The 123,370-nt window shown below is 58.3% G+C and overlaps 5 protein-coding genes across 6 annotated transcripts; 3 read left to right on the top strand and 2 right to left on the bottom strand.

The window, feature by feature from the left end:
• Window positions 1-572: 572 nt before the first annotated feature.
• MRPL54 (mitochondrial ribosomal protein L54) lies at window positions 573-2,479 on the bottom strand. The gene is made up of 3 exons (XM_082651264.1): window positions 2,334-2,479; window positions 1,534-1,690; window positions 573-953 (listed from the first exon to the last, which is right to left on the bottom strand). Exons 1-3 carry the CDS (start codon window positions 2,449-2,451, stop codon window positions 821-823), a joined length of 408 nt encoding a protein of 135 aa, XP_082507390.1. The 5' UTR covers window positions 2,452-2,479; the 3' UTR covers window positions 573-820.
• Window positions 2,480-3,295: 816 nt separating this feature from the next.
• Window positions 3,296-10,482, top strand: APBA3 (amyloid beta precursor protein binding family A member 3). Of its 2 annotated transcripts, XM_082651901.1 has the most exons (11): window positions 3,296-3,403; window positions 4,056-4,658; window positions 4,747-4,786; window positions 7,687-7,832; window positions 7,964-8,050; window positions 8,147-8,308; window positions 8,665-8,844; window positions 8,964-9,176; window positions 9,830-9,949; window positions 10,043-10,183; window positions 10,272-10,482. In XM_082651901.1, the coding sequence occupies exons 2-11, from the start codon at window positions 4,083-4,085 to the stop codon at window positions 10,341-10,343; spliced, it is 1,737 nt and encodes a 578-aa protein (XP_082508027.1). In that variant the 5' UTR covers window positions 3,296-3,403; window positions 4,056-4,082; the 3' UTR covers window positions 10,344-10,482. The 2 variants fall into 2 exon arrangements, with proteins under 2 accessions (XP_082508027.1, XP_082508026.1); XM_082651900.1 differs by having other exon boundaries at window positions 9,830-10,183.
• Window positions 10,483-10,615: 133 nt separating this feature from the next.
• On the bottom strand, window positions 10,616-40,018 carry TJP3 (tight junction protein 3). The gene is made up of 21 exons (XM_082652118.1): window positions 39,849-40,018; window positions 27,514-27,570; window positions 27,288-27,397; window positions 26,453-26,555; window positions 25,872-26,220; window positions 24,068-24,171; window positions 22,853-23,012; window positions 22,467-22,575; window positions 19,990-20,048; window positions 19,687-19,753; window positions 19,382-19,538; window positions 18,440-18,548; window positions 18,059-18,296; window positions 17,256-17,467; window positions 16,038-16,133; window positions 13,640-13,710; window positions 13,009-13,219; window positions 12,821-12,921; window positions 12,196-12,483; window positions 11,190-11,236; window positions 10,616-10,811 (listed from the first exon to the last, which is right to left on the bottom strand). The coding sequence occupies exons 2-21, from the start codon at window positions 27,559-27,561 to the stop codon at window positions 10,709-10,711; spliced, it is 2,742 nt and encodes a 913-aa protein (XP_082508244.1). The 5' UTR covers window positions 27,562-27,570; window positions 39,849-40,018; the 3' UTR covers window positions 10,616-10,708.
• Window positions 40,019-44,216: 4,198 nt separating this feature from the next.
• Window positions 44,217-102,463, top strand: PIP5K1C (phosphatidylinositol-4-phosphate 5-kinase type 1 gamma). The gene is made up of 18 exons (XM_082651499.1): window positions 44,217-44,393; window positions 72,967-72,998; window positions 74,424-74,516; window positions 76,371-76,501; window positions 77,320-77,437; window positions 82,576-82,728; window positions 84,031-84,330; window positions 85,070-85,275; window positions 86,982-87,065; window positions 88,301-88,349; window positions 90,171-90,255; window positions 91,909-92,070; window positions 92,874-93,012; window positions 93,103-93,135; window positions 94,292-94,396; window positions 96,916-97,015; window positions 101,068-101,151; window positions 101,447-102,463. The coding sequence occupies exons 1-18, from the start codon at window positions 44,300-44,302 to the stop codon at window positions 101,447-101,449; spliced, it is 1,971 nt and encodes a 656-aa protein (XP_082507625.1). The 5' UTR covers window positions 44,217-44,299; the 3' UTR covers window positions 101,450-102,463.
• A 3,481-nt stretch (window positions 102,464-105,944) lies between these two features.
• On the top strand, window positions 105,945-119,639 carry CACTIN (cactin, spliceosome C complex subunit). Its single transcript, XM_082651046.1, has 10 exons — window positions 105,945-106,123; window positions 108,458-108,944; window positions 111,557-111,652; window positions 112,111-112,256; window positions 113,033-113,195; window positions 113,282-113,396; window positions 116,552-116,744; window positions 117,257-117,379; window positions 117,470-117,750; window positions 118,251-119,639. The coding sequence occupies exons 1-10, from the start codon at window positions 105,951-105,953 to the stop codon at window positions 118,739-118,741; spliced, it is 2,268 nt and encodes a 755-aa protein (XP_082507172.1). The 5' UTR covers window positions 105,945-105,950; the 3' UTR covers window positions 118,742-119,639.
• The last annotated feature ends 3,731 nt before the right edge of the window (window positions 119,640-123,370 follow it).

Genomic DNA, 123,370 nt, shown 5'->3' with positions numbered 1-123,370 from the left:
AGGCCCAGGTCCCTCAGCTCAAGTGACTGGCAAATGAAGATAACCCCTGTGACCCTGGCAGAAAGGAATGAGAAGTCCCTTCCTTCTGACTGGGCTTGGTGAACTGGATAGGGGGTGTCAGCTAGAAGCCCTGGAGCCACTCCTCCCCGAGGGAACTACCCACTGGAGTTAAAAGGACCCAGAGATGGAGAGCCACAGCTGAATACTGAAGCACCTGGATCTAGCCGTGCCTGAAGTCAGACCGTACCCCTGGACATTTCAGTTCCTGAAGCTCACAAAGACTCTCTTCTGCTCCGGATGACTTGATTCAGGTGTGAGTCCAGTGCAACCCAGAGCGGCTTGGCTAGAAAACCCTCCCCCTCGAGGATGGAGGTTGGGGCCTCTTGGGCAACACTAGGAATTCCAGGAATGAGGGTGAGCAGCTCAGTGAGGCCGGGAGGGGAAGATGGACCTGCAGACACCCAGCAATCATTGAGGGTGGAGGCTGGGCCATGGGACCACTGGGTCTGAAGTGCCCACCTCCCCACTGCCTCCCCCAAGTCCCTCCTGGCCCTGACATACGACAACACCCAGAGGCATCTGGAGCCTGCCAGCAATTGCCCCAAGAAGTCTTTATTGGCCCCCAGGGCCCTGATTCAGCTTCAATGCAGGGGCCACCCAGTAACCCCAGTGAGGGTGGTAGTCTCCTCTGTTCTCGAAGAAGTCTGTTTTTCCAGAAAATAAAAAGTCCAGGGGGTGGGCTGGGGGAGGTACCCCCCCACCGACCCACCGCATCTCCTCCAGGTCACTGGAGGGTCAGGGTGCTCTGGTCCCTCTCCCACTAGAACTTCTGGTTCTTGCTCAGCCGGTTGTGGCGCCAGATGTTGTGTTTCCGCAGCAGCCGCCAGTACTCCCGGGTCTCAGGGTCCAGCTCCTCCAGATTCTTAGGGGGACCCACGTTCATCTGGAACAGCCTGACGGGGAGTGGGCAGAGTCGGGGTTGCAGAGCAGCCCCCTTCCCCGCGGCTCCCCCACCCCAGACCCCCTGACCTCAGGGCAGTCCCTCCCCACCCTGAGGACATGGAACAAGGGAGCACCCCTATCCCAAGGGTGCTGGGATCTGAGGTGGGCGCACGCCAAACCTTCTGCCTCCTGGCCTTTGTCCGTGCCGCCTGCCCACCTGTAAGGCCTCCCCACCCACTCGCTCAACCTTTCTAAACCTTCCCCAGCTTGAAGGATTGGCACGTGGCAACAGCTTCTGCATCCTGCCACTGCTCTCAGGGCCAAGAGCAAAAATTCCCCCTGCAGCCCCCTGAAAGCTGGGCTCCATCAAGTTCCTGCCCTGTCTCGCCCTACTCTCCATCTTGCCTCCCGGGGTCCACTAAGAAACCAGGTGCAGTTCTGCCTGGAGCCTGTGCACTGGCTGTTCCTGCCCACCTCTAACGCTCTGTCCACCCACTCAGGTCGACTCACACACCACCTCCCCAGGGAAGCCCTCCCGGATCCTCAGATTCGGTTAGCCAGGCCCTCCTTACCCAGTCCTGGCACACTCACCACTCTGGGTACTCGGAATCCGGCTTCAGGACCACATCCTGGCCCTCCTTGTAGATGTTGACACCCATGGCGTGCGTGGTGAGCCGGATGGGGTCTGTACACACCTCTGGGTCCTTCAGGGCCTCACCGACCACAGCACCTTTGCCCCCCTTAATGACTACGGTGGGGGAGAATCATTTCAGCCCAGCTCCACCCTCGGGAGGCCAGCCGTCCCTTTCTGCCCTGGCTGGACCCTGTCTGCTGCATTCAAAATGATTTTAACTGGGACACGGATAGTGCATTAAATGACACTGATATTCAGAGAAACCAAGTCATTCCTCTTCAATCCCATTTTCATTCCTTCTCTTTATCTCACGAAAAAAGAGCCTCCGCTGGCTGCTCTGTGTCTTTAAAACCTCACGTCTGCCAAATCCCTCCTTACAACAAAGGAGATTGGGCAAGGCTGTATCCAAAGAAAATTTAAATATCCTTGTTTTGGTTTTAATACTTAGATGGGCCCCAATTTCTGGTGATAACCTGCCAAAGGTGACTAATTTGGAAGCAGAAACGTCACAGGGACCCAAGTCCATGACCTACTCCTACCCCCGCCCCGACATTAAAAACAAAAAAACAAAAAAAAAACTTGGGCCTGCGCAGAGTCCAATCGCGCCCTAGGTACCTCAAACTGCGCCTGCGCAAACAGCTTAGCCTCTACGCTTGCGCGCTGACTCTAGGACGTGCCTCCCCAACCAGCGCTTGCGCACTACCAACTCCCCAATGTCCCTACCATTCTCATCTTCGTCCCTCCTAACCCAGCTCACCCGGTCTCTTGGCATAATCTCGTACATGGAGTCTTACAGAAGCGGCGGGGTCCGGGAGCTCCCGAACCCGCCAGCCGGCCGAGCTCCACGTAGCACCTAAGAGGCGTCTGGCCGCCATGACGTATCCCGGCCGCCTGCACGTTCACGTTTCCGGAGGACGTCTGCGGCCGAGGGGTGCTTGGGAGTTGTAGGCTCCTAAAGATTTATGGGAAATGTATTATTCCGGCCGTAAGCATATGTTAATTGTGATTTCTTTAAACTTTTGTAGATATCCCCAGGTACTGCACGAGGCGACTTCCAAAGGATGTCTGACTTCTTGCCCTTCAGTTACTTATCACTTACTTTAAGTATCACAACTTATACATCCTTGATTCTAGTCAATGAGCAATTACTGAAAACCTAAAACTAATAAAAGTTAACACCATTATTAGGCTCATTATTTTCTAAATCTATTGCTAAATCTGTAACCAGCTCGATTTCGTTTAATTAGGAGGTAGGTGCTATTATTATACCCAGTTTACAACTGAGGAAGCCGGAAGTTTAGGGAGGTAAAGTTAAGCCAGGCGAGCCATGCGGCCGCCCTACTGAGTGCCACACCGGAGGTCTGTCTACAATATGGTTCCCTCGTCGCTTCCGGTGTCCCTGGAGTCGAAAGGGTCCGCCTTTCACGTTCCTTTAGTATTTTCCAGTCCTATTTCTTCCCATCTGCCATCCCTTGGAATAATGAGCAAAGCCGTAGCAGTCAAGCAGTGGCTCTAAACCGCACTTTGCAGTTCAGGAAACAGGCTCAGAAGCCAGCCCGAGCTTTCACTGTGCGTAAATGAAGGTTCCGGACTCGAACTCACGGTCCCAACATCTAACGCCCCCGCGCGGCCAGGCTGGCTGAGAGAACTACATTTCCCAGCAAGCCCCGCGGGCGTGCGCATGCCCAGTGGTCCAGGAGTGCTGCGCGGACAGATCTGCCAGCGCCCAGTCCGGGAATTGGCGAGCGGCGGCGACTGGCAGGACCGGACAAGCCAGGGAGCGGGGTTCTGGGGGCCGCGCGGGTTGAGGCCACCTCGGTTTGGGAAGTGAGTGTGCCGGCGGAGCAGAGCGGGGTCTGGAGCCAGCGCCTGAGGTCACGGGTCTGAAGTCTTGAGTCTGGGGTCCGCTAGAGGACTGGGGTCTTAACTCAGCTTTAGGCTCGAATTGTGTCTTCAGGTTGCGTCTGAGTGGACCTCAGTCTGGGGTCTGAGTCTGGGGTCGATCTTGAGGGTGGCATTGGAGGTTTTGAGATGAGAGTCCGTTTTCTGGCATCTTGGAACTGTAGTATTAAGTCTGGAATTCTGAGTCTCAAGTCTTGGACTGAGGTCTTGAGTTCTGCGTCTCGGCGACCTACACCGGTCGGGTCTATATAGTCAGAGTATGTCTCCAGCCTCCACATCTCCGGGGAGGAAGACTTGGAAGAACCAGGACTGGGGTGAACAGGGTTCACGGATGGGGAGAGGTCTGGAGCAACGGGTACAGGGGAATCCCCCGGGGTTTGGAGCCTGGGAAGCCACAGCCTTGCAGCTGCTCATTCTGCACCTCAGTTTCCTCGTCTGTAAAATGAGGATCATAGCAGAACCTTCCTTGTGGGGTATGATGGGGATTAAATTATGTGTTCTGTATGAATACATACCAGGTGAGAGCCTGGTACCAAATTGGAAGCCAGGAAATCTCATCTTTGATTCTCTCTTTCAGATGCTGGCTTGAGCCCAGGGTCCAGGCATGGAATTCCTGACAACCTCCCAACCCCCTCCAGGACCTCCAGCCATGGACTTGGAGGAGCCCAGGGACACACTTTCACCCTCTCAGGACCTCACCCCTGATTGCCCGTGGGACCCGGCACCAGGAGGCCCCGGCAGCCTGAGTCAGATGGAACTTGATGGGCTAAATATTCAGGACCTGCTGCAACAGTTTGAAGCTCTGCCAGGTGATCTGGTGGGCCTGTCCCCAGACGGACCCCCGTGCCCCTTGCACATTGCCACTGGCCATGGCCTGGCCTCTCAGGACATCACCGATGCCCATGGGCTCTTGTCCGCCGAGGCTGGCCGGGAAGACTTGCTGAGCCTCTTGCAGCAAGACGAACGCCCTCCTTCCCAGTCAGGTCCTCAGGAACCTCCGGACCCTGCTCCTCGCCTGTTGCAGCCCCCTGATGACCCAGAGGGGGATATGGCCCCCCAGGAGTGGGCAGAAGGAGCCTCTGTCGAGCAGGACGAGGGCAGGAGCTCAAGCAGCTCCCCAGAACTCTGGCTGGAGACAGTACCTCTGGTCACTTCTGAAGAGCCACCTGCCAGTGCCCAGGTAGAACCCACCCCGCCCCCCCAGACCGCTCCACTGCTGGGAGCCAAACAGGAGGACTCAGGCCTACCCCTCTTCTGTCTTCTTCCAGAGCCCTGAGACCCTGGCTTCCTACCCTGCCCTCCAGGAGGGTGAGTGTCCCGCCCACCCTGGCCCCCGGGACTTCGGGGTTTCAGAACAGCCCGACTCAAGCTCCCAGAACCTGGCACAAAGTTTGCCAGTAACGAGTTGCTTCTAGAGAGACTCTGAGGTTGGGTTCGAGTAGATTCCAGACAACTGAAAGAAGAGAGACAGTCCTGAGAATGTTCTAGAATGAATAGGGAGCGTTAGGGCAGACTTGGCAAATTGTAGCACTTGATTCTAGAGCAAGGGTTGGTAAATTACCATCCGTGGACTTTCTGGCATGTTTTGTGAGCTAAGACGGCTTCTGCATTTTATTTATTTATTTTTTAATTAATTAATTTATTTTTTGCCATGCCGTGCAGCATGTGGGATCTTAGTTCCCCAACCAGGGTTCGAACCTGCGCCCCCCTGCAGTGGAAGTGCGAGTCCTAACCACTGGACCGCCAGGGAAGTCCCATGCATTTTTATTTTTATTTTATTTTATTATTTTTTTTAAATTTATTTTTGGTTGTGTTGGGTGTTCATTGCTGCTCATGGGCTTCCTCTAGTTGCGGTGAGCAGGGGCTGCTCTTCATTGCGGTGCGCGGGCTTCTCATTGCAGTGGCTTCTCTTGTTGCAGAGCACGGGCTCTAGGCGCGCAGGCTTCAGTAGTTGTGGCATGTGGGCTCAGTAGTTGTGGCTCGCTGGCTCTAGAGCACAGGCTCAGTAGTTGTGGTGCACGCGCTTAGTTGCTTCATGGCATGTGGGATCTTCCCAGACCAGGGCTCGAACCTGTGTCCCCTGTATTGCCAGGCAGATTCTTAACCACTGGGCCACCAGGGAAGCCCCCATGCATTTTTAAATGGTTGAAAAAACTTGAAAGAAGAACATTTCTTGACAGGTGAAAACGATAGGCAATTCAGATTTCAGTGTCCGCAAATAAAGTTTTATCGGGACAGAGTCACGCCCATTCATTAGCGTGTTGTCGGTGGCAGCTTTCATATTACAATGGCCAGACTGAGTAGTTGCAATGGAGACCATCTGGCCCACAAAATAAAAAATATTTACTGTTTGGGCCTTTGCAGAAAAGTTTGCCAATCTGCTCTCAAGGCATGAGAAGTACCTGTTCTGGCCACCTGGAATGTTCTAGAACATTCTCCCCCACACTATCTGAGGCTCTAGGTCAAAGAACAAGTTCTGTGGTTGTGGGAAAGGAAGCTGGTTTGAACTTGTAGTTCCAAGAAGGTTCTAGAGTCATGGGTGGAGCTGTGATTCACCTAGAGAGTTCCAGACCTAGCATTTTGCCTGTGGTTCTAGATTAAAGTGACCTCAGCTGATGAGGGTGTTCTGGAATGATGAACAGAGCTGTCAGGTTCTACTTAGACTGGGGAGTTCTAGAACCATGGAGTGAATAGAATTTATCTCTGGTTCTACACCTTTAGGAGCTGTACTAGAACTGGGCAGAACTGTCCAATTCAAGACAGTTCTACAGCTATACAACAGAAATAGAATTCGAGGCACATGTCACTTGAAATTTTTTAGTTATCCACATTAAAAAAGCAAACACTTTTTTAATTATCTTTATAACATTTTTATCTTTATCTTTAATAACATTTAAATTAAGCCCATATATTTAAAATGTTATTTCAACATACAATCAACAGTTTATAATTTTACATTTTTTTTATGAGGGTTTCTAAATCCGGCATGCATTTTACACTTACAGCACATCTAAGTCCAGACCAGCCACATTTCAAGTGCACAATACCCACATGTGCCTGGTGGCTACCATATTGGATGGTGCAGTTCTAGAACCCAGAGCAGAGTTATCTGTTGTTCTGGAATGCTTAGATCATGAAGGACAGTGGGCAGAACTGGCTATCCTTTAAGTTCACTGGAATGTGGTTTCATTCCCTGTGGCCTGTGGTTCTCCAAAAAGCAATAGCTATTGATTAGAATATTCTAGAATCACTGGCACTGCTGTCTGGCTCTAGGTTGCTCAGGGAATTCTAGAGCCATGGGGGCGAAGCTTTTTGTGGTTCTGGGCTGGGTTGGGGGGATTCTAGAACCATGAGCAGAGTTGGATTGTTCAGATCATTCTTGGAATTGCCCCGTGCATCTGCAGTTGTGAGTTATTGAGGGGGTTCTGGAACCACAGGAGGAGCTTCCCAATGCTGCATTGATCAAGACGTTCTGGAATCACGTAGTGGAAAAGTGTGATTCTGGAGCAGTGTTGGTTTCTAAAATCCCAGGCAGAATTCTGTGGTTTGAGACGTGTCAGGGTGTTCTAGAATCACAGATCAGGAACCACCTGGGTTTCTGGACAGTAGGAGAGTCTGAGGTATGTGGACAGTTGCCCCTTTCTACTCTGTCTGGGCAGTTCTATGACCACGGGGTAGAGTTGTCTGTGGTCCTGGGCCGATAGAGAATCCTAGAGCAGTGGGCAGAGCTGACTGGCTCTAGATTGATTGGGCTTCCAGAACCATCCAGCAGAGTTGACTATGGTTCTATAATGTCAAGGGTTTTAGAAATAGGAGTGGGACTGTCTGGTTTTAGCCTGACTCCTGGAATTCTAGCCACACAGGGCGGCGCTGGGTGTGGGCACAAGAGCTGCTTCTGGCTCTGGTTCTGGATACAGAGCCTGCTCCTGAAACCGCGTCCTCTGCCCGGGAGTCCTTGAGCTGTGGGCAGAGCCAGCTCTAGACTGACGGAGGGCTCTACATCCATGAGGGCCGAGCCACTGACCTGTGGCTCTGGCTGATGGGGTGGCTCTGGGGCCGTGGGCAGGCGTGTGTGGCTCCAAGTGCCAAGCCGCGGGGCAGAACTCTCTGTGCTTCCAGACCATTCAGGGCTCTGGGCAGAGCCCACAGGGGTGGACGAGCCTGGCAGAGGTTCTAGGGGGCTGACCCGTCTCTGCTGTCGCCCTCAGCGTCCGGCCCCTGTGACCACGAAGACCTCCTAGATGGTGTCATATTCGGGGCCAAATACCTGGGCTCCACCCAGCTGGTGTCTGAGCGAAACCCGCCCCCCAGCACGCGCATGACGCAGGCCCAGGAGGCCATGGACCGCGTCAAGGTGAAGCCAGGGGCCGGCAGGTGGGTGGGCGGGTAGGTGGGCTGCAGGCCGGGTTCCCCGAGGCCCTCTGAGCCTGGCGGGTCAGAGTCTGGGTCTTTGGGGGCTTCCACGTCCCACCCCGCCCCCCACAGGCCCCCGATGGGGAGACCCAGCCAATGACAGAGGTAGACCTCTTCGTCTCCACCAAGAGGGTCAAGGTTCTGACGGCTGACTCCCAGGTACGGGGCCCAGGCCTGGCCTCTGGGGCGTGGGCGCCTCCACTGCCGAGCGAGGCCCCCGCAGCCCACCCAGCCTGGTTTCCCCACCCCCTCCAGGAGGCCCTGATGGACCACGCCCTGCAGACCATCTCCTACATCGCTGACATCGGCAGCATCCTGGTGCTCATGGCCCGGCGGCGGCTGGCCCGGCGGCCGGCACCCCAGCCCCACAGCCGCCGGCTCTACAAGATGATCTGCCATGTTTTCCACTCAGAGGACGTGAGCAGCGGGCTCCGGGTGTCCTGAGGGCGAGGGGGAACTCACAGTGGCCCCTGCTCTCCACCAAAGCCCCACCTGGTCGCACTGTCACCCCAGCGTCCTTCCGTCCTCACCCTCCTGAAGGCCCTGAGCCATATATTCCAGGCCTTCCTGTAAGAGCCTCAGACTGGCAGCTGTCTCCCCAAACCCTCCCTGCCCCAGGCCTGTCTCCCTTCCCCTCCCCCTAGATGCTCGGCCAGCAGCTGGCAGGTCAGTCCCACTTGGGGGTGGATGGGCTGGTAGTAGGGATGTCAGTGGCTGGGGGGGACCTGAAGGAGGTGGGGGGGACCCCCAGAGAGGTGCCGCTCACCCCACAGGCCCAGCTCATCGCCCAGGCCATCGGCCAGGCCTTCGCCGTGGCCTACAGTCAGTTCCTGCGGGAAAGTGGGATCAACCCCAGCCAGGTGGGCTCCCAGCAGAGCCAGGGTGCCACGGGCCCCGGCCACCTCCACAACGGGGACCTCGACCACTTCTCCAATAGCGAGAACTGCAGGGAGGTGAGCAAGTGGGTCCCCCACCCCGGCCCACCAAGTGGCCCTGAAGCCCTCCCGCGCCCCCCACCCACCTCCTCCTGCCTCCTCCAAGCAGCCCTCAAGTGCCACCTGTGACCCCCCAGGTGTGCATCGAGAAACGCCGGGGTGAGGGTCTGGGCGTAGCCCTGGTGGAGTCGGGCTGGGGTTCCTTGCTGCCCACGGCCGTCATCGCCAACCTGCTGCACGGGGGCCCCGCCGAGCGCTCAGGGGCCCTCAGCATTGGAGACCGCATCACCGCCATCAACGGGACCAGCCTGGTGGGGCTGCCCCTGGCCGCCTGCCAGGCTGCCGTCCGCGTGAGTCCTCCGGGGTGGCCGGGGCAGAGGGCCTGCGAGGGCCCCCCAGATGGCAGTCCCCCCCTCCCCACACGGCCGGGAAAGTGAGCCCGAGGCCAGGTCTCTGTGTCTCAGTCCAGAAGGGGCAAGTAGAGCTTCAAGTCCTACCCGCACCCGTGCACTCTGGGAAACCGAGGCTCAGAGAGGGTAAGTCCAGGGACACCACTCTGGTGCGGGAGCAGGATTGGAACACAAGGCCTGTCCTCTGTGCCATGAGGCAGCAAGTGTATTCTTGAGTCTTGACCCTCGTTGCCCAGACGGGGAGACTGAGGTCCAGAGATGGGGAGGGGCCTGGCCAGGCCAGAAGGGCAAGTCTGACGCGGTTCACGCAGTGTGTTACTGAGTGCTTGTAACCCTGCCTTGTGGGCACTGCTAGAACCTTGCTTTTGACCATGAGGAAACTGAGGCCCAGGGAGGTGAGAGGTGGCACAGCTCTGACTCCAAGACCACCCAGCTCTGGCCTGCATTCTTAACCACTTCTCAAGGGGTCTTGTAGAATCTGTAGGTTCCATTTTATGAGTGGGTAAACAGGCCCAGGAGGGGCTGCAGCCCAGCAGGAAGTTTGGCAGCCCCCCCGGAGGCCCAGCCAGGCCAACAGCCCCCATCCTGTACAGGAGGTGAAGTCTCAGACGCTGGTGACCCTGAGCATCGTCCACTGCCCGCCGGTCACCACGGCCATCATCCGCCGGCCCCACGTCCGCGAGCAGCTGGGCTTCTGCGTGGAGGACGGCATAGTGAGTCCCCAGCCCGCGGACCCGGTGGGGGGTGGGGGGTGGGCAGCCCCAGGCGTGGCCCCCTGGGCAGCGTGGCCCTTCCTGTCCCCCCAGATCTGCAGCCTCCTCCGGGGTGGCATTGCCGAGCGCGGGGGCGTCCGCGTGGGGCACCGCATCATTGAGATCAACGGGCAGAGTGTGGTGGCCACGCCCCACGCCCGCATCATTGAGCTGCTCACGGAGGCCCACATTGAGGTGCGCTGCGCGGGGGTGGGGGGGTGGGGTGGGCGGGGTCTGAGTGGGAGGAGGCCGCCTCCAGCTGCCGCCTCCTCTCCGCCCCTAGGTCCACATCAAGATGATGCCTGCTGCCACCTACCGCCTGCTCACAGGCCAGGAGCAGCCGGTGTACCTGTGACCGGCCACCTTCCCCCCACCACTGTGCCTTAGCCCCCGCCGGCCCCGGAACTCCGTCCGCGGACCCTCCTCGGCTGGCCAGGGCCCCAAAAGTTTCTTGGTTCTATATTATTTTCTTATGTAAAAAATTAAAAGCTTATTGAATGGGCAAAGTCTCAGATCTGGGTCTGTGGGGTTGAGGGAGGAAAGACAGCACCCTACTCTGGCCCCTTGTCCCTGGAAGTCACTAAAAGCCAGTGCTGTGAAAATACTCCATTTATTAAAGACCGGGCAGAGGGAGGCAGGTTTCCAGGTTCTGTGTGGGAAGCTGAGTCTCAGCTTCAGGGAGAAAAAGAGAGGACAGGCCAGCTGGCCACCTGGGAGGGGTCACAGGTCAGTGGCCGGTCCCCAGTCATAGCCATCTTCGTCAGAGGACTCCACATCTCGGGCTCGTGTAAACTTTTTCCTCAGAGCATCCCGCTCATATGTCCTGGGGATCAGAAAATAGAACAGAGGCTGTGGGTGGGGAGGGTGTGGACTTACCTACCATTATCTGAGTTGACTCTGGGCTAGGCACAGTGTGTGCAGTCAGAGATGAGCAAGACTTGACAAACTCCTACACATCCTTCAAAGCCTGCTCCAAATTCCCCTCTTTCAGGGAGCCCTCCCAATCCTCCCAGGAAGAGGATTCCTACTCCCATGGCCCTGACTATATGGGACTTGGAATAGCTCTGTCTGGCTCTGTCTCACTCAGTAGGCTCCCAACACCATGAAGGCATAGCTTGGTTCTAGGTCTCTTCTCCACCCCATACCCTGAGTCCCAGGGGGAGGGTTGAGGTCCCCCAATGTGGAGTACACGGGCTCTTACCGCATGCTGTCCTGTCGCCGTTGACCCTGTGGGTGGTGGCCATCCACCTTGCAGAGGGAGAAAGGAGGTTAACACTTATCCCCCAAGTATGATAAACTGGGATGAGTAACCACTCCATCCCACCTCCCCACCTTTGCCCCCGACAGTGCTACCCACAGGCTTTCTCCTTGCCCCCACAGAAGTCTGGAGCTCATCCCCAATTTTAAATGAGAAAACAGCCTGGGACAGGGGAAGGCCTTGGCTGTGATCTCCCAGTCTGTCAGCAAAGGGGCAGTGGGGTTTCCCATCTGTGACTTTCCTCAGAGGGCTGTTGTCAGGAGTTCATAAATGAATTCGTATATGTCAAGTGCTTAGAGGAGAGCCTGCCCCATAATCAGGATGCCATGGACAGTTGAGCGGGTCGGGTACTGCGCAACCCCACGGAGCACCATTCTACCAGAGACATAGACTCGTACATTTTTACATTTCCCTAGAGAGGGTCTGGAGGAATTTGTCAAATTCACAGAAAGGCACCTTGGAGGCTGAGGCAGCCGCACAGAGAATAAGTGCTAAGTCAATATTTGTTATTGTTAAACACCCGACTCCCATGGGCCGGGACTTGGACTAAGTGTATTCTGTTTAAACAACAAACTTGTGGGAATTCCCTGGTGGTCCAGTGGTTAGGACTCTGAGCTTCCACTTCAGGGGGCCCAGGTTCGATCCCTGGTCAGGAAACTAAGATCCCACAAGCTGCGTGGCCAAAAAACAAAACAACAACAACAAAATAACAAGCTTGTGACGTCAAGACTTTACCATCAATCCCTGTATCTCAGATAAGGAAACTCATGCAGAGGTTAAATATTTGCTTTAAGTGACTCAGTGGTTCAAGTACCCTAGATCAAGGTCCAAGCTACTGATCTGGTCGGGGAAGTATCTGTTCCTCGACATCCTGGCAGAAAATAGGCTCCCTAGGTGTCCCAGCCCCATCCCGAGACCCTTGCTGGGGCCAGCCTGGTGCTCTGCTCACCTGGGTCCCCTGGTGACCCGAGGATCTCCCGTGATCTTGCAGGATCCGAGGCTCATCCTCCAGCACGGGCTCCGAGGACCGGGCCAGGGCTGGCGCCGGGGGCCCCTCGTCCACGTCCATGTGGGGCCCACCCTCGCCATCCGTGTAGCCCTCGCCGTCCGTGTAGACGCCGCCCTCGCCGTCTGTCTCATAGTCGCTGTTGAGCCGGCTGTCACAGCTCAGATCCGCGGAGCTGTCAGCCAGGCTGCGGTAAGGGAGGTCCAGGTTGTCCTCTGAGGAACTGTCCAGCTGCGGGTGCACATGGCCTGGCTGAGCCGAGCCCCGGCCCTCCCTGATCTTAAGAGAAAACCCCGGACCCGGGACACCACCTTCCAAACTCCAGTCCTCAACCTCAAATTGAGCCTTAACCCTTGACCCCAAGGTGAGTTCTGACCATTGACCTTGGTCCAGACTGAGACCCCAAATCTGAGCTGAGCCCCAACCCTGACTCCAGCGTCAGGAGAAGACCCCAATCCCATCTCACCCCAGGAACCAGGTCCAGATCCTAGCTCAGGTCAAATCTGGGCCTTGGCCATGGCCCCTAACCCAGCCCTAACTGCGACTGTTCCCAAACCCTCACAGGTACCTGGTCCTCGGCCGTCCAGATGGGCCGCGTCTGCTGCTCGCGGATGACAGCCTTGAGCTCTTTGTACCAGGAGTCGCTTGTGCCCTGCAGGGGGATGGTGGCTGCGGGTGGTGGGGAGGGGCATCAGCATGGCTGGAGACTCAGGCCAGGACCCACCGCCCACCCCAGACCCTAAGCTCCCACCCCACCTGTGAAGAGGTGGTCACTGTGCTTCCTCAGCTTCTGGGCCTGAGCGTAGAGGCGGCGGGAACTGCGGCGGGAGGCGGGGGCCAGCCACTGGCGCAGTGCCTTGAGGGCTGTCCGGCTCTCGGGGACACAGAAGACCACGATTGGGTAGTACTGCACGTAGTTAAGGCGCTCAATGGCTGAGGGTGTCACGTCCAGGAGTGCGTGTTTGTCCTGGGCCGGGCCAATGTTGGGGGCCGTGGGGGAGGGAGACAGAGAGACAGTGGAGGGAAAAACACCCAGAGACAGAGCATCAGAGACAGGTGAAGAATCAGAGAGAAAGAGATGAAGAGTCTGAGGTCAGAGTGGACCCCAGCCTCTCACATCTGCAGGCCAGCATGTTGGGGTGGGGCTTGGTGATAGCCCAGGCCACAGTGTCTTGAGCACCAGAGCCCCAGTTTGAGTCTCTGCCTCTTCCCAAGACTTGCTGCTGTGTGACTCTGGGCAGGCTCTGTCTCCCTCAAGTCCCCCACATCACAAAGCCTCCAAGAGGGGGAAAACCACACTTGCGGGGTGTGGGGCCAGAACAGGTTGGAGACCTGGGCCTCGGTTTCCCCATCCGTGAAATGGGACCCACAGCAGAGCCTTGCTTACTTTCTCTGCAATCACCCGCACGGTGTCCAGTTTGATGATCTTGGAGGGGCTGTCGGTCCTTGACATGCTCTCTGTGGAGGGGAGAGGCGACTGGCAGCTTCGGGAGGGCAGTCCACTGGCCCTTCAAATTCATGTCTCCCTGCCCCTCCCCTGCTCAAGAACCCACCATGGCTCCCCATGGCCCTTGAGAGAAATCCTAACGCCAGCAGCAGCAGCAGCAGCTCCTGCTGGCCCCGCTCCTGACACCACACTGGGTCCCCTCCTGACCACGACCCTCACCTCCTCCTCCTGAACTGGAGTGGCTGTTACTGGCAGATGGGGAAACTGAGCCAGGGACATACGATCACAAGCTCAGAGTCACTGAGCCAACGACTGGCATGATGGGGAGACGGATGCATGGTCTGTGCTCCACACACTCACTTTCCCAGGCTCGGTCCCGACTCTGGGCCTTTGCTTGGGCTGTGACCCGAAAGAAGCTACTCTCCCATCCCCTATGTGTCCTCTAGGACATGAGATGGAGTACTGCTTCCTCTAGGAAGCCCTCCTAGATAGCATGGCAGCTGAGGGAGAAGGCACGCTGGGGCCTAAAAGGAAGGGGACACATACTTGCCTTTTTTCTCTTTGTTGTGGTAAAATGTGTGTAACATAACATGTACCACCTTAACCATTTTTAAGCGCACGGATCAGTGGCATTAAGTGCATTCACACTGTGGTGCAACCATCCCCACCATCTGTCTCCAGAACTTTCTCATCTTCCCAAACTGAAACTCTGTCCCCATGAAACACTGACTCCCCATCCCCCTCCCCCAGCCCCTGGCCCCCACCATCTACTTCCTGTCTCTGTGGATGTGACCCCTCTAGGGACCTCCTGTGAGTGGAATCAGACAGTGTTTGTCTTTTTGTATCTGACTTATTTCACTGAGCATCATGTCTTCAATGTTCATCCATGTTGTACTGAGTGTCAGAATTTCCTTCCTTTCTTAAGGCTGAATAATATTCCACGGTGTGCATGGAGCACGTTTTATTTATCCATCACCTGTCGATGGACACCTGGGTTGTGTCCATCTTTTGGCTGCCGTGAATCATGATGAATCTTCATGTACAAGTATCTGTTCTAGTTGCAGCTTTCAGTTCTTTTCACATGTCACAAAAAAAATGTTTTAACTTCTTTTTAACCATTTAAAATATATCAATACCATTCTTGGGCTTCCCTGCTGGCGCAGTGGTTAAGAATCCGCCTGCCAATGCAGGAGACACGGGTTCAAGCCCTGGTCCAGGAAGATCCCACACGCCACGAAGCAACTAAGCCCGCGCGCCACAACTACTGAGCCCGTGTGCCACAACTACTGAAGCCCGTGCGCCTAGAGCCCATGCTCCACAACAAGAGAAGCCACTGGACTGAGAAGCCCACGCACCTCAACAAAGAGTAGCCCCCACTCACCGCGACTAGAGAAAAGCCCACGCGCAGCAACGAAGACCCAATGCAGCCAACAATCAATAAATAAATAAATAAAAGAGCCACACCTATTTCAAAAATAAAATAAAATAAAAATATATATCAATGCCATTCTTTTTTTTCTTAATTTATTTATTGTTGGCTGCCATTGGGTCTTCGTTGTGGCACATGGGCTTTCTCTAGTTGCAGTGAGCGGGGGACTACTCTCCATTGCGGTGCATGTGCTTCTCTCATTGTGGTGGCTTCTCTTGTTGCAGAGCACAGGCTCTAGGCGCACGGGCTTCAGTAGTTGCAGCACGTGGGCTCAGTAGCTGTGGCTCGCGGGCACTAGAGCTCAGGCTCAGTAGTTGTGGCGCACAGGCTTAGTTGCTCCGTGGCATGTGGGACTTCCCAGACCAGGGCTCGAACCCGTGTCCCCTGCATTGGCAGGTGGATTCTTAACCACTGCCCCACCAGGGAAGTCTCTGAATACCGTTCTTAATTAGCAGGCTGAATAAAAACAGCCATATTTGGCCCAGGAGCTGTAATTTGTTGATTCCCTACTCTAGCTTAATTGTTCCTGCAGTTGTTCATTTTTGGTCTCCTCAGGAGACCCTGTGTATTTGTTCGATGCTGTGTCTATAGCTCAATAGACAAATTTCTTGAACAAATAGACAACTGGCAATTGTCCAATTGGCTCCATTGGCAATGGCTGCTTGGTGAACTGCGTTAAGAAGGATTCTGAGGCTCTATCCAGGTAAAGGGTGGCAAGATTGTTTGAGGATGTCTGGCCCAGGGGTTGGAGGGGCTGCTGGCGGCTGATCTGCCTCATGTTTGGCATGGTTGTTCTTACTCTTTCCCCCAAACAGCATCATTAGCAGCCCCCTTATCAAGCTGCCTCAACCTGGGAAAGGGTTATGAAATGATTCACCAGTGAGGTTGCTATGAGACCTGGTTTCTCACCTGCAATTTCAAACTCATCAGGCATCTCAGCAGTCAACTTCTGCATAGCAATGTCAGCCACAGGTCCCAGGATCACCACCGGGCGCTTGAAACTGGCTGCGGGGCAGAGAATCAATGACAAGAATCAGGATCCCATGTGGGGCAAAGGCTGCTAGCTTCTTGTGCAACTGCCTCTCCACTTTCTCCATAGTAGATCTAGCCAGGCCCACAGCTGCCCAGCTAACGACTACAACTCCCAGCCTCCCTTGAAGCTAAGGATGGCCATGTGACTACATCCTGACCAATGGGATGCAAGCAGAATGATGTGTGAAATCTGGGTTGTATCCTTCAAGGGGAGGTGTGAGACCTCTTGGCCTTCTCATACTGGGACTGTTACTTGAAAAGGAAACTCCTTGTTTATACAGTTTGGGGTCTGTCAGAGCAGCTGAACCCAGCTAACTCAGTGATTGGCAACCACCATTACAACCCTCAGGCCACATCTGATCCACTGCCTGTTTTTGTAAATAAAGTTTTATTGGCACAAAGCCACATCCAGCATGTCCCCTCTCTCCTGCCTTCCTGCGGAGTTGAGTCATTTGGACAGAAACCATCTGGCCTGTAAAGCCTAAAATACTGTCTCGCCCTTTGCAGGAAGAGCTTGTTTGACCCCTGGCCTCACCAATACTCCCTTTTACCAGTGAGGAAGTGGGTGCAGAAGGCATCTTGGCCAGAGAAAAGCGAGTAAGCAGACCACTCTTTACACCTGACCCTTCTCTTTTTCTCCTCTCCTTCTCTCTTGCTCTTAAAAACTTGATATGTTCAGATTTCTAAACTTTCGTTGGCTGGGGGTGGAAATTAAGTACGTAGCCTTTTATGTTTGAGTCTTTTTCGTCTGGACGATGGACCAGCAGCTGCTCAGCCCTTTCCCGTCCTGGCTCACCTGCTATTTCCACCCTCCCGCCATTTTCTTTAAAAAGCCTCAGCACCTGGTTTTAATCCTTCTGCCCTGAGGCTGTGGGCAAGCGCTTAATCTCTTCCCTTCCTGAAATCTGAATGAGGTGTATTTTTACCCCTGGTTCTCGGGTAGGGAAAGGATCTATGTGCTGGTTTTGTGCGTGTGTATTTTCATCCTAAAGTAACCAAAAGGGGGTATTTTGGGTGGAAGGAGAGAGGTGAGGATTGTGGCTTCTGAACACTCTTACTTGAGGGCCCCCCTCGGCCCCTCCCACCCTGGCCCACCTTCTCGCAGCACCACGCGTTCATATGGCGGGTAATGACCCTGTCTGGTCAGAGCCGACAGATCCTCACGACTCCGATGGGTGGTCTTCTTGGCTCCCCGACGAAGACCCCTCAGCCGCCAGAACTCGGCCCGTGTGCTGGAGCCCGCCGAGGCTCCAGGCCCGACCCCCACGGCCCTCTGGGCAGCCTCCAGACTGGCCAGCTGCTCTGCCCTGGAGAGAAGAGAGGAGATGAGTGAGCACCGGGGTCCGGGGTCCAGGATCACAGCCCCAAAGATGTCCAAGGCCGAATCCCGGGAACTGTGACTATGTCAACTCTCACGGCAAAGGGGACTTTGCAGGTGGGGTTAAGGCCCCTGAGATGGGGATGACCCTGGATTTCCCGGGGGTCCTAGTGTCATCACAGGGTCCTTATAAGAGGGAGGCGGGAGGGTCAGAGGCAGAGAGAGACGGGAGATGCTGCACTGCTGGCTGTGAGGATGCAGAAGGGGACGCAAGCCAGGGGTGCGGCGCCTCTAGAAGCTGGAAAAGGCGGAACCGATGCTGCCCTGGAGCCTCTGGAGGAACCAGCCCTGCCCACGCCTGAATGTAGCCCCATCAGACTCATTTCTGACCCTAGAACATGAGAGGATAAAAGTGTGTTGTTCGAAGCCCCTAGGTTTGTGGTAATTTGTTACAGCACCTGCAGGAAACTCATACAAGCACTGACTGGTCAGCCCTGAGCCTTCTGCATGGCTCCCCGGAGGGAATCACCAAGGATGCTAAGTAGCGATGCTGTGTCCTGTCCCAGTGGGCGGTCCGCACCTGCTCTGGCTAGGGATGATGCCCCGCTCTTTTTCCCGGAGGTCACGCCCCATGCGCACCGCCAGCCAGTGGCCTCCGCGGGCGTGGCTCTGTCCAGGGCCGGGGTACAGTGTGTCCAGCACGTGGAAGACGTCTCCGCGGGTGAAGCCCAGGCCAGACGGCGGGCTGGGCTCCATCTCAAAGTGCATGCGGATGTAGAAGGAGTCGCCCACGCCGGACTGCACCATCTTCCGGAAGACTGTGGACAGGGAGGCTTCCTGAGCTAGCAGGGCCACAGCCCAGACCCGACCCCTCCCCAGGGCCTGGCCGTGGATCCCAGCTCCACGCTCACATACACACGCGCTCTCACACACTCACGCACATACACTCACACACACTCACTGTCCTGCTTCCTCTGCGTCACCAGTTCCACCTCCTCGCCCGGGGGCAGCTCCAGCAGGAACTGCACAGCCTCCTCCCGGGTCAGGTTCCGGAATGGAGTATCATTCACCTGCCGGGAAGTGGGTGCAGGGGTGGGACAAGGGCACAAGATCCCAGCTCTTCCTCCAGACAAAGCCCTCCACCCAGCTCCTTCCAGAGCTGCTGTCAAGAGCCCCAGAGATTGGGGGACGGCTTTCTGAAAGGGGCACTGCCCTGTGGCAGCCTGGGCATCACACACACACACACACGTGAAGGTCTGGCCCAGAAACCAGGATACAGGGAATGCAATCGGTACAGGCATAACCGAGGCTCTGCGTGTTGTCAACATCGAGACATGAGAACGAGGGGCCACAGCTGTGACAGGACCAGGACACTGGTGAGAATTTTGTGATACTTGAAAGAGTCAAGACAGACGTGCAGTCGTGACAGGGACACAATATACAGACCCGGACAGCAGGTCACAGACACTGATTATCATGGAGGTAAAGACACACAATGAAGGCGCGACCTGGATAAGGCCACGACCCGGACACGGGAGACTGGAGGTGGCACAGAAAGGGACTGTGGATGGACGCAGGGATCAAGGGTGTGGCCCAGGCAACATGGTCAGGACACGGTCAACTCAGTGACACAAACAAGGAGACTGTGACATTGATAACGAGGCAGTGACCTGGGAAAGGTCGTGAGCTGGACATCGAGGTCATGACATTGACAACAAGGATGTGACATGCACAAGGTCATGACCCAATCATCAAGGTCATGCCCCAGGCTGGGAAGCCCTTAAAATGTTTGAATGTCTCTGGGGGTCTTGCCGGTCCCCAGGGGGTCCCTGGGGGTGGACACACAAGCAGTTACAGACTCGGGTACCACCCAGCAGGCCCACCCCCAGCCTCCCCCGCTCACCTGCAGAATCTCATCTCCCTCCTGGATGCCCTGCCCATCTGCCGGGCTGCCCGCCTGCACCCCGGACACGAAGATGCCCACGTCATTGCCTCCGGCGAGCCGCAGCCCAATGTTTGCGCCCTTGAGGAAGCGGACCACCCGCGAGGCGGGGCTGTACCTGAGCAGTGAGGCAGAGACAGTCGGCATCAGGCCGAGGATGGGAGAGCCCCACCCCCATGCTGGTGCGAGAAGGCAGGTGATGGGAAGCAGGAGGCAGCCCGGGTGTGCGGGTTCTCAGCTGGGGGGCTCTGTCCTGGAGCACATACCCATGGTCCTCCACGCTCTGACCACTAGGCACGCTGTGCATGTCACAGCTCCTTTGCCTCGGGGAGTCTGAAAGGGAACAGCCAGTTTTTCCCGAGCACACTGATTGGTCCAGCCGCCAAACCTTTGCTGGGGGGTGTCCCTGCCCCTTGGAAGGCAGCCCCCAGCCCCGCGCTTCTTCCCAGGGAACTGTCCCTGGCCTCTTAGGTCTGTGCCCGCCTTCCCCACTCTGCTCGGTAGAGCCTCATTGGCTGCGATCAGAAAAATCAGAGGAGGGGTGCTCAGAGTCACCACCCTCTGCTCACCTGGTTCTGACGCAGTCCTAGAATCCACTGAACCTTCCTGCCGAAGCTGGGGGCTCTCCCTGGTGGGGAACAGATTTGGGGTGAGGTGGGGGTAGGGGGATGTTGAGCAGCAATTTTTAGAAGAATTTTGATTTATTGGCACTCAGGTTCTAATCCTGGTCCTGCCCCTCTGCAGCTGTGTGACCTCCGGCCCTCTGCTTCCCCTCTCTGAGCCCGTTTCCTCCTCCGAGCCCTGGGATGGCTGAGTCAAGTCAAAGCCTCAAAATGACATGAGCCTGTGACAAACAGTCATGTTTACTGTTTTAATATTAGTGAAAAGTTATAGAAGGTGCTCTTGACCCAATGTCTGTGTCCCCCCAAATTCATATGCTGAAGTCCTAACCCCCAGTGGGATGGTCTTAGGAGGCGGGCCTTTGGAAGTGACCAGGTTTAAATGAGGTCATGAGGGTGGGGCCCCCATGACGGGATTAGTGTCCTTATAAAAGACACCAGAGATCACTCTCTCCACCGTGGGAACACACAGCAGGAAGGAGGCCGTCCATGGGCCAGGAAGAAGCGTTCACTAGGAACCGGCCATGCCAGCACCCTGGCCATGGACTTCCGGCTTCCTGCCTATGGTGTTTTGTTAACAGCCTGAGCAGACTAACACACAGTTAAACCACAGGACGGAAAGAAAGTTCCCTGAAAAATCAACCCACTGTTAGCACAGAAGAGTTACTTTCCAGATCTTTCAGATGCTTTCAAAGAAACGGTGAGGAAATATATACTTCTGAAAGAAAATCAAGATCAGGCCATATGTTGGCATTTCCGACATACAGCCTGTGAAGCCCCAGTGCTGAGTGACTGGGGGTGGGGAAAGACACTTGAGAATGATGTACCCCCAGCCCAGGTCTCACGGGGCAGGTTCAAAGAGTACAGGGTCTGCATCGGAAAAACACATCAAGTTACTTGGAGCCGTCTGTCCACAGATCCTTCTGTGTGCCCATGGAATCCCTGGGAAGATCACACAAGAGTCCCCCAAACCCTTTGAGATGCTGCCCTGTGTCACTCTGCAATCCGGTTCATTCACCATACACAATGCCAAGTGCGTTTTCCCAAGGCCTTTTCAATATACTCTCGGAGACATCCTGTTTCATGGCTGTCTAATATTCCCAAGCAAGGATTATATTATAACGATCGTAACAAAGAGCATTCACTACGGGCCAAGCACACACACACCATCTCTTTGTGTCACCGCTAGTTAGTGCCCTAATTAGTGGTGGAGTAAGATCTGGGGCCTTGGCGTGGGCCCTCCTCTGGCCTCTAAAATGGACCACAATGACCCCCACCTCCTGGTCCTCCCGCTAACAGCCATGTGAGGGAGCTTAGAAGGGGATCATCCACTCCCAAAAGCCCACAGCCCTACACTACGTCTTGACTGTAACCTCATGAGACCATGAACCAGAACCACCCAGCTAAGCTGTCCCCAATTCCTGACTCTCAGCAACAGTGAGGTAATACATGTTTACCATTGTCTCAAGCGGCCAGGTTTGGGGGTCATTTGTTATGCGGCTGTAGATAACAGATACAACTCCCTACTTCACAGGGAACTGCAGGCTTAAATGAGGTGCCTGTTACCTAATCCCCAAGTGTTGTGCAATCATGTTTTTTAAGGCGTTGAATTGTGTACCCTCAAAATTCACCTGTTGTAGTCCTAACCCCCAGGATCTCAGAATGGGACCTCATTTGGGAACAGGGTCATCACGATGTGATTAGTGAACTTGAGGTCAGACTGGGGTGGGGGCGGTGGCTAATCCAGTCTGACTGGTGTCCTTATAAAAAGGGGACATCTGGACACAGAGACACATACATGGGGGAAGATGATGTGAAGACACACAGCGGGGAGACGGCCACCTGGAAGCCAAGGAATGCCGGAGGCTACCAGAAGCTAGGAGAAAGGCCTGGAACAGATTTCCCCCTAAGAGCCTTGAGAGGCAGTGTGGCCCTGACACCGTGACTTGAGTCTTCAGTCTCCAGGGCTTTGAGACCATAAATTTCTGTGGTTCTAAGCCGACCAGTTTGTGGCACTTGGTTACTGCAGCCCCAGGAGACTAACAAAGTAACTGCCACTCTGTCCCTTTTATAAACATCATCATAACGAATAAGCATCCTCTAATCCCTGCACAGAGCTGTGGCTATTTCACTTCCAAGAGAACTCTCTAAAAGCCTTGCTCGGTGACAGGGCTTATGCATTTTGAAGTCTTCTAGGGCTTGTTGTAAAATTCTGTTATCCCTTCTTCTTTAAGTCCGTCCATATCTGGTTCTCCCAGGACCGGGAACCCTGAGCCACAATAAGGAGGCAAGAAGGACTGTGTGTGGAAGGAGAGGCCTCTTCCAGGCAGGCCGCCATGACTGCACCCTCAAGGCTACCCCATGTTGGAAAAGATAGGCCCATGTTCCCATCCCACTTGGCCATTCTAGTCGATGAGGTTACATACATGGGGGAGCTGGTTCGGCTGGCGTCCGGACTCCGCTGCCCATGCTGGGGTGGCGGTGGTACATGGGATGGTGGCGCCTGAGACAGTTCTGACCCGAGGTCTGAGATGTCTGCGGGGGAAAGCGTGTCTCAGCCATGGGCACGCCTTCCAGGCTGCCATTTCACAGAGGGGCACATCAGGCCCCTCTAAGCAAAGGGGCCCAGACCAGAGTCAGGCTCAGCTGAGGGCCTCCAGCCCTAACTTGCTGTGTGGCCTTGGGCAAGTTTCTGTCCCTCTCTGAGCCTCTCAGGGCCAGGCTTCCCAACTCCTGCTTGGTCCTGCCTGGCACAGCCTGCCTCCCTGGCCCTCCATTTGAACCTCCCAGGGCTGGCCTTTTGGCCCCTCACCCTCCAGAAGGGAGCTGTCGCTGTCGCTGACGGCTGGAGGGATATTCACCAGGAACTGGCCTCGGTCCCTGAGCACCAGCAGAGTCAGTTTCCCTTCCGACTTCTCGATCAGTTGCCGTGTGTCACTCAGTGACAGATTCTCACTGGACACCCCGTTGATCTAAAAGGGATCAGGAAGGAGGAAGCAAGTTCATGAGAGATAGGGGATACTAGAAACAGATACCTTGGTGAGGGGGACTAGAAACACACAACCCTCAGGGGTTACTAAAAACAGACATTCTCAACAGAAAATGATAGAATTGCATTCCTGCTGTGAGAGGAGACTATGCCAATAACTGACCTCCAGAAGATTTCTAGAAACAGACAATTTTCTAAGAGGGGTGGGGGGGCTCTAGGGAAAAATTAAAAATGGATTGACTCTCATTTCCCCAGAGGGGGAAATTTCTCAGGAGACACTGGGAACAGATATTAGAAACAACTCTAATTGGGGGAGAGGGAGTAAATATGTGGATACCAGAAACAGACAATTTCTGGGAGGTCTGGAAACAGACATCTAGAAGTTGATTAGAAACATACAATTCCTAGGAGGGATTTAGTGTCATCTCCGCTCACCAGGAATCCATTGCTAACATTTTCTCTTGGGAATGTCTGTTTTCAGTAACCCTTCTAGCCCCCAGCCCCACCTCCAAGCTCTGTTTCAAGTGTCAGCCCCAAACTACTAGAAACAGACAATTCTTCAGGGTCACTAGAAACAGATTACTCTGAGGAAGCTCTAGAAACAATCAACCAGAAATGATTTGTATATCAAACACTAGGAATCACTAGAAACAGATTTTCAGGGGAGGAGTCTAGAAGGAAACCAAGCTCTTAAGGCAGAGCTGCTCCTCAAAGCCTGGTCTCTGGACCATTAGCATCCAGGCACCTAAGGCAGGCCCGTGAATCAGTGCTGTAGCCAGCACGTCATGTGATTCTGGGGATACTAGAAACAGACAACCCAAAGGGGGTGCTAGAAACCGACATTTGGCAATGGATTTGCAGCAGATGCGGGGAAGGGGGGAAAATCCTGCGTAGCCATCTCCAACCTTTGTGAAACAGGCCACAATGCAGGAGGCAAGTGGTTCAGAACCAGCTTTGCTGACTGTGCCATATGCCTTGGTAACACTGTTACCCTCTGGCCCCGGTCTCCCTGCCCCCTGACAGGAAGAAGGGGCTCACCTGTAGGATGAGGTCTCCTTCCTGGAGCCTGCTGTTCTGGGCAGCCAGGCCCGATTCTGTGATGTGCTTGATGAAGATCTGACTGCCCAGTTTGACCCCGAAATCTGTGGGTGGAAGAGGAGGAAAACTGAGGCAGGGCCTGGGTTCTGGGCTGCCAGGGGCTCTCAGACCTCAGCCTTCTCGCCTGCCCTCAACCATCCCACCTTCCAGGCTGCTGTCGTGCAGGGAGGGGGCAGGCTTCAGCCTGCTGCCCCTTTCCAGCGGGCACTCTCCCCCTGAAGGTGCCTGTCGGCGGGTGACAAAGCAGACCTGGTCACCTGTAGTTGGGGGAGGTGGAACACACAAGCACCCGGTGATGCTGAGCGCTGGGAAGAGAGAAAGCTGGGAGACTTCCCTGGTGGTGCAGTGGTTAAGAATCTACCTGCCAATGCAGGGGACACAAGTTCGAACCCTGGTCTGGGAAGATCCCACATGCTGCGGGGCAACTAAGCCCGTGTGCCACAACTACTGAGCCTGCGCTCTAGAGCCCGCGAGCCACAACTACTGAAGCCCACGCACCTAGAGCCTGTGCTCTGCAACAAGAGAAGCCACTGCAATGAGAAGCCCGTGCACCACACGGAAGAGTAGCCCCTACTCGCCTCAACTAGAGAAAGCCCACGCGCAGCAATGAAGACCCAACGCAGCCAAAAATAAATAAATAAAATTTTTAAATAAATAAATAAATAATTAAAAAATAAAAAGTATTAAAAGAAAAAAAGAGAGAGAGCGTAAGCCAGGGGTGGGGAGAGTGGCCACGGAGGGGCAGTTTGGGGACAGGTGTTGGGGGATGGCCTCTCTCAGGGGGTGACGTCTGAGCTGGGTCTTGGATGAAGCAAGGGAGCAAACCCTGCAGGAGTCTTGGGAAGGTCATTTCAGGTGGTGGGAACAGCCCGTGCAAAGGCCCTGGGGCAGGGATTCTGATATCATTGCGCAGCAGTCAGCAGCAGGCACCTGAGAAGGAGCAGAGCCCAGGTTGTCCCTTCCCAACACCCTGATGACATCACCAAAACGGCTTAGGGGTCACAACCCCAATACTCAGTGACATCACGATGAGCGTTTTCAGGATTATTAAAATTACAGTGTGGGGTAGATATCCCAGTGTCATTTGTCACATCATGACCAAAATTCCAAGGTCACAATACTGCCATTGACTCAAGACAGGAATGAGAGATCACGTCCCTACTGTTCTATACCTACTAATCCCTCGACAGTCTACTGATGTCATGATGTGTGAGTTTCCCGTTGCTGTACCAAACCGCCACAAACGTAATGGCTATAATAGAACACGAATTTATCGAATAGTCTGAAATGGGCCTCACGGGGCTGAATCCAGGCGTGGGCAGGGCTGGTCCTTCCGGAGGCTCCAGGGCAGCATCGGTTCCTGCCTTTTCCAGCTTCTAGAGGCGCCGCATCCCTGGCTCGCGGCCCCTCCTGCATCCTCACAGCCAGCAGCGCAGCATCTCCCGTCTCTCTCTGCCTCTGACCCTGCCGCCTCCCTCTTATAAGGACCCTGTGATGACACTAGGAGCCCTGGGGGAATCCAGGGTCACCCCCATCTCAGGCGCCTTAATTTAACCCCACCTGCAAAGTCCCCTCTGCCCTATGAGGTGACACATCCGCAGGTCCTGGGACCGGGATGTGGGTATCTTTGGAGGCCATTATTCTGCTGACCACACACCACATGTGATCAGATTTTGGGGCAGCAGTGCTGCCTGTTCCCGGGGATGCCAAGCCCCACTGCCGACAACGTGGCCCCCACGCTCACCGTCGCTGTCTCTCCTCCGCACCAGCACGGACTTCACGGGCCGCATGCGCATGTCCTGCCGCGGCAGCCGCTTGAAGCCAGACACCAGGGCCAGCCCGTTGGCCTCGGAGCCGCCGCTCGGGCTCCTGCGCCCATGGCTGCTGGCCTCGCTCCGGCGACCTGTCCTTGGCCGGCGGGAGCGCTCGCCCCAGGAGTGGCCAGAGCCGCTGGACGTGTCACCCTCATAGCCCTGGCCGTGGTCAGCCTCGTCCAGGCGCCGCGGCCCATCTTCCTCATCTGAGTCCTGGTGTCCCAGGCCAGAGGTGGCCTTGGTGGCGGGCAGCTGGACTTTCCGGGGACGCTTCACTGTCTGTTAGGGCAGGCAGAAATGGTCGGGGTGGCAGGGGGCAGCTCAAGGCTTTGCCCCATCCCATGGCGGACCCTGGGGGACTCTGATCTCTCTGGGCCTTAACATCCAAGCTGTGAATGGAAACAAGATTCCACTTGCTTGGGGAAGCTTATACTCATACTGCCCATGGGCAACAAGACCAGGAGAAGTGGGGTCAGCCAGGGGCTGCCTCTCCCACCGAGCCCCCACTCACAATGTTGGCCACTTTTGTGCAGGTCTTGAGTATCTGAATGGCGAAGGTGGAGGTGACACTCTCCATGGAGACCCCATTCACCATGACGATGTGGTCCCCTGTCCTGAGGGAGGAGGCCGGATCTCAGGGAGGAGACATCACCCAGAAGCCTCTCTCCCCAGGCCTGCCCTGAGGGCCCCTGGAAGGTACCCCCATGTGTACAAAGCCTGCTTCTGATTTACTGGTGTCCCCAGACTCATGAAGACATTTATCCTTCTGGGCCTCAGTTTCCTCATCTGTAAAATGGGGCTGATCGCAGAACCCACATAGTGAAATGCAATCATCGAACATAAGCTGCAATTACACCTGGTGTCCCTGTACCCCCTCACTTCTTTCTCTCGGGCCCTCTCTTCCTGCTTTTCTCCCCTTCTCTCCCTGTCCGTTTTGTACTCTCTCTCTCTGAAGCTGGTCGCTGATTCTGAGCTGAGCCATATCACCCGTCAGCCTCTTGGGTCCCAGAACCATTTTCCCAACATAACTCCCAGGAGCCTTCTATCCCCAAGAGCTCAGGACACTGGGTCTCTCTCCCTCCAGCCAAAAAGAGGTTTCCAGGATATTTGCTCTGGGAGCATCCTGGGGCCACTATGACCCCCAGAACTCATCAGAGGACCAGTGCCTTGAGGAGAGTGGGGGCTAGTCACTGTCTGTCCTTCTGCCAGCCCCAAGCCCTGTACTGACAGAGCTGGAAGGCGCCAGGCACTTTCCAGCCTCCTGGTTTGGGCCCACACAGTTCCCTCCTCTTGATGTGTCCCCCCCACCCCCACCCCCGCCGGAACCCAGCTGCCTTGACACTCACTGTAGCCGGCCCTCAGCTGGTCCTCCGGGCACCACATCGGACACAACCACTGATCCACCGGGCCGGTCTCGGCCACCAGATATTGCAATGCCGAAGCCTCGGCGGGGGTCCTGAGGGGGGGATGAGAGACAGAACGTGATTTTGCTTCTCACTGGGACAAAGGCTGTCCTGCAGGAACCAACCCACCATTCCCATCAGCACCCACGCGGAGGGAGGGAGGCCTCACCTTGCTGATCGTGACTGTGTGCTGTTCCCAGATGGTCAGCTCCTCCATGTCCAGCACCTGGTGGGAGGTGACAGGGAAGGTGGACATGAGGTCTATCAGAGCAATCAGGGCTCCCCATACCTGGATGGGTGTGGAGCCTGGCTCTGACACTCTCATGGCCCAAGCCTGTGAGTTAGTTGCTACCTCTCCTGAGATCTCAGTTTTCTCATCTGCAAAATGGACTTAAATCAGTGGTTCTCAATCCAGGACCATTCTACCCCCTCTCCCAGAGGGCACTGGGTGGTATCTGGGGACATCTGTGGTTGTTATGATTGGGGGGTGCTCCTGGCATCGAGGGGGTGGGGGCCAGGGGTGCTGCTCAAACCCCTACATGTAGTGCACAGTCAGACCCCACCACAAACAATGACCCATCTCCAAATGTTAATAGTGCCATACTGTGGTGGGAGCAGAGGAAATGTTAGTCCTTGTCACTGTCCCTCTGGAAGGTCTGGCTCAGTCCCTGTGGTGGTGGTGGTGGGGATCTAGCAAGGCCTGCAGACACAAGGGTCTCACTCTGCTCCAGACACTCAGGGCTCCTCGATGTTCCTCCCACACACCAAGCCCGGTCCTGCCCCAGGACCTTTGCACGAGCCATCTCCTCTGCTTGGATCTCTCTTCCCCCAGATCTGCACCTGGCCCGCTCCCTCACCTCCTTCTCCCAACCACCCTGTCTGGAACTGGAATGCTTGCCATCCCACAACAGACCAGTTTATCCTCCTTTCCCTGATTCCTCGTTCACAGAACTTGTGATCCCTTGACACTCTCTAGGTTTTTAAAATCTGGTCACTGCCCTTCTGCCTCTAGAATATTGGCTTCAGAGGTCAGAGATTTTTATCTGCCTCATTCAAAGCTGATCCTGAGTGCCTGGATCATAGGAGAGATTCTAACTATCTAAGAAATGAATGAATGAATGAAGTGCTTCCTTTGCGCCAAGCACTTCACAGGTAAGATCTCACTTAATCTGCTCACTAAGGGGCATTCTATGATGCCCCGTCACAGAAGAGGAAAGCCAGGCACAGAGAGGGGAAGTCACTTGCCAAGACAACAGAGCAGTTGAGGGTGGGGCTGGAGGGTGGGGCTGTGGGGCGTGAATTCTGTTATTTTCAAGCCCAAGGTACAGATGAGATCACAGGCTCGGGGAGTAGAGGTCACTCAGCCGGGAGATGCTGGCAGAAGCGGGGGATGTGGAACCCTCCGGGAAGCCAGCCCCCACCCATCCCTTACCTTCCGCGGGGCTGTCCCACTACCTGGGGCCTTGTAGAAATGATGCTCCCTCCCTCCCCAGCCTGGTTGCCCAGCTCAGCACTGCAAGGGCGGGGGACTCCCTGTGAGCCCTCCGCTGGTGTGATGTGTTCTGGTGCCTTTTCTTAGAGGTTCCCGGGAGAGCAGCATTCCAAGCTCCCCCGAGGTAGGAAGGGGGCAGAGAAGAGGGAAACAAAGACAAGGGCAGGGCCTCACGGACACCCCTGGGAGCCAGGTCTGCTCTCTCAACTGAGCCTCAAATTCTGCAGTCTGCCCTTTGCTGGCTGTGGTGGTGCCTCTCCCAGCCTCATCTTCCCCATCTGTGAAATGGGTACCTCCCTCACCCCCACCGCCCCGTCTTTCAGCGCTGAGGTGTGGGAAGCGGGCGTGGAGTCATGCACGAATAGCAGAAGGAGCCTCTAGGAGAGATGACAGTGCTGTTGTGAGAAGTAATAATAATGACCTTCTTCCTCTGCATAATACTACTAAGCAACACTATTCCGTGCGCTGCCAGTGAGCGCATTGCATGTACCCATTCATTTACTCCTGAGTGACCTCAGAAATGGCACTTCTCCTATTCCTGCCTTCCTGCCTTACAGGGAAGGAAAGGGAAGCTCAGAGAGGTTCAGTAACTTGCTGGAGCTCACACAGCGCGCCGCAAACCTTGGCAGCCCATCCCATACCTTTAAACTTAACCACCAGGCTACAGTATCCTTCTGTTTTTTTTTTTTTCTTTCTGAACTTATTTTTCAGAACAGAATCTTTTCACTTGCTCTGATTTTATGCTTAGTGTCATTAAACGGCCTCCCAGAATTTTGATTTCTTGGCCTTATTTTAAGAAACAGCCCACAGGGAGTCAGGGCCCCTAAGGGGGCAGGCACAGGTGGCTGGGGCTTGTCCCAGCTTGTGTAGGTTTGCCTCCATGGATACTGCAGGACTCTCCATGACCCATGGGGTCACGCCTAACGCCACATCCCACCTCAACTTAGTTCCAAACATTTCCCTGGCAGTGCCCTGTGCCTGGTTACCCTCCCAGGATGCACACAGCTGCCCCGGACACTCAGGTCTCAGCTCAAACGCAACCTCCCCAGGGGACCCTACTAGACTAGCCAATCTTCCCTGGCACCCTACCACCCCTCCCTACTTAATTTATGAGGTTTTATTCATGATATCCAAAACCATCTTAAATTATCCTGTTTAATCATCAGTTAGTGAGTTTCTGGTCTTTCCTCTTGGTCTGTGAAGGTTGGGCAGGGCTGTCTCTCTGGGTACGTTGGTGATGGGCCCTCCAATCAGCTCCTTTCCAGGCTTTTGCACATGCTGCGCTCCCTGGCAAACTCTTATTCATCCTTCACAGCCCCAGTGCCATTGTCTCTTCCTCCAGGAAATGAGTCCTCAAAGCCCTCCGCCCCCCCCCCCACATTTTACGTCTCTGATTACTGGGGCCTGGGATGTCCCAGTCCACCTGTCTCCCCTACATCCCTCTAGTCAGGGGACTCCTAGTGGGCAGGGCTGGGGGCCCTGGGACCCCAGCATTGTCCCCACAAGGCCAGGCACGCGGGAGTTTGAGGAATGCGTGAATGGTGGAATAAAAGGCTGATTCCGCCAGGAACTCAACCAGGTACGTCCTGAGTTCCTAGCCTCCTCAGCCCCTCCTCCGTCGAGGTGCGCTCCGAGGGGGCGGGGCCCGGGCCTTCGTCCTCGCCCCCTGCCACGCGCGGGACAGAAACACCGGAGAGGAGACGCCTCCAGAGGGACAGGTCTTACCAAGGCACACCGCCCCGGGCACTTGGCTACCAGGCTGCTGTCCGCTCTCCCCCTCCCCACTCCAACCTCTGGGAACAACGGCGGGGGTGGGGAGGGGGAGGGGAAGGGGGGGTCACAAATACTCGAGCTGGGGACTGGATTCTGGGAGCGGTTCCTTGCTGCCGGGAAGGAGGCGGCGGGAACCAGAACTGCCCGGCCCTAGAGCCTCGGGCGGTCCGGCCCGGGGCGAGCCAGGTAAACAGCCTAGGCCTGTTTACCCCTCTGGGGCCCGACCTGAGACCCAGCGGGGTGGGTGTGACAAAGTCGATTCAAGTTTCAGCCCTGGAGAGCGAAGTCCCCCAAGACAGAGCCACAGGGATTCCCTCTCGCAGCCCCGGTCGGCTTGCTCGGTGCAAAACGGGGCTCTCGACGCCCATGTCTACCAGGTCGCCCAAGTGAACGGCTCTGTATACAGTAGGCACCCAATAAATGGGGATCCCCTCGTCCGCAGCCTAGCCGCATTCGCCAAAGCCGCTCCCGCCCACATATGAAGTCCCTGCCCACGGTTCCGCCCTTAGTGCTCAAGCTTAACTCCGCTGATCTCCCGGGAAACCGGGCACCTACTACGTGCCAGGCGCTTTGCAACACACTTTTGTCCTGGAATCCTTCCTACACCCTTCTATAAAGTGACCACCGTCCACTTTATAGATGAGGTTCGGAGACGTATGGATTCAGCGGCCCAAAGTTACGGAGAAAAAAATGGGATTTGAACTCAGGTCTACCTGCGAAGGCAGACCCAGGACAGAGGAAGCTCCCGGAGGCCGCTCTGGAGGCCAGTGGGCGCGGACGCCTCTGCCCGTGCAGCCTCGGGCTAGCCACCACATTCCTCTGGGCCTCAGTTTCCCCATCTGTTACCTAGGCAGAGGGTGATCTGGGGTCCTGGATCCAGGTCCCAGCCCTGACCCCAGCTCGGTCCCCTCTCCCTCCCGCCCTCGGCGGGCTACTCGCCTGGAATCTCACCGCCATAGTCCACCCGGGGGCCGTCCAGTGCCTCTGCCCCAGGGGGTCCTAGAAACAATGGGCCCCCACCCTGGCGTGAGGGAGGAGGCTGGGGAGGGTCGCGGCGAAGCAGGTCCCCGGCTCTCGCCCTCCTCCAGCCCGCTCCGCCGCTGGGGCTGCACCTGCACCTCTTCCTCCTCCGTGGCCCCTACCGGCTCCGCCCCCGCCCCGACACGCCTTCGGGACGCCGCCGAGGCAGCCTTCGTCCCCCTTCCCCTCCCAGCACAGGATCCAGGCCCAGGGTGGGAATTCCAGGCCGGGTTTTCCGCCCAGCTGAGCACTAGCCAGCGGCGGGGCTGGAAACCAGCCAGGCAAGGCTGCAAGGAAGACCCGGAAGGGATTACAGCCGCGTTCGGAACGGAGCCTGCGCTTCGGAAAGTTTAACATCCGAGAAAAACTCTACATGTTGAAATTCAGTAGGGAGATCTCTTGGATTAGGAGCTAGTCAAGGGTCAGAGACCTCAGGAGCATAGGGCTGGTCTTTCTCGGGTCACCCCCATCTTCGGGAGGTTTACCCTATTTTAGAGAGAGAAAACGGAGGCCCAGGGAGGCCAGGGGCATGGACTCTCTGAAGGCGCACAGCGGCCGCCTCTGGGCCTGCCCCGAATCCAGTGGTACCCGCCTGTCTTCACACCTAGCACCTGGCTGGGTCCCCAGCTGGGGAGGGCGGGGCGGCGAGGGCGGAGGAAATTCTTTAGGTTCCTCTGAGTTAAGGTCAGGCTTCTTTCTCCTCACCCAGCCTCACCCTCAGGAGCCATCTAGGAACTACAGGACGAGAGCAGGAAACCCTCTACCTGGGGGTGAGGGAGGGAGGAAGTCACCTGGATGGGTGGAGCCACCATCGGCCCCACCCACACATTCCTTTGTGCTTAAAAAAAATAGACCTTGAGGCCCAGCTGTTCCTGTGCCCCATCTCAGGCCAAGGTTGAAGGGGCAAATCTGGGCATAGACACCACTTCCCAGCCTCATCCAGTCAAGACTGGGCAGAGAGGAACTCCAGACTGTGGGAAGGGGGGAGGCAGAGGGGAAAATGGAGGATCAGGGAAGTGTTCCTGGAGGAGGGGGTATTGCCACTAGGGTTTTTAGCGTTGGATAAGAGTTTGCCAAGTGTACAAGACAGAGAATATAATCAAAACCTTTGAGGCCCCCAAAGTTGATTTCTCACCACTCCCCACTGCAGTTATCCCCCAAAACCTAGTCTGGAGACCCCAGTTAGCCAGAATCAACCCCTCAAGAGTCCCCAAAGGCCCCCAAGGCAATAAATATTTGCAGAAGCCCCCTTCTAAGGACCTGCTTGGAACCTCATGGCTAAAGGGGAAAGCTCAGTCTTTCCCGACATGACCTTGGGTCACCAGCAGGTGGCACACAACATGATTTTAGGTAGAAGAAAGTCAAATATTTTCTAAATAGATGTGTATTTGCTTTACTGACTCATAGGACAAAACATAAATAGGTTCCCCACTGCCACGTGCATGCAGGGGTTCGTGGCTGCGATTACTGGGGAGGACTGGGGAGGAGTTGCTGATTGGATGTAGGTCTGGCAAAATAAGCTGGCTCATGCTTATAGAGTGTTTGCTTTGCTCCAGCCACTGTTACACGGATATCCACGTGACCATTTTGCAGCTGAGAAAACTGAGGCCAGATGGGTCGAGTGGCAAGCCCAACTAGGAGAGCTGGATTTGGCCCTGGACTTGGCTCTCTTTGACCCCACACCGCTCAGTCTATACCCGTGCTTCTCACTGTAGCGTAATTTGCCCCCCATCCCCCAGCCTGACACCCCAGGGAACGGTTGGGCCCCAAAAGCCAATAGTGCTGAGGTAGAGAAACCCCACTTTAAACCCCTCTAAGAAGGGGGTCAACCACCACAAGACACATGGTCTTCCTCCAGCCACCTCACATATTCATGCCCTGCTCAGGAACACTCACTGGGACTTCCCTGGTGTCACAGTGGTTAAGAATCCTCCTGCTAATGCAGGGGACATGGGTTTGATCCCTGGACCAGGAAGATCCCACATGCCTCGGAGCAACTAAGCCCGAGTGCCACAACTACTGAGCCTGCGCTCTAGAGCCAGGGAGCCACAACTACTGAAGCCTGCGTGCTTCAACTACTGAAGCCTGCACGCCTAGAGCACGTGCTCCACAGCAAGAGAAGCCCCCGTTCACTGCAACTAGAGAAAGCCCCCGGGCAGCAACGAAGACCCAACGCGGCCAAAAATAAGTAAATAAATAAATTTCAAAAAAAGAACACTCAGTGTCTCCCTAGTACCCATCGGATGACGCTGTGCTCAAATGCAGGGCTTTGGAGAAGGGTGCGTCCACTGCTGCCTCAGAGGCCAGAAGCGGTGTCATTCATGCATTCATTTTCCCACCTATTCAGTCATTCACTCAACAAAAATATTGCAAGCCCCTGCTATGCACCAAGTACAGAAAGGAGGAGTGATGGGGGACGGAATTCCCGTCTGAAATTGCAGTGCCAACTACAACCAGGAGGGAGCAGTGTGCGCATGGCCGGAAGGGGTGGGGGAAGGGAGGATTCAGAGAAACCTGTGGGATGATCCTCCTCTGCCCCCTCTGAGCACCTACAGGGAAACTGAGGCCCAAAGGGGGTAGGGACTGGGTTGAGGTCTCCCAGTGTGGGTCGTGGCCTCCAGGAGGGGTGGGAGCCTGGGGGGTTCATTCACGCTGGGAGCTTGGGGTCTTCCTGGGGTAGGCTGCTTTGCGGGGCTGCAGGCGGCTGAGGTCTTATCTGTGGCCTAACAGGTCTGACCAGAGCCCAAGAATGAAGCAGCTCTGCAGCCTGGCTGGGCGCTGGCTCATTCACTCGAGGATTACTGATCGCCTACTGTGTATACCCAGCACTGATGCAGACCCAGTCCCTGCCCTAAAGGAAGCCAAGGATCCTCCGGGGAGATAGACAATAATCAGATCATCACGTAACAGAAATAACAAGTCCGACCTAGATTTCTGAGAGCATAGGTACAGAGGCACAACCTGGGCTGGGGGCTCTGGGAGGGCTTCTCTGAGGAGGTGGTACTGAGATTAATAGGAGTGACCTAAGTGAGAGGTATCTGGGCAGAAGTAACAGCTAGACCTGAAGGAGGTAAGGGAGGCGCCATGGGAGAGCTGGTGCAAAGGTCCTGGGGCAGGACCATGCCTGGCGTGTAGGAGGAACAACGAGGAGGCCCGTGTGTCTGGAGCAGAGTGAGCGAGGGGGAGAGAGGGAGGAGGGGAGGGCAGGGAGGGGACGGGGCAGGTCGTGCAGGTCCCTGTGGGCTGCCGGGAGGACTTGGGTTTTTACCTCCAGGGAGGCCGGACCCTGGAGGGCTGTGGGCAGAGGAGGGGTGGGGCCTGACTCGGTGCTCACAGGTGCACTCTGGTGGCCACTGTCGAGAGGACAGACTGGGGGCTGTAGGCGGGAGCTGGGGGAGCAGAGACTCCAAACCCAGAGGCCCTGAAAAAAAAAATGTTTTAAATAAACATTTTATTTTGAGGACTTCCCTGGCGGTCCAGTGGTTAGGACTCTGAACTTCCACTGCAGGGGGCCCAGGTTCAATTCGTGGTCGGGGAACTTAGATCCCACAAGCCACACAGCGTGGCCAAAAAACAAAAGAAACATTTTATTTTGGACTAGTTTTAAATTGACAGATAAGTGGTAGACATAATTTAGAGAGTCCGCCTATGTTTCTCACACAGTTTCTCTCAACATTAACGTCTTACGTGACCACCACGGTATATTTGCCAAAACTAAGAAGCCACACCCTCGCTATTAACTAAACATCCTCACTATAAACTAAACTCCACGCTGTATTCAGGTTTTACTAGTGTGAAATCTGCGCCAGGAGCCCATCCAGTATCCCACAGTGTGTTCACGTCTGTGTGATCACGTCTTCTCGGGCTCCGCTCCCCCGGTTCCCTGACCTTTTCCGTCTGGAGGAGACGGGTCAGGGATTTTCTACGATGCCCCTCGTTTGGGGTTTGTCTGATGCCTTCCTCATGCCTGGACTGGAGTTATGGGTTCAGCCAGAGGGCGCAGGAGGAAGGGCAGTTTCTGGGTGGGGTGGGCTTGCTGATGAGCACAGCACTGAGGAATGGCCCAGCGGTAGGCACCATGCGGGTCCCGGGGCACCTTAGGGCGAGTACTTTGATGTTGGAGGGAGGGGAAAGCGAGGAGGGGGGAAGACCCTTCTGGGGGCGGCTGGAGGGGGCTCACAGAGGGTGTCACCCACCCCCCCACCCCCTAGGTGGGAGGAAGCCCTAGAAGGAAGCTCCACGGCAGGGGGCAGAGCAGTGCCTGGTGAGAATCCCAGCCCCTCTGCTTCCTGCCTCAGTTTCCTCATCTGTATAATGGGACCTAGTTCTGACTCTGAGCGCTACGATCACGAAGGTTCACAAATTAAAGCAGCTGGCACGTAGCAGGTGCACAGAAAGGTTTGCCTGGGTGCCTTGAAGTTCCTCCACTCAGGTCAGAAGGAGGGAGACAAGCCCCCACTGGGAAAAAATGAAAGGGAGTTATGGTGTTCTTCAGAGCTGGATGGGGACCGCCTGCAAAATTGTCTATTTCGAGCTTCCATCGTTGTATGCAATGGCTGGGGGAAGAACCCAGGCCCCTGACACCTTCCTCACCATCCCTGGTTTCAGTCTGGCCTCTGCACCTGTACCCACACCAGCTCCCCCCACCACACCCCATGAAAGGTCCCCTGAGACCCCACCCTTACCTGCCTTGAGGCTGGGCCTGCCACAGCGGGAATCTGTCCTGCTAAAGCACACAGCACTGGTCTTTCTATTCTGTTCAGAATCTTAGGTGGTTCCCCATGAGCTATTAATTCATTTATGGAGTGCCAACTGCATACCAGGCACTGTTCTGGGAGCCTAGGTCACTGGAGAGGTAGAGCTCACAGACCAGCATGGAGAGCAGACATTCAACAAATAAGTCAGGACTTTCCTGGCGGTCCAGTGGTTAAGACTCCACGCTTCCACGGCAGGGGGCGTGGGTTCCATTCCTGGTCAGGGAATAAGATCCCAAAACCAAAACGTAAACAGTCTCAGCAATGGGCGCGTAGTTAACAAGCTGTGGTCTTAGCTCAAGAACACTCCATAGCTCCCTAGCATTCGGTCAAGGATATTTATTGAGCATCTGATCAATGCCAGGCTCTGGGTATCCTCTTTAGTTATCCGTGCTTCTTATGGTCTTCGAACTATTTTACAACTCTGTAAATGATAAGAAACTGGTGGTATCTCAAAGGATTCTTGTCCATAGAAATACAAATGAATTTTGTCCCGTGGAGACCACTGATTATTTCCCTGTGGCTATTGACCACCTTTACAACTATTTGTAAATTCATTTCAGCATTGATTGCCTGTGTGTGTGTTCTTTCTTAATATTCTCTCCTTTTTAAAAAAATGTATTTATTTATTTTTCGCTGCGTTGGGTCCTCGTTGCTGAGCGTGGGCTTTCTCTAGTTGCGGCGAGCGGGGGTTACTCTTTGTTGCGGTGTGAGGGCTTCTCATTGCGGTGGCTTCTCTTGCTGCGGAGCACGGGCTCTAGGCGCGCGTGCTTCAGTAGTTGTGGCACTTGGGCTCAGTAGTTGTGGCGCACGGGCTTAGTTGCTCCGCGGCATTTGGGATCTTCTCGGGCCAGGGACCAGAGCTCGAACCTGTGTCCCCTGCATTGGCAAGCGGATTCTTAACTGCTGCGCCACCAGGGAAGTCCCAATATTCTCTCCTTTAAACAATCTGTAAAATCTTGCTGGTTCTCATATTAATTAATGAGTTAAGTAAACTCATAAAGCACCTGTTTGTTTTATATTGGTATAGAGTCATGCTTTACATTTTTGAAAAAAAAAAAAGATCCCTTAACTCCATTACACCTAAAGCCTTCACTCTAGCATCCAAGGCTCCTCCCTGAGGAGATTCCCAACTACTCCATCTTACCTGTTACCATCTTCAAGTCCCAGAGCATTCTTTCCACTTTTCTTCCTAATCAACCTGAACTCTGTCTTTCGTAGTCAGCAAAAGCTGTTGGTTCTCCCCAAATCTGTCCAGAATCCGCCCACTTCTCCTCACTTCTGAGCCCCCACCTGGTCCACCGCATCCTCTCCCACCTGGACCAGCTCAGTCCCCTCCATCCAGGTCCCTGGTTACGCCCTCATCGCCCACAGTCTGTCCTCCCCGAAGCAGCCACCAGAGGGCGCCTGTGAGCACCTGAGTCAGGCCCCTCTGCCCACAGCCCTCCAGACTGCACGACCTGCCCCGTCCCCTCCCTGCCCTCGCCTCCTCCCTCTCTCCCCCGCACTCACTCTGCTCCAGACACACAGGCCTCTTAGCGGTTCCTCCAGCTCGCCAGGCATGGTACTGCCCCAGGGCCTTTGCACGGGCTGTGTGCTCTGCCTGCAATGCCCCTCCCCCAGCTACTCACTTCTTTCAAGTCTTTGTTCAGATGTCGCCTTCTCAATGAATTCTCCCCTAATCTTTCTACTTAAGACTGTAAAACACCCCCCTGCCTGTTTTACTCCTATCCCTGTACGTCTTTCACTTTTTTTTTTCCTGTAAGGCTGACCATCCTCTAACCCAGGATACAATTTAGGATACAATTTACTTCCTTATTGTGTCTCTTGTTTCTTGCCTGCCTTCCTCCACCAAACCACAAGCCCCACAAGAGCAGGGATCTTTGTTTCTCTTGATCACCCCTGAATCCTCAAGCCCCAGAACAGCACTCGGCACACAGTAGGTGCTTCATAAATGCAGGTTCATTCCCTGGGCACCCCCGCCCCCCCCAGTCATGTTGCCCACTAACCTCAGCCCATTCCAAAGGGTGTCAGGCTCCACCCTGAGCAAACACAGCTCCCCTGGCGCCAGGCCAGACCTGAGGTGGAAGAACAGGAACCCAGACTCCCGAGGTGGACTTTCCCCAGAACTGGGGCCACACAGAAGCCCTGAGCCGGGGAGGCAGGACTCTTACAGGTGCTGAAACTGGGGTATTGGCTGGGGGCATACGCAGCCCCCAGACCTCCCCACTCTCTGCAATTTGACTCCTATCAGGCTGACAGCCCTACTTTACTCTGCAGCCCAGGGCAAGTGGCTACCCCTCTCTGAGCCCGGGTTCAACCTCCGCAAAACAGGAAGGCGATGGGACATTGCCACTGGCTTGGCATTCTGAGTTCTGATTTGGGGTGGGACAGTTTACCTTGACCCCTGCATGACTGGGAATCTATTACTTGCTCTATCATATGCTGTTCTCAGCAGCCCTGCGACGTGGTGACTCATTATACCCAGTTTACAGAGTGGAAAACTGAAGCCAGCTCTATTTGACTCCATGGGTCTTTCTCTCCAAACCCAGGCAGGGTGGGATCTGACAGTCGAGATGTCCCCCCTCCCAACCCCACAGAACCCAGATCTTAAGCAGCTCTGCTTCCCGGGAGTGACCCCAAATGCCAGGCCGGCTCTATACCCTGCAACTGGGACGCTCATGCCTCCGGAGGCCCAGAGGGCCCTCTTGGGCTCAGACAAAGAGCCTTGAGGCCTTGAGGTGCAATCAGACACTTGGCTGGCTGGGAAGTTCTCTTTGTCCTGCACTTTTTGGGAGCAAATGACCCAGAAAAAGCTCTTGCCACTGGATCCCTGTCTTCTCCTGGGTCTAAGCTTCCTTTGCCCGGAGACCATCCTGGCTCCTTGCCCGCAGTCAGCTCTGCAGACTGTTGTGACAACCATCCGTCTGCCCCTTCCTGCGCTTCTCCGCTGGGAGATTTCACCCAGAGAAGAAATCAAGATAAGCAAGATAAACCTCCCCAGAACCCCCCGTTCCTCCCGCTCCAGCACCTGGAGAGGGGACGGAGATGAGATGCAATTGTCTGAAAACTTGGGGGCCTCTTAAGAAGTACCAGGAGGCCCAGATACCAAGCAGGTGCCAGGCTGCCTCACCTGCCATCTCCCCGCCAGCCTCCCCTCCTCAGTTTGGGGGATCAGAGGCCAGTCTGCGCCCCCTCAGCCCCCCTGCAACAGCCGGGGCCAACAATGACCCTCTGAAGTCTGTGGCTATGGCATCCTGGGCAGGCTGCCAGGGGCAGTAACTGCCGGCCAGATAATCCCTTAGAAACTATGTCAAATGCCCACACAGCAGTGTCAGTTTCCTGCTTTCCGGGGAGCCTGGTGGTGGTGGGGGGGAGGTGACAGGGGGCCCAGGACCCCACAGTGGGGAACCCAGTCTGGACAGTTGCTTCGGGATGGTGGGCAGATCGGGGTGGGGGACTCACCTGTCTAGGAGGCTGGGTGGCCTCTGGGCAGGCGACAGGAGCTAGGGCCTGGGCTTCCGCCTGGCATCAGGGGCGGGGAGGGGACCCGAGGCTTGAGCTCTGGTCTTCCCACCTGTTTGCCCAACTTTGCCTCCCTGTGGTGGCCACAGGCTAGCCGGTCCCGTGCCAGGTGGAACCAGCAGGGCGACAGGCGCAAGCAAACCAGCGAGAGTGAGAGAGACCTGGTTGGGTGTGTGGCTCTGTTGCAAGGTGCTCTCACGTGGGAGCAGCTGACCTTAACCCCTGCCGGCCCAGAGGCCAGGGACGCCCAGTCCCGCCCTGCTTGCACTGGCCACCGCTGAGCCCTTGGCATCAGCAAGGGACTGGCTCATGTGGCAGGTCCTTGGGAGACATTTGTGGAAAAATTCAAGGATGAATGAATGAATGGCGCATTCCTGCCCCCCCATCCCCTCACTGCTCCCCTTGCCTTCCAGCTGGCACAGCATCCCACCGCTTGTGGCAGGGCTGCTCCTTCCATCCCCACAGATCTGAGCTCAAATTCTGCTTCTGTGCCACCAAGTGACCGGCCGGATTCCTACACTGAGAATTTTCTATCACTTCCCAGCTGGGCAGCTTTGGGCAAGTCACCGGCCCCCCAGTTTCCTTACCTAAAAAAATGGGAACAACGGGGACGTCCCTGGCGGTCCGGTGGTTAAGACTCCTCGCTTCCAGTATTGGGGTCACAGGTTCGATCCCTGGTTGGGGAACTAAGATTCCACATGCTGTGCGGCGTGGCCCAAAAAATATATGAAAATAATAATAATAACAAAATGAAAACTAAAATAAAATTTAAAAACGGGAACAACACTGGCGTCTGCTCCTAGGGTTGTTTCCTACAGTAAAGTGAATGAATGTCTGTCCAGAAAGTGCTGAGAACTCTGCTGGGCACACAGTAGAGTTGCACCTTCCAGCTGCGACCCACAGGTGGCTGGTCTGAATGAATGACATGCAGGTAAAATACACATCGGATTTGGAAGAGCAGCTGTGCAGAAAAGCATGTAAAATAGCTCATTGGTTTTACCTATCGATTCCCTGTAGAAATGATAATAGTTTTGAATGTATTGCGTTCAATGAAATATAGTGTTACAAGTTATCTCGCCTGCTTTTGGTTTTTTAATTTTTTCAAATGTGGTTGCTAGAAAATTTTAAATGACATTTAAAAAGTTAAACTGAAATGGGCTTGCCTTGTAGTTCTAGCAGAAAACACTGGAATAGGAGCTTAATACGTATTAGCTGTGGAGCCTTTTGCAGTCACATTCTGTTGCCATTGTATCACATCTGTATTAGTTTCAAAGTATTTGTTAGCAGCTGAAACGCCTTGTGTCTTGTTTGCTTGTTTATTTGTCTTCTAGATGTCTCTCTCTCTCTCTTTTTTTTTGGCCACGCCATGCAGCTTGTGGGATTTTATTTTATTTTATTTATTTATTTATTTTGCAGTATGTGGGCCTTTCACTGTTGTGGCCTCTCCCGTTGCGGAGCGCAGGCTCCAGACGCGCAGGCTCCAGACGCGCAGGCTCAGCGGCCATGGCTCACGGGCCCAGCCGCTCTGCGGCATATAGGATCTTCCCAGACTGGGGCACGAACCCGCGTCCCCTGCATCGGCAGCCGGACTCTCAACCACTGCGCCACCAGGGAAGCCCAGCTTGTGGGATTTTAGTTCCCAACCAGGGATCGGGCCCTCGGCAGTGAGAACGTGGAGTCCTAACCACGGGATCACCAGGGAATTCCCTAGATGTCTCTTCACTGAGGTCGGGGATTTGGTCCTGCTTATTCGTGTATCCTCCTGGCCTAGAACAGTGTCTGGTATACAGTAGGTGCCCAATAAATATTTGTGGAATGAATTAATGGAATATGGGGAGGGGGTGGAAGACTCATAAAGTCCCTCTTACCTGCAGGACCCAGTGCTGACAGCAATAGCCACGAGGGGGCGCCCGAAACCAGGCAACCAACCCCAGCTGGGCAGCCTCAGTTTTCCATCCTGCAAAATGGGAATATTGAGCAGGCACTTGGGGGGATGAAGCAAGAGGCGCAAAAGCCGCTGCCCCACGGGATCCCGGCCCCTCCTCTCCATTCCCAGTTGTCTGAGCCAGTGGTTCTCAAACTCTATCAGGCATCCGAATTGCCTTGGGAGGCTCATTGAAAGACAGACTGTGGGTCCCCGCCCCCAGAGTTTCTGATGCAGGAGGGTTGGGCTGGGGCCCGAGAACCTACATTTCTAACAAGCTCCTGGTTGATGCTGATGGGGGCAAGTCCAGGCACCTCGCTTTGAGGATCACTGATGTAGATCTTCTCTGGAGACAGATTCAAAATGAATCAGGAGTTCTATCCATGGCGCGTGTCCAGAGAACTTCTGGAGCCTTTTTAAAAAACGGTGGCAAAATACACATAACATAAAATTTACCGTCTTAACCGTATTTAAGTGCACAGCTCAGTGGCATTAAGCACATTCTCATTGTCGTGCATCTATCCTCTCCACCCATCTCCAGAACTTTCTCATCTTCCCAAACTGAAGCTCCGTCCCCAGGAAACAGACTCTCCAGCCCCTCCCCCACCCCGTGGTCTCCACCATCTACTTCCTGTCTCTATGGATTTGAGTCCTCTAGGGACCTCATGTGAGTGGGATCAGACAGTACTTGTCCTTCTGTGTCTGGATTCTCTCACTGAGCATCACGTCCTCCAGGTTCACGTACGTTGCAGCGTGTGTCAGAATTCCCTTCTTTTTAAGGCGGGATCATATCCCATTGTATGAATGGACCACATTGTGTTTATCCATCATCTGTTGATTCCCTGGAGCTGTTTGACTCCTCCTCTCTGGGTAGGCTCAATTCTAACAGGACACAGCTAACCTAGAGGATCCCTCCACCTCATCCTGGCTCCTGTTCTCTGTGTCTTCCTTTTTCTTGATTTGTCTCCTTGTTTTGATGGAGAACATTTCAGGACCATCTTTCTAAGCCCTGGGTCGGACCGAGGCCTGCTCCCTCTTGCTGATTCCCCCTTATCCCATCACCAAGCACCCCTAAGCCCAACCTTGTCGGCCTCCCGCTGACCTCACCAGCACCCTGACAATGAAGAGGGATCACGTGTCTGGAGTCGGACAGGCCTGGGTGAAAACAGCCCAGCTTCACCCACACCAGCAGAGTGTCTGGACTCCCCCACCTGCCTCCCAGCAGAAATCATTAATAATGAATAAAACTACTAATAGCAACATTTATTACTCCCCAAACCATGACCTCAGAATGAATGACTGCCTAACCATATCGTTGGTGAGTTCACCATTAGACTTAAATAATATTATTATTCTTAATACAATAAGTAAAGGGGATGCTTCACAACACGGTTCTTTGTGTGATTCCAAATATGTGGCTTCAGCTCTCTGGGCTCCTGTTTTGTCATGTGTAAAATGGGGATGATAATAGTTCTCATCTGGTTGATCAAATTGTCTTCTAGGTGTAATGTTCTGTGTTAGGTATTGGGAATATGGTAGTAGTTAAAAAAAAAAGGAAACAGGGCTTCCCTGGTGGCGCAGTGGTTGGGAGTCCGCCTGCCGATGCAGGGGACAAGAGTTCGTGCCCCGGTCCGGGAGGATCCCACATGCCGCGGAGCGGCTGGGCCCGTGGGCCATGGCCGCTGGGCCTGTGCGTCCGGAGCCTGTGCTCCGCAACGGGAGAGGCCACAGCAGTGAGAGGCCCGCGTACCACAAAAAAAAAAAAAAAAAAAAAAAAAGAAACAAAAAGCAGGTTCCTAACTTATGGAGATATTGCATATAAAGGCTTTAGCACTAAGCTTGGCATTTAAGGATGTTATTGTTACATATAACTAAATTTTACTACGTTATATATCATAAATAATATTTTTACGTTACATATTAACATTACTTATTATAATACCATATTACTGTTTGTTTAATAGTCACGTTAATGTATCATGACAATATGACATACAATTTGTATATTGTGCATAATGATAAAAATTTGTTTCTTATTATTACGTAACTATTAGTTATATCAAACATAAGCACATGTAATATAAATTTTATTTTTAATATGGTGATAATTTTTAACTGTAATTATTATTTATGCTCGTTATGTATAATAATGCTCTTACGTACTACAGTAATATTGACAGGAATGGCGCTGCCCTTCCACCCCTGGGCACGTGAGGGCGCTCGCGCCGCTCCTGGGGCCCGGGACGCACGCAGGCCCCGCCTCCGAGCCCCGATTGGCGGTGCGCGCGGTGCGCGATGGCGCAGCGCCTGGCCCCGCCCCTGGCCCGCCCCTCACTCCCTGAGCCCGGCCCCTTCCCTCAGCTCTCCAGCCGGTGGCGGTTGTTGTTCAGCGGCGGCTGCGGCCGCATCTCGGGTCGCAGCCTCCGGCCGGCCGGCCGCCCGCCCGCCGGCAGGTCCGCGCGCGGCCATGGAGCTGGAGGTGCCGGACGAGGCGGAGAGCGCCGAGGCGGGGGCCGTGACCTCAGAGGCGGCCTGGGCGGCAGAGAGCAGTGCGGCAGCAGGTAACGGTTCCGGACCTTCCTCCTTCTCTCCCCGCTCCCCGAATGGACCCGCCCTGCCCCCCCTGCCGGGGCCCAGTGGACCCGTCCGAGCGCCGGAGGGGCGTCGGGACCCGCAGCGGGGAGGCCGGGACGTTCCACTCGGGGGCGCTCGCGGGGGGGACGGAACGCCCCACTCCGGGGCTGGGGGACGCGCCGCGGGGCCCGAGACGCCCCGCCCTGGGGGTCGGGGTGGCGCCGCCCATTCCCGGGGTTCTTGGGGGAGCCGGCTGTCTGGGAGCGGGGGTTGGCGCAGGGCCCCATTCTGGGAGGCTGTGGGTGGAGCAGACCCCGTTGGAGACATGCGGGGAAGATGGGTCCTCACCTCTGGGAGGGGTGCGACCTCTATTTAGGACGCGTGGTGGGTGGGTGCACTGCCTCCTGCTGAGGGCGCTTGGGAACGACGTCCCACCCAGTGTTGTCAGGGGGCTGCTCTGCATGTGGGATAGTGGAGTACCCCCGTTCCGATGGGGGACCTTGCCTCCAAGGGGTGACGCTGTCCCACATGTTTCCCCCCGCCCCGACCGTCTGGACCCACTATTCGGGGCCGCCCACTTTGCTGGTATCAGCTTCCGGGCCTCACCCGTTTCCCTGCAAGTCGTCACCCTGTGAGCACATCTTACTGGTCGTTAAGGGCAGGGGCTGCTGTGGCGGAAGTGGGGGGTCTCGGAGGCCAGATGGGTCAGCCTCCTGACTACCTCATTTTTGTGGAATTCACCAGACCTGGTTTCTAGTCCACTGGCCATTCCTTCCCTTTCTGGGTCTCAGTTTACCTCCTATAACCGGAGGTAGGTAGGGGAATGACATCTCCAGGCACCTTCAGTGCCAGGGCTTGCCAGCAGGTGGGGGAGGAGAAGGCCCCCTGCAGCCTTTTCCCTGGATGTTGGGGGGCTGCCGTAGCTCTGTAGGGGCAGTGCTTTCTTGAGCCCCTCTCCTTGGCATGCCTCCCTGGCCCTCTAGCAGAGCAGGTTTGGGGAAGGAGGCAGCCTCGCCCTGCCCTGTGGGCCCGCGGTCTGCCTTTCCCTGGGGCGGTGTGCAGAGCCCAGCCACTGCCTGGTTCCTTCTTGGTCAAGGTTGCAGGCTCCCAAATAGGAAGTTTCTGGATCCGCAGAGTTCTCTGTTCCAGGCAGCCCTCTCTGGCGAGTCCCCTGTAGACACCCACAGGGGCATCCATCCTCCTTCTCCCCCGGGCCTCCCGAAGCTTCCTTGGCAGGCAGGGAGATGCTGTGCTGCCTGGGAGTTGGGAGAAATGTCTGGAGAAGGAGCCAGAGCGAGCGAGCTCCCCCGGGCTCCAGAGGACTCCCACCGCTTCCTTTCCTGCTGCCATCTGGAGCTGCTTGGTGGGTTACCCTGGTTCAGCTCCAACAATCCGGCCCTCTGGCTCCCGTTCTTTGCTGGCGGCGATGCCCTGCCTGGCCAGCCCCAGACATGGCAGAGGGACCCGGCTGAAGTCCTTTGTCAGCCCCCTGACCTCCGCCAGCAGCCCTCTGCCCTGTGCTGGGCAGAGACACAATAGACTAGGATGCAGTGCCCACAGGAAAGCCACACAGCATATATTTGTCTTATCAGGGGCTAGGTGATCTGATGGGGGCAGATAAAGTCCCAGGCCCCGGCTGTGGTTGGGTCTGAGCACAGGGACCTGGCCCATAAGGGGCCGTCCCCGCTCCTGTCCCCAAACCCGCAGAAATCCGGTTCCCACAGCTGATCACTTACTTCACTCACTTTAGGGTTAATAGCTGTCTGTCCTCCGCCGAACCCGTTTCTCTTAAGTTTGGGGAACAACTGTCCATGCCTTTCCTGCTGCTCGAACAGATGCATAAACACACAGATGGGTCTGTTTGCTCACCAGGGGGTTCGTACGATGCCAGAGTCTCGATGCCTCTGCGCTAGTTTGGGGCTGGAAAGTTCTTTGTTGTGGGTGCCGTCCTGGGCACTGTGGGGTCCAGCAGCATCCCTGCCCCCACTCACTTGATGCCAGGAGCCCCCCCAGTCCTGACAACCACAGGTGTCCCTGGACATCGCCCAGTGTCCCCTGAAGACACAGTCATCTGGGGTGAGGGCTGCCGTACTTCACCTTCACCCATCATTCTGTAACTTGCTTGCTTTTTATCCATAATACAGCATTTTTTCCCCACGTTGGTATCAATTCTTTTCTTCAGAGAGAGAGAATATGGTGCTGTGATTGAGAAGGTGGAAACCCCTTATCCTGCCTGGGTTCCACTCAATTTCTCTGTGACCTCACAGGGCCTTGATCTCTCTGAGCCTCAGTGTCCCCATCTGTAAAATGGGGCCACACTGCCAGCTTTACCTGAGTTAGTGCATCAGCAGGTGGAGGGCGCTTGGTGAACTTTAGTGACAGCCCACCCCCTTTAGGCATGAGCTTCCTGCTGAGGGACGATCCAGTGGTTTCTGGAGCCGCCTTTTGCTGTCACAAGCGATGCTGCAGTAAACATCTTTGAACGTGGGCTTGTAGCCGTGGTACTTTCAGTTCTAGTGGTTGGAGTCCCCGCCTTGGAACGGCTGGGTCAGGCGCAACCAGATTGATGCCCGCTGGCTTTCTGGAAAGGTCTGGCAGGAGCCAAGAGAGACTATCTACTCGCAGCATTGCCAGCTCCGGATGTTATCGGCCTCGGCCATTTTGGCCAATCTGATGGGAGGTGAAATGTATCGGTGGTGTTTTAGAATCCGGTTACTTTAAACTCCTGGGCTCCCGAGGCCCGGACCAGGGAAGGCCCGATGGTGTTCTCTGCTGGCTTTTGGGGACTCTGTGGAGTGCCTGGTTCTGTGGAGGATCTCAGGAAGGCTGGGCTCTTGGGCACATTCACGGGGCTCCTGTGGGTGTCCACGAGCTGCCTGTGGGCTTTGGCCTGAGCTGTGGCCTGGTGTTTCTGAGCAGTTTCCCTCCTGTCCTTCCTGCTTCCGTGATGTCTCAGAATAGTCAGCTGTGTTCCCCTCTGACCCCTGGCCCCTCCCACGTCTAACCTGGTGGCAAATTATGTCGGCTTTGTCTTCAAAGTGGACCGAAAATCCACCCATTTGCCCCCCACTCCCTGCCACCACCTGGTTCATCCATGTGAATTCAGCCCCATCATCCATGGCTGGCCTGCCCCCCTGTCTCTTCCTGTGCTCCCTCCCGCTCACTCCAGAAGGCTCCCACTAAAAGCTGACTCAGGCCCCGCCCCTCCTCTGCCCACAGCCCTCCAGGGTCCCACCTCCCTGGGACCTGCGCACCACAACGAAGAGTAGCCCGCGTTCGCTACAACTAGAGAAAGCCCGCACATAGCAACGAAGACCCAACACAGCCAAAAATAAATAAAATAAATAAATAAATAGCAGATACTATCTAAAAAAAAAAAGAGAGAGAGGCTGATAAATGGGACCACATGAAAACAAAAACACCTGCCTGGCATTGATAATCATCTTAAGAGAAGATGGGAAAAGCTACTTAAACTTACTTGTATCATGGATTAAAAAAAAAAATCTTCCATAATATATAAAGAGCTCCCACAGATCAATAAGAAAAAGACTGGTAAATAATTTGAAAATGGGAAAGATACAATCAGTATACAGTTCCCAGAAAATGAATAAGCGTCCTGAGATGTGTAGGATTAAATGCAGGAATGGGGTGAGTGGTGAAAAGGGATCTGCCCAAGTCCTCCCTGCGGCCCACAAGGCCCTGCACGACCTGCCCCGTCCCCTCCCTGCCCTCCCCTCCTCCCTCTCTACCCCTCGCTCACTCTGCTCCAGACACACGGGCCTCCTCGCGGTTCCTCCAGCTCGCCAGGCCTGGTGCTGCCCCACTGTGCCCTCTGCCTGGCATGCTCATCCTCCATATCCCTGTCATTTGCTTCCTTAGTTCTTTCAAGTTTTTGCTCTACTGTGTCCTCTCAACGAGGCTTCCCGTGACATTTGAGGGAGGCCTGAAGGAGGCGCAGGAAGCCAGCAGGGCCCAAGCAAAAGGCCTCATGTGCTCGAAAAGCAGCGTCCGGCCAGCATGGCTGGGGGTGGGGCCTCATCACCAGGGGCCTCCTCTGTAGCTGTGGGCGGATTGTAACCGCCGGCAGCAGCGTCCCTCCTCTGCTCATTGGTAGTCAACAATGGCCTTTGGAGGCAGAAGGCTCCCGGTTCTAATCCCGCCCTGGCCACTTTCTAGTGAGGCCATGTCCGGCGCTTGGCCCGGCAGCCTGGTCCTCTCCGTGGAGAGCCCTCAGGAGCCGGACTGCCTTTGCCAGCCAGGGGGTCCTCTGCCTCGGTGTCTCCATCTGTGAAATGGGCGTGATGACTGTGCCTTTCTCGTGGAGCTGGATCAGGTCGATTGGCTTGTAGAGCCCTGGAAGGGTGCTGCCCTGGCTGGCCCCACGTGGGTGCCAGCTCGAGGGACCGCTTCCCCCAGAGCCTGGGTGGGCGGGGCCGCCGTCTGACTCGGCTCACGGGGACGTGTGGTCACCTCTTGCTTTGCCCTTGGGCAGGGCCTGTTGGACATTATGGAGCACCTGCTGGGGGGGCAGGGGTCCGGCACCTGGGCTCCCTCACCTTCAGATTGGTAGGGGTTAGGATGCGATGGCGAGCTAGTAAACAGGTGAGGCCCGCGGTTGCAGACTGGGGCCCCGGGTCCATCCCGCCCACCGGTTTTTGTCTGTCACGTCTTCCTGACGCTTCGCCACGCCCTGTCATTCGCCTGTGGTCCACGGGGCTGTCTAGCTACAGCGGCAGAGCTGAGAGTTGAGACAGAGACCCGTGGCCTGCAAAGTTGGAGACACTCACTGGCTGGTCCTCTACGGAGAACGCTTGTTGACCTGAGTCAGACCACGCCAGCCCATGGGGAGCTGCCAGAGCAGTGAAATGGGCGCCGTGGCCCCAGGGGGTGACCAGGGCCTGCTGCTACCAGGTGGTCAGGGGAGCAGGTGACCCAAGCAGCTGCGGTTGAGCATTCAGGCAGAGGGATCAGCAGTGCAAAGGGCCTGAGGCAGGAATGAGCGTGATTTGTTCCTCAGAAGGGAAGGGGTGGGGGGCCTGGCCCTGCTCGGGTTCTGGTCTGAGTCCAGTCGGTGGTGCTGGTGGGTTTAAGCAGGGCAGAGAGTCATGTTTTACAGAGCGAGAGCCCTCTGCCTGCCTGGTGGGGAGGGGCTGCGGGGGTGGGCATCCAGGTGAGTGGGGCTGGGGGCCTGGACGGTGGTCTTGTGGCAGGGAGGGTGGATAGGGAGGCCTGCACCCTGGAGTTGGTGGGGGGAGGGCGGTTGGTGAGGGCCCAAGGAGGAGCAGGTCTGGGGGTCCAGGCCCTGGCAGGCTTGTGCTGATGGGTGAGGAGCAGGTCTGGGGGGCTGCTCGGGGCCCCCAAGGCTGGTGGATTCCCACGGGATCCTGGGCAGCGTGGCCTGGGGCTTGACCGGGCTCAGCCCTGCCTGGGCTGAGGACAGTGTGCCTGCCTCCACCTCTCAGAATGAGGGCAGGGGTCCCAGGGATTCGGCGGGGCATGGAGAGGTGAGCCCCGCACCCCCGGCGGTGCTCGTTAAGTGACAGCCGTGTGGCCCGGGCATTTACCAGCCTGGTGACCAGGCCCCGGGCCCTCCTGTTCCCGCTGCCCACACTGAGCTGCGTGGCACCACGTGTGACAGGGCAGGTCGGGATCCCGCTGGGGATTTTCTGACTGCTGCCAGCTGGACAGCGGGGACTGCGCACGTGGGGGGATTACTGACCTGGGGATTAGCCTTGGCGCCCCTGTACTAGGTGCCACCAGGCCCCATGGAGGGGTTAGGGGTCCAGCCTGAGGGGCCTCAAGTGCCTGAGCCAGTGGGAAGGCATTTGGAGACCTGGCCTCTGGCTCTGACCAAGGAAAGAGACCCCAGCATCTGCCCCAGTTGCTATTCTCTCTCGATCATGCACGTGTCATGCACACACATGGGCCGTTATCCTGGGGGCACGGGGTTGCCGTTGAAGGTTTGGGGCTGTGGGGTGCAGGTCAGGTGTTCGTGAGCAGATGCTGCTGAAGACTGCTTGGGCCGGGTGCTGGGGAGGCCCGAATGAGACGGGCACGGTCCTTGTGTGCGTGCCGGGGGTGCGGGTGGGGTGTGTGCAAACAGTAAGTGACGCAAGGAGAGAGAGGTGTAACACGGCAGGGGAAGCGAGTGCCGTGGGGAAGAGCAGAGCGGAGAAGGGGAGAGAAAAACGGGCGTGGGGGGAGTGATGGAGGCCAGGTACTCAGGAGGGGCGACGGGCAACATCTGAGCAGAGATATACAGGAAGGAGGGGATGTGCACTGAGGGGGTGTGGGGAGAGGCTCCCAGGCAGAGGGCACAGCCCGTGCAAAGGCCCTGGGGCAGGACTGTGCCTGGGTTGTTGCAGGAACAGTAAGGAGGCCCATGTGGATGGAGCAGAGTGAGTGAGGGGGAGAGAGGGAGGAGGGGAGGACAGGGAGGGGACGGGGCAGGTTGGGCAGGACCTTGTGGGCCGCGGGGAGGACTTGGGCTTTTACCCCCAGGGAGGAGGGGTCCCTGGAGGGCTGTGGGCAGATTAGGGGCGGGGCCTGACTTAGGTGCTCACGGGCTACTTCTGGCCACTGTGGGGGAAAGACTGTGGGGAGGGAGTGTGGGAGCCCGGGACCACGGTGGAGGGGACTGTGCTGGTCCAGGTGGTGATGCTGGGACTTGGGCTTGGGTGGAGGCAGGAGGAAGGAGTGATGCAGAGCAGATTTTAGAAGCCGAGTCGACCGAACTTACTGAAGGGGTGAGTGTGGCGGGGGAGGGGAGAGGAGTAGAGGGTGACTCCCAGGTTGGGGTCTGAGCCCCTGGAAGGGCAAGCTGCCTCAGCTGAGATGGGGGACGGTCGGGCGCAGTGTGAATATGAGACATGGAGACGTGGGGGGCAGAGGACCAAGTTTGGAGCCCAGGGGGTTTTTGGGCAGACGGCCATGGGGCGAGGAGGTGGGGACGAGGCAGGGAAAGGGCCTCCTCGTGCAGAGCGATGACCGGGCAGCTGATGTGTCCGTGGGGGACACGTCGTAGAGCCCCTGGCAGGACATGGCCTTTACAGCGTGTGACGAGGGGAGGTGACCGAGGGGCCGAGCACAGGTGGAGAAGAGTCAGGATGTAGGGTCCCAGCAGCCACGGGAAGCTCATTGGTGAAGCGGCATCCAGGCACGCCTTCCTCTCGGGGATCCCATGAGGATTAGATGAGCCAGCGCATGCGAACCGTCCAGGACGGGGCCCAGCTTGTGGGAAATGGAGGCCCTGTCTCTGCAAGCCAGTTCGGACGCGGAGAAAGCACGGGTCCTTACTGGGGTTTCTGCAGGATGGGAGGGACGGGCAGCATTGGCACCCTGAGCCAGCTTGGGATCGGCTCGTTCGATGGCGGCGGCTGTGGGCTGGCATGGGCTCTGGCTGGGGGCGGTTGAGGCGGTGCCCCTGGGCTTGCGTGTGAGCAGGATGAGGAGTGCTGAGGGTGTGGCCCATAGTGGCTTGGTTGGCACAGCAGAGATGTGCTCACAGGCAGATGGTTTGTGATCTAGGGGCTGGCTGACTCCAGGAGGGACAGTCCCCAGGTCTGCAAGGTCCCTGAGATGTCAGAGCATCATAAGATGCACGTGATGAACCCAAGGTGAACCGTTCCAAGTTCCCTCCAGCAAGGGTGAGAGCTCCGTGCCTCGCCCATTTCTTCCATCTTTGCCAAACTTATGGCACAAAGGGAGGTCTGGGTATTTATCATAACGTGAATCAGAGGGAAACGTGAATCAGAGGGAAATGTGAATCAGAAGGAAATGTCTTCACGTATTTTTTCCTTTTAATGTTTCATCTTTGTTTTATTAAAAATGTATCCCAGCAAAGGGAGCAGAGACTTGCCCGCCCAGGTCACACGGCAGTCCAGTGCCACTGGACTGCCTCACCTTGACAGCATCCTGCACTTTGTCAGAGCTGGAAAATGGAGCATCGGCCACCAGGGAGTCCTTGGTGCCTTTGCCCCCACAAGCATTCATGTCTCCACTCTGTCTTGTCTTGATTCCACACTCACAGACCCCTTTTCACCACTCACCCCACTCCTGCATTTAATCGTACACATCTCAGGACTCTTATTCATTTTCTGGGAACTGTATACTGATTGTATCTTTCCCATTTTCAAATTATTTACCAGTCTTTTTCTTATTGATCTGTGGGAGCTCTTTATATATTATGGAAGATTTTTTTTTTTTAAATCCATGATACAAGTAAGTTTAAGTGGCTTTTCCCCATCTTCTCTGAAGATGATTATCAGTGTCAGGCCGGTGTTTTTGTTTTCATGTGGTCCCATTTATCAGCCTCTCTCTCTTTGTTTTTTTAGATAGTATCTTCTATTTATTTATTTATTTTTGGCTGTGTTGGGTCTTCATTGCTATGTGTGGGCTTTCTCTAGTTGTAGCAAACGGGGGCTACTCTTCGTTGTGGTGTGCAGGCTTCTCATTATAGTGGCATCTCTTGTTGCAGAGCACGCACTCTAGGCACGTGGGCTTCAGTAGTTGTGGTGCGTGGGCTCAGTAGTTGTGGCTCTCGGGCTCTAGAGCACAGGCTCAGTAGTTATGGCACACGGGCTTAGCTGCTCCGCGGCATGTGGGATCTTCCTGGACCAAGGCTCGAACCTGGGTCCCTTGCTTCGGCAGGTGGATTCTTTTTTTTTTTTTTTTTTGCGGTACGCGGGCCTCTCACCGTTGTGGCCTCTCCCAATGCGGAGCACAGGCTCCGGACGCGCAGGCTCAGCGGCCATGGCTCACGGGCCCAGCCGCTCCGTGGCATGTGGGATCTTCCCAGACCAGGGCACGAACCCATGTCCCCTGCATCAGCAGGTGGACTCTCAACCACTGCGCCACCAGGGAAGCCCAGCAGGTGGATTCTTAACCACTGCACCACCAGGGAAGTCCCTATCAGTCTCTTTTTATGGTTTCCCAGTTTGGCGTCATGATGGAAATGTGTCCTCTGTTCCGAGGTTACAGTTAAATTCTTCTAGTACTTCTATAATTTTACTTATTTTTTCTTTAAATTCTTGCTTTATTTGGCATTTATCCTGGCATGAGATGTACAAGGGTTTAATTGAGCCAAGTCTTCCCAGGTGGCTCAGGGTCAGCCCACCCCCGCTTCCTGGGTAATCTGCTTTCCTCACGGATTTCAGGTGCCACCTTGATTACAGACCAGATTCTTGCGTGTAGCTGGTCTATTTCTGGGCTTTCTGTTCGGTTCCCCTTGTCTGCCTCTGTCTTCGTGCAAAAGGCATGCCTTCAGCTACAAATAATAACATGCTTACTGGAAAAAAGCAGCAGCCCAGACCTGCAGTCAGTGGAAAGTGAGCATTTATTTGTCTTGACCCTCCGTTTCTACGGAGGTAATGACCATTATTCCGGATGTTTACCTGTCTCCATATATATTATTATTTTTTTAACGTTTTATTTTGAAGCCTGTGGAAAGTTGCAGGGACACTCTGGCGACACCCACACGCCCTCTGCCAAGGGAGGGAGGACACGCGGGGCCAGGCTCCACCTCTGTCACCCCATCATCACAACTGATCCCCATGCAGCAGCCTCGTGTGATGTACGTTTCTGTTTAAAGACGCCTTGTCTGATATCAGTTGTTGATTCATTCACGGCGGGGATGTAACCCTTGCCTGAACTAAGCTCATCTGACACACGTACTGTCCCCATGAGCACGTCACCGTCCTCCTGCACGTGGGACACCGGCCAGCAAGCACTTCAGCTCTACGCTGGAGGGCCGTTTTAGATGCAGAATCACTCACCAAAAACACAAAAATGCAGAAAACATGGCACTAAAGAGACTACGGAAAGTACACTTGTCTGTGGTCTGAGAGCTGAACCGAGCAGGCAGGGCGTCACCTGGCTCGGGCTCGCTGGGCACGTGTGTGGGACACCCGAGACCTCGCTGCCCTGCGTGTGCCTGAGAACGAGCGTGGCAGCCCCCTGCGTGTGGGTTACAGATAAATTCCAGCCGGTAGGTGGACTTGCAGACGTGGAATCTGTAAGTAAGGAGGACGGAGGACGGGCTGTACATCCGATAAACAAAGACGCTCTCTGAGCTGAGTGCAGGGGTCACGTGGAGGAAATGGAACATCGGCGCAGCCCGCAGTCAGGATTCACAGTTTTGTGAATTAACCCAAACCTTCCCTTATGGTAACTTTTTTTCCCTCTCCCGGATTCAGTCCAGGATCCACATGGCATTTGGAGACGTGAGGTCGGCGGGGCCCTCCAAGGGCCCGAGACTGGACAAGCCTCCTTCCTGGGCTGACAGTCCCTCTGTGACCCTGACCCAGCCGCCTGAACCCTTCCACCTGCGGAGCCACTGAGAATGTGCCTGGTGACCCCCGGAGCTACCCTCCTTGCCTCGTTCCTCCTCCCCACTGTACAGTCCGTCCTCTGCCTGCTCCTCCAGGAAGCCCACCCGATTTCCATGACTGAGTCCGCCCCCCTTAGATCTTCCATGTGGTGATTGTCTGCTGACCTGAGGGCCGTCTCTGCCCAGAGCCTCGGGCTCTGAACTTTGGCGGCAGGCCGGTGCTCAGCCCAGACAGGTGTTAGGCTGTGTCTGTGGCATGAGTTGTGAAGGTTCTGGAACCTTCTTTCTCTTAGGGCCTGTGAGTTCTGGATTAACACCTTGCCCCCCACCCCCACCCCTGGCCCTGTCCTTTGCAAGGTTTCCTGTTTACCACTGTGGAAACACTTGCTCTGTGCAGTGAAATGGTGGGGGGGCAGTATGGGCTGCTGGTCAGGGCTTGGCCCCCAGCTGCACCCTCCCCTCCAGCCACAACAGACCCTTTCTTTGCTGTTCCTGGAGAATGTCCTGTCACCACAGGGCCTTTGCATGTGCGCCCCCCCCCCCCCCCCCCAGAATTCAGCTTTCTCGGGATTTTTCTTTTCCCTCCTTTGGAAAGCTGCCGTGTGTTTCTGGCACGAAATACAGGCCTGGCCCCACCCTCATACCCACCTCAGGCACCTCTGTTGCCAGCCCCTTGGGAGGCACTCGCTGTGCACACCTGCCCTGGTCACACACCTCCTACTGTTGTGTTTGTAAAATGCAAGCAGACCTCGGAGACACTGCAGGTTTGGTTCCAGACCCCTGAAATAAAGCAAATACCTTAGTAAGGCAAGTCACATGAATTTTTGGTTTCCCAGCAGATATATAAGTTATCTTTGGGAATTCCCTGGTGGTCCAGTGGTTAGGACTCTGCGCTTCCAGTGCCGGGGGCACAAGTTTGATCCCTGGTTGGGGAACTAAGATCCCACAAGCCGCGTACGACCAGAAAAAAAAAGTTATCTTTACACTATACTGTAGTATTATTAAGTGTACAGTAGCATTATGTCTAAAAAACAATGCACATACCTTAATTTAAAAATACTTTATTGCTAAAAAAACGCTAACGGTCACCTGAGCCTTCAGAAAGTAGTAATCTTTTTTTTGATAGTAACATAAAATATCACTGACCACAGATCAGCATAACAACGTAATAATAGAGACAGAGTTTGAAATGTTGTGAGATATAACACAGTGTGACTCAGAGACACGAAGGGAGCAAATGCTGTTGGGAAAATGGCGCCGATAGACTTCCACAGACCTTCATTTTGTCAAAAACTCAGTATCTGTTCAGTGCAGTAAAGCGAGGTTGGCCTGCAGACCTCATTCTACTCTTAGACTTTTTTCTAAACACTTTTTTTTTTTTTTTTTTGGCGTTACGCGGGCCTCTCACTGTTGTGGCCTTTCCTGTTGCGGAGCACAGGCTCCGGACGTGCAGGCTCAGCGGCCATGGCTCACGGGCCCAGCCGCTCCGCGGCGTGTGGGATCTTCCCGGACCGGGGCACGAACCCGCGTCCCTTGCATCGGCAGGCAGACTCTCAACCACTGCGCCACGAGGGAAGCCCTCTAAACGCTTTTTTTGAGTAACAGCTTTGTTGAGAGATAATTCACATGCCACATGGTTTTACCTATTTAAAGTGTGCAACTATATTCACAGAGTTATGTGACCATCACCACAATCGATTTTAGAACATTCTCATCACTCCAAAAGGAAGCCCCGTCCTCATGAGCAGTCACCCCCATCCCCCTCCTCAGCCCCTGACAACCACGAATCCACTGCCTGTGTCTGTGGATCTGCCTGTTCTGGACGTTTCCCATCAATGGAATCACACCCTGTGGGTCCTTCTGTGCCTGGCTTCTCTCACTGAGCGTCGTGTTCTCGGGGTCCATCCACGGTGTAGCGAGTGTCGGGGCTTCACCCCTTTTCATGGCTGAGTGATGCTCCCGTGTGTGGAAGGACACGTGTGTTTATCCATCGTCCGTCAATGGACATTTGGGGTGTTTGCACCTTATGGCTGCTGTGACTCGTGCTGCTGAGAACATTCATGTACAACCTTTGTGTGGACACGTGTCCTCATTTCTCTTGGGTGGACACCCCGCTGTGGTGATGCTGCGTCAGATGGAAACTCCATTTAACCTTCTGAGGAGCTGCCGCTCCGCTCCCACGGCGGCTGTGCCCCTTCCCCTCCCCCTTCCTCACCAGGGGGTGGGGGGCTCACCGTGGTCTTGGTGTGCGTTTCCCTGACGGTTAGTGATGGTGAGCATCGCTTCGTGTGCGTGTTGGACGTTTGTGTGGCCTCTTTGGAGAAACGTCTATTAAGTCCTTTGCTCGTTTTCCAGTTGGGTTAGTTTTCCTTTCATTACTGAATTGTAGGCGTTCTTTCTGTGTTCTAGACACGAGCCCCTCTTCTGGTGGATGATCCACAGTATTCCCTCCCATTCTGTGGGTTGTCTTTTCATCTTCTTAGTGGTGTCAGTTTTTTGTTTTTTGGTTTTTTTGCAGTACGCGGCCTCTCACTCTTGTGGCCTCTCCCGTTGAGGAGCACAGGCTCCGGACGCGCTGGCTCAGCGGCCATGGCTCACGGACCCAGCCGCTCCGCGGCATGTGGGATCTTCCCAGACCAGGGCACGAACCCATGTCCCCTGCATCGGCAGGCGGACTCTCAACCACTGCGCCACCAGGGAAGCCCAGTGGTGTCAGTTTTGACCAGCTTCTGTTTTTTTTTTTCTTTGGCTGCTGTGCCTTGGTTGTTGTAGTGAAGAAATTCGTACCCGACCCAAGGTCGTGAGGATTTACCTGTTTTCTTCTAAGGGTTTTATGGTCTCAGCTCTTGCGTTCGTGTAGGTTTGTGGTGCGTTTTGAGTTACTTGTGTTGCTGTGGGCGGGACCCCAGTGTTTCCCCCGTCCAGTTGTCTGGGTGCCCTTGTGGCCTGGCCTCTGGTCATAGCGGGGGCCAAGACAGACCCTGGCCCTGCCTCCAAGGAAGCCCCCAGTCTGGGAAGCGCGAGATGGACCGTAATCACCAGCCACACGTGGGTCCAGTGGTGACAGTGGTGTCAGGCCTGTCCCCTCCCTGCCCTCACCTCTTGTCACTGACTCTGCTCTGGCATCACAGCCTCTTGCCGACTGCCCCCCACCCCCTGCCCCCCCTCCAGCTCTGCAGGCACGGTCCTGCCCCAGGACCTTTGCACCGGCTCTTCCCACTGCCTGGGAGGCTGTGCTGGCTCTCAGCTGGCTCTTTCCTGTCTCCTTTCCTGGATACAGTCGTTGCTCAGGCCGAAGCCTGCCGTCTGGAATCAAGTCCATCCATCCCCTCTCGATCCTGGGTGACCTCAGGTGAGTGACCTGGTCTCTCTGAGCCTCAACTTCCACATCTGTCACGTGGAGGTAATCGTAATACCTGCCTTACAGGTCCGTTGGGCAGATTAAACAAATTAACAGCCCTGGCCTCATGGTACAGACTCGGTCAGCGTTAACTCTTTGTCCCTGCTGCCCTGGCTGGTCCCTGGAGTGACTGGAGGGTTGGAGCTGGTGGCTCGCACAAAGCAGCCTGTGCCCTGGGGCTCCTGCCCCCTGTGTGCCCTCTGAGCCAAGCCCTGGCTCCCTGGCCCCGGACCTCGTCATGACTCCTGGGGCCATCACCAGGGAGAAGGGGGTGGGTGCTAGTGCCCACGATCCTGCCAAGTGCCAGGCACCCTGGGCTGTTGATGTGCAGGAGGCTGTGATTGCTGCCCGCACGGGGCTCATGGCTACTAAGGGAGCAGCCACCGGAGGAGCAAAACTATAATAAAGAAGGTTTAAACCAAGCAGACTTATAAGTGGCGGAGAGTGGGGTTGGGAGCCAGCTGTAGCCGGTGGTCAGGGAGGGTCTCTCTGAAAGGGTGGCGTTTGATCCAGGCCTGAATGGTGAGCTGGGGAAGAGCGTTCACGCAGAGGAGAAACACGTGCAAAGGCCCTGGGGCAGGACTGTGCCTGGCGTGTGTGAGGAGCAGTGAGGGGGCCACATAGGGGGAACACAGTGAGGGGGGGGAGGAGGAGGAGGTGCGGGCCGGGAGGGCCCTCCATCTGGACAGCTCTCCCATCTCCATCCACTCTTCTCGTTTGTGCCTCAGGGGCCATGTTGAGACCCAGGTAGCATCGGTTAGTTATTGCCTTGTAACAAATTACCCCAGAACTTCGTGGCTTAAAATAGTAATAAACATTTATCATCTCACACTTTCTGTGGGTCAGGAATCTTAGGGTGGCTTAGCCCCAAACCTCGCGGCTCCATCTCTCACGAGGTTGCAGTGAGGCTGTGGGCTAGGCTGGAGGAGCCGCCCCCAGGATGGGCCCCTGCTGTGGCTGTGGGATCAGGCAGCTTGTTTGGCCTTGGAGCCTCTGTTTTCTCATCTGTAAAATGGGGCACTTGTAGCCCTTGTCTTACTGGGTGCAGCTGGGCAGTCAGCTCCACCATGCCTGGCTCAGAGGGGCCTCGAAGTGCAGGAGCCCCTGTGACACCCCCAGGGCCCAGCTGACCGTCAGGGGCCTGGCTCCTGGTCTGGCCTAGGGTCTGGGGGCCCCTGGGAAATGGGGCCCAGAACTGGACTGTGAGAACAGCACCCCGCAACCGGCAGTACCACCCCGTGAGCAACCAGGGAGCCTCCGGCCACGGCCCCGCCTCCCTCAGTGCCCTCGGTCTGCTGGAATCCAGTGCGGTGTGTGCCACCCAGCCCGGGCTGCTGGAGAATAAAATACATCTGGGAGGCAAACTGGGCCAAGAAACCTCGAGCATCAGTCCTGAGATAGCGCGTGACCCTCTGCCAGGCACCTTCAGGGTGGGGGAAGCACTGTCCCCACCGCGCTCTGGCCACTGTCCTCCGACCTGGCTCCTGTCTGCCGGCCCCTTCCCGAGCACTGACGCTGGCGACCTGGTTTCCCCTGGGGAGCCCCTGTCCAACCCACAGGCAGGGCGCCTCGGCCCTGGGTGAGTGGGACCAGGCCTGGCTGCATCAGAGCCTCACTGCTCTGGGACTTCATGTGGGACAAGAGGATGGAGGGGCTGGTCCACCCCACACCCAGGTGCCTACCGGGGGGGGCAGCAGCAGAGCTGAGATGGGGAGACTGAGTCCTCGGGGCCCCCAGCCCAGTGAGGCTTGAAGCCCATCGCCCAGCCTCCTTGGTCTTGGTAGGTTGCAAGCTTTCTCTGTGAGGGGTTGGATGTTCTCTGTGGGAGCTGATGCTGCCATGATTGTGAATGAGTGGGTGGGGCCGTGTGCCAATAAAACTTTATTTATAACAATTGCAGTGGGGGTTGAGTCCCCAGGGCAGTTTGCCGGCCCTTGACTTACATTAACAAATATTCCCCCCCTCACACATCTTTTTTCTCCAAGCAGCGTGAATTGGGTTTCTGTCTCGACTCAAAACACCCAAATACCCCTTCTCTGAGCCCAGTTTCCCCCACTTAATAGGAGAGACGAGTAGGGCATCACTCAGGACAGGCTGGGCCGGAAGCACCACGGGCCATGGCCATTCTGGGCCTTCAGCCCTTTGTCTGATGTCCAGCTTGAGGGAACGTGTCTGAGACTCGTGAGGGCTGCGTCCCCACTGCTCATCTCTGAGGCTCTTGGTGGTGCTTTTCCTCAGCCTTCTCCATGCAGCCATCCAGGGTTTCTCGCTCAGCCGATACTCACTGAGGTCTACTCCATGCCCAGCTCTGGGCTGGTGCGGGTACACTGAGGGGGCTGGAGAGGGGAAGCCTGCGCCGTGGAGCTCTCAGTGGAGTCAGGAGAGCACCAAAGGTGGGGTCACAGTGTGTCGTGCCAGAGGGAGAGACCCAGGCCTCCAGGAGAGGGTAGAGCCGGGACTGCCGAGGTCCTAGGACGGGCATGGGGAAGGCGAGCTCCACCTGGGTGTGAACCAGATGCGGCTTCCCTCACCCCAGCACCCAAATCCGCAGAGGAGGAGGTGCGGTGATAGTGTGGGCCCGGTGGAAGGCTGCGCACGGCCAGGCACATCTGTGCCCCGGGGCAGAGCGAAAGTCGATCATCCAACGTGAGGTGAGCTTGCGCTCCGTGCCAGGCTGGTGCCGGCCCTGGCAGCGACTCTGTCCTTGAGCCCAGTGGAGGCGGGGACAGGTGACCAGATGGCCGCAGGGCCCCAGGCCAGGTTCAGGACACAGTTGGCAGCACAGCTCTACCCGGAGGGTCAGGGAAAGCCCCAGAAAGGGTTCGGGAGGAAGCTTCTGGTTGCTGCTGTGCAGACGGGCCAGCCCAGCTTGGCCTGGTGGCCTGAGCACCTCCGAGAGTTGCCCTCGGGGGCTTAGTGAGTCTGCAGGGACCCAGCTGCACACGGGGCCCTGGGGACCCCCTGGAGCTCCACTTAGCTCACACTTTGCACGGGAGACATTAATCCCCACCCACCCCAGAACAGAAAGACTTTCTCCTTGATTTCCTTTTAAAGTTTTTTTATCTTTTGCTTTTAAGTCTTTCCCTGTCCAGGGTTGATTTCTGTGTATGGTGTGAGGCAGGGGTCCCCAGCAACTGGTTGTCTGGGTGTCAGGTGGACATTCCCCAGCAGACCTGCAGCGCCCTGGCATATACTGTCTGGCGGGAGGCTGCTCTCGGCTCCCCTGATGCCTGCCCTGCCCGGGGCTCAGGCCGCCCAGCTGGCTCCCCACAACCATCGAGTCTGCTGAGAAGGGGAGGTGGCCGTGGCCCTGGAGGGCAACCACAACTCCCTCCCCACACAGAGGACTCCGGAAAGGAACCCAGGCATGCAGGGATGTTATTCCAAGGGCGAGGGTTGTGTGGCTCCCTGGAGATGTTGGTGTGAAGGGACACGAGGCCAGGAACCAGATGGGAGGGTGTGAAGTGGGCCATGTTCGCTTAGGGGGAGCTCAGACCTCGCATGGCTGCACACCTGGGTCAGCAGGGGAGCGTGTGGTGCCAGCTGTCCAGTGCTGCTTCCACCGTGTCCTGGCTGCGCCCCCATGACCGTCCCCACCAGACTCACCAAGTGAACATGCGTGATGAATGGAAGAAAGTGGGGGAGGGTGACAATGGGAAAACTAATAAGGTGCGTTTGGGGGCGGCTTTCTATGTGCCTCAGACTCCTCTCCACACCCTGGGAGCTCAGCACTGTTCTTACCTGTTTGGCAGGGGGTAAACTGAGGCTCAGGAGGTTGGGACTTGCCCCTGAACTGCCAGGCTAGGAGGGGAGTTCCCCGTGTCACCTTGCGAGCTGGTGCTGTACTGCCTCTAAGGACAGGGAGCTGGGGGGCGAGGCTGCCAGTCTGACTCTGAGCTCTCTAGGAGCCAGAGTGAGGAGGGAAATGGGACTGGCAACTGCTTCATGGTGAGAAAAGAGGCCTTATTTCCTGGTGCCAGGACCTCGTGTGTCTTGACGGCTTGAGTTGATGAGATACCTTTGCTAAGAGGGGGCCCTGCCCCCATTTGTCCCCCTGCCCCCAGTCCCGCGCTGTTGGGTAAACGGGCCCAGAGCTGTGTGGCAGCACAGCTGGCTCTCCGAAGGCCTGGCCTCCTGGAGCGTGTTTGCACACAGTGCACTTGTGTGGGTCTCTGCATCTCTCCGCCAGCTGCTGGATGGGCAGCCCCGGGTGGGGAAGGGGCTTGCCCTGGAGCCTGGTCGATCTCAGAGGCTGAGAACCCCACCCAGGCCCCGGGGCTTGCTGGCCATGCAGCCTTGGTCAAGCTCCGTGGCTCCAACCCCTGGTTTACCTGGAAACGGCACCAGAGCCTTCCTCCCCCTCAGGCCTGTGATGTGACTCTCGGTACAGCGAATGGTGACGTTGCAGCCTTTGAACTCGCTGGACCTCTGGACCTCAGCCTCCCTGGCTATGAAGTGGGTCCAACGGTGATTACCTCCCAGGGGTGTTGAGAGGGTTGGAGACTCAGCTAGTGGGGCGCCAGCCCAGTACAGGGAGGGCTGTGTGTGTGCCATAGCCTTTTATTACGGGGCACCTCAAACAGAATGCAAGGCAGACAGGATAGTAGGAGTAAGTATATTTTTATCATGAAATATTTTAAACACCCAGAGAATAGTATAATGAACCCCCATGTACAGGCTCTGCCCCCCCGTACCACACATCTTTATATTTGCTCCGGGTCTCCCCCCGGCACTGCTGATGTCAGGCTGGGTCATTCCCTGGGGGTATCCTGGGAGCTGTGGGTTGTGGAGCAGCATCCCTGCCGCCACCCACTGGATGCCAGGAGCCCCCTAGTGGTGACGACCACAGATGTCCTCAGACATTGTGCAGTGTCCCGTGGGAGCAGGCCACCATGGATGAGAACCACCTTTAGGTCACTCCCCTCACCGGGACGCCTGGGTGGCCTCTGCTGGGTCTCCTCTGACTCTGCATGGAAACTGCTTGCTGACCCCTGACTTAAGGGATAAACAAAAAAAGATTCATTTAACCTGCATAGTAACACATTGTTGTCTTTTATTTTATTGTGTGCTTTTCTGGGTGTTTAAACTCTCTTCTTATTAAACATTAGGCAAGGAACCAGTTTCCTCTGGAGTATTTTATCTGTAAAACAGGACCCTATACCTAAGGGATGCTCACTGAGGTTGTTACGAGTGAAGGAATGAAGGAATGAAGGAATGAGTGAACAGACAGGATATCATCTGGGAAGTCGCTTACTGGGGAAAATTTTTCATTCCTCACCTGGTTCCATTCACCGTTCCGGGGTGCAAAGTGATAAATGCAAAATCATAAGAGAAAACATATGCAAGAGGAAGGAAATAGCTTGTATTAATCCCCACACATTTTTTGGAGACCTGCCATCTGTTCTGAAGTTCCAGACCATGGCCCGAGTCCTCCCGCGGTGAGGCCCCACGCGTTACGCCACAGCCCCAGCTGGTTGGTGGCTGTGGACTCGGAGCCACCTGGCTGTGACGGGGAATCAGACCTCGGGTGTGGATTCCTCCAGTGGGCCCAGCCAAGCCCCGCTGTGGGCCGGGCGGGGCTTCCCAGCGTCCGTGTCTTCATCCATTCATTTGCTGACTCAGCGAGCACCTGCTGTGCGCTGAGCGCTGCTCTAGGCATCAGCTGTCACCTCCACAGGCCGTCTCCCGCGTGTCCCCAGCCCTGCGTGTCCAGCCACCTCCAGGATGGCCCTCCCGGGCCCCTGTCTCAGTGATAGGGGTCCCAGCCCCACTTCCTCCCATGACGGGGTCTCCTCATCCTGGCCGTCCTCCTCTGAGATTGCCCCCCGATCCGTCCATCCCCTTCTCTCCATCCTAGCCTCCCCTGCCCCAGCTCATTGGACCTGTAGTTACTATGCTCCTACTGTGTGGCAGCAGGCGGGCTAGGTCTGGGGAAGAGGCTGTGAACGAGACAGTCCGGTCTCTGCTCTCCCAGGAAGGAGCAAGGCGATCAAGAAGTTAGCTTCAGACAGTGATGTGTATCATGAAATAAACGGGCGCGGTAGAGGGTGCAAGGGGTTGGGGGTGGGAAAGGGCCGGCGTGGTTGGGGAAGGTCTCTAGGACGAGACATTCATGCTGAGACCCGAGCGCGGAGGACAGGAGCCAGCCACGAGGAGGTGTAGGGATAGCGCGTCCCAGGCAGAGGGCACAGCAAGTGCAAAGGCCCTGAGGTAGGCACGTGCCTTCTCCAGTGTGTGATGAGCAACGCCTGTTACGCCGTGCCTCGGGCTTGGCACGCTGGTGCTCAGTAGTGTCCGCTACTGCCCCTGTGATCACTCACATTCTTTGGGCAGAATCTGCTCAAAAATGTGTTTCTCCAAAGTTCAAAAACACCTGACATCAAAGGTGAAAATTCACCTTTAATCCGGAGGAAAAAGATTTTATTAAGGAAATCTTCAACCGTACTGAAAAGGTGAAAGAATTGGACAGTGGACACTGACTGATTACCGCTTGGATCCTACAATTAACGTTTTGCTGTATTTACTTCATCCCTCCATCCACCTGCCCATCACTCCTCCATCCTTCTCTCCATCTAATTTTACGGATGCATTTCAGAGTTGCAGACATCAGCACACTCCACCTGAAACACTTACGTATGTGTATCACTAACTAGAGTTTGATATTTTTCAACATGTTCTTTGGGATGTTAACTACTCTGATCAGTTATTAACTCTAGACTTCTTAGCCTTCCCTGTCATTAATGCTGGCGGTAAAAGTCTGAGGTAATATAAAAATATGAAAGTTCTTTATTTCTGTCACTGTGTGGTGTTGACCACAGATTCACATCTATTCAGTGTCACACCAGGTGTGACCTTGGTGAAGGAAGGATTAGCAGCTGCCCTGTTAATGTCTTTTAATCAGAGATGTCGTCTACATTTGACAGATTAAAATTAACCCAAGTGTGAAACCATGGATAGGCAGACATATAAGAGCAGATGGTGGGTGCAAAGGGCAGAAACTCCCAGATCCCACTTCTTCCTGACATGTCTGCAATATGACCTCAGGTGAGTCACTGGTATCTGTCTGGCCACCTTGCTCTGCTCCATTTAATTCAATGATTGGTCAGTTGGTTCTCTTAGATTTTCTAAAATTTTGTCTTTTTTCTTTTCAATACTCATTCCTTTCACTGCATTGGCCAGTGCCCCCACTGGAGTGGTAACCCTCACAGCTGAACTCCTTGTCTTGTTGTTGATATTAATATGTTTACTGTGTTTGCTTTGTAGTTTTTTTTGTTTGTTTTGTTTTTGTTTTGGCCATACTGCTCGGCATGTGTGATCTTAGTTCCGCAACCAGGGATCGAACCCGTGCCCCCTGCAGTGGAGGCGCAGAGTCCTAACCACTAGACTGCCAGGGAATTCCCCTACTTGTTTATTATTTTTTTTAATAAATTTATTTATTTTATTTATTTATTTTTGGCTGCGTTGGGTCTTTATTGCTGCACGTGGGCTTTCTCTAGTTGTGGCGAGTGGGGGCTACTCTTCACTGTGGTGTGCGGGCTTCTCGTCGCGGTGGCTTTTCTTGTTGCAGAGCATGGGCTCTAGGCTCATGGGCTTCAGTAGTTGTGCGTGGGCTCAGTAGTTGTGGCTCACGGGCTCTAGAGCGCAGGCTCAGTAGTTGTGGTGCACGGGCTTAATTGCTCCGCGGCATGTGGGATCTTCTCGGACCAGGACTGGAACCCGTGTCCCCTGCATTGGCAGGTAGATTCTTAACCACTGTGCCACCAGGGAAGCCCAGCAGGCGGATTCTTAACCACTGCACCACCAGGGAAGCCCACCCTACTTATTTTTTTGTTGTTGTTTTGTTTTGTTTTGTTTTGTTTTTTTGGTATGTGGGCCTCTCACTGTTGTGGCCTCTCCCATTGAGGAGCACAGGCTCCGGACGCACAGGCTTAGCGGCCATGGCTCACAGGCCCAGCCGCTCCACGGCATGTGGGATCTTCCCGGACCGGGGCACGAACCCGTGTCCACTGCATTGGCAGGCGGACTCTCAACCACTGCGCGCCACCAGGGAAGCCCCCTACTTATTTTTAACTAAAGGTTGTTCCTGCCTCACGACCCACCCCCGCTTTTTTTTTTTTTCCCCTTTCCTGTAGTTTCTTAATAGTTTTTTGGACATGGCTTATTCTGAGGTGTGATCGTAAGGTTTTTCACCTTTGACTTGGGATAACTTCCTAAATTTCTCCAAACCCGTGCATCCCCTTCTGTAAAATGGTGGTAATGAAATGTGGTCATTAAATCAGGTGGTGTCTGGCTCAGGTACTCACCGGCGTCCTCTGGCCACCGTGGAGGGAACAGACGACGAAGGGCAGGAACGTGGATCCAGGCAAGTGAGGATGTTGGCCTTGTCTATGTAGATCTGCTCGCTTTTCAAGAAACCCAGGTTTATCTCCAAAACATTGTGATTTTGAAAGTTGACTCAACTCACATCAACGCTGTACGTCCAGAAAGAAAGCCCAGGTAGGGGGTTTCTGATGGTGGTAACCGAGGGATATACTCGCCGAGCACGGGGCTGTGGAGTCAGGGGTGCCTGGGTTCACACCTCTGCCTGTGGCTTTCCCATGGGGACCGTTGGCCTCAGGTCCCCATGCAGACTGGGGAGGCCAGTACCCATGTCACCCAGTCAGTGTGGCGTTAGGGATGAGTGGTGGGGCGGGGCGGGTGATCTGTGGGACAGGGCCCGCACAGCGGCAGGGCGTGACGCTGGCTGTCACTGCCGTGGTAAACGTCTCGTCCGAGGGCTTTCGACCACAGGGACTAGGACAGATGGTCTCACCTGGGCGACCCTGTCCCCTGTAGTTGTCATGACTGGGCGGCCCCTGGCATCCAGTGTGGGGGCAGGGTTGCAGCTCCACATCCCACAGCGCCCAGGACGGCTCCACAGAGAGCGACCCGGCCCTCGTGTCTGCAGTGCTGGGGGGCGGGCTGGGTCAGCGAGTGGGCTTTGGGGGCACCCGGAGCCCCCAACACTGTCCGCAGAGGGGAGAGGAGAGGCCGAGGCCGGGCTGCACAGAGTGTCACAGCTGACACGACAGTGGGTCCTCCACGAGGTGAGAGCAGGAGGTGGGGGTCCGCAGCAGTGACTTCTGTCTGGTTTGACTGCAGTTGTGTGCGCGCAGAATCAGGAGCAAAACCTCGGGCCTGATCTTGCGTGTCTTTGCTTCACTTCTCCAGTAGCTGATTCTCACTGTGTTTTATGGATGTCTGGCCCCAGGATGGGTTGGAAATAGAAGGAAAAACTGGTCCTTCTCCACCGGAGGTTGGGGGTGCGGTGGCCTGGAGGGTAGGCTGCCCTTCCTGAGCTCAGACACCTCCATCTGGTTGCATGACCCTGTGTCAGAAGTGGGGAGACTGAGGCCTGCATACTCTTGCTTTGCAGCATCACTGCTAGAGGGGCAGGGTCTGGAGAAGGCTCTGGTGCTGCACATCACTGGGTGGTGTTTGTGCAACTAAAGGGATTCATTCCTTAAAAAAAAATTTTTTTTGAGATAGAGTTCACATACCATAAAATTCACCCTTTTAAAATACACAATTCAGTTGTCTTTATTATGTTCGATTTGTTGTGCCACCACCACCAAAATATAATTCCAGAACGTTCCATCCCCCCAGAAAGAAACCAGTCCCCATGAGCAGTCAGTCCCCATCCTCTCCCCCCAGCCCCTGACAGTCAGGAACCCACTCTCTGTCTCTGTGGATCTGCCTGCCCTGCACGTTTCCCATCAATGGAATGGAATCACCCACTATGTGTCCTTCTGCGTCTGTCTTCTCTCGCTGACCATCGTGTTCTCAGGGTCTATCCACGTTGCAGCGAATATCAGTGCTTCATGCCTTTTTAAGGATGAGTGATCTGTCGTGTGGCACGTTTAACGCTTTTGTGAGCGTGAGGAATGCAAGTTGGGCAGAGGAGGTAAAGTGCTCTGTCCTTTATCCCTCTCCCAAAGGAGTCCCTGGAACTGGATCCTTATATTCCTCTCGGAAGTGCTCTCGGTGTGGAGGTGTGGTACCTGCGTCAGTCAGCTACTAATGTGTAACAGCCACCTCGGAACTGCGTGGCTGCAAACTGCACACGCTTGCCTGCACTTCTGCCATCTGGGTTGGGTTCAGCGGGCGGCATGAAGTCTAGGAGGCTCCCGCGCTCACAGGCCTCAGGGGAGGGGGCTGCCTGCCCCCCCCGGGGGTCTCCCCCAGGGCCCCAGCAGGGACCCCGAGGGTGGAACCAGAAGCTGCCCACCTTCCTCACATCACACAGTCCCTTCTGTCGAATTCTGTAGCTCGGGGTGAGTCACACGGCTGCTGGCCACAGAGCCGTCCGTCCTTATGGGTTACAAGCAGATTTCCCGGTGTGGCTTGTGGGCAGCCCAGCCTGACCGGGGGCCCCAGCTTCCTGCCATGCCCATGGGATGCCCGGCTTCCCCGCTGCCTCCCTGTAGGACTCTGCTTCTGTGGCCAGACCTTTCCAGCTAATAGGGGAAGTGAGTGAGTGCTGGCCCTGGCACCGCTTCCTGCTTTCTTGGGCCTTGTGCTTTCTTGTTTGCTGAGTCACGGGGAGCCAGCCCTCTCCTGGGCACCAGGTGGGCAGTGCTCGGGGCACAGCCCCTGCAGTGACCCCACAGGCCTCATGTCCCCTGCCACCCCTTTCTGGAGGGACCTCTCCCTCTCAGCACTCAGAGAGCTCTGCAGGTGCCTGTTGGCAGGTGACAAAGCAGACCTGGTCCCCTGTAGTTGGGGGAAGATGCAACACACAAGCACCAGGTGGTGCCAAGTGGTGGGAAGAGAGAAAGCCGAGAGGTGGGGAGAGTGGCCTCAGAGGGGCAGTTTGGGGCGAGGTGGTCAGGGGACGGCTTTTCTGAGGGGGTGATGTCTGAGCCAGGTCTTGGATGAAGCAAGGGAGCAAACCTTGTAGGGGTCTTGGGAAGGTCATTTCAGGTGGCGGGAATAGCCCGTGCAAAGGCCCTGGGGCAGGACCAGGCCTGGCATGTTGGAGGAACAGCAAGGAGGCCTGTATGTCTGGAGCAGAGTCAGCGAGGGGGAGAGAGGGAGGGGGGAGGGCAGGGATGGGATGGGGCAGGTTGTGCAGGTCCCTGTGGGCCACAGGGAGGACTTGGGCTTTTACCTCCAGGGAGGTGGGACCCTGGAGGGCTGTGGGCAGAGGAGGGGTGGGGCCTGACTCAGGTGCTCACAGGTGCCCCCTGGTGGCTGCTGTGGGGAGGACAGGCTGGAGGGAGGGTGGGAGCTGGAGACCAGAGGGGAGGGGACTGAGCTGGTCCAGGTGGGAGAGGATGGGGGCTGAGAGGAGCCGGGGACAGTGGTGGACTCTGGGTAGACGTCAAGGTAGAAGAAACCTAGTGGTTTTGCTGAAGGACAGATGTTAAGGCCCCTCCCAGGGTCCTTGGGGAGCTTTCTCTGCCTCATTTTCCACATCAGATGTAGAGAAGCAGTCCTGTGTGTGCTGAGGAGGGGGTGGGTCCCTCGTCAGCGGGCTTCAGAGGTGTCTGCGGGGAGCCCGGCCCGAGGCACAGCTATGCCCCCAGATTCCCCCAGGTCTCAGCTCTGCAACGCCTCACACTCTCCTCCTCCCCCCGGCTATTTTTAAAACTTAATTTCCTTGAAAACAGGGTGGCTCATTCAAAAGATAATTGGTTACATCTTGGGCTGGGAGGAGTTCGACATCTTGGCTGGTCCCTGCCGCCCCTGGCCCGGCTGGTGGAAGCGGGTGCAGGAACCGCATGGCCCCCGGCAACAGGGTCACCTGGTCAGGAGGGCGACTGACAGAGGAGGTTCCAAAAGGGAATTGCAGAGAGTGAGTGAGAGCGTGTGGATGGCGGGACCCGGGGAGGCCATGAGGAGGCCCCTCCGAGGGGACGTTGGGGAGAGTGTCCGGGCAGAGGGCGCGGCGCCGTCCCCGGTGTTCCATCCATTCTCTGTCCTCCCCTCGCTCTGTCCCTGCCCTGTGACCTGGGCCAGCGTGGAGCCTGCCTGCTGCCCCTCCTGGCCTCACGCCTGGGGGTATTCCGGGTGGGGTGGGTCTCCCCCTTCAGCAGCCAGGAGAAGCAGGGGGGCCTGGGGGTGAGATCCAGGCACAAAGCGGGGAGACCCTGAGGTCAGTCCCTCAAGTGTCCCCAGGCAGGGCGGACCCGGCTGGGACTTTGCGTCCGATGCTGGTGTTGGCCAGGCCGCTCCCACGGGCCTGAGACTGCAGAGGCCTCGGTGGTGGGCTGGGGCTTGGGGGGGAATCGGGACCACCGTGTTGGACCAGCTGGACCCCGGGATGAGGGGCCGGGAGCTGCAGAGGATCGGGTGGGCACAGGGGTTGGGCTGTGGGCTCAGGTGCCCCAGGTGGGCCGAGAAGGGGCTGCCTGGGGTCAGACGAAGTCTGGAATGTTCTGTGTGGTCCACTGCCGCTTCCTGCCTTGTTCTCTCTTCCTTCCCCCACACCCCAGACACAAAACCATGCATTGTTCTGCTGTTGGACAGCCAACGAAAATATTATGTCGGCTTTCCAGCACCTTCCGCCACCCCCCCGGGCCTCGGGAGGGGCTGAGCCCAGGTTCGTCCCTGTGGCCAGGGAGCCCGGGCTGGGAGGCCCGCGTGTTGCCGGCGGGCGTGACTGTTGTGACCCACATGTGGCTGGCGTTTCCTGTTGTGGTGGTGGTATGCGCCTTCCAGGGCCCGTGGGCTTTGTCCTGTGTGGGTGGGGGTTCCCTTCTGTGGGCCATGCTGCCGCGAAGCGCCCAGCTGGCTGCCCACCTGGCCTCAGTTTCCTGTCTTCTAGGGGTTGCGCACAGAGATGGGCACTCCGGGGAGTCCCTACCCTGTCCAGCCTGGCTGTACCACGGCCGTGTCATCTTGGGTTTATGTTCTTTATTGAGAGATAATGCATAGATACCATAAAATTCCCTATTAAGTGTACAATTCAGTGTTTCTTGCACAGTGTTGTGCAGCCGTTACCACTGATTCCAGAACATTCTCATCCTCCCAGAGGAAGCCGAATGCCCGTTCGCTGTCAGTCCCCAGCCCCCAGCCCTGGCCCAAGCCGGGTGGATAGAGTGGGTGTTCTGACCCCTGACCTGGGCCTGCTGCTCCCCGGCTGCCCTTGTTCCCCCCACCCCCCTCCGTGGGCGTCTCTCCTCCGCCACCCCTACCTTCCCCGGATGGCCTTGTCTGCTCCTGGGGCTCGAACCCCATCTACCCCCGGACAGCTGCCTACAGCCCTGTCTCCAGCCTGGGCCTCCCCGAGCTCCTGACTCAGGGTCCAGCTGCCCCTTGATGTCTTCACGCAGGGGGTTCACAGGGCTCTCGCACTCAGCATGGCCGCCCTGCACCCAACCACCCCCCAAACCTGCTCCTGCTGGGTCCCCCATCTTGGTCGAGGCAGCTCTCTCCTTCTGTGAGTCGCTCCAAGATCCTGAGTCATTCCCGACTCCTCACTTTTCTTCACTCCGCCCCCAGTGCACACAGCCTGTCTATCCTGACTTCAGAGCTAACCAGAATCCTCCCACTTCTCACTCACCCCTCCACAGCAGCCACCCTGGTCCACCCCATCATCTCCCACCTGGACCAGCGCGGTCCCCTCCCCACTGGTCCCCGGCTCTGTCCTCACCCTGTCTGTCCTCCCACGGCCACCAGAGGGCACCTGAGTCAGGTCCGGTGTGTTTCCCACCCCCGGTCCTGCAGGACTCCCACCTCCCTGGGGTAAAAGCCCAAGTCCTCCCTTGCTGATCTGACCCCCCACCTGTCACCCCAAGTCATCCTGCTGGCACTCGCTGCACTGTCCAGGCCCTTCTCTGCTCCCCCTGGGCTGTGAGCCCTTGAAGGCGGGGGACGGGACTGTCCTGGTCACCACTTGCCTCCCCTCTCCAAGCTGACACCTGGTAGATACCGGTGTCTGAGTTTCCTGTTGCAGCTGTGACAAATCACCACAAACTTGATCTGAAACCAGACAGATTGGTTCTCTGACAGTCCTGGAGGTCAGGAGTCTGACTCGGGCCTCACGGGGCTAAATCCAGGCGTGGGCAGGGCTGGTTCCTCCAGAGGCTCCAGGGCAGCATCGGTTCCCGCCTTTCCAGCTTCTAGAAACGCCGCACCCCTGGCTCGTGGCCCCTCCTGCATCCTCACAGCCAGCAGCGCAGCATCTCCCGTCTCTCTCTGCCTCTGACCCTCCTGCCTCCCTCTTATAAGGACTCTGTGATGACGCTGGGCCCCCCAGGGAATCCAGGGTCATCCCCGTCTCAGGGGCCTCAACTTAACCCCACCTTTAAAGCCCATTCTGGGATCAGAATGTGGACATCCTTGGGGCGACAGATATCTGCTGATCACACTCACTGAACAGATAATCCTCAGCAGAAGCCTGCTTTCTGGGTGAGGACACCGAGGTCAGAGGGGTCAGTGATGGGCCTGAGGCCTCCCCACGTGAGCCTCCTGGGCCCCCCAGACCCCAGCTGGGAGCCAGGCAGCATCCTTGGCTGGCCCGGCTGCCTCGGGAGCCACGCCGTCACTCCAGCCTGGGCCCCAGCCACCTACTGCTGCTGCCCCATCCCTGCGACGACCACCTGCCCTCGCCCAGGGCCCTCCTGGCGGTGGGCTGTGCCGTTTCCCCTCTCCCACCCCCCGTCTGTGCGGCCACGTTGTGGTGGTCGCTCGCGCAGCTTTTCCCACCTCGGGGCCCCTCGTCCAGCCCGTCTGCATCACGTCCCCAGGCCGTTGGCCATGTGGGGTCCTCACGGCCTTGCCAGGGGCGCAGGGTGTGTGTATGGTGGCACCTCCATGACCAGACTGAAGTCTCCCTTCTCCCCCTCAGGTTCGGCCCCGAAGAAGACGACCCCAGTGGAGGTGAGTGTCCCATGGGCCCCACCCTGGCCTGCCTCCCGAAGGTGGACCGGAAGTGCCCGGCCCAGCCCGCATCCTGCTCCGTGGCCTCGGGCATCTCCCTGCACCTCTCTGGGCCCCAGATGCTGGCCAAGCAAATAAGCAACTGTCGTCAGATGGTGAAAACCTGTCTGTCCCGCCAGCGTCTTGAGTTTCAGGGAGGCGTGGGGCGGGCGGGAGGGCCCCGAGGATTCTACCCTGGGCTGTCCAGGGAGCGGGGAGGCGGAAGGGACCTGGAGAGGGTGGTGCCATCGCCCGCCAGCCGCGCCTCCAGGACGGCGCCCCAGCAGCCCCACATACCTGTCCGGGTCCCTCCAGTCCTGTCCGCTCGCGTGAGCCCCTGGCGCCCAGTCCCTGGTCAGTTTCCGGTCACTCCCGGAGGCCGCCTGCGAGGGGCGTCTGTGAGCCCTGTTGTCCAAGGAGCCGCAGACAGCGGGTTAGAGGCAACCCAGGTGCACAGGAGCCCCCGCCCTGCCCGGGTGTCTGCCTTCCCTCCCAGCCAGGCTCCTCTCCCAGGACGCAGCTGGGCACTCAGGTCCTTCTTAGGTGAGCTTTGTCCACCTGCTGGGGTCCCGGAGGGCATCCAGGCCGCAGGCAGTGGGGAGCCAGAGATGGGTGCGGAGCAGGGCTGGCAACTAACGTTCCCTGAGCGGAGCCTGGCCCCTGGCGGTCAGCAGAACAGGCTGGTCTGAGCCCTTCAGGTGGCGGCAGGTGCTTCTTAAGTGTCTGTGACTCGTGGAGCCCCGGCCCTGAGCTGGCACCTGTGTCCCTCCAGGCCCCACTGCCCCATCCACCATCCTCCCCCTGTGATGTCACACACGGGGGCCAGCGGCTCCCACACGACTTTGCTGGGATGCCACATGTGTCCCCTGGAGCTGGCAGGAGCCAGCCTGCTCCCAGGCCAGCAGGACTTCTTCCCTCAGGGAGGAGATGCTGTTTGCAGTCATTCCAGCCCAGAGGGTCTCACCTGGCCATGTCTGGGGGCGTCTGTGGTTGTCACAACTGGGGGGCTCCTGGCAGCGAGTGGGGGGGGCCAGGGATGCTGCTCCACACCCCACAGCGCCCAGGACGCCCCCTTCAGAGTGACCATCCCCAAGTCAGCAGTGCCAGGTTGGGGGAGACCCTGAAATTGGGGCTCTTCTCCCCCCGCCTGCAGAGGGCCGGGGCTGCCGACCTTCCTGCTTTCTAGAGGAGCCGGCAGTCCTGGTCTGGGGGTGGCCCCCCGGGCGTGGAGCCCGAGTGCCCTGCATCCCGCCCCCAGCGGCCCCCGCCCTGGGCTCCAGCCGGGCGGCGACGAAGCCCCTTCTCGGCAGGATTTCTAGAGCACTCTGGCCCCTGCAGCAGTACCTCGTTGCCAGTTCTAAACACTTCCTGCTTCCTCTTCTCCAGGCCCCATTGATGACTGGACAGCCGGGCCCTGGCCACGGGAAGAAGCTGGGTCATCGGGGTGTGGACGCATCCGGCGAAACCACCTACAAGAAGGTTCCTGCTCTGCCCTCCGTCGGCGGGGGTGGGACGAGGGATCCTCGTGGGTGCACCGGGCCCTGAAGGTCGGGTGTGGGCCGCGGCCGTAGGTGGCTGGAGACTAGGTGGCTGGAGACAGTTGCTCTCGGTTGCTGGTTGCCGGCAGGTGCTCTGAGGCTGTACCACCTGCCGGGCTCCTTGAGTCATCTGTGGCCTTGGGTGTGACGTTGGGCAAGAGGAAATCACAGCTCCCTCCCTTCCCTCTGAAAGTGGGGCTGAGGAGAGGAGGGGTCGGGCCAGGGATGTGAGAGGCAACCCTGGGCCCCGCTGCCTCTGGTCCCCGCCCTCCCCCCGCCTTGCTGCGCCTCCTAAAATACCAGCTTTGCTGGGAGCCAGTGCATGCAGCCTATGAGTCACCCTTCTGAAGTGTTCAGTTAGGTGGTTTCTAGAGTATTCAGAGCTGTACAGCAATTGCCACGGTCAACTGTAAAACATTTCTGTTAACCTCCAAGAGAAGCCCCGTACCCCTTCGCCTCCTCCACCCCCTCCCCAGCCCCTGACAATGAGGAACCCACTCTCTGTCCCTGTGGATCTGCCTGTTCTGGACGTTTCCTGTCAGTGGAATCACACCCTGTGTGTCCTTCTGCATCTGCTGCTCTCACTGAGCATCGTGTTCTCAGGGTCCGTCCACGCTGTAGCGAGTGTCGGGGCTTCCCCCCTCTTCATGGCCGAGTGATGAAGGGGGAAGCATTCATCGCGTGTGTGGAGGGGGAAGCATTTTGTGTATCTACCATCCATCGATGGACACTTGGGTTGTTTCCACTTTTCGGCTGTTGTGAGTAGTGCTGCTGTGAAGGTTTGTGTACTTTCGTGTGGACTGTGCTTCTCTCTCTGGGCTGCACACCTGGGAGTGGAACCGCTGAGTCCCATGAGAGCCATATGTAACCCAGTGGAGGAGCTGCCAGACTGTCCACAGCGGCTGCCCTTTTTTCCATTCTCAGCAGCCGAGCACAAGGATTCCACTCTCTGGGCCTCCATGGTGCTTGTTGTCTGTCTATCTGGTTCTGTCCCTCCCAGCACGTGGGAAACGCGTCTCACTGTGTCCTGATTTGCATCTTCCTGGTGGCTGGTGGTGTTCAGCACCTTCTCCTGTGCTTGTGGACTGTCTGCATATCTTCTCTGGAGAACTGTGTTCAGTCAGTAGCATCTTGAGGGAGTGGCTCGCGGGGGGTGTCAGGAAGAGAGGCGGGTGCTGGGGAAGGGCTTGCTCCTGCAGTGGGGGTGCTGGGGACCAGAGTCAGTGGCTTGGGGGCCGAGGTGTCTTTCCTCAGTGGTGGGCACGTTGCTTAGGGCTCACAGTGACAGTAACATGAGCGGCGGTGCTGACAGATGGACAGGCAGCTGGTGCTTCTCCAGTGTGGGCGGGCATGAGGGTGGCCCCGGGAGGGCTGACGCTGTCACCTCCATCCTCGACCGGGGTGGGGACCGAGGAATAGAGAGGCAGAGCCCCTCGAAGGTGGACAGATGGAACCCTGGTCTCGGAAGTGCAGCCTGGGCACTGCTGTGTATTGTGCCCTCCCCGCAAAGGAAACCCTGGCAAAATCCCCCAAAGACCCTTGCTGTGTTGGGGCAGTTTTGAGATGTAGGAACCTTCTAGAAGCTGGATAGAAAACAGGCCTTGGGGCCACGCCAGGTGGTGTTGGCGTCTCAGCCAGGCCACTTCCTTGCTGTGTGGTTGTGCAGGCTGAGCGACAGGCCAGATGCCGCCCCCCTGTCCCAAGGGGGCCTCCCACCTTGCTTCTCACCCTGGCGGCTGAGGGCTGGGCCAGGGACCGGCCCCGGGGGTCTTGATGTGGCTGGGTTTCTCCGCAGACCACGTCCTCCACCCTGAAGGGGGCCATCCAGCTGGGCATTGGCTACACCGTGGGCAACCTGAGCTCCAAGCCGGAGCGCGACGTGCTCATGCAGGACTTCTACGTGGTGGAGAGCATTTTCTTCCCCAGGTACCTGGCCCGGCCTGCTGGGGCAGCTCCCGTGCCTTCAGCAGCTCGCCCTGCTCGCAGACAGCGGTGCTAGGAAATAGTCTTCCCGTTCTCTCAGCTCCTTTCTCTGCCAAAAATAGCACTGGTCCCTCCTGGGGTCTCCTGGTTTTGAGGTCCAGCCCTGTGTCAGGATGTTAGTTTGCTGCTGAATCACAGGGACGCAATGTAATGGTGACTTTTAAAAATAGGGAAAGACAGAAGTTTGTTGTTTCTCGTGTGTGTGTGTGTGCCTGTGTGTGCGCGCGCTTGCGCGCGACACACTCACACACTGATAGTCTAGGGCTGGTCAGGTGGCTCCGTGATGTTGGGGGGCCCGGATTCCTTCTGGTTTCTCCAGCATCTTCAATATGCTGCTTTACTTACCAGTGGCCCCCGGGGGCTGCCTAGGCTCCTGCCATCACACCTACATTCCAATAGCAGGAAGGAGGAGAAGGAGAGCACATGCCCTTGCCCTTTAAGGGCATGACCAGGAAAGGACCCACATCATTTCTCCTCCACTCACAGGGGATTGGCTGAGCACAGCTCCCTGACCACACCAGGCTGTGGGAGAGGCTGGCCGTGGTCTTATTCTGGGCAGCCATGTGTACACCCAATGCTTTGGGCTCTGTTGCTGATGAAGGGAGGGTGGTTGTTGGGGGACAGCCCGAGGCTGGCTATGGCCCTTTGTCCCATCGGGAGCCCCGTGTTGCTTTTTGGATTGGCTCTTTGGGGACCTTGGGGCTGAGCCTGGGCCTGGGCAGGCAGTTCCCTCACAGACCTCCCCCCTGCTTCCTCTGCAGTGAAGGCAGCAACCTCACCCCCGCCCATCACTTCCAGGACTTCAGGTTCAAGACCTACGCGCCTGTCGCCTTCCGCTACTTCCGGGAGCTCTTTGGGATCCGGCCGGATGACTACTTGGTGAGTGTGTCCTCGGCTGCTGCTGCGTCGCCAGCCCCCGGCTCCAGCCCAGGCTCGCCGGCTCAGATCACCACCTGTTTGTTGCCTCTTGGTCTCTGTGGGGCAGGAACGTGGGTGCAGCGTCGCCGGGCTCCCTGCTCAGTTTGTAGTCGGGGCGGGCCGGACTTGGTTCTCGCTGGCTGTTGGCCGGGCCGTCTGTTCCTTCCAGACATTACAGTCTTCTGTGCACTCATCCTGGAGGGACTGTCCCGTCACCGGCCATGCTTGTGCTCCTGGCTACCAGCCTGGACTCTGTCCTCCCGGCTCCGCTGTGGTTTTAGTCTCTCAAGTTAGAAAAAACAAAACCTAGGCCAGACCCTCTGACCTCGCATCCCTGTCAGGACTCCTGAAGGTCACGTCCAGATGGGGCTTCATGGCAGCAGCGTCTGGGTCATCGGCCAGAGTCTCCACTTCAGAAGGTCCGGCTGGTCTGTTCCAGGCCCGCCTGGTCACACGTTGTGACTTTGCACGTGGAGGCCTTGGCGTCTGCGAAGACGCCCACGTCTGACCTCCTGGCACCTGCCGTCTCCGGGGAGGCCCGATCCGTGGGTTTGGGGGGCCTTGACCGTGTTCCAATTGCTCCCGTTCGGGTCTTAATCTGTGGGAAGGCTGTGCCCTGAGCCGGGGCCACGTCCTTCTGGAGGCCCAGCGTTTGCTCCGGCCGGGGACACGTGTGACCTGGGGCTCCCCAGCTCTGCCCGGTCAGTGCCCAGAAGTCACCGAGTCCCACGCGACCTCCCCCATCCCAGCCCTGGGAAGAGCTTCCCTCGTCTGCGAGCCCCGCGGCGCGCGGAGGAGCATTTCGTGTGCAGCCTGGCGGTTCTACAGCAGAAAGGACGCCGGTTACCCAGACACTGTGTTGTCATGTCACCGGGAGGGGAGACCTATGGCCTTGTTCACAGTTGGGGAGAAATGGCCTCGGTGTCCATTAGCAGGGAGTGGACAGTGGAACTGCCACGTCCACAGAGGTGGGCCACGGAGATGGCTGGGGCCTGATCTCGAACTTGATAAGTAAAGTGTAGGGACCTCAGACGTCTGAGGTCACCCAGCCCCACCTTGGCGACCTTCAACTTCATTCTCCCTGCTCCTCCCAGACGGGGAGTGTTCTCGTTTCTCCCTAACCTCCACTCCCACCAACACCGCCAGGGACAGGCAGGCAGCAGCCCTGCGGCCTCCAACATAGGTCACGGAGGGAGCGGGATCCTGGAATGGGAGCGTGAGCCTGGAATGGCAGCAGGAGGGCGGAGATGGCCTGGGTGTTCTGGGCCACGGGGCCCTGGCGGGCTGGAAACTCGCTGGAAGGTTCAGACCTAAGGCGTGTCCATCCTGGGCCTGAGGGGTTGGGGGTGCTGCAGACAGGGCCTCGGGGAGCCTGCTGGGGTCGGCCGTCGGGGAGCAAGCTGGGAAACACGGCAAGGAAGTGGGTGCCGTGCGGAGGGCAAGTGGAGCCCCTCAGCCTGTGGGCCGGGTTGCTCCGAGCTGCAGGAGTGAAGCCCGCGCGGCGGGGCAGGGATGGACCGGGCGCCCGGACTGTCCCCGCCTCCCTCGCCGGCTCTGCCTCCCCCGGGGTTCCCCTCTCCTCCACGGTCACGGCCTCGGCCCCTGGCTGCCGCCCCCCGCCCCAGCTGCAGGCACCAGGCCCGAGTTTTTTTGTGCATAGTCACTCTCACCCCTTGTGAGACCCCTGTGCTCTCCTGGGGTTAAATGTCATTTAATCTCAGCTCAGGACAGCAGGGCATGGGGGTGGGGTGGGGTGGCGGGCTGTTTCCTGAATCGGGGGTCGTCTGCCCATGACCCCGTCCTGATGGTGGGTTACCTGGCTCAGGAGCCCCTGCTTGTCACCCGCCTGCCCCTTGGCAGTGGCGCCTAGTGAGGCCCAAGACCCACGGCCCCGACCAAGCTGCTCACCAGGGCAGCTGCTGTCAGCCATCTGGTTCCCGAACTTTCTCCTCCCGTAGATCTATCCTGTACAGAACTGGACACTCCCTTCTGCTGGGTTTTCCGCTCGACGTCCCTGCTCTCCTGCAGGGTGCTTCACTGTAGTCTGTGCCCAGAGGTGCCCGGCGGTGGCTGCGGGCCCATGCCTGGCGGAGCGCAAGGAGGGCGGGGCACCTGGGCGGGGCCTCTGTGCTGTGGATGTTTGTGGCTAGTGGCTACAGGCGGAGCGGGGATGGACAATGGCTGTGGCCGCAGCTGCACGCCCCTTGCCCCCGTCCGAGCCTTCCCTGAGCTGCTCTTGCTCCCACGGCCAGCCCTGCTGTCGGATGCATCGGAATCTGGCCACTCCTCGTCCTCCACCGATGCCCCTGGCCAGCCCCCGCCCCGCCCACCTGGGCACCCCGTCGGGCTCGCACCCCCAAAGTCCAGAGGGGCCTCTTAAGGCACAGATCACACCATGTCACTCCCTAGCTGTCCCCGCACTCGGAATAAAGGTTGGCCTCCTTGGTTCCCTTCCCAACCGAACTCCGCTGCACCATCCCCTTGGCCACCCGGCCTCCTCCCTATGCTGTCCTCCACCATCTGCACGCGCTCAGGGCCTTTGCACAGGCTCAGTCACATTCTTTTGCTCGATGTTGGCTCCTCAGGGGACACACCTTTCCTGGCCACCTGATCACCGTAACTGCCTCCAGCACGTCTGCCTTTCAACCGAGGGATGTTTCTCTGTGCCCTTTGTCACCATCTGACACACTGTGTATTACTTTATTTATCTGTCTGGCTTCAACTAGAATGTCAGCTCCAGGGCTTCCCTGGTGGCACAGTGGTTAAGAACCCGCCTGCCAATGCAGGGGACACGGGTTAGAGCCCTGGGCCAGGAAGATCCCACATGCTGCAGAGCAACTAAGCCCGTGTGCCACAACTACTGAGCCTGTGCTCTAGAGCCTGTGAGCCACAAGTACTGAAGCCCACACGCCACAATTACTGAGCCCGCGAGCCTAGAGCCCCTGCTCCACAACAAGAGAAGCCACTGCGATGAGAAGCCCGCGCACCACGGTGAAGAGTAGCCCCCGCTCACCACAACTAGAGAAAGCCCGCGCACAGCAATGAAGACCCAACACAGCCAAAACTAAAAATAAAATAAATTAAAAAAAAAAAAAAGAATGTCAGCTCCAGGAGCCAAGGATTTGGACTGTTTTGTTTACTGCTGTGTCCCCGGTGCTAAGACTGGGCTGGACTGACTGTCCCCCCACCACTCCAGGAGAGATGCCGGAAGTGTTAGTGCCTCACTTGGGGTGGCCCCCGCCTGGGCCCCTGAGTGACAGCGAAGAACACAGCCCCAGCTGACCCACAGCGGACGCACTGTGAGTGCTGTCTGGGGGCTGCTTGTTAGCTGGCATATTCTGACTGTGCTGACTGCCGTATGAGCTGGCTTCTGCCTCCATCACACTGAGTGGGGGCAATAAAACTGCCGGCTCCTACCCCTCAAGGCTGAGGTCAGGCACCAGCAGACCAGGGGGTGCATGGAAATATGCTTGGGTGTCAGGTAGTGCTGAGAAAGTGGCAGTTGGCTTTTGGTCAAGGGACTGAGGAAGGCCCCTCTCCTCCTTTGGACCTGAGTCTGCCTCTGCTGGTGCTCCTGAGAGTCAGTAATACGTGAGAAACAGGAGCACTGGGAACAGCATGTATCAGTCAGCACGGAGCAGATTATGCCGGGTAAGAAACAGACCCCTGCATCCGTGTGGCCTAAAATGACAGTGGTGTGTTTCTTGCTCACACTCTGTGTCCGCCCTGGGTTGACTAGGGGCTGTGCTCATCACTGGTACACTAGGCTGATGAAGCAGCTCCCACCCCAAACATCTGGCCTCCGAGGCAGAGGGAGAGTTCCGGAAGGCACACAGCAGCATTTACATCTTCCAACCTGGGGATGACCCACCACTTGTGCTCACAGCTCACTGGCCAGTGCTTGTCAGACAGCGTCACCCCACCCCAGAGAAGCCAGGCAGTGCAGTCCTGCTCCGTGCTCGGAAGGGGTGATGGTGGGTGGGATCCAGGGTTGGCTGTCAGTGGGCTCCGACTGTGAGCACCCCCACACCTAGTGCTTGTGGACACAGGGTAGCCTTTGGCTTAGGGGCCTGAACATCCAGGGGCAGCTGTGGCGTCAGGTGTAGTTGTATCCAGGAGCTGGGCCTAGGGCAGTGGGGTCCTGTGTCTGTCTCCCTGCTTTTCTCTGTGGATAGGAAAGGGGGCCCGTCCTCCACGCTGTGTATACCAGCGGTACTCAATTAGGATTTGGGGGGGTGCAAGAGACAGAAAACCTGACCCAGACAGCCTCAACTCTAAAAAGTACTTCATTGACTCAGCTGAAAAGGCCTGCAGGCCTTGCTTTTCATTCATTTGCTTTACAAGTGAGCATCTACTCTGTGCCAGGCACTGAAGTATGTGCTGGGAACCCCTTTTGTTATGTGAACAAATCATGTAGATATCCTTGTCTCCCTAGAACTTACCATCTAATGGTGCGGAGGGGGTGCGCGGGGACGATAGGCAGTGATCGCGGAGGTGGAACGTGGGTGTCAGGGACTAGGAGGTGGGGAAGAGAGGTGGGAGGGGCCCGGGTGTCCGGGGGGCCGGGGTGGGGCTGCTCACCAGGCACGCAGCTTCTGTTTTTGCCGTTCCCGGTGCTGGGCTTCCACCCCCAAGGTCACCACGTGGTCCAGTGCGGCTGCGGGGTTCCAGGTGGGGAGGAGAGAGGGGTTCAGACAGGAGGTGCGCCAGCTCCTGCCACCCGTTTAGAGAGCCTCTCCCAAGTCCCACGTGGCAGCCTGTGCTTACGGCTCACGGGTCAGAGCTGACCGTCGTAGCTGCAGGGAGGCTGGGAGGCAAGTCGTGGCCAGGTGTGTCGGCTCCCCATATGGCCAGGTGTCTGTCCCTCACGGGAGAGGGAACACACTCTAGTGGGTCAGCACTGAGGCTGCAGGCTTAGCCCGGGCTCAAATCCTTGCTGTGTGGCCTTGGGCGAGACCGTCCCCCTCTCCAAGCCTCAGTGGCCTTGTCTGTAAAATGGAGCTGACGGTGACCAGTTTCGGGGTTGCCTGCCAGCCCCTGGGCCCCTGGGGGGGTGGGGATTGGTGAGCACCCCGCCCACTCGCTGCCCCCCTTTTCAGTACTCGTTGTGTAATGAGCCGCTCATCGAGCTGTCCAACCCTGGTGCCAGCGGCTCCCTGTTCTACGTCACCAGCGACGATGAGTTCATCATCAAGACGGTGATGCACAAGGAGGCCGAGTTCCTGCAGAAGCTGCTGCCCGGCTACTACATGGTGGGAGCGCCGTGCCCCTCCAGCCCCAGCGCCCCCGACCTCACACCCTCCTCCTCCCTCTGCCCGAGGAGCCGTGGGCACTAGTCCCCCCACACCAGCACTACCCCCCACCCCCGGGCACCGGCATCTCCCTCCCCCCCGCACACACACCCCGGCACCACCCACCCTGGGCACCATCCCCTCCAGGCAGGCCGTCCTGGGTCACTGAGCCCCACCCGCAGGACCCCCTCACGTGGCAGGCAGGAACAGCCATCTGGGCCCTGTTGGCCATCCCCCCAGCCCACTGCCCTGAGTCACGGGTCCTAGAAATCATGGCTTCGCGCCTCGTGTCTCAACAGCCGGTGACTCAGAGAGGCGCTGGGGAGGTGGGCCTGGCTGCCAGCTGGCATTTGGGCCGCTGGGCGGGGGTGGGAGCAGGAGCCTCAGACTTGCTGGCCTGCAGTAGCGGGGGTCCTGATACACACACAGATGTGGGCAGGGGCAGAGACCCCGGGCAGCTCTGCACAGGTCGTGACCCATCTCTCCCTGTGGGGTGCACCACCCACCCCCGCCGTGCATGATCTTGGGTGAGACCCCCGGCTCCCCTAGCTCACGGGGTCAGCAAACTTCTTCTGTAAAGAGCCAGACAGTAAACATTTTCAGCTTTGTGAGTGACAGCCTCTGTCTCCACGGCTCAGCTCTGCCGTGGCAGCGAGAGAGCTGCCACAGACGAGGCGAGAGCCAGTAGCCATGGCCGAGTGCCAGTAAAGCTTCTCTTCTGGACACTGACGTGAGCACTTTACGTAATGTTCACATGTCACAGGACGCTGTTTTTCTTTTATTTTTTTAACAATGTAAAACCATTCTTAGCTCCCGAGTGTACAAAGACAAGTGGCCTGGATTTGGCCCTCGGGCCGGAGTTTGCTGACCCCTGCCCTGGACACGCCTGGAGGCCATGCCCGCCATCCCCCCAGTTTGGGCTGGGGAGGTGGGACACCTGGGTCTGACCTGGTGGGAAGCCAGGCCCAGACACCTCGGCAGCATCCCCTGGGGCCCTTTATGGAAAGGCTGTCTCTCGCTGGGCCTGACTCTGTAGAAACAGATCCTCCTGGCTCTTCCAGGTGGGGTGATGGCGAACTCATCTGGCTGGCTGTACAGTCAGGGTGCTGGGGGCGTGGAGAGAGGGACGAGCCTGGGAGAGGTGGTCAGGGTGGGCTTCCTGAGGAGGTGGCCTCTGGCCTGAGATCTGTGGGGCAGACAGGGTGCCGTGCAGGCTGCGGGCACAGCTCCCGGCGTCATCTCCAGTGACCCTCTCCTCCCCAGAACCTCAACCAGAACCCACGGACGCTGCTGCCCAAGTTCTACGGACTATACTGTGTGCAGTCGGGCGGGAAGAACATACGCGTGGTGGTGATGAACAACGTGCTGCCGCGCGTGGTCAGGATGCACCTCAAGTTCGACCTCAAGGGCTCCACGTACAAGCGGCGGGCCAGCAAGAAGGAGAAGGAAAAGAGCATCCCCACCTACAAAGACCTGGACTTCATCCAGGACATGCCTGAGGGGCTCATGCTCGACGCCGACACCTTCTCCGCGCTCGTCAAGACGCTGCAGCGCGACTGCCTGGTGAGGAGGGGCCTGGCCGGGGCCGTGATTACGGGGCCTCCATCTCTGAGACCCGGTTTTCCCACCTGTAAAGTGGGGACGCAGTGTGAGCTCGAGATACGCACTCCCTCCCTGCCCCAGCCCCACCTCAGGCTGCGTTCCTGCTGCCGAAACAAAGCCCCAGGAGCAGCCTGGTGTTTTCAGGGAGGGCCCTCACCTTACAGCGCACCTCAGATCAGGCTTGTGCGGGCTCCAAGCTGCCCTCCATGGGCAGGTGCTTCTTAGGAAAAAAGAAAACCCGCCAGGCCCTTCGCAGGCCTTGCAACTGCAGTCTGCCCGCGCCCCCTTCGGCCTCAGAGGCGAGGATACGGAGGCCTGGCAGGGCTCAGGCCAGGCCTGGGTCCTCCAGGGTCCCCTCTGCACCCTGGCTCCCAGACCCCTCCCCAGAAAACCACCAGACACCTCAGGGCCCCACGGCTTTCAAGAGCCCACCCCCAGGGCCCGGGTGTCCCCGTCCTGGGCTGCACCTTGGGGCCTGCAGCAGGAGTGATGACCAGAGAACCGGGCTCCTGAACCAGGGCCAGGGCGGCCTGGCCTCGAGTCAGAAGCTGTGCCCCAGGCCCACCGCTGGGGTCCCCAGTGGGATGAGGATGGGGCCTCCCACCTGGCTGTGGGGACTGAGTGGACACAGACCCAGATGGGGGTGGGGTGTGGGGGTTGGGGGGCAGCTGGCGCCTCCCCCTGACCCCCGGCCCCACAGGTGCTGGAGAGCTTCAAGATCATGGACTACAGCCTGCTCCTGGGCGTGCACAACATCGACCAGCAGGAGCGTGAGCGGCAGGCCGAGGGCGCCCAGAGCACCGCTGACGAGAAGCGGCCACTGGGCCAGAAGGCGCTCTACTCCACGGCCATGGAGTCTATCCAGGGCGGGGCCGCGCGCGGGGAGGCCATCGAGACGGACGACACGTAGGTGGCGGGGCTCGGGGGCTTCCCGTTCTCATCTCTGCCCCGGCCCCCTTGCCAGGCGAGAAGCGGGCGGGGGGAGTCGTGAGGAAGGTGAGAGGGATACGACCGAGTCCAGGGTCTGGCCTGTTCCTGGTTTGTCAAGCGGACAGCAGCGCCTACCCATCCCCCAGCCCCCCGTGCCCCGAGGGGTGGACGGCAGACACACAGCTGCGGCCAGGTGTTCTGACCAGGGCGTCCAGATCAGTCAGTCAGTAGATGGAGGTCATTGGCCATCCCTGTGGGAAGCACAGATCCCCTTCCCTCCCGCTGGGCCCCAGGGTGGGTTAAAGCGCCACCGTAGGCAGCAAAGCTGGAAAAGTGTTGAAAGACGGCCCCGGAGAAGGTGGAAGATACCAAACCCGGGACCCACCGGGGGCAGGGCTGAGAACGGTCCTTCCCTGGCGATGCCAGGCGGCAGTGAGGGGTGACCGGGTCCAGAGAGGAGTGCGTCCCCTGACCCCACCCACCACCTGGCCGACCTGGTCCTGCCCTGGGGGCTTGGGCGCGGTCGCTGACATACTCACAGAGTATCCCTACCACCCACCCTGTGCTTCTCACGTTCAGGGTCGGGTCACTTTCTCTGGGGCGTCCTGAGCACTGTGGTGGGTGGAGCAGCATCCCTGCCCTCCAGTCGTGACAACCACACATGTCCCCAGACAGCATCACTGTCCCCTGAGGACAGAGTCGCCCCAGATGGAAACGGCTGCTGTGGACAGGTGTCACGATTGTCCCCTCATCACCAGGCATTGACCATGCCGGGAACTGGCAGCACCCTCCATTTCCGGACCCTGTTCAGTCCTTGGGGGGTAGGGGGCCCTGGAGGAGGAGGGTGGCATCCCCATGTCTTCAGCTGGGAAAAGGAGGCTCAGAGGTGGGGCTAGCCGTCAGGGTGCAACAGCCAGCTGGGGGACGGGCCGAGGCTTGACCCCGGCCTGGCCACCACACTGGGCCGCCAGCTGAAGGGCCCTGACTGGGCTGAGGCTGGGAGGACACGAGCTGGCCCGGAGCTCAGCCGTGTGGCGTTCGTAGGGTTGGTGCCAGGCCAGGCGAGATGGCAGGGCTTGCAGGTGAGCTCGGGTGTGGAGTGTGGCTGGCAGAGCCTCTGGGGCCCTAATGACTGCAGGACAGCTGCTGCATCGTGCAACCTCGCTAAGTGCGCGGGGCAGGCTCAGCCTGGGGCTGCATGAGGCCATTAACTCTCCAGGTTGCACCTGGAAGCCTGGTCCTGCCCGGGAGCCTGCACGTGCACATGCGGGCATGTGTGCGTGTGCCTACGTGTGTGTGCAAGTTCCGCATGTGCACGTGTGGGTGTGCGCACATCTGGGTCTCATGGCCGGGACTCCTCTGCACCCTGTGGCCTCCAGCTTTGACTTGGTGAGCTGGCCGGAAGAGCTGCTCGACCCCTCACCAGGGTGGGGTTCCCAGGTGCCTGGACCCCCTCTGAGGGTCCAGCCAGGCTGCCATCTACAGGGAGCGTGTGGATCCTCAAGCCCCAGGCCCCATCAGTCCTGCCTGCGTCTCCCTCCATCTCTGTCCCTGCAAGTCCCAGACCAGGCCCAGGGCCCCAGGCTCGGGGCTCCAGGCCACCTCCAACCTGTGCCCCTGACAGGCAGGCCTGCCCCTGAGGCAGCTCTGCAGGTGCTGATACTCTCGACCCCTTTCCCCAGGATGGGCGGGATCCCCGCTGTGAACGGCCGCGGGGAGCGGCTTCTGCTACACATTGGTATCATCGACATCCTGCAGTCCTACAGGTGGGTGCCCGCCCCCCATCCTGTGGTCCTCCAGGTGGGAGCCCGTGCCCCCTCCAGCCTGCGGTCCCACGGGTGGGTGCCTGCCCCCACCCTGTCTCCCCACTCCCCAGTGAGAGCCCGGTCAGGGCCAGTGCAGGGCTGGGTGGTGGGTGAGGTGTCGCCAGCTGACTGACTGTGGGCCCTGCCGTGTGCCAAGTGCTGGGCGGAACAGAGCAAGACGGAAACACCCTGTGGCTGGGAAGCGCAACATCTCTGGAAGGTTCCTACACTTCCAGAAATAAATGCTCACAGCCGATGCCGTGTGCTGTGTGGTCTCGAGTGTGGACACGAGCGTGGTGTAGCCGAAGGAACCAGACGCTCTTGGGTGACGGGCAGCTCCGTTACCCGTGCCTTGTGCTTTGCACGCTTACAGCAGTGAGCGTCTCTTGTTAGTTTTTTATCGAAGGAGTTACACACAGTCCAGGCGTGACAGGCAGGTTGTGGCCGTGGCGGTCCCCCTTTCCCGTCCACACCCCACCCCATGCCGGGAACTCCACTTGGCGTTGGGTGACTCCTCTGCCTGCTGGTCACCTCTTGCCCATCAGACGGCTGATGTTTGCAGCCTGTTTCCTCTCCTGAGGGCTGACCCCACCCCCTGCAGGCGTCTCCCTCCCGTTTGGAGCAGGAGCAGGCAGCTCCAGGGTTTCTGCAGAGGCCCCGGGTGGGGCGAGGGGAGCTCACCCTGAGGCGGAGGTGTGTGCCAAGGGAGGGGCTCCTTCCCCCTGCAGCCTAGAGGTGTCCAGGAAGGCTGCCTGGAGGAGGCAACATTCTCCCCAGCCCCGGTGTCAGGCGGGGCCTAGCTGGGGGTCATGGTGCAGGGCGCTCACTCCAGCAGCGAGGGGCCGGGCTCAGCCTGGCCCGTGGGAGAGAGGAAGGGTGGGCTCTGTCCCGCACGGGGGGCTATGTACCACGACCTTTCCACTGCCACCCCCAGAGAATGTGGTGGGAGCAGCCAGCAGGTGGGGGGGGGCGGTCAAGGGGGCAGGAAAGGGGAGGTGGCCTCTGGCTGATGCAACAGGTGGCCTCATTGCTCTAGACCAGGACTCCTCTACCCCCTTGATGCCAGGAACACTCCCACCCGTGCTAACCACAAACGTCCCTAGATATCAACAGTGTCCCCTGGAATGGGCTTGCCCAGAAGAGAACCCCTGGACCTGAAGGTTTGGCTGACGTTCTGGGCGTTTTCTTCTCTGCAGGTTCATCAAGAAGCTGGAACACACCTGGAAGGCTCTCGTCCATGATGGGGTGAGCATCATTTGTTCGTTCATTCCGTCCATCCGTCCACAAACGCACTGACCGTCTCCCTGGGCCAGGCACAGGTGCTAAAGAGCTGAGAGATGCGTCCCCCTTTCTGGAGCCACAGTCATGGGCCAAGGGGTCAGGGCTGAGATGAGGAAGCAAGGCAGCTGCAGGATCCTCAACGAGGGGTCCGAGCCATCCGTGAGTGGTACACGAAGGCTTCCTGGAGCGGGTCGGGGGGCCCCGAGCTGAGTGGGAAGGATTCCCAAGGACAGGCTGACCCGGAGAGTCAGGGGCCGGCCAGGCAGAGAGCATTCTGGGAACGTGTGATGTGGAGGGCGTCTTGGGCCCCAGCTGCACCCTGCGGGCAATACTGCACAACTCTGACCCCTGCTGCCCCATGGGGGTGGGGCCTGCTTAGATGGACCGGCTCAGTTATTTGAGAAAAGCTTGAAATTCATGTTTTCCTGTGAGCGCAGCCAACCCGTGAACACTTGCAGTGAATTACTTCAGAATGTAAAAGACTGTGAGGACCAAGAGTTGGGGCTAAACAGAGCCTGCCTGTGGGCCCGAGGCAGCCTGCGCACCCCTGGTCCAGCTGTGGACCCTCAGGCGGAGGCCTCTCCTCCCATGGGCCCCCCCGCCCCCCGCAGACCAGCTCTCACTCAGTGCTAAGGGCTGTGTGTGTGCCTGCAGTCTGTAAAATCCAGCCTCCTAACTAGCCCGCCCACCCCTCAGCGTTTGGAGGGTCTGGGGGACCTTCCGGAATAAGCGCTGAGAAGGTCCAGGTTACAGCTGGGCGGCCGCAACCCCCATCAGAGGATTTGGGTCGACTCCCCAGGAGCCTCAAATGTTGATGGAAGTAACCGTCCAGGTGTGAGCATCCTGGGGCCAGTAGGATGGCCCTCAGTGTTGGGGGCCAGGTTCCTCCTGTGTGTTGCTGCACACCCCCAGGCGTTGTCCTCAGCCCCTGGCCCCAGCCGGAGGGAGGGGCGCCCTTCCTCTCAGGGCGGAGAGACTCTTCCGTTATCTCAGCACGCCCCCACGCAGGCAAGGATAGAGTGCAGCGTTCATTGCGGGAGGCCACATGTCCAGATGGGTTCTGTTACGTTACAGCCGGGGGAGGACACCGGGCGGTGTCAGGGGACATCTGTGGCGGTCACACTGGGGGGCTCCTGGCATCGAGTGGGTGGGGACCGGGGATGCTGCTCCACACCCCATAGTGCCCAGGACGGCCCCCAGAGAACGACCGGCCTGCTGTCAGCAGTGCTAGGGAGGCCGTGCCGTAGCGGGCGAGGAGACTGGATCCCAAGGACAGCAAGGGTGTCCGTCCAGGGGCCCAGCCCGTATCGCGCCCCGACCGTGTGCCGGGCTCCCTGCCTCACGTCCCTACATCCTGACGAGGCCGGCAGCCTCCAGTCTCCGCGTGGCACAGATGAGGAGCAGTGCGTGGCCAGGGCCGCCCCCACCTGAGTGCAGGACGCCGGGCCTGCCTGCCCCGAGGACACCAGCCTCCCTCAGCCACAGGGACAGGCCTGCAACCCAGCTTTCGAAGCAGGCACGGGCCGTGCTCTCCCCTACCCTTGCTTTAGAGATTCTTTCCGGTTTCTTGATTTTGATACTTACCTGTTTACCTCTTTGAAACATGGTTCAAAAAGTTAAAATTACAGATGCGATTATTAGGAAACCACCTTCCTGCTTCCCTGTCCCTACCTGCTCCTTGGGTCCCCTCCCCACAGAGGCTACATCCCGCCCCTGACACGGGAGCCTCCATGGGGCCACAGCGCTCACACCTGCCTGCCCTCGGGCCCCTACTTCCCTTCCCAGGACACCATCTCTGTGCACCGACCCAGCTTCTACGCCGAGCGCTTCTTCAAGTTCATGAGCAACACGGTCTTCCGGAAGAACTCCTGTGAGTGCCCAGGCCCTCTGGGTGGGGGCGTGGAGGGAAGAGGGCGGAAGATCAAGGGCAGGGTAAACCTGGAGCGCTGGTCCTGTGTTCAGCCAGCCTTGGGCCTCAGGCGGGGACCTGGTCCAGGGCACAGGGCAGTGGGGGTGGCGCCCGCCCAGTCCCAGTCCTCTCCTTCCCGCGCAGCCTTGAGCAAGTGATGCCCCCTCCGCACCTCAGTTTCCCCATCTGTACAGAGCCAGGAGGGGGAGGTTTGTTTACGCACGCGATCAGTGGGGAAGCACCGTTGCCAAGGAAACGGGACCTTGCCACACGGAAGCCGGCCAGTCATCAGCCCAACTGGGCGTCGTCGGGGAGGGCGCAGGGCAATCGTGGTGGCCATGGCCCATGGTGGCCTCTGGAGGTCCCATGTCCGTGCTGGGCCTCCAGAGTCACAGACCCTGGTGCACCCCAGGCCGGACCCCACATGGGGCCTGAAGGGGTCTTTCTCCCTACGTGTCTGTCGTCGGCCCCCCCCAACCCCTCACTTACCCCCAAAAGGCAGGGTGCTTGTTCACTCTGGTCACTCCACGTCCCCAGCGTCCAGCTCGGGGCCTGGCACACAGTAGGTGCTCAGTAAGCGTCTGTGGGCGTGGGGGTGGTCTTGGTGTGCGCCTTACTGTCTAGGCCTTGCACTCCATGGAGGCTCCACGCAGGCAGTGGGAAGGGGCAGGCCCAGTGTCTGGCTCTCAGCTGGGGGGCTGCTCTCACTGCCTGGGCCAGATGTGTGCGGGCCATGAGCCAGCGCCGGTCACCTGCAGCTGGCTCTCGGCACAGCTCCACGTTCTGTGACATCTAGTTGTACGCTGAGGTTGACTGTGGAGGGACCGTTTACACCATGGAAATCGGCAAATACCACAAACCCAGCCTCTGTCCCCAGAGAGCCGGTTGTTAACCTTTACCAGTACATCTCTTCCTGGAACCTTCTCAGGGTGCTGTGGTCCAGGGAGTGCCGGCCTCCAGGGACTGGATGGCTGTACCTAAGGCAAACCGAGCGCCTACTGTATGCGGGAGCTAAGCTCGCCATGCTGGGGGCAGAGGTCACAGGGCCCGCTGGGAGAGGGTGGTGACAGGTCCTGACGGGGCGCAGAGGGCGTCTCGGGGTTTACCCGCCTCCCCTGACCCTGATGTTGCAGACAAGGACTTGGGGGCCCCGAGAGCTGAGCTGCGTTCCCCAGGCCATTGCAGCCTGCATGGGAGCCAGACCCTTGGTGCTGAGCCCCACTGTCCCAGGCCTTGACTTCCATGTCAGCGGCGGGGCCGTGGCCGGGTGGGCTGCGACACAGTGGGTGAGGCCCCAGAGTGCGTGGCAGATGTTGGTAGCTGCTGGTCTGCTGCTGTTTCTGGGGGCCGGGGTGGGAGTGCTGGATCCCCGGGGGCTCGTCCCATCTCTCTTGACGGGCAGGACAGGTACCTGGGGCTCCTGGCACCTCCCGAGGCAAGCCGGGTGGAAAGCAGGGCAGGCTTTCTCCACCAAGAGTGAAGAGCACTGGGGGACAGGCTGGAGGTGGGGCGGGGTGGGGGGGTGGCAGCCAGGCTTTTGTACAACGGAGGCACGGGGCTGCAGGGCCCGGCCTCGGTGCTGCCACCCAAGCACCAACCGCCCTTCCTCTGCAGCCCTCAAGTCCTCGCCGTCCAAGAAGGGCCGCGGTGCCTTGCTGGCCGTCAAGCCCCTGGGGCCCACCGCCGCCTTCTCGGCCAGCCAGATCCCCAGCGAGCGGGAGGATGCGCAGTACGACCTGCGGGGGGCCCGCAGCTACCCCACGCTGGAGGATGAAGGTGAGCAGGCGGTTGGGAGATAAGGGGGCCCCTGGGTCAAGGCGTCGTCCCTGGGGGGCTGGGAAGGGAGGGGTTCAGGGAGCAACAGCAGCAGTCCAACAGGAGGAAGCAGCCCCTGCAGCTGGGCCTAGCCTGGATGGGAAGGGGCGGTGACTGGAACCCAGCTGGGAAGTGGGGAGCAGCTGGGACGGGGCCCCCGGAAGAGCCACAGTGAAGGTTGAGCATAGACTTTGCCTCCCCGCCCACCCCCACCCCCACCCCCCGCAACCCACGCCTCAGAGGTGACAGGCTCCCTTCACATCAGAGGTGCACAGAGACCTGGAGGGATGAAGTACTTGATGGGGTTGGGCCTGATGTTCTGGAAGGTCCCTCCCGTCCCCTGGGTCAGAGATTCCAGGCAGGGAGGGGCTGGTGGAAGAGCATCAAGGAAGGGAGAAGCTGCCTGTGCAAGAGGCCCTGGGGTGTGACCTGGCCTAGCCTGTTGTGTGGGAGGCACAGCAAGGAGCCTGTATGTCTGGAGCAGAGCGGGAGGGGGGAGAGGGCAGGTGAGGCCTGTGGAGCAGGACCCCCTGGGGGCCGAAGGGAGGGGTTCGGATTTCAGTTTGAGAGCAGTGGGAAGCTACTGGAAGGTCTTATGCCAGGGGGAAATTGGAGCACATCTGCCCGCTTAAAGCTGGCAGGGACGACAGTGTGGGGTGGCAGGTGGGAGTAGGGGGCATGGGTGGTAGAGGGTGAGCCGAGTTGTAGGTGGAGCCCAGAGGCCTCCCAGGCCCCCGCAAGTGCCCACCCACTCCTCGCCACAGGCCGGCCAGACCTCCTGCCCTGCACACCGCCTTCTTTCGAGGAGGCCACCACCGCCTCCATCGCCACGACCCTGTCCTCCACGTCCCTCTCCATCCCAGAGCGATCCCCCTCGGAGACATCAGAGCAGCCGCGGTACAGGTGAGCAGACCAAACGTGTCCCTCCGCGGGGGGCTGTGCGTGGGCAGGGCCTCGCCCCACTTCTCCCACCTCCTTGTGGTCTCTCTGCAGGCGGCGCACGCAGTCCTCCGGACAGGATGGCCGGTGAGCTGAGACCCCAGCCCTCTCCCTCTTTCTCTCCCCCGCCCGCCCGCCCGCCCCAGTCCATCCCCCGCTTTCCCCACCCGGAGCCCTTCGTCTCTGACCACTGCTTTCCGGGCACAGATTCAAGTCAGGCTCTAGACCGCATAGGATATCTCAGGTGATTCTGTGTCTGTCTCCCACCTGGCTGCCCAGAGGACCCTGCTCCCACACGTGCCTGTTGGTTCTTCTTTCTCTTTTTATTAATATTTTTATTCTAAGAGATACAAAAAGGAAAATAGTTAAGATGTTTCCCCCTGCCCCATGCCTGCTCCCCTTTCTGGGAGCAACCCCCGGACGGAGTTTTTGTCTCTTTCCGGAGATATTTGTGAATATACAAGCAGACACACGTTCGGGCCTGTCTCTCCTCACATTTTGACCAGCGTGCACTCTGGGCGGCACACTGCCCCTTACTCTGTCACCTACCAGCAGAAGGTCACCTGTCTGAGCAGGTGGAGCATGTGCTGGTTGCCGTCCCTCTAATGGGCCATGGACACTTGGGTTGTTCCCAGTTGTTTCATCTTGTAACAGGACTGCAGTGAAGAGGGCATTTCTGTAATTAGTTTTTTTGGGATAATTCCTGCCAGTTGAAAAAAAAGTCATGGTACAAAACATCTTTGGTGCAAAGTGCATCCCCCTCTGTCCAAATACCTGCTCTGATGTCAGCCACCATTTTGCTCCCTGGTGTTGCCATCCAGAGATTCTGCACGTCTGGATGCTGCAATGTTCTGACCCACCTGCACCACGGGTCTCAGCCTGGAACCCCAGAACTACCTCACCCCCTAGTCCAGGCCCCAGGCAGGTGCCTAGCTGCCCCCAGGGGGTGGGCGGGATCCAGGCCACCATTCACTCATTATGCCTCTGCTGGTGCCAGAGTCACAGGATAGCCCCAGGTGGACTCTTGCAGCCCCCAGGTGGGCATGACAGCCAGAGGGACCAGGTGCGAGCTGGGCTGGCTCAGGGCCCTGGTCTGATGGTGCGTGGAGACAGCACCTCGTGGAGGCTACCAGCTTGTTACCGGGACTGGGAATTGGCACCGGCCTGGAGCTCGGCTGGTGCTCCTGGGGGTGTGGCGGGGGGTGAGGAGGGAAACTGAGGCGCGGCTTCCCATTGCCTCCAGGCCCCAGGAGGAGGCGCATGTGGAGGAGGACCTGCAGCAGATCACGGTGCAGGTGGAGCCCGCGTGCAGCGTGGAAATCGTGGTCCCCAAAGAGGAAGATGCGGGGTGAGTGGCCCTCGAGTCCCTGCGGTCCCGTTACCTGGTTCCTGCATTCCAGTTCTGCTCTGGCCCCATTGGTCGAGCGTGGTCACGTGGCCAGCTGTCCGCTGGGCAGGCTGGGAAAAGTAGTCCGCAAGCTGGGGGCGGGAATGGGGCTTCCGGGGCGTGGGGCATGGGGAGGAAGGGAGCGCGTGAAGCCGGGAGCAGCGGGGGTCTTGCACTTAGGGAAGGGTCGCCTCCTCCAGGGCTCAGAGCCGCCCTGTCATCTGAGGTTACTTTCCCTCCCACCCTTCCTCTCTTCGCTCTCTTAGCTTTGCTGGGGCTTGCGAGACAGCAACTTACAAACTTGTCAAAGAACCAGTTGGGGACTTAGTTACCTTTTCCCCTGTTGTGTTTTGTTTTTATTTCATTCACTGTAACTCACTAGTAATGACTTCTTTCTAGCTGCTTCTGGTTTGTTTTCTCACTTGTTTCTTTCTTCCAGTGCTTAAATTCCTTTTTTTCTTTAATAATGAGGCCCTTAAGGCTATGTAGTTTTCTCTGAGTACTGCTTTTGCGGTGTCCCGTGGGTTTTGACGTGAAGCAGTTCTTTTATACTGACTCACATGTGCATGGTTAGTGATTTTTTTCTTATTTCCTCTTTGAATTAAGATAGTGGCTTTCAACCACTTGAGAGTGATTTTGCCCTCAGGGGAGAGTGGGCAGTGTCTGGGAACATCTTTGGTGGTCATGACGGGGGGGGGGGGGGGGGGGGGGTACTCTTAGCATCATGGTGGGAGCCAGGGACGCTGCTCCACACCCCACAGCGCCCAGGATGGCCCCCAGCAGAGAATGACCTGCCCGATGTCAGCAGTGCTGAGGGGGAGACCCTGGACTAAGGCTTTTTAGGGGTGTCTCTCAAGTGTTTAAGATTTTTTGTTTACCTTTTTGGTACTTCTAACTTTATTAGGTTTCAAGCTGAAGAAAATGGCCTAAAAAAGTCTACGCTTTGGGGAATTCCCCGGTGGTTAAGACTCTGCGCTTCCACTACAGGGGGCAGGGGTTCGATCCCTGGTCGGGGAACTGAGATCCCGCATGCCGCTCAATGCAGCCAAAAAATTACGCTATTTTTTTTTTTTTTTTTTTGGCTGGGTTGGGTCTTTGTTGCTGAGCGCGGGCTTTCTCTAATTGCAGTGAGCGGGGGCTACTCTTCGTTGTGGTGTGCGGGCTTCTCATTGCAGTGGCTTCTCTTTGTTGCGGAGCACGGGCTCTAGGCATGCAGGCTTCAGTAGTTGTGGCAGGCGGGCTCAGTAGTTGTGGCTCTCGGGCTGTAGAGAGCAGGCCTAGTAGTTGCGGCGTACGGGCTTAGTTGCTCCACGGCATGTGGAATATTCCTGGACTAGGACTCGAACCCGTGTCCCCTGCATTGGCAGGCAGATTCTTCACCACTGCACCACCAGGGAAGTCCCCAAAATTCCCTTTTTAAGTGTCCGTGGACACTTGGGAGAAAAGTGTCTTCTCTGTGAAAAGATGGAAAGTTCTCTACAAGCCTTTTCTGTCCAGTGTCTTGATTGGTGTCATCGGTTCCTTTATGTCCTTACTTGCCTCTTATCTGCTTGGGCTGTTTAATTCTGTAATTGCCTTATCCAGTTCTTCTTGCCTTTCCCATAATTTTTGCTTTATATACTTTTTAGAATTTCTGTTCTATTTCTAGAGACTTTACTTAGCACTCCCAGCACACGTTCCCAGGTGCACTTTGCTATTATTTCACACACACGCACCAGTTCCTGCCACTGTCAGCTTTTTTGCCATTAACTGAAGTGTCGCGGTGGGAAATGTCATTCAGTCTTTGCCCCACAAAACAAGTTGCCCTCAAACGTGACTGGAGAACCAGTTCTGCACGGTTACAGGTGCTCTTTCTTCTCAGAACTCGTCATTTCATCCAGGAGGTGAAATTTAGTCACCAGTCACATGGCCGCCAGCCAAGGCCTTGGGCACGTTCCTCACCTTCACTCTGAGCCTCAGTTTCCTCATCTGTAACACAGGACAGCAGCAGCATCCCCCCTTCCCGAGTGGAAGTTTGGTGGGTTCATTCACACAAGGCCCTCAGACAGGCCTGGCACCTAGTAAGTGCTCAGAAAAGAGGAGAAAGAGGTTCTGGCCCCTCGGGGGTAGGTGCCATGTGTCCCCACTTTACAGATGAGGAAACTGAGGTTCCGAGAAAGAACGTGGTCCTCATGGCTGCCCAGCAAGTGAGTGGTGAGGCGGGGATCTGCCCACAGGCGTGAAGCTGAGCAAATAGAGGGGGAAGGGCCCGCCTGCTCGGGGGTGGGCACATTGTTCCCTGGGCTGCAGCAGTGCTTGGGGGTGTTCTGTTTGTTTTGTGCGGGAACTAGAACGTGTCAGACAGGATGCATCCCTGCAGTTGGACTCCCTGCGTCAAGGATGGTGCGGAGCAGGGAGGGTCCTGGGGTGTGGGCTGGAGAAGGCGCGGGCTGTCCAGAGCACCCCCAGCCAGGACTCCCGTGTCTTCCCCGTGTCCCCAGGGAGGGGTCATCCCCGGCCTGTGCCTCTGCTGCCGTCGAAGTGGAAACTGCCAGCCAGGCCTCAGACGAGGAGGACGCGCCCGCCACAGACATCTACTTTGTAAGTCCTCCCGGGATCCCTCCCGTCGCCGGACCCTCCACCACTTGTGCTCACACGTGCACACACACGCACGTGCCTGTACGAACCCACGTGTGCTTACACCCACACCCGTTCACACACGCGCACACTGCTCCCTCACAGGCTCGTGCTGACACGTCGCACACTCAAGGCGCCTGTGCACACCTGCACGTGCACTCACACTCAGGCACACGTGTGTGCTCACCTTTCAACACTCAGGGCCACGTGCCCAGCCAGCACGCTCACACTCAGGTGTTGGGGAGCACCCCCGTCCCTCACCATCCAGCCCAGGCCCTCCGGCCCAGGCCTCATGACCACATCTGGTCACGAGCCAAGGCCCTGTCTTCAGCGGTGCCCCGGGAAACATCTGGAGTCCTCAAGTGCTCGGCCCCGCTGGCCTGAGGGGAGGCCCAGGCCCTGGGTCCCGGGGCAGCCCAGGCTGGCCGTGGTGGGCTGGCATGACGCGCACCTTCTCTCTCTGGGTGGTGGGTGCGGAGGGTGGGCTCCGTGCTCAGGGAGGCCAGGGCCCCGCCGAGAGGGGCAGGTGGGCTCCACACTGCCGACTTCACAGGATGAGGATGCACAGCTGCTCCTGGACGAGGTGGCGTCCGTCAGAGTAGGATGGGGCCCTGCCCCGGGGACCCGGGACCTCTCTCCAGAGCTGGGGGTCTCCTTCCCCACACACCTCCCATGGGCGGGCAGGGAGCTGAACCAGGAGCCTGGGTGAAGTGGGTGCCGGGGGGCCAGGGAGCCCCCGATAGTGGGTCCTGGAGCCATCTCCCTTGGGTGGCCCTGCTCAGGGATCACATGGTCCCAGTTACAAAAGAGAGGGCCAGACACGCGCCCAGCCGCCCATCCTCTTCCCGGACCTTCATTTTCACTTCTGACCCCTGACCCTGCCCCAGGAAAATGAGCCGGGGCCTGCCCCCTGCCCGGCGCTGGGCCTTGGGGCCTGTTTGGGTGAGCTTGGCCCTCCCGCTGGCATCGCTGCTTCGTAACTAACACCGGCCTCCCTGCTCTCGGTCCCCGAGCCAGTGCTGCCAGGGCACGGCCCTGCCTGGCCTGGAGGGTACCAAGTGCACCCTGTGTGTCCCCCCACCTGCCGTCAGCTCCTGCCGGGGCTGGTTGCTTCCCGCTCTCTGGATCTGGGGGAGGTGGCCCCCGGGGCCGTGTCCTGTCGTGTGCCTCAGGGTTCCGAAATCCCCGAGTGGGCGGCCGGGCCCCGCGCAGCAGAGAAGGAAGCCAGTGGGACCCCTGCCCGCACCTCCTGCTTGGCCAGCGGCTCACCTGCCCCTCCCGGCGCCCTCCCTGCCTGACCACCTGCCAGATCCCTGTGGCCTCATCCTGTCACTTCATCCTGTCCTCTGTTTGCTTCCTCCCCCGCCCGCCCGGCCCGCCCAGTTCACCGATGGGAGGTACTGGATTTACTCTCCCCGGCATCGCCGACTGCGGGCCGTGACGCTGAGCTCCTCAGGGACTGTAAGTGACCGTGGCAGGCCTCCAGGGAGCCCAGCCCCGCCCCGCGCCGTGGGCAACAGGGAGCCACAGGTCCTGGCTGTTCCTCTTCCTCTGAGAAGGGACTTGGGGAAAATGTCACTGTGGCTGAGGTCAGCCGCGCTGGCCCGTGTGGGGCTCTGTGCTGCAGGCATCCCATGGGGACGTTGCTTACTCCCCTCTGAGGTGGGCATCACTGGGCCTGCGGGCACACAGCTGGGGCTCCAGGGGCTGGCCTGGCTGTGGCAGGGTCTGCATCTGACCCCCATCCCCTGGCCGCCCTTGCCCCTTTTACCACCCTCCCGGGTCAGGGACGTGCCAGGTGCCCTGCTCCCACTTGTTCAGACCTCGCTGCTGACGGCTCCCACGGGGTGTCTGTCCCCTGAAGGGGGTAGCGTCATGAGTCAGCAGCGGGACTGCAAAGCCAAGCCCTTAATTGCAGGAGAAAGGAGCTGGTGCCTCCATACCCATTTCACAGATGGAGACACCGAGTCCCTGGCTCTCCAGGGAGCCCCTGAGAGTACAGGGTAGACACAATCTGGATCCCAAGCTTCAGGCACCTGTGTGTCTAATAAACGCTTATCCACCCAGCGTGCCTGGAATGCTATGGGGATATTGTGTAGCGGTGGCATCGTTAGTACTTGTTACTGTCATTGTGAGCAATAAATGGGGGCCCAGAGAGGCCAAGTAACCTCCTAGAGGCACACAGCACTCAAACGGGCAGGACAAGGCAAAGGCCTAAAGCGAGACTTTGTGTTCTCAAGATGAGGCCTCTTGGAGACCACACTCCAGCCCCGTCAGCAGCCCCTCTGAGCGTCACTGGGTGTCGGGCGCTGCCGGGCGAGCCTGAAAAAGGGAGACTGCTTCCACAGCCCTCCCACCATGCTCGGTCCAGCCAGGGATGCCGCTCCCCAGAGATAGTCCCAGAGTCGGGGACACGTGGCGTGCAAGGGCCATGGGGTGGGGTGCTGTGGCAGAGGCTGCCTGGAGGGGGGTTGACACGGACTTTTGAGAAGCGCGTAGGGTGTGGGGAGGCAGAAGAGGAAGGGCGGTCTTGGCTGGAGCACCGAAGAGGCAGGAGCCTGGAGGCCGACGGGAGGAGAGGAAGCGGCAAGAGGAAGGCTGGACCCCGAGACCCGCCGTGCGGGGCAGGCGTGCCCTTGGCCCAACTTCCGTGGGTCACCCAGGGCCGGCTCTTCACGGGGTTCCCTGCGGGACCCCTGTGTCACCCCACTCTGAGCCCAGCAGGGCAGCCACCCCAGTGTCAGGACCTGCTGTGGCCCCAGATGGGCCCGGCCCCGCCCCCCGGGGCTCCCAGGTGGGCAGGGGGCCAGGGGGGTTATTGCTTTGTGACCCCCTGAAGGAATGAGCGGGGCCCGAGCTGGGGTCTCGCCCTGCTGCCCCAGATGCTTTGTGCGAACCCCTCCATAGGTGGACACGGTTCTCGTGGGTGCACAGCCTGGGCCCACACGGGTACCGGGACGGCCTGTGAGCTGCGGGGATGGTGGGGTGGTGGGGTGGAGAGGCGGCCGGCGGGCCCCGAGGGCAGCAGGGCAGAAGCTGGTTGCTGGTGGTGCCCCAACCCCGCCGAGGAGGGGTGTGTCTTGGGGTGCCATCGTGGGCTTAGGGGCCGTGGGACGCCCAGGGGGACGCGGCCAGGACAGGTGTGTTCTCTGGCGGCAGGGGTGGAGGTCACAGGCTGTGGGGGACGTTGAAGGAAGAGAGAACAGAAGGCGGCCGCGGGAGCCCCAAGAATGTTCTGGTGGTGAGAGCAGACCTGGGAGGGACGAGGGGGCCGGAGGAATGTATGTCCTCCCCGCAGTGGGACCCGGACTGGGACCCCACCCCAGACGCAGCTGGAGGAAGACCATCCTGTGGCCCCTCGGCGGCCAGTCCCCGCTCTGCCTGTCCCCAGGCCGGAACTTGGGCTCCGCTGCGCCCCCTCCCCAGGAAGGTGACCCCGGGCTCTTGGAGCGGGGCAGGGAGGCCTCTGCTGCTTGCTCTCTGGGTGGCGCCTGCCTGGGTCTCTCCTGAGCAAACCTGTGTGTGCCGGTGCTGAAAGGCTTCTCGGGTCAGGAAATGGGCCGCCCCCGTCGCCACCACTCAGGGCCCCCAGCAGAGGGTCTCCAGGGTGCTGCCGGGCTAGGCTGGAGGTCAGGGTGCCATGGCGGGGGGTGGGGGGGTGGGGGTGGACAGCAGAGCAAACCAAGCCCCGCCCACCCTCCCCGCCTCCTGCTGTGCCGGCCCTGCCTTGACACCCCCCCACCACTCACCGCTTCCTGCTGCCCGCCCCACCGCGCTCTGGCCACTCAGCCCCAGAGGCCCGGCCCCCCGCCCCGCCGAGCCCGAGGGCCATCCGGGTTGGGGCAGGTCCCCGTCAGGGAGAGGGCAGCGGGGGCTGAGCCGCCCACCCGTGCCGCCTCGGGGGCCCCCTCTTTTATTTCTGTTTCTTCCTTCCTTCCTGTCGCCTCTGTCGCACCTCCTCGCACCTTGCTCTTCTTCTGCGCCCTTCCCGCACGTGCTGCCCGCCTGCCCTCCAGCCCACCGATGAGAGGAGCTGGGTGTACTCCCCGCTTCACTATAGCACGCAGGCCCACCCCGCCTCCGACGGCGAGAGCGACACAGTAAGTGCGCCGCGGCTGGCCAGCCGGGCCCACTCGGGGCTCAGGCCTGTGGCCTTGGCCAAGGAGGGCCTGAGAGCCTGGCCTCCAGGCACCCCGGGACTGACAGGGAAACTGAGGCCCAGGGTGGGAGGAGCAGCCGGGCTCTACCGTGCGGGGGCCTGTGTCCAGCCCTCACGGCTCCTGGGGTCCCTGGCCCTCGGCATCAGCTGTGGGGCCCGACCCGGCCAGGGGAGGCCCGGTGGGTGTGGGTCTGGCCCCGGCCCAACATGGCCTCACCCGCCCCCTGCCTCTTCAGTAATTCCTATGCAGGCACTGATGGAGCCGAGTGTCTGCTGCTGCCCCGGCTGCTCCCTGGAGGTGCTGCCCACCTGCTCAGCCCAGAGCTCGGGAGACGCCCGCCTGGCCGCCGGCCCTCACCCTCGCCCTCCCCTCGACGGCGCGGACGCTTGGGCTGCAGCGATCCCAATCCAGGCGACTCACCTGGCCCCGGCTCCCTGTCAGCTCCCTATGCCTGATACTGTGAACCCTCCTGAGTTTCCGATCATGTATTTATTTGGGGCCCTTATTCTTTGCACAGACATGGCAGCACACATGTGTGTTTTTTTAGAAAAAGAAAAAGGCCAAAAAAAACACAAAACCACCACACAATGGAAAAGAAAAAACTCCATTCCACTGCACTTCTGGTTCTTTGCTGTGCTTGCATGTGTCTTGCTGAGGGAACCAGGCCCTAGGCTCTGGGGACCTGCACCCCAGTGGAATCCATTCCAAGTCCTGGCCAGGATGGACGGGCCCCTGGGATGGAAGGGCCGCCGGGTCCCCAGGGTGCCTCTGGAGGCCTCCCATCGCGCCTGCCAGGTGCTCTTGGCTCAGGGTTTTGGGCCAAGAGCCGGACACAGTCCTTGAGGGTGGCCGGGCGGTGGCTGGGGGCGCTCTCCACCCTGTCACCCCTGCCATCTCTCAGCATCTGTTTCCCACCTCCCCGGTGACCTTGAGCAGGAATCACCAGGCGTGATTAGAACCTCCATGTGGACGCATGGCCGCCCCCTCTCAATGGAACTCAGGGCCGTGGGCTTACCTCTCCTCCAGAAGACGGACCAAGCTGGGAGGAGGCGGCCGGGCCCTCAGCCCACGGGACTTCCCGAGAGCCGTGTCCTGGAGCAGAGCCCCACAGTCAGGTGCCCGGCCTAGAGGACCAGACCCCCTTGAGTAAGAGGACTGACGTGGGCATCCTCTTTCTTTTTAATGGTGGGGGCACCTGTGCCGATTGAAGGACAGGAGAAGAAATTCTTGGTGAAAAACAAATTTTTTTTTTTTTTTGGATGGTCATCTTCAGCAGGGCAACCACTGCTGGGCCCAGAGCCCCACAGGTCAGCCGCCAGGGGCCCCTGCTGTGTCCACAGCAGGCTGCTGGAGCTGGCAGCTTTGCAGGGTCTCTCCCGCCTCTGGAGAGGGACACAACAGGGATGGTTTCCCCTGGCCCGCCCTGCCCTGCATGGGAGGAGCTGGGAGCTAGCGTGGAGTGGAAGTTGCACCTTCTGGGAAAATTTCTCCCCACCTTTGCCTCCCTGGTGGAGCCTGAGACAGCTGCAGAACCCACCGACCCAGGAATTTGATTTTTTGAGTCCATTGCAAACTGCGTACACTGCTGTCTTCGTGCTCGGCGGGCCCCCTCCTCGCCTCCCCGGCACAGCCTGCTTCGTGCGCCTGGCCAGAACCTGGTGTCTAGCTGCACCTCTCCTCCCTGGAGAACCGGGCTGCGCCCTGGGGGCTCTCCCCGCGCAGGGCCGCCAGGGACACTTCAGCACGAAGCAGCTCTGGGAAGAGGACCTGTCCGAACAAGCCTGCAGTGTCCTGGACTAGAAGCAAAACAGCGTCCTCCCCTCCTGTCCACGGAAGGTGTGTCCAGACTCCAGAACGTCCTCGCCTGGACTTCACACGGGCGCCCTCTTCAGTGCCTGCCCCGTCCTGCCCAGGGGGAGGCGGGCTGAGTGGGCAGAGGTCTGAAGGGGACGAACAGGGACTGCTGAGTCGCCCAAAAGCTGACCGGAGTCCCCGCCCAGGCCCCCAGAGGCCGCACACAGAGACACTGTGTCCCGTGGGGACCACCAGAGCATCGGGCCCCACGTCCAGGGTGCCCTTAGCCACCTCGAGCTGCAGGAGCTGGGCCCCTCAGGCTTTCCTGAGTGAACCACGGAACAAATGCATCAGTCCGATGCTGACTTAGAGAAATTTGCAAACCTTCTGGTGATCAAGACGTTTTCATTTTTGTGCTAAGTCATGAACACCCCTTTGAAGACCCCCTTTGTGTTAGTTGCATTCTTTGTCCCTTTTTCAGAGAACTGTCACACGGATACAAAGTGGTCTGCGGACTGGGCCGATGGGAGGCATGTGCTTATGGTCAGGGCAAGGGTAGGAAGGCAGGACCTTATTTATCACGTGTAGTGAACTCGCGGCCTTCCCCAGACCCCCAGCAAGGAGGGCCCTGGACCCAGCCAGCTGTCGCCCTCACCCCGCCCCAGGATGGAAGTCTGTCGACTCCTTTGTGGCGATGTCCTGGTTCTGTCGCAGCTCGTCCCTGACGGCTGCTGTCACTGCGAACGTGGGCACGAGTGTACAAATGAAAGGCGTGTTCTGAGACTGACAAGGTGGAACCTCCGGTGTGTCCCCTGCTGGCCTCTGGCCTCTGCCTCCTCTCGCCCTCTCCCTCCACCACCTGGCTCAGTGCAATACTCCCGTCCCACTGGGGCCCCCTGCCATGGTACTGTCGCCGCAGCCCCTCGGTCCCCACTCCGGGACGAGCACCCTTGGCCACCTTCTCTGGTGGTTCAGTTGCATCGCCTGTCCCCATCCCAACCCCGTTTTTATGGCCGAACTGATTTCCAAACACAACGAAACTGCAAACCTTGTGTGTCTTAATTCTCACCGGGGGTTCCGTGTGCTCAGCCCCCATGGTCTGGTGTGTGACAATCCGGGGCACAGCCTCCTCGGGCACAGGACGCCATCCCGCTCAAACCCAGAGCCATGGGCGCCTCTGTAACCGCAGCCACTGCTGGCCCTGTAACACTCACATGCAGCCCCGGGACCCCACCCCCCAGCCCCGCCATCCCCCCCCCCTTTTTACTTGGAAGAGATCTCTCTAATAAATCGGGTAATAAGCATTAGCCACCTCTTTGTCTCTCTGTGCGTTCCGATGGTCTGAGGGGGAGTTTAAGGACTGACTTTGAAGGAGAGCACAAAGAAACCTTAGTAAGAATCAAAATAATTAAATAACAACGGACCCGAATGCCTTAATAGTAGTGAGTTCCAGTTCAGCTCGGATAAACTTAAAAGCTCACATCAGTGCAACCCAGCTGGAAGGAACAAACACTCCCCGGAGTTTGTATTTGTTCTGCCAGAGTCTCTCAAGTTGAGTAATGCGTGGACCCCTTTTAAGGGGAAAATATTTCTCCCGGACTCCCAATTTGAGAAACACTGCATTGAAAATAAGATCCTGTCTGTAAACAAGCCCTTGGAAAACCCAGTTTTAATCCCAGACGCAGACGGCTCGGCTTGTTTATACACAAGACTAGGCGATCGAGAATGTGCTCACCTTACATTCAGAGATGAGTATCCAGATAAGCTCAAGGATGCATCTGCATCGGGAAAATCACCAGGACAACCCACATCCCATGACAGGCAGTCATCAAGGGTTCCCTTTGCGCCACCACCACCACCTCGGCACCAAGCAGAGCATACAAAGCTAGCATCTAGGGTGGTGTTAGGAAGTTGTGTTATAGGATAAACATTTAAAGTATTAAGTGCCATTCTCTGGGGTGGGCTGGGAGAGCTCAGGGCAGGACTTCGGGACTTCGGGGTCCTTCAGATCTCTGGGCTTCCATTCTTGCCCCTCCAGTCTTGCCCCTGCCTGCCTGCCCTGAAGGGACCCCACCTAACGACCCCTTTCATCCCTCCCTGCTCAAAGCCCTCTTACGGTTCGCCAGCACCCAGAGGACAAAGCTGGACCACCAAGTTCAAATCCCAGCTCTGCACTGCCTCATTGAGAGCGGGAGTGTTACAGTGACTTTCACTCTCTGAGCCTCAGTTTCCCCCCCTATAAAATGGGTTAATGGGGAACTTGAGTTATCCAACTTATGTTTTGTTTTTTTACCTTAACCCCTGAAACACATAGGTATTATTGGCGGGTGGTGAAGCATGATGGTGATTCTCACAGAGAGTCAGCCCAGCATCTAAGGCTTTTCCATCTCCGTCCCAGCTCCCACCCCTCACCTCCTTGGGCAACCTGAACTCTCACCTACGGTGAGGCTTCCCCGCCTCCACAGGCCGTGAGACCTCGCCCCCGGGACACGCCTCCCTTGGCTACGCCCCGAGACCCCGCCTTCTCTTGATCCCGCCTCCTAGGCCCCGCCCACGCCGGCTCCAGTTCCTCTCTGGACCTGCTTCTTGGTCCCGCCTCCCAAGCTCCGCCCCCTCACAGTTCCTGGTTCGTCCTTGCTCCGCCCACTGCTCCCCTGGCTCCCTAAGGCTCGAGGACCCACCTGGGCCTGCCCCCAGTACTGCCTGAAGAACGAATCCCCAGCCCCAGCGACAACAGTCCGGCAGGAGTTCATTACGCAGGCCACGTTTGAGGACGGTGGGGAGGTTATGGGAGGGTAGGAATCCCCGAAGGATGAGCCGCGAGATGGGTTCCTATCTCCCTGCTCAGGCGTGGGTGGGGCAGCCAGGCACGCGCCGCGATCGAGGAAGGCCCCCGGCGCAGGTCCCGGATATTTGTGTCCGCGCCGACGCCACCGTCCCAGCCGATGGGTCGCGATACACGCTCTCGCTCGCGGTCGGCTGGTCGCAGGGGCCGAAGGCAGCGGAGGCGGAGTGGGAGTCGGAGTCGGAGCCGAAGTTGTAGCGGGAGCCATGGGCGGCGAAACCGACGTCGCCGGGACGACGAGAGGCGGCGCAGGCGGAGGAGCCGGGAGCGCAGGTAGGGTCGCTGTGTGAGCCGCGCTGGGGGTCCGGCTCCAGCCCTCGGGGAGCTGGGAGACCCCCGAGTTAGTCAGGGAGAGCTTCCGGAAGAAGGGGACGTCTGAGCACGTCGGGGTTAACCAGGCAGCGAAAGGAAAGCGAGAGGCGTTCCAGGCAGGGCGCCTGCTGGTTGGAAGTACAGCAGGAGGCGCCGTGAGCGAGGCGGAGGGGAGTCGATGAGGTCGGAGAGGAAGCGGGAGACCAGATCGTGCGGTCTTGTGTACCGTGGTGAAGGGTTTGACTGTTATTTGGAGGGGAGTAGGGAGCTGTGGAGGATTTTGAACCAGGGAGCGATGTGGTCTGGATTACTTTGCAGAACTCCTGCTGGTTTTCGCGTGGAGAAGGGACTGAGCGTGTCGGCAGGAGTGACACCAGGGAGGAGGAAGATAGTGCAGCTGTCCAGGCCACAGATGATGATGGCCTTCAGGAGAGGGAGGCTGTGGGGAGGTACAGTGGGAAAATGGGGAGATTTGAGAGGGATTTCCGAAGTAGAGGTGACAGCACTTGCCAGTGGAGGTGGGGTGTGAGAGGGAAGAACTGTTGATGGAAGGTGGCAGGACTCAACTGACTCCTGAGACTTGGTGCTCAGCCGCCCCTCAGCCCGCAGCCCTTTTCTTCTGGAGATGGGGCACCTGGCCAGACTTGGCTTGAGTCTGCTCCAGCACAAAGGAACCAGCACCGTGATAGGGACTGACTCTCAGACCTGCGTCCTAGTGCTGGCTCAGCCCATAACTGACGGTGACACTCAGGCCAGTACCTGCCCCACTGTCCCCCAGATTTCCTCATCTGTGCCCTCAGGATCTCCACGGGGCTTCTCCAGGCGTACGCTGTCTCCCATCCCTCCAGCCTGTTTTCCACACCATAGCCAGAGTGACTGTTGTCAGACATAGCTGATCACCTTCTAGGTTTGAGAAGGTGGCTTTTCCTTTTGAGTCTCATAAGATCATTGTCACCTAGGAATTCCAGGAAGATATAAGCAGAGGGAATAGTAAAGAGATGGTTTAAACCAGGGCTTGGCAAATTACAGCCTGTGGACCAAGCATAGTTTTTACATGCTTAAACGGTGAGGAGAAAAAAAAAAACCAAAAGAATAGTATTTCATGACACGTGAAGATTATTTGGGTTGGCCGAAAAGTTCATTCGGGTTTTTCCACAAGATGTTACAGAAAAACCCAAACAAACTTTTTGGCCAACCCAGTATATGAAATTCAGGTTTTGGTGTCCAGAAGTAAAATTTTATTGAACAAATGTATGCCTATTTATTCATGTACTGTCTGTGGCTGCTTTTGCACTGTGACTGCAGGGTTGAGTAGTTGTGCCATAGACGCTCTGGCTCTTAACAGAAAAAGTTTGCTAACTCTGGTTTCAGCTCCTGGCCTTGATGTTTTAGCATTGGTTCACATGTAGTTGTGAATCTTGTTATTATCAGCTAGGGGTTTCTAAGATTTTAGTTATTCACAAGAATCAGCCACCCTAGAAATGTAATTAGAGTCAATGTCATTTATGAAGATTTGATTAGATTTGCAGTCTGTATTTACGTACTTGAAAATCAAATAATTGATTTTCATGGTGTAGATTCTTTGATGTGAACTTAGTAAGTGGAGCATTTGGCAAACTAAAGACAGATTTAGTTGCTCAGAGGCCCCCAACATTAAAGAATCTATCCCCAGGATTCGTATGTTGCCTTCCCTGCTCGTAGTGCCCTTCCAAGGCTCTGTATTCCCTACAGTCTTACTCCAGTTCACTACTGCCCGTCCTATAGGACCAGATAAACACCATCTTCTCCTGTAAGCCCTCCCTGGACACCTTGGACAGCGCTTGTAGCTCCTGCACCATCTGGCCCCAAGCCTGCCTCCCTGCCTTCCCCTCCTCCCTCTCTCCCTCTCACTCACTCTGCTCCAGACACACAGGCCTGCCTGCTGCTTCTTGAATAAGCCAAGTAAATTCCTGCCCCAGGGCCTTTGCTCTTGCTGTGCCCTCTCCCTGGATCACTGTTTCTCCAGATGTCCGCCTAGCTCCCTCCTCCACTTGCTCCAGCGTTACTTCCTCAGAGAGATCCTCTCTGACCTCTCCACACCCAATGCTGCATCACTGTCTTGGTAGCTCATGGTACCATCTAGTGTCACACTGTGTGTTTGTTGATGTGCAGGCAGGGGCCATCAATGTTTTGGTCACTGCCGTGTCCCCAGAACCTAGAACAGCTCCTGGCACCCAGCAGGCGCCCAGTAAAGGGCGGTGGGATAGATGGCTGGCCAGCAGGCAGCGAGCAGAGCTTCACGGGTTCCCTCCGCAGGTTGGATTCGGATGAGAAGCAGTGGCAGCAGCGGCGAGGCAGGCAGAGCCGGAGCCCCCCGCCAGCCCACCGGCGCTCCCAGGACCGCTCCTCTCAGTCCGACTCGGGTGACGAGCGGCAGCGGCAGCGGGGCCGATGGGCCCGCCAGTGGCAGCAGCGGCCACACTCCTGGTCCCCCAGCTCCTCCGCATCCAGCTCCGCGTCCCCGGGCCACTCCCAGAGCCCTCGGGTGGCGGCGGCGGTCCTGAGCCAGCGGCAGAGCCTGCAGGAGCGGCTGCGCCTGCGCGAGGAGCGGAAGCAGCAGGAGGAGTTGATGAAGGCCTTCGAGACGCCCGAGGAGAAGCGGGCGCGGCGGCTGGCCAAGAAGGAGGCCAAGGAGAGGAAGCAGCGCGAGAAGATGGGCTGGGGCGAGGAGTACATGGGCTACACCAACACCGACAACCCCTTCGGGGACAACAACCTGCTGGGCACCTTCATCTGGAACAAGGTGAGCCCGAGGTGGCCACCGGCCACAGCCCTTACTTCTGGTTGTGTTGCTCGCCAGGTCTTCCTGTCCTCCTGCCGCTTTTTGCTTCATGAACTGTTTACAACTTATTTTCAAAGACGTTGCTTAGCATTCTCAGCACATGTGCCCAGGTCGTACCTGGCCATCGAGAATGTATTTTTATCCACACGTGTGCACACACTGGCTCCGCCAGCTTTTCCCACGCTGTCTCGTGCGGTGTACAGTCTCAGGCACTCTGCCCACAGAACCAGCCTAACCTCAAGACAGCTTCTCAGCGTCACATGCCCAGGGTGGGATTTCACCTCAGAGCTGTCACCTCATCCTTGAGATGAACACTACACACCAGGACTTCTCCTGCGGTCCAGTGGTTAAGACTCTGTGCTTCCACTGCAGGGGGCGTGGGTTTGACCTCTGGTCTGGGAACTAAGATCCCGCATTCTGCGCGGTGCGGCCAAAACAGATAAATGAAAGACTAAAAACCCACAAAACTCCACACCAATCCCTTACCCACCGGCCGGGGCCTTGGGCACTTGGAGTAAAGCAACACAGTTTCCCTCGCAGTCCTGGAGGCCAGAAGTACAAAGTCAAGGTGTCAGCAGAGCCACGTTCCCTCTGGAGGTTCTAGGGGAGGATCCTTTCTCGCCTCTTCCAGCTCCTGGTGGCTGCTCGCCACCCTTGGCTTGTAGCTGCATCACTCCAGTCTCTGCTTCTGTCGTCACGTGGCTGTCTTCCCTCAGTGTCTGTGTCCTCACGTGATGTTCTCCTCTCTGTGTCTCTGAGTCCCAAGTTCCCTCATCTTATAAGGACACCAGTCACTGGACTAAGGCCCAGCCTAGTCCGGCACGACATCAACTAATCACATCCGCAGAGACCCTGTTTCCAAATAAGGTCATGTTCCCGGATTCCCGGGTTGGGACGTGGACATACCTATGTGGAGGACAAATTCGACCCGACACAGCTGTGGGGAGGGTGAGAGCCGGTGGACACAGGCGGAAGCCACCGTATCTACCGCTGTCTACATGCACTCTGAGCTCACAGCACCTCAGGGCCTTTGCACTCACCATTCCTCTACCTGGAGCACTCCCGAGCCCTCCCCATGGCTGTTTCTTCCTCAACCTTCAGATCTCAGCTGATGTGTCCCTCTTCTGAGAGGCCTCCCTGGCCCCCTTGGTCCCCCAGGTCCCCTGCGTCCTTTATCAAGGCGCTGCTTCTCCCTTCCTAGTGCTTTACTAGCAGACGTGAATCATGCGCCTGCCGGGTGCTGGGTACCGGGTGGGCCCTGCACATGCGTCAGTGAGCGACAGAGAGAGACGCCTGTCCTTGTGCGGCCATCAGTCTCAGGGGAGGCTGGCTGTAAATAACTCATTTAGCTGAGTCCGCAGAGGAAGGAACGAAGGCAGGCAGGGGTGGGCGAGGAGGCTGCAGTTGAAACGCACGGGTCCAGAGAGGTCTCGTTGCAAAGGTGACATCTAAACACATGTCCCACTTCATGGCGTGTAATTCCTGTGGACTGTGAGCTCAACGGGGCAGGCTCTGTCCCAGGCATTGGCACGCAGTCGGCCCTCAGTAAATGTCGAATGGGTGAGCGGGCCTCGGGGCGTCTGAGAAGCCCCGGCCCAGCCTCTGAGGCCTCTGTAGTCGGGGGAGGGCACTAGACGGCCCAACTGTGTGAGCGGTGTCACGCATCTTGTCCCGGTGTCCTCAGGGCGCTGGGCTGGCAGAGTGGGCAGGCATGGTGTTGGCCACGAACATGCCTCTCCGGGCTGGGCATTGGTCGAGGGCTCAGTGTCTGAGTGCGGGCTCTCCCCGTCCAGGCCCTCTGCGGCTGTTGTGTGTGGCCGTAGAGACGAAGTGCGGTCATTGTCACTGTGTGGCAGTGGCCCCGGGCCGGGCCACGCCATGTCACCCTGGGGGCACGCTTTTCTGTGCACAGGGGCTCCTGGAACGACCCTCGGAGCCGGCGGAGGTGACAGGAGGCACGGGTCTTGGCACGTGCCACCCACAACAGTTGTGAGATGACTTGGGAGGGGCGGGGAGTCTCCGGGAGCCTGTGCCCGGGCCCCTCCATCAGGTGAGGGCACAGACAGGGAGGAGCCGCTCTCCGTGCTCGGGGTGCCCCGAGGGGTCCGTGAGCCAGCACCCCGGCGAGTGTGCTTTCAGAGTCCCCCTCTCGCTCAGCCGCTGGTTCTGCCCCTCCGCGTGGCTGCTGGGGGTCTGAGCTGCTGAGAGCCAGACACCACCCAGCCGGTGCAGCCAGGCTTGCGTGTAAAACAAGAGTCAGCAGCCCCAAGTAAGACTGTCCCGTGTGTGACATGGTCGCGTTCTGCAGGGGCGGGGCTGCCTCTCCCTGTGTCTCAGCACACGGCTCGGGGCAGAGGGCGCCCCACGATGCTGGAGTGTACTGAACCGATTCTTCCGCTGGAAGTCGGGGTGTGGCCGCGGGCAGGTCACTTCTCCCTCAGACTCGTGCTCCTCATCAGCAGAGCGGGTGCTTCGGTCTGGTGGATGCCCGCCTCGTAGAGCAGCAGGGGGTCCTGGGACGGGCGGCAGGAGGGGGCATCGCTGCTCAGCGGGCGTGTCGTTGGCCCTTCCAGGCCCTGGAGAAGAAGGGGATCAGCCACCTGGAGGAGAAGGAGCTGAAGGAGCGGAACAAGAGGATCCAGGAGGACAATCGGCTGGAGCTGCAGAAGGTGGGGCGCCCCGGGCCACCCTCCTTCCCTCCTGAGGGCTCCCAGGCTGGCTCACCCTGGCTTACGTCAAGGGGGACCTGATTGGCTTACGTGGAGAGTCCAGGGGACATTGGCTTCAGGCACGGCTGGATCCAGGGGCTCGGGCAGTGACTCCGGAGAGCTGTTTCCCTCCAGCTCGGCTCTGCTGGCCTCTGGGATTTATTCTAAGACGCTCCCTGCTGGGTGGCCAAAGTGGCCCTGGCTGCTGAAGGCTGCTGTGTCTCTAGCAAAAGGAGGGCTCCTTCTGCCGCAGGGTGTGTCCAGCGTTTCAGGCGTCCCCAGACCGATTCCTGTGCCCGGGGCCGGGCCATGGGTGTGGTCCCACCCGTCCCTAGGGAGCCCCCCAGCCTGACAGGATGAAGGCAGACCCACAAGACCCCCATCGTACGCTGGCCGCTCATGTCCTCGTGTGCCCACAGGTAAAGCAGCTGCGGCTGGAGCGCGAGCGGGAGAAGGCCATGCGGGAGCAGGAGCTGGAGCTGCTGCAGCGCGAGAAGGAGGCGGAGCACTTCAAGACGTGGGAGGAGCAGGAGGACCACTTCCACCTGCAGCAGGCGAAGCTGCGGTGCGTGCGCCACCCTCCGCCCGCCGCCCTCCGCCCGCCCCCGCCCCCGCCCCCGGGTGCAGGGAGCGCGCCTCGCCACCCCCCCGTGTTGCCCCTGGGCCCTCGGCTTTCCACCTCCTCCTCCTCGGGGTCCCTCCTGACCCTCTTTCGGGCGCTGCTTCCCGTCGCTTCCTTCATCGCGCCTGTCTCCCCAGGGGCTGGGTGCTAAGGGGTCACACGAATGTGCTGCTGAGCAGAGGCTGCCGGGTGCCCCGCCATCCCCAGGCCACAGGGTGGTTCACTCAGCAGCCTCGTCTAGAGTCAAGAAAAGTGAGGCTCCTGGGGTGTCGAGAGTTGCCCGAGCTCACACGGGGTGTGTGAGCTCCAGGCCCGGCCCCTTCTCACCTTGCTGCTCACCAGCCGCGCCAGCCCCCAGGGGCTCAGACCTGCCTGGTCCCAGGGCTCCCTGGGGTTGGACCAGGGTCAGCCTCTGATGCGTTTTCCCACACACAGCACTGAGGCTCCAGATCTTTCACCCCGGGTGGGCCTCTCTGACCCTGTGTCCCCGCCCGCCCGCTGCTCTTCAGACCCCTTGCTCCCGTCTCTGCCCCTTTCAGGGCCTGTGCCTTCCAGCTGACCTGTCTTGCTCCTCTGCCTGACGCCTCCTCTTCCAGGAAGCCTTCCCTGACCACCACCCACACGGGCTCCTCCCCTGGCTCCAGTCAACCCCCGCGGGCGAGGTCTTTAGGAGGGTGGACACAGCCCCAGCTTTGACACTGCCCCCCGCTCCCCGGCAGCTCCAAGATCCGCATCCGGGACGGGCGGGCCAAGCCCATCGACCTCCTGGCCAAGTACATCAGCGCTGAGGACGACGACCTGGCTGTGGAGATGCACGAGCCCTACACCTTCCTCAACGGCCTCACGGTGGCCGACATGGAAGACCTGCTGGAGGACATCCAGGTACGGCCCTGCTGTGCGCCTGGCACTGCTGCTGCCACCCCAGCCCCGGGCGTGCCTTCACCCACCGTCTGCACCTCTGCCTCCAGGTGTACATGGAGCTCGAGCAGGGCAAGAACGCGGACTTCTGGCGGGACATGACCATCATCACGGAGGATGAGATCGCCAAGCTTCGCAAGCTGGAGGCCTCGGGCAAGGGGCCAGGTAATGCGGGCCGGGCCACCGGAGACACACCGGGCTGTGCCCTCGGGGAGGCACCTCTGGGTCTGGTGGGAGCTGCTTGGGCCGGGTGGCTCCACAGAAGAGGCCTCGGCTTCCTCTCTGGGGGTCTCCCTGCCAGGGCCTGTCTGCGAGCCACCAGGGGGCAGCACTGGGCAGCGGGGGCAGCGGGTCCTGAGCGAGGCGCTCTCCCGCTGGCGTGTGGGCTCATCCAAGCAGCACCAGTGGCTTCCTTTAAACAGCTGCTTAGCACTGGGCTTCCCCCCGGGAGCGGCGTCTGCGGGTTTTCTGTTTGGGTTTCAAGTTTTCGCCAGAGGCTTTGTCCGTTTGAGAACAGGACCTGACTGCACTTGGCGGGAACCCATGCAGCGTGGCGTGCTTCTTTAATCAACTTTTCTTTTCCTCAGAATGATTGCCTGCACATAATTGCAAGGGAGACAAGCTTTAAAGCAGGGTCTCTCCCCCCAACACTGCTGACATTTGGGCCCAGACCGTTCTCTGTGGGGCCGTCCTGGGCCCTGTGGGGTGTGGAGCAGCCTCCCTGCCCCACCCACTCAGTGGCAGGAGCCCCTGGTTGTGACAACCACAGATGTCCCCTGACATGGCCCAGTGTCCCCTGGCGGGAGGCAGATTCAACTCCAGTTGAGAGGCACTGTTCTAAAAGCTCGTTGGCAACCACTGCAGTCCCACCCCTCCCGCCCCCCTGAAGCCACCGGCTTTAATGACATCTAGCTCCTGGGGGCCTTGAGCCTGTGTCACTAAGCTCAGCTCCATGTCAGTGCCCACCCATGGTGGCTGAGGACGAATGCCCTCCCTTTCCTGAGCCTGTGTAAGTGCTGTTCTCTGCTCAGTTGGGGGTGGTCGGGGAGGTTTCCTTCCTCTTAGGAAAAGGAGGAGCATCCTTTATCTTTGTAAGTGGAGTTTTATTTCTCCCGTAGCAGGGCACATCTTGTAGTAATTTCCAGAGAAAGGAAAGGACTCTTTGCTATCAGAAATGGGTGTCCAGGGGAATTCCCTGGAAGTCCAGTGGTTAGGACTCTGTGTTTTCACTGCCGAGGGCCCAGGTTCAATCCCTGGTCGGGAACTAAGATCCCGCAAGCCACGTGGCACGGCCAAAAACAACAACGACAATGACGAAAAATAAATGCATGTCCAGAAACATCTGCTTTGGTGGCAGTGGTGCTGGTTGGGAGGGTGCTGCAGGGCCCTTGGACAGAATGACAGTTACAGGTGTGGCTCTGGGTGCACACCCGGGCCGCCCAGCAGCTTGGCCACCTGGGGCCGATCGGTGACCTCCCCAGAGCTTGGTTGTTCCTTGCATCGCACGAGGTTGAGAAAACACCTCCGGGAGGATTGCGTGAAGAGGAGTGAGTACATGGTCGTCAAGCATTCAAAACAGCGCCCGCTCTTAGGATGCCAGCACCTCAGCGCAAGGACCGTGGGTGGGGGATTCTGCACCACCGACCCCACCTTCCCCAGGGGGTCAGACACCTGGGAGGCTCCCATCAGGCCCCCTGCCCCGTCCCTGGGCCCTTTCTCCCCACTCCCTCTTCCACCGCGGGTGGGTTGTCTGCTGCCACCCTCCTGCAGCTTCCTGCACTCGCCCCAGAGGAGGAGCCCCTTTCTGGGACCCCACATCTCTCTTTCCTGTGGTTTGTGCCCTCGCATCCTCCAGTAACTTGTAGAGAGAGGCAGGAAATTGTTGGCGTCCCACGTGTCAGGAAATGTCTTCTCTCCCCTTGGCTGGTGGCCGCGGGGCAGGGGGACGTTGTGCTGGGTCCCTTCCGTTTCCAGGGCTCCCCGCATGCCTTGCCCACGGTCCCTCCTGTGGCACTTCCCTTCCCTCTCCCCCTCCCTGCCACGTCAGTCACCCCTCTGTCCCCTTTCCCTTCTCGCGTGTTACGGTTAGGGTCCCAGGTGTCCTCAAAGAGAGTGTTTGTGTTTGTCTTCGTCTTCTTTTGGCCTGATTTCTGAGAAAAGAGGGGGAACTTCTTGTCTCCACCACTCCTGGAGCCCCTCAGAGGCGGCCTTCATTTTAAATTAAGTTGGCCCTTCCCTTTCCTTTCGCTTTTCCCCTTTTCTTTCTTATTTTCCCCCCCTCTCCTTTTCTTCTCTTTGCAGCTGGGAAATCCTAACTGTACAATAGAGCGTGCAGTAGGAAGTGGGTCCCCTTACAATCCCTGTGGGTCCTCCCAGGGAGCATCTCTGAGGAGAAGCCTTCCCTCCACCCAAACGGTGCCACCCCCCCTCCTGAAATGGAGTCCCAGAGGGCACTCAGCCGGCACTCTCCAGCCAGGCCTGTTGGTGGACCCTTGGGTGGCATCCAAACCCAGGACCTGGCTTCCTTTAAGCAGTGGCTCAGCACCTGGGGCTTCTGTGGGAGTGGCGCCCACTGGGGCTGTCTGTTTGGGTTGTAAGCACCGGTGGCTCCGTCTGTCTGAGCGAGCAGAGGCCTGGCTTCTGTTTGAGGTCTGTGCAGGATGCAGTTCTGCTTGGCCGGGTGTGAAGGGTGTCGCCAAATTGGGTTTTGGTCCCGTGATGTGTCTGCACCTGCTACAGACCGAGGCCGGGCTGCCGGCCCTGTGGGTCTGCCGCTGAGGCCAGGGCTGCTTGGGAGCCCAGGTGCTGATTCCAGGGTCCCAGGTTGGTTGGCTGGAGGGGACTCGGGTTCTTGACCCTGTCTGATCATCTGGGCTTGGAGAAGCCGGCTTTGGAGCAGGGAACACGAGCCGGTTGCCTGCGCCCACGTTCACCCAGCAGCTGCGTACGGAGCTCCCTGCCCTTGGAAAGCCGGGAATCAGGCATCCAGGCCAAGGGAGCAGTCTGGTAGTTGACGCAGGCTTCCCAGTAGAAAGGATGCTCTCGCTGAGGACTGAGGATGGCTGGGATCTAGGAGGCGGACTCGATGTGGAAGAACTTATTGCTGGTGGGAAGCACCCACCGCATGTGCAGGGGCCTTGGGGCAGGGCAGGGGTCGGAAGGGCACAGCGTGCTGTCTGATGAGCCACAAACAAGGAAGCCAGCCATTGTGAGGGAGAGCTGGCGTCAGGCAGCATTGGCCTCACCCTCAGGGGCCTCTCAGTCTAGAGGGTTAGGACCTGGGCCCAGCCCCATGCCGAGCAGCCCTCACCCCACTGCAGGTGAGCGGCGAGAGGGGGTCAACGCCTCGGTCAGTTCCGACGTGCAGTCGGTCTTCAAGGGGAAGACGTACAGCCAGCTGCAGGTCATCTTCCAGGGCATCGAGGGCAAGATACGGGCCGGGGGCCCCAACCTAGACATGGGCTACTGGGAGAGCCTGCTGCAGCAGCTGCGTGCCCACATGGCCCGTGCCAGGTGAGCTGGTGGGGCCTCCCTGGGAGCCACAAGCTGGGGCCCCAGCTGGAAGGCCCCCGCCCAGCCCCCAGCAGCCTGCCCGCCTTCCTTCCGGCCTCTACTTAGCACCTGGTCTTTGTTTTCCCCGGGTCAGCGGACATCCCAGGAAGCCCTCAAGGCTGCTGTCCCCCGCCTTCCACAGGCCCCATACCCTCTGTGTATGAATTCTCCTCGTGCTTGGCGCTGTCATGTAAACACGGCCCCTGTCTGCCGCTAAGTGCAGTCACTTCTAAATTTATCCTCTTCCTCGCCTGTCCCCCATCCTTTTCCAGCCCAGCTTGGCCCTTAGGTCACGCCTGCATGTGAACACCCCAGTACAGGGACCTGCCCCCTCCCGGTGTCCGCCTGTGTCGTGGCCACTTGCTGCCCTCAAACTCCGGGTCCTTGCAGCAAAATGGGGGGGTCATGAGAAGTCCTTGGGGGGGGGCCTTCCCCCTTGGAGTGTCAGGGTGACCACCCGGCCTGCGTTCCAGGCTCCGCGAGCGGCACCAGGACGTGCTGCGGCAGAAGCTGTACAAGCTGAAGCAGGAGCAGGGGGTGGAGAGCGAGCCCCTGTTCCCCATCCTCAAGCAGGAGCCGCAGTCTCCGGGCCACAGGTAGGCCTGGCTCTGGACGTCCCCTGCCGGGCGGCGGGACTAGAAGCCCCGCCCACTGCCCGCCCCGCTCAGTCCAGCCCTCTCTCGCAGCCTGGAGACTGAGGACCCGGCCCCCACCCCGCCCGGGCCCTCGGAGGGTGGCGCTACTGAGCCCGAGGCGGAAGCCGCCGCACCGGCGGAGGGCGAGGCGGACGGGGAGGCGGTGCTCATGGAGGAGGATCTGATCCAACAGAGCCTGGACGACTACGACGCCGGCAAGTACAGCCCGCGGCTGCTCACGGCCCACGAGCTGCCGCTGGACGCCCACGTGCTGGAGCCGGACGAGGACCTGCAGCGCCTGCAGCTGTCCAGGCAGCAGCTCCAGGTCACAGGTGCGGGGCGGGGCCAGCAGGGGGCGGAGCCTCCCCTTGGTGAAGGGGGTGTTGGTGGTGAACCCGCTCTCGATCCTGCTCCGCGCTCCGCCGCCTACTCTCTTGAGAGTGTCCGTTCATTCACCTGCTCGCTCGCTCGTTTGTTCGTTCTGGGCGTGACCGGCTGGCTGGTCCCAAGGACACAGGGGTGGTGGTCTTTACTTCCCGTGCCCAGCTCTGCTCTGAGCTCCTTATACTGCCTGCTTGCCCGGGCCTTGGCCTTCCTGGGCAGCCATCGTCCCGGAACAGTGGAGAAACGGCCTCGGAAAGGCCCCGGTCCGGGGGTCCCACTGCGGGCTTCTGACCACCAGGCTCTTCGGCCAACCCGGCAGGGGACACGTGGTGTTTGGTGCCCACCCGGGAGGGCGGGGGGCACCGGGCAGGCGGGCCCGGGTCGGGGCATGTGACCGGGAAAGGGAGGCTGCGGTGCCGGGGTCCCGGTTAACGCGCCCCGCCCGCAGGCGACGCCACCGAGAGCGCGGAGGACATCTTCTTCCGACGCGCTAAGGAGGGCATGGGCCAGGACGAGGCGCAGTTCAGCGTGGAGATGCCGCTGACGGGCAAGGCCTACCTGTGGGCGGACAAGTACCGGCCGCGCAAGCCGCGCTTCTTCAACCGCGTGCACACGGGCTTCGAGTGGAACAAGTACAACCAGACGCACTACGACTTCGACAACCCGCCGCCCAAGATCGTGCAGGGCTACAAGTTCAACATCTTCTACCCCGACCTCATCGACAAGCGCTCCACGCCCGAGTACTTCCTGGAGGCCTGCGCCGACAACAAGGATTTCGCCACGCTCCGCTTCCACGCCGGGCCGCCCTACGAGGACATCGCCTTCAAGATCGTCAACCGCGAGTGGGAGTACTCGCACCGCCACGGCTTCCGCTGCCAGTTCGCCAACGGCATCTTCCAGCTCTGGTTCCACTTCAAGCGCTACCGCTACCGCCGGTGACCGGCGGGCCCCCTCCCGGACCCCTGCGAACTGACCAGGGGTGTGGGAAGCCAGCAGCCTCCCCTGGCTGGGCCTCCTCCTTGCGGGGCCTCACCTCCTGGTGTGAACAGGAGTCGCTGCGGAGCCTGCCTCAGAGAGCTGAGGAGACCCACCACCAGGCGGGCCTGGGGCATTGACGCACAGGAGGGGCTGCTGATGGGATTTTCAGAGCCCAGGGAACCAAGCAGGCGTCTCCAGACCTCAGTCCTTGGATTGACGCTGAGCCCCACCCAAGAAACAGGCCCTGCATCACCGGGGCTCTGGGGGGCTTGCAGGGCGTTGCTCAGCCCCTGGACATGGCCAGCGGCTTCAGGACCCAGGCTCCAGGCCCTTGAGTGCATGTTCCCGGAGAGGCCATCCGGGGACGTCTGTGGTCCCCCAGCTCGCCCCTGGTGCTGGCTGGGGTCAGCCTCCGCCCGGTGGGCACGGAGGATGCGTCACCGCCCGCCATCAGGTCTGGGAACATCCTTCCACAGCCACCGAGCACAGGAGCCCCCAGGGTGCGGCCGTGGCGCCCCATCGGGCCTCTGGGCCTCTGCGCGTCCCTCAAGGCTGCGCTCCTAGAGCCACTTCCCAGCCACCACAGGGCTGCCCTCCTTGTTGGCAAGTCTCAGACACGGGCAGTCAAGGGCCTGGCAGGTACGATCACTCACCCAGTCATAGACTGTCAACGGTGCCCCAGGCGGGCCCACCCCAGAAACAGATTGCTTTTAGCGTTTTCTTACGGAGACATTTCCAACCTCAAGTGGTCAGAAGCCTGAAGGGCCGCTGCCAGCTCCTCAGACAGCCTCGCCCAAATACCCTATTTCATCTGGAAACATTTCTGTTTCAGGCTGTTTCTCTAAAATGATTTTTTTAGGTGGGGGGGGTGGGGGGGAATCTTGTTTATTTTCATTTAATTGGTCTACTTGTGAGATTGCATGTTTCTTTTCAATAAACATTTTATTTTGGAGTAAGTTTAGGTTTTCAGAAATGCCGCAGAGATATAGTGTTCCCGCACCCCACACTCAGCTGTCCCCATTGTTAACGCCTTACGTAACCACAGCACATCTGTCACAACTAAGGCACTAAACAGCCAAGAAGACCTTTTGAAAACCACCACCACACCTAAAGATAGTCAGTGACAGTTCCTCAGGGAGCCCCTCGCAGTCTGAGGGCTTCCTCCCGCTTTGTCCCCCACCCCCGGCCTCAGCTCCCAGAAGGAGGCTGTACTTCTGAACGCTCCAGGAGGTGCGCAGCTGCTCACCTAGGCCAGGGGACGATGCTCATTGGCGTCTGGGGACATCTGTGCTGGTCATGATCTGGGGGGCTCCTGACATCGCGGCGTGGGGGCCAGGGATGCTGTTCCACACCTCACAGGGCCCACGATGGCCCCCCACAGAGAGTAATCTGCCCCTGTGTCCCCAGCGCTGAGGCTGACACTCCCCAGGCCACTGGTCATCTACCAACCCCGACTTAACAATGTCCCAGGAGCCTCTGGCTCAGCTCTGGCCTCCACTGCCCTGCCCCACCCCACACATGCTCATACATCCGTAAACATGTTCTAGACAGCAGGGCTTGGGGACTCGGCAGGGAAGTGCATCTGGTCATGGGACGCCCAATCCCCACTGCAGACCCTGTCCCACCCAGCCAGCCTGGTCCAGAATGAAGACTACCCTTTAGAGCAGAACACAGACCATATCCATCCCCTTTGGAACCCTCCACAGACATTAGTAATCAATTGCTGATTGCCAGAGCACTCTTAGAATCCTCTGGGCAGCCGCTACCAATTAATCCCTGGCCTGCTCCACTGTCATCAAGTGTGGGACAGGCCCCGGGAGCAGGGAGCAGGGTTGAGTCGGGGGCAGAGCCGGGAGGCACTTTCGCGCCTAGCAGGGTGCTTGGTCACCAGATGGGTCGGGCCTTGTTCTGTTCTCAGAGCACAGGCTCTGTGTGGCTGCAATAGCCTGGCCTTTAGCCTGTGTTTTGTGGACCTCACGCCAGCCCTGCATGACAGCGCTTGTGTCCATTTGGGGAAACAGGCTCACAGAGGCACATGTTTTCAAGCCTAGAAAGCAGCAGTCAGGGTTAGAACCCGAGTTTCTCCAACCTCCCATTCCCAGCCTGTTTCCCCACCTGCCCCCCGAGGAGTCCTCCCAGCCCCAGCATCCTGGTTCCTCCTTACGCCCCTCCTGCAATCCAGGCAGGGAGTCTACCCAAGGGAGGTGGTGGCTCTGAGCAGGGGGAACAAGGTGGCTGTGACCCCGACTCGCTGGGCACGTGTTTAGCCAGGAGCCCCCGCCCAGAGGGAGGAGAGCTGGGCTCAGTCGCCCTCCAGGCAAGGAGTCAGGGTAGGGCAGGGGAGGCACTGAGTCTGGGGGGCCCCAGAAGGGACACTGAAGGCTCCCTGGAGGAGGGGAGGGATGCCCGTTCTGGGCCTGGGAGGTCGGGGCTGCCGGGCAGAGAAGGAGGGTGGGGCCTGCCTTGCAGAGGAAAAGGCAACAGGTGCGCCCAGGGCAGGGCCGAATGCAAGTCCAGCTGCTGTACTCTTTCCCAGGGCACTGGGGAGCCATAGAGGGTGAGTAAGCTGGGCAGGGCACAAGTTGAGTGTCAGGAAGACCCCTCAGGCAGACTGGAGGCACATCACCCCACCCAGCTGCCCCATGACACAGCCCCAGCCCAGCATCCACCCAGTGTCCCTCAGATTGTCCCCAACCCCCACCCCAGCCTCTTCCTGCCCTGGGCTGTGAGTGAAGCTAAGAATAGATGCTCTCTGCCTGGCTCCCACAGGAAACCACAGCCATGGCCGGGGGGGGGCACGTCCTGAACCTGGTCTCTGTTCCCACCATCTGGAGCCCCCAGGCCATCTCAACCCCTCCCACGACTCCCGTGTGCCCTATGAGCGGGGGGGGGGCGGGGGGGGTGGGAAACGGAGGCCAGGAGACCCCCAGCCACCAGCCCAGGAGGTGGGGGAAGCCCAGTACTCATATTCAGATCCCACCCACACGTGGCCTTTGACACGTCCTATCTGCCCTCCAGGCCTCAGTTTCCCCATCTATAAAATGAGCATTTTTATCCCCCGCCTTGCAGGGTCGTGGTGAGACCCAGGCTAATTGCAGGTCAAGCGCGCTTCTCTGACCCCTGCCCTGGCTACTTCCCAGAAGGAGCACTGTCCTTCTTATCTCAGGCCAGAGGAAGTGAGACCGGAACAGTCCCCTTTCATCTCACCCACCACTCCATCTGAAGTCCCAGCCCCACATCCTCTTCCCACCAAGTCTGCCCTCCTTACAGTTCCCCGAAGCCTCATGTTCTCTCTTGCCTCCAAAGTTTTGCACGTGTAATTTCTGCCACGTCTCTTGGACCTGTGGAACTCCTACGCATTCCACAAAGCCCCAGTTCTCAGTCCCTTCTCCCTTACCCCCACCCCAGGATGCCTTCCTGGCTCACCTCCTGGGCTCCTACCTAAGCCCTGTCACTTCCTTGGGCCCAGCCCTGAGCGCAGGAGAGTGGGACTGTCTGTATCCAGCTTTCTCTCTCTCCAGCCTGGGGGATCTTTGAGGGCAGGTCAGGTTTAGTCTACCTGTTCTACCACATGGGCTGCCACAGAGTTGCCCTTAAGGAGGGGGTGGGGGAGGCAAGACTGCCTGGAACAACTAGGCTTTACAGAGGAGAGGGCCTCGGAGCCAGGGCTCTGCCAGATGCATAGGAGTTGGGGAGATTCTTTGTCAAGGAAGAGAAGTTACGGTTAAGTGGGATGGAACAGAGGAGGTGCCATCTGGAGGGATGCAGAGGCCGGAAGGATAGTGGGTAGACCCAATGGAGGGGAGAGCAGGGCCAGGGCAGGAGTCCATCTTTCTCACTCAGAGCCTATACTCTGTGCCCCTCCCAGGCCCCCGAGGACTGGGTAGGGTGAGGTCAAGGCCAAGCCAGAGAGCCCCGGCTCACTCCAGGCCTTAACTGAGCGCCAAGGAGGCCCAAGGCCACCCCTCCATGCCCAAGCCCTGCCCTCCACACATCTTCGAAGGCCAGCCCCAGGCCCGTGGACCCCCTTCACCCACCTGAGGCCCAAGGACTGTGGGCAGGAAGGACCTTTAAGGAGCTTCTCACTTTCCTGCATCACGGTCCAGCCTCCATGTCTTTGCTCTAGCCGTACCCAGGTGGTCATCCTCTGCTTTCATGGCTTTGGGCTGATCAGACCCTGGCCCACAGCCCTGAGTGAGTCTGGGGGCTTCCAAGGAAGCCAATCCTTCCTGGGGAGACATTCCCCAGCCCTGCTTCCAGCCCGCTGCTCATCCTCAATCACGCCTGCAGTGCCGGGCTCTGGGCATCCTTCCCCACCCTGCACTGCGGGGGCTGAGGGAAAGCACACCTCCCCACCCGGACCGCAGGCGGCTCTGCAGGGGGCTTTGCCTCCTCTGGCCCCAATGCCAGCCTGTGTCCTCACAGGACCCTCCCCCTAGAATGCCACCACCCACAGCCCTCCCAGATCACCTGCTCGAGAAGCCTGTCTCAGCAGGCTGCCCACGAAGCTCCTGGGTGGAGAGTGTGCTCGCCTCTCCCCTCTAAACGTCCCTGCACCTCTACCCCCAGCCCGGGCAGGGGCCTCAGACA

This window comes from Grampus griseus, assembly GCF_964374135.1.
Source record: "Grampus griseus genome assembly, chromosome: 3".
NCBI lineage: Eukaryota > Metazoa > Chordata > Mammalia > Artiodactyla > Delphinidae > Grampus > Grampus griseus.
This window is presented reverse-complemented; position numbering and strand designations above follow the sequence as displayed.

Bases quoted from the DNA above. Each gene is read 5' to 3' on its own strand.
- CACTIN (XM_082651046.1), top strand. From the start codon at position 105,951: ATGGGTCGCGATACACGCTCTCGCTCGCGGTCGGCTGGTCGCAGGGGC. The intron at 111,653-112,110 runs GTGGGGCGCCCC...GTGTGCCCACAG, and splicing joins ATCGGCTGGAGCTGCAGAAG to GTAAAGCAGCTGCGGCTGGA. The intron at 117,751-118,250 runs GTGCGGGGCGGG...CCCCGCCCGCAG, and splicing joins GCAGCAGCTCCAGGTCACAG to GCGACGCCACCGAGAGCGCG.
- APBA3 (XM_082651900.1), top strand. From the start codon at position 4,083: ATGGAATTCCTGACAACCTCCCAACCCCCTCCAGGACCTCCAGCCATG. The intron at 8,845-8,963 runs GTGAGCAAGTGG...GTGACCCCCCAG, and splicing joins ATAGCGAGAACTGCAGGGAG to GTGTGCATCGAGAAACGCCG. The intron at 9,177-9,829 runs GTGAGTCCTCCG...CATCCTGTACAG, and splicing joins CCTGCCAGGCTGCCGTCCGC to GAGGTGAAGTCTCAGACGCT.
- PIP5K1C (XM_082651499.1), top strand. From the start codon at position 44,300: ATGGAGCTGGAGGTGCCGGACGAGGCGGAGAGCGCCGAGGCGGGGGCC. The intron at 85,276-86,981 runs GTAGGTGGCGGG...CCCTTTCCCCAG, and splicing joins GCCATCGAGACGGACGACAC to GATGGGCGGGATCCCCGCTG. The intron at 93,013-93,102 runs GTGAGCAGACCA...GTCTCTCTGCAG, and splicing joins TCAGAGCAGCCGCGGTACAG to GCGGCGCACGCAGTCCTCCG.
- TJP3 (XM_082652118.1), bottom strand. From the start codon at position 27,561: ATGGAGGAGCTGACCATCTGGGAACAGCACACAGTCACGATCAGCAAG. The intron at 18,549-19,381 runs GTGAGCGGGGGA...ACTTCCCGGCAG, and splicing joins AGGGAGATGAGATTCTGCAG to GTGAATGATACTCCATTCCG. The intron at 12,922-13,008 runs GTGGGGTGGGAG...CACCACCCGCAG, and splicing joins CAGTGACCACCTCTTCACAG to CCACCATCCCCCTGCAGGGC.
- MRPL54 (XM_082651264.1), bottom strand. From the start codon at position 2,451: ATGGCGGCCAGACGCCTCTTAGGTGCTACGTGGAGCTCGGCCGGCTGG. The intron at 1,691-2,333 runs GTGAGCTGGGTT...CCCCCACCGTAG, and splicing joins AGATTATGCCAAGAGACCGG to TCATTAAGGGGGGCAAAGGT. The intron at 954-1,533 runs GTGAGTGTGCCA...ACTCCCCGTCAG, and splicing joins GATTCCGAGTACCCAGAGTG to GCTGTTCCAGATGAACGTGG.